The sequence below is a fragment of the Malaclemys terrapin genome, chromosome 17, assembly GCF_027887155.1.
Source record: "Malaclemys terrapin pileata isolate rMalTer1 chromosome 17, rMalTer1.hap1, whole genome shotgun sequence".
Lineage (NCBI taxonomy): Eukaryota > Metazoa > Chordata > Testudines > Emydidae > Malaclemys > Malaclemys terrapin.
In genome coordinates, this window is record NC_071521.1 from 25,985,926 (window position 1) to 26,127,373 (window position 141,448).

Sequence of the window (141,448 nt, forward strand, 5' to 3'; positions counted from 1 at the left end):
TGGAATCTCCGTCCTTAGAGGTTGTTAAGGCCCGGCTTGACAAAGCCCTGGCTGGGATGATTTAGTTGGGGTTGGTCCTGCTTTGAGCAGGGGGTTGGACTAGATACCTCCTGAGGTCTCTTCCAACCCTAATCTTCTATGATTCTGGCTCTGCCTTCTGATTCTGCTCCAACCACTGGGTAGCACTGCCTACATCCCTGTGTGTGACAGGTGGTTCTGTGCTTGAGGCAGTATCCAGCACTCCTCGTAAAAAGGAGAAGGATGATGGTGTATTCCAAGAGGTGTGGTTCTCATCCCTGGCTTTCCAGTAGTTGGTCACGAGCTGCTTAATCCTCTCTCTGCACTGGTCATCAGGCTGGTGAATCCCCAATGCTGCCAGCTTCTTCACTATTTCCTGGTACACATGGTCATTTCTTGTTAAAATTACACTTTTTGCTCATCTCAAACCAGAGAGTCACCAAAATCTGGCTGTGCCTATGACCCGGAAGCAGTGTGCTTGGCAAAGGACTTGTTCTGGTGGTGGCCATTGCAAATGCAGGAGCAGGTTCAATGCGTTTGCAGCTCAGCAATCAGAATAAAATTAAAGGGTTAAACACCGAGCTACTGTACTAGACCAAGAGGGGCCACTTCTGTGTCTTGGAAGTCATTTACCACTCTTGGGATAGAGAGGCTAAACAACACAACAGTGTCAGCAAACTCTCAAGGCCTGAGTGTTGCGGAGTGTGGGGGAGTCAGGGCCCTGCACCCCTTTTCCTGAGATTCACTGCGACTTTCAACCAGCCAGTAAAACAGAAGGTTTATTTAAGGACAGGAACACAGTCTTAAGCAGAGCGTGTAGGTCCGACCAGACCCCCTTAATTAGGTCCCTCTGGGAGGATCCCCTGCTGGCCGGGGGGGTCACGGCGCCCTTGGTATTTGCTGGGCTCCTCCCCACCCTTCCCCTAGGCATAGGAAGGAGGGGTCTCGGGAAGCCCTCAGCAGCCGGCTGACCACTCCCAGCTGGGACAGACGCTGGTGCCTGCGCTGCATTTGCCAGGCTGCTTCCCTGAGACACAGGGATCAGTTCATTCGCGCGATCTTCCGCCTCCAGCCGGGCAATGAGCTGTTCTTTGGTGAGCCTCCCAATGCGCAGCCCCCTCTGCTTGCACAGCTCCACCAGGTCGCTCTTAAGCCGCTTGGCATACATCTTCCTGCTGGCCACTCACCGGCCTGTGTGCTCACAGCTCCCCACAGTTCCCAGGGAGACCCCTAGTGTGCCAGCCCTTCTCGAGGTCACCACCTCTCTGCCAGGGTCGAGCTGCAGACTTCTCCGCCCCTGGGACCACTCGCTGCGATCCCCCCGGGGGACCCTGTTACCGCAAAAGTCCTTCTCGCTGGTCACACACTCCCAGGGGTAATAACCGTCTCTCTCTCACTCTTCAGCACGCCTGGTCCCCGTCAATCCCCCTTCGTTTTACTGCTCCCCAGTCACTTACTGCAGGAAGCGCCGTCCACGGGGTGCAGTAGATCCCGCCGCTGCCACCAGTTGTTGCGGAGTGTGGGGGAGTCAGGGCCCTGCACCCCTCTTCCTGAGATTCACTGCGACTCTCAACCAGCCAGTAAAGCAGAAGGTTTATTTAAGGACAGGAACACAGTCTCAAGCAGAGCGTGTAGGTCCGACCAGACCCCCTCAATTAGGTCCCTCTGGGAGGTTCAGGGAGCTTAGACCCCAGCTTGGGGTTCCCTGCGTTGCACCACCCAGCCCCCACCGAAAACTAAACTCCAAACTCCTCCCGCTGCTCCTCTCCTTTGTTCAGTCTCCCGGGCAGAAGGTGTTAATTCTCCCCACCCCCGTTCCTGGCTCAGGTTACAGCTCAGGTAGCTCCCTTCAAGGGAAGTCCCACATCCCCACTGCAACCCCCCTGCAACATTCCCAGGTTAAATCTGCCCTGCTCCCTGCTCCGTCACATCATCTGGGGGGGCCTTGGCCCAGGCCCAAGCTGTGTCCACACTGCAAAATGATGGCATTTGGGCCTGAACCCCCAGGGGAACCAGACTTGACCCTTCCACCCCTGTGGAGTTCTGGGCCCAGGCCCAAGTCAGACAGAATTGTGTGTAAACTAACGGGGGGTTGGGCTTGCCCCTGGGTCTGAGCCCAGGCTTACATCACAATGTGTACGTACCCTAAGTCTCTCTGACGGGAGCCCTGCTTTGCACTGGTGCAGTGTCTCTACACTAGAGGTTTGAACTGATGTAACTGCTGGGGCAGAGTCCCCTAGTCTAGCCAGGCTCCAAGGCAGAGAGGGGAAGTGCCTTCCACAAGGTCAAGGCAGAGAGGGGAAGTGCCTTCCACAAGGTCACACAGGAAGGCTAGCAGAGTGGTTCCAGCTCCCCAGGGCTGCTGCAATAAGGGAGAATGGAACCTACAAATCTTCAGAATACAGGGACATGCTGATGTCATACAGAGGGGAGCTATTGTTCCACCCAATGGCTGGAGGACAGCCCCCCTCCCCCCCAGACACAAGGGCAATCCGTCGCAGAAATGGAATATCAGCAAAAACTCACCAAATTTTTGGCCCAATACTACATGAACGGCAACCAGCACTGGAAACCACATGGGAAACCATTGCTTAACAAGCAGCACTCACAGTATCACTGGTAATGTTGGGCAAGCATGTTTAAAGAAGGGGAATTTTCTCGGTGCCCTCCCGTCTGCTGGGGCAGCTCCTGTGTGCCCAGGGGTTCTGCCCTTAGGATTGGTCACACACTCTGGAGGTGCCCATCTGAGGGTTTTCATTCTGCCCACAGAATCATGAGATTCTGATGCTGAGCTCAGGTTTGAAGAGTTAACTCAGGTGTTGGGTTTGAGCTATTCGCTAACAGGACACTTCCATGACATTGTTAGAGCCCCCTTCCCTTTGGTTCACCAGGAGTTCCGGGGAATGGCACTGGGACATTATGCCATTCACATTCAGATCACAGATTTTAGTAAGTCCAGACTGATAGCAACCAAACATATCACAACCTGACAGCTGTTCAGTGGCAGGGCAGCCGCGAGGTTGGTGGTCTCCAGTCACGGCATTCCCTCAATCTGCCATTTCCACCCCAATGGGCACCCTTGTCTGCAATCCCAGTGTGACTGAGCTCCATGATTCATCTCAGGGCTGGGTGGGGAAGATTACTGCTGCCTGAAACCAGCATTGAATGCTCTGTCACTCCCTAGCGCAACATCCCAGGCCAGGCCCTGTGCACAAGGGCTGGCCACAGACCCAGTTCTTTACTGTTTTCTGTGCTGTCTCTGTTGATTCCTGTTATAGTCTGTTTGTGCCGCTCCCCACATGCTCAAAGGCGCACTCTTTGAACACAGCTGGTATGATTCTATTTGATCTGTATTTGAAGCTGGTATCAGCTCCGTACCTTAATACTCACCTTGTCACTTCTGTGTGTCACGGGGGCAGCTCCTCCCAGAGAGGGCTCAGCGCTGCCCAAGGCTGTGGGGAGGGACTGACGCTCAATGTGTGTCTTGTTTGCAGGGGTCGCCTGAATAGAGAACCCAGCACGCTTCTGTTCCCGCAGATCAGCGCGCTGAAGGGCAGCAGTAAGTACAGTGCTTCAGTGGCCTAGGCTAGGGGGAATCCTGCCTTCGACGGTGCTGCGGACCAGAGATGAGCTCAAACTACTTAGCTCAGCCGAGCTTGGGGTGCTCAGATCCGGCATTTTGCCCCATAGCCATATCTAGTAGGGATGAGAATCTCAGCAGGAATGACAATACTCTCTTCAGCACAAGCTTTCCGGGGAATTTTCACAGTGAAATGCTTTATCCTAGGGCCAGCAACTACTCCTTTTTATTTATTAACAAATGGCTGCTGCTGGAAAGCGGGGCCCTCCCTTCCCTCAGCCAGGCCGGCAAAAGCCCCCGTCCTGTCGTCACCCGATGCTCCCCTGCTGCCAACCTTGTATCCCCTGCCCTCCTCCTGTTGGGATACCAAGGAGGCAGGTGTGCACTGTGCCGGGTGGCTATGGTATGTCGGTGGCTACAATAGTCAGGCCGCAGGAGGCAATGGAGGCCGGCTCCCTCCCTTCCGAGTATCGTCATCCCTGCTGAGATTCTGGCCCCTACTCAATATGGCTATGGGGCAAAATGCCAGATTTGAGCACCCCAAGTTCATCTCCAGTTCCTACTGGTCTCCAAGAACAGGCATGCCAAGGGGGCTTTCACTGGGGTTTGGGGAGCAGCACTTGGCAGCACACAGTTGCAGGAGAGGGAGAAAGGTTAGCAGTAGCACAAATAGCCAGGCTCCCCATTTGCACGCCCATCTGCCCGAGACCACGTCCCAGGAGGAAGCATTGCTAGATTCCTAAAGCTCCAGTCAGATTAGCCAGCCCATGTGTGGGGAGGAAACTTCTCCCAACATTCCAGACCTGCCCAATGCAACCACAGTCGCAACCTAAAACGCTCTGCCGCTGGCTCTAACATGAAGGCCTGTGGTCCCCGCCACAGAAGAGTCCCTGGTGTTTGAGCACAGGGAGGAGAGACCCCCATGGTTTGGGTCTAGGATCCAGAAGCCCAAACGTACACTGAGGTCACAAGGGAGGTATCTGCATTCTGCAGCACCAGCCATGCCAGGAGCCCGCCCCACTGTGCCAGGGCAGGGGGGGTGCCCAGAGCACAAGGTCTGTGAGGCAAGGCCAACCTACGCCTGTCACTCACCCTCCTACTGCACATCTACTGGAACAGCTGCTCCTGCTGTCCTCCACGATCCACCCAGCTCTGTCTTCACCCAGCTCTCCTCACAGGGGACCCCCCTCTCTTCTCACCAAACCATACCCCCGCTTTCCACGACAGGCCTCTCCTCGTCTCTCACCCTTCCACTCACTCCCCAAAAAGCTATCTGCTCCCACTCTCCTCCCCACCCCACTGGGACAGGCTCTAGTTCTGGGTATTTCTCAACCAGTTGGATCAGACTTCTCCAAGCCCGTGCTGAGAGTGGCCTCCTCCTCCTCCACCCACAGAAGCACCAGGCTCTTGCTAGCACTGTGCCCCAGTGCCTTGTGCTGCTGCTGAGTCCAGCTGAGAGGCAGTTGGCAGAGGGGCTCGGGGCTCCTGTGTAGCCACGAGTGGCTCTATAGTGTTTAGAAGGCGTAGCATTGCTGTGCTAGAGCCACCTCCCACATGCCAGGGCACTGGCTTGGGCTGAACCAACCCAGGGATCTGATTGCTAAAACCGGGGACGGTACTGAACAGATGAGGGCTGCTGGCAGCTGTGCTTCCCCTGAAAGTCCAGCCAGCTCTGGAACAGCCCTGGAGCATGTAACTTACAGACGGGGCGTGGACCACGCAGCTGGCCCTTTACCCCAATGAGCTTGGCTCCTTCACCACGTTGTGCTGTTTTCCTAGGTTACAGAGAGGCAACGGGTAGCCGGCCACCGCTGGTCATCAATGTGGATAGCCCTGGACCAGCTGCCTACTCGCCCCCCACCATGAGCTGCAGGGAGAGCAGTGCTCCAGCCTACACTTTTGGGAGGAAGACACCCCCTAGAGGTACTCAGTGGGATGACCTGCTTTCAGTCACTGACGAGATGTCTCCCCTAGCTCCCTGGGGCATGAGTTGTGTCTTTGTTCTGTATCTGGACAGCACCTAGCACCATGGTGTCCTGGCCCAGGACTGGGCCTGCTATATCCTACCCAAATCCAAACAATACTGGTATGTTTAACTTTTTGCCCTGGGACAGGGAGTAGTGAACTGCACCGCTGTGGCTTGGTGGATTTGTTATTTCAGTCAGCTCTTCCCAAGTCCTATCAAGAGCTTGTATAGGTGGAGCAAAGGGCTCCTGGATGAAGGGAACAGCTCCCCAAACGTACCCTTTGCTGGTTGTTTTCTCCAGAGGGTGGAGGCCGCAGATCCTGGCAGAAGTCCTGGTTCCAGAGCAAAAGCCCCTTTACCAGGAAGGCGGATTTTAACACTGAGAGCAATGTAGGTGATGCTCGTTTTTCTCTTTGGTTGAATCTTTACAAATTCCTCTCCCCCAACAGAGCTCAGACTGGAAAAAACAGGAGGTGGTGTTCTCCCAGGCTCTGTCCTCTGCCAGCCCCACCCATCTGAGACAGAATGAGCAGCCATGGCATAGACTGTGTTTCTCACTCCTCTGGGTGCAAAGAGCCTTCATGGTGGGGAAAAAAGATTATTGCATGGCCCCGGACCTTGTGCAGCCATTCACAGCAGCCCAGAGCCAGTGCAAAAGGCTTGCCATTGGGAGCTGGTAGCATTTTACATCCACTCTGCATGAGTTTTACACTGGTGTACATGACTGTCCAAGGCACAGGGCAGGGATGGAAGAGGCTCAGACTCCAGTTGAGCCTGTGGCCAGCAGGATGACACAGGCAGTCACAGTCACATGGGGAGGATACCTCAGGCAGTAGGGGAAGCAGATGGCAAAGATAGACAGTGTAGTCACAGGTTTCAGAGTAGCAGCCGTGTTAGTCTGTATCCGCAAAAAGAACCAGGAGTACTTGTAGCACCTTAGAGGCTAACAAATTTATTAGAGCATCAGCATTTGAGTGTAGTCACAGCATTTAAAGAGCTCTACATCACCCAGTAGAAGTGGAGGAGCCTGGAGCCTCAGCAGCTGAGGCTTTGGAGTCTGCAGGCTGCTCCTCTTCACTAACGATCACCCTGACCATCACTTTAGCCACCCATGACCTCACCCTTTCTGTTAACTGAGGGGTCCCTGAGTGTTCTAGACCCTCTTTCCCCATAGACCCATGGTGCACGAGTCTCCTTGATGCTGCTGCAGTGGGATCTGCCCTGCACAGTAATGTCTGTTGCTTTGCTTAGCTCTGTGCTTTGATAAGAATAACTCTGTTCCGGTAGTGGCCGTCTCCATTCCACTACACTCAGCCCTCGACCCTGGGCCCCCGGCAGGCCAGCAGACCAGGGTACCCGAGCTACAGCATTGGGAGAAAGGGGAAATTCAGCCTGGTCAGCAAAGGTGAGTGCTCTGATCAGGGCCATAACCGGGTGGGCGAAGCAGGGCAGCAGCCCAGGGCACAAAGCCATGGGAGTGGAAAAATGACCAAAAAAACCCCATAGGGGGCCCAAATATGCTCACTCACCCCAGATGCTAAAATGCCTAGTTACGGCTCTGCTATTAAGACCGACTCCTCCGAAGTTCCTGTGCCCAGTAAGGTGGGCTCCTCTTAATTCTCTGACCATCTTCCCCAGCACAACTCTCTGAGCTGCTGGCTTACACTTCACTGCGATGGATGGGTCCCTCTCTTCTGCCTAGCTGATCTCAGTGCAGCTCTCAGCATTAGCAGTACTCTGTTGTTCAAGGCCTCATTTAAGAAGCGTGCTTCCCAACACCAAGTGTCTGTAGTCTCTTGGTCTATCCAAGGCCATGATCAAGTGTCTTGATGTTTTTGGTCTTTTGGCCTTGAGATGAAAACCTTGTCTTTGCTTCTGGGACCTTGAAGTGAAAAAATATATTCTACTGTAACTCTCTAGCTGTCCCCCATGCAGACACTGAGAAGAGCTGGCATTTTACCTCTTAAAAGGACATGGTTAAAGTATTTTTTTTCCCATTCTTTTTCTTCACGGTTACTCAGCCTCATAAAATTTTGCCCACTCAAGGAGGGGTGTGACTTGACAAGGCAGGTAAAATACACATCAAACCAAAAACCTGTTAGCTCAAACACAGCACGTTGTTGCTGTAGAGCTACATGTGAACACAGGAGTTGTACACTGTAGTTGGTTGTTGAAAAGTCACAACACCTGTATATTATGGGAGCTACAGTCCTAGGGCCTGATTCTAAGCTGTTAGCAAGACAATAGGGCAGACCCCCAACACCACTATCTCTTCGAAGTGTCTCCAGATTTTGTTTTAGGCCTGAGTTTGGTGTCATACTTTCCCATTTATTTTTCCAGATGCTCAAATTAATCCAGCACCAAATAAATATGACACAACACCAGCGTATTTCCAGGTGTTGCAGACCTCACCTTCTTATTCTATAAGAAGCCGGCCACAGGGGACTCATCAATGGGACAGTTCAGGTAAAGAAACATCAAAACCCTCTGCAATTAAATCTATTGCTCTCTGGCTGCATATACACTTCACCATGCACGCTGAACAGCAGTTAGCTACAGCATACTCCTTGTTCTTTTAACTCCCCACACACTCCCTGCATTATTGCAATTCATAGAATAGCAGGGTTGGAAGGGACCTCCGGAGGTCATCTAGTCCAACCCCCTGCTCAAAGCAGGACCAATCCCCAGACAGATTTTTACCCCAGTTCCCTAAATGGCCCCCTCAAGGATTGAATTCACAACCCTGGGTTTAGCAGGCCAATGCTCAAACCACTGAGCTATCCCCCCCTCCCCTATTCTTCTTACCATGTTCCCATTTCTCTTCCTCTCTGAGATTTTTCAGGGGAAGGGACGGAGCAGACAGATGCCATTGTTGAAAACATGGGAGTAGGTCCTGTCAAGCTGGACACTAATAATTTCCACACTCATTGGTAACAGTGAAAACTGATCGAGCAGAAGTTACAACCTTTATGAAGATAAAACAGATAGCAGCAGCCAACCTGGGGACCACATATTTTGTCAAAGTTCAGTATGAACTAGAAAACATTCAGTTCTATTCTACATGGGAAAGTACCCACAGCAAAATAAGCAGTTTTGACTTAGTCCAGTGGTTCTCACTATGGGTCATGACTCAATTTTTCTGCACTGTCTTTTTGACAATTCTGTGCTGGTTTAAAAAAAAAAAAAAATCATTCCCCCCACCCACATTACTATAGTAGCTGAAGTGTAGAGCTGGCCTTGGTTGGCATTTGGACCAGAGAATTTTCAGATTTACAAGATTGTCAAGAGTTTAGCTCCTATTTAGGTACCTCAAGAAGTAGCAAGGTTTTTAGGATTGCTCAGCATCCCCTTGAAAATCTGACCTCAGAACACAGGAATTTCTCTCCCGAAAAAGGGAAGCTGAGATAGAAAGATGGAAATAGGGACTGCTTTGTTCTAATCCCAGCTGACACCACCTCAGCAGCCAGGTTGGATAAATTACTTGAGCTCTCTGGCTCAGTTTCCCCTTGTAAACTGGAGAGGTGAGCTGGGGTGGGAGGTAGCACATGTGCTAGGTAACAGCTGCAAAGTATTTTGAACATGAAAGGCTGGACAGTTGACTATTGTTCATATTTAGGAGATGCACAACATTGCACACACACTATTGTAAATACTTCCAGAGACACATCCCTGACCTTCACACCATGAAGAGTAGGCTGTTCTAGCTCAGGAGTTACCCAGCAAAGGCTGCATTGTGTTTTGAGTTACAAGTTGTAGCCTGGTTCAGACAGACTGTATAATTGGCCCGATAGGAGTGGATGTTACACTGAGATGAGGAAGCCAGGACAAAAACCATGTACAGAATGTGGCTCTTACACACAGACTAAATATTTTAGGAGTAAATTCTGTGGTGAAACTGCCATTGTAAGTAGGAATGGCCCAAAGTTACTGGTGCACTGGGCACAAATCACCGAAAACATGCACTGGTGTTCCTGCCTAGGGTGATCAGATAGCCCAATTTTATAGGGACAGTCCTGATTTTTGTATGTTTCTCTTATATAGGTTCCTACAACTCCCCCTCTCCTTGTCCTGATTTTTCATATTTGCTGTCTGGTCACCCTATTCCTGCCATTCATGTATTTGGCTATTGTTATGTGCAGTTACCCAGCCTAGCTCTAAAATTACTATTTTAAGCTCTCTGGAAATCTAGCTCTTCAAGCATTGTTTAAATTAGTACTTTTCCATTGAAGGGGTGGTTCACTTATTCTAGCATGTAGGCTCCTGCACTAGGGTATCTTCATAACTGGAACATTTAAATTAAAACAAGCAGGCTGCAGCATCTGAATTTCATTGGGTCTCTCTACATCTAAACAACCCAGACACATCAAGTGGGGCAGAAGCAGCTATGGAGTTGGTTGTTATGAGCTTGAGGATTTCACCTACAGCTGTAAGATGCATTTCACATGCTAGTAATTAATTCATGGACACAGCACTAAGATCCTGTTTTCATGTTGTTAGGAAAGCCACTGGTGAAATGCTGAGCAGAGACTCTTAGAGGGAGCCTTTTAGTACTAAGAGAAGGGCAGATAGTCCACAAGTTTAAAATGTACCAGCTGCTGGATTCTCTTCCTTTCAGGGAACACGCCAGGACCAGGATTATATGATGTTGAGAAGGGGCACAGAGCTCGTTTGCCCAGCTCCCCAAGTGTCATCATCCAGGGCATCAGAAGACCTAAGAGACATGAAACTGGGCCCTTCACAACTCTCTGAACAGGAGCTGCAAAGACCAAACTTTGCTCAATTTCCATCTGCTTGACAGCAGCCAATGTAGTATGTTCATCAAAGAGGCTCACAAAGTTAACAGCCTAAGATTCATTATGCCGTATACTTTATTACTAAGTCACCTCCCTACACTGTGATTCTGATCAGAAACTACCTGTTAATTCAGAGGCAGAAGAACAAGCCCAGTACACCTAAAAAGCCTGGAGCTGTACTGTAATAATGGGTAGCTTTCGCTGTTAGAAATTGAGGATGCTGCCATTCACCATACACTTACTAGTAATAAACCCTTGAAAACTGAATATTTGAATTGGACTAGGTGCCTATTACACACCAAGACTGAGGGTGCCTGCCTTCACTACCACTCAGGTTGAGGCATTGGGAAGCACTCTTTTTCACCTGTTATTAAAACTGATTTGTCCAAGTATATTTAACATGGCTGGGTGTTCAGGAGAAACTTTCCATTTAAGAGGGTAGCGTTATATGTCAGGATCATACTGTATCCTGTTTCATCACTACCATGCATAAAAGCTTCATAATTTAAATGAGTTAGTGCTTAAGCTAGCCACCTGAACAATCTGCCTGCAGGCTGTACTACATTTTAAACCATGACTGCAGTTCTCCATAGCCTACACATGCAAAGATATCAGTATTATTTATGCTCTTCTAGCTGCTAGGTACACATAGCACTTGAGCATAAGTTAAGATTTGCACAGATTTACTATTCTAAATAAACCACCTGCTGGTGTCATAGCAAATATGACTAAGTAACTTCTGACAAGCAGTACATATATTTATGATGGCAAGTTTTAAGAGGGATAGGAGTTAAGCAAAGCCAGTTCAAGTACAGTGGCACTTTATGTTCTACAACATGAGGTATTGTCTCTAATTCTAATGGAGACTATCTCCACTTTTAACCTTTGTAACATTTCTGTAGCATGTTTTCTCCATTCCAAAATGCAGGGGGTGTCTCAAGTACAACCAGTTAGCGTAGCTAGTAAATATTAGTTCACTGTGTGACCAGAAAAAATCCTGTAATCTTGATGTGGCATGTGGCAGAATACAGACTGTCTGGAACCAACCATGTGTTTGGATTCCAGCATTTTGCACCTTCAGATGACAACCTAAATCCTGTATTTAAACTACCAGACCATTCTCAGACAACTGCAGGTTTTATTGAGGTTTCATAATTGTTACAAAAAAATCTTAATTAACTTTCATGTTGTGAGTTCTTGGCTTCTGTCTCAGTTCTGTTGAAAAAAAGAAAAAAAAAATAAGCCTCCCATTAGTAAAGAGATATTTGTTCATAGTCAATGCTAGTCAATTTCAACTGAAGTTTGAGACTCACAGCTGGGCACTCTATTGTGCCACTGTTGATGTCGTCAATGACATCATGAGGATGTCTGCCATCGATATTGCAGCCAACAGACTGAGCAGTTCCTAGAATCTCCTTAATGGTTCCTGTAACAGAGAGACTACATCTTAGCCCCACCCCACAACACAGTGGTGTGACATAGACCAAGCCTGACTTGCTTTCAGAGTTCAGCTTTTTCCATTAGAAGAATATGGGGGGGGAGTGGGAGAGGGAGGGAGGGAAGTGCCCCTGCTAGGTATGTTGGTAGCAGCAATCAGTGACTTATGACAGCATGTTACTTCCTGTGCACATCTCCCACCTGGTGGAAGTCTTAAATTCCGAAGTGTTTGATGAATGCGTGCAAGGAGGCTTGGCATGTGTTATATGGGATGCTCCTGGGGTCCAGTGACCCCTAAAAAATGGAGGTGCAGACCCCTGTGGAAATCTTAGGCATAGTCTGGGGATCGCCAGGGATTGATGGAATCACAGGTTGAAAGCTACTGCCCTATGCCATTTTTCTACCTATACAAGCCATAACCTCCATTCTCAGAGGTCTGCAAGGTGCATTAGCAGGATTCACAGCTGAGGGGCTAATGAGCAGATCCTGGAATGTGGGTCTCCTGCATGAGTGCAGAGCATTGACATACCCAGGAGATAACCTAGAAAGGTCACTGATGTTTCAGGACAGACAGGAAGGTACATGGAACCTTCCAGAAGGACATTCACAAGTTCCCTTGGGGGGGAGGGATAGCTCAGTGGTTTGAGCATTGGCCTGCTAAACCCAGGGTTGTGAGTTCAATCCCTGAGGGGGCCACTTGGCGATCTGGGGCAAAAAAAAAAAAAAAAAAAAAAAAAAAAAAAAAAATCAGTAATTGGTCCTGCTAGTGAAGGCAGGGCCTGGACTCGATCTTTCAAGGTCCCTTCCAGTTCTAGGAGATGGGATATCTCCATTAATAATCCCCCTTAATAGCTGACTTGGCTGAATGTAAGACAGGCCTGTTACTAAATGGGTCTGACCAACTTCTAAGACTAAGGTATCTTGAGAAACTGAACCAGATATGCAAGCTACTCAAGAGGATTTATATTGTACTTTAGGAAGCTAGGTAATGCCCAGGTACCTGTCAGCAGAGGACCAGTTAGTCCCCTTTGGGAACAGACTGCACTGTGACAGGGTCAGAAGTATGGGGGAAAAAAACATGTTCTGCCTCTGCCAGCTTGACTGTCCAATGCTCTGAAACTACCACTTCACACCAGGAGTATTGTAAGTGAAAACCTACAGCAGAGGCTGAAGTTGCTGGCATGGAGCCCAGAGCTGCACTGTAGGCCAGCTAGTGGGTAGAAGAGCAGGATGAGGGCCTCTGCAGCCCATCTGAGTTCAGAAGGCAGAGCTGGTTCAGGCACTCAGGACCAGCCTATGGCAGCCACCACATTAGTAACCCACTAGCAGCATACTGCTCTTACCAGACAGCTCCCGGGCCAAGGACCTGTGCCTCATCTGGCGTGCGATGTTTACTATCTCATCAAAGCTGACACTGCCACTGTGTTTAACTGTGAACAAAATCAAACCACCCCTGAGTTCTCTGAAAAGTATTAACCAAATCAGTTCAACTTCTCAGCCCTGGGAGTGGAGAGGGTAGGGGGATAATACACCAGCACACTCATTCCTTATGAGGTCTTGGTTTTATCATCGGGTGTTCCCAGACTTTGGCACAGAGTTACCCACAGAGAGAATAACCCTGTTTCCTAAGCTGGCGTTTTCTATCAGCTCACCACTGGATTGTACCAGCCACTTCATACTAGACAGGTACAGTGGCAGGTGGCTGTTTTACTCAAGTTTTAGACAAGTCAATCTCCAGCTAGTCCAGGGGTTCTCAAACTGGGCATTGTGACACCTCAAGGGGTCACGAGCTGTAGGCTCCAAACCCTGCTTTGCTTCCAGCGTTTATAATAGCATTAAATATAAAAATGTGTTTTTAATTTGTTAAGGGGGGGTGTCACACCCAAGAGGTTTGCTGTGTGAAAGGGGTCACCAATACAAAAGTTTGAGAACCATTGAGCGGGTCATACAAGTACATCATCCACAGGCAGATCATTTCAATTCCTTGCATCCTAGGGAGTAATTTTCCCTTCAGATAGATTTGGATTGTACTTCTGTGCTTTGCAGGTTGGAATCTCGAAGTGTTTCACAACATTAATGAAGACCCACAATCCCCTACAAGGTTGGCAAATATTCCCATTTTGCAGAGGAGTAAACTGGAGGCAGGCAAGTTAAGTGACAGCCAGCCAGATCTGGGCTGGCTGGATGCACCACTTAGCACTAGTAACCAATGGAAGTTAGCAAAACGGAAATCTTAGGGGGCAGGGATAGCTCAGTGGTTTGAGCATTGGGCCTGCTAAACCCAGGCTTGTGAGCTTAATCCTTGAGGGGGCCACATGGAGATCTGGGTCAAAATCAGTACTTGGTCCTGCTAGTGAAGGCAAGGGGCTGGACTCAATGACCTTTCAGGGTCCCTTCCAGTTCTATGAAATAGGTATCTCTATATATTATATTATTATTATAAATTAATCTTACTGTTCTTCTGTTTCTTCCTGTCACGAGGAGGCTCCTTGAGGGCTTTGATGATTAGAGCAGAGGCAGAAGGGACAACCTCAATCTAAATGGGGGAGAGGCACATGTTTTCTTTAGGAGATACTGAGGTCAGAAAGCAAAGGCAGAATCCTTGACAGAAGAACTAGTCAGTCTCAGGACAGAGCTAACTAAACACATCCTCTGACTCACACAGAATTGTAATTAACCTAAATACATTGTATTTACTAGAAAATAATTACAATCACCCTCCCACCTGTGTGTACTGGACATGCCTGTTACTATTCTTCTCTATGGAAAGACGCGTGACTCAATGTTCCCAGCCTTTCGGCACAGAGCTCTCCACAAACAGAATAGCCCTGCTTCCTAAGCTGGGGATTCCTCTCAGCTCACCACTGGAGTACACCAGTCACTTCAGTACAAGACAGGTATGGTGGTAGGTGGCTACAAGTATACTAAAGAGCCGTTGGAATATTTTGGTTTGGCACAGTGTTCCCCTGGTCTAAAAACTTGCTCTCCACCTCCCACCTCCAGTATTTATCAGTCAAAGGTTACACCTGAAATACTCTCTCAATGGTCTTGGAACCATGACAACACTAATATGATACCAACCCTGGCAGACCGATGAACCCATTTGTTTCTCTCCGCTCTGTTGTCATTAACCTTGATGGTCAGTTTGATGCCTGCTCTTGACTCAGACACACACAGCTATTTCTGAGCACAGTGAAAAACACAGCACCGTCGGTCTAGACAGCCCTGAATTACACACTGAAATGCAGCCGCCTCTGGATGGTGGGCCAGAGGCAGTTCTGGTCTTGGATACTCCCCAGCTCTTCAGAGCCTACAGAGATTAGGAAGGACTTTGTTTTTAAGGTCTTGTCCAGGAGACCCCCACACAGTAAACTGCATGGAACTCATTTTATCTACCTCGAAAGGATGAAGGGCTGAGTCGACCCTGCCGGGATTGACATTTGTGGTTCCAGCTAATCCAGGTGTTTCAAGCCTGGCGCTTCTACCACTAAGCCATCCCTTCTGGCGTTTAGTACCTGAGCTTGCCTGTTCTGGATAGTGAGTTTCACTGTGATCCTCAGCCCCTTCCAGTCACCTGTTGCCTTGGCGATGTCATCACCAACCTTTTTGGGAGACTGAAGACAAGAACAAGCATTTAATTGACTTTTTCTCTTCAGAATGACATTTTCCAACACACTCATTTATTTGAGCTCTTGTATTATGTTGTACACTTCATGCCCTGTACCTGGAGTTATTTTTATTGTTGTATTTGAAAGATTCCCCTCTTGCCAAACAGCCAGCTAAATTCACTGATGTAAGCAAATACAAACCCTCCTGTGTATCTCTGCAATCTCATGGAGAGAGAAATGCCTCAGCAGAGCAAGCCACAAACCCAGAAGTGCCAGCAGGGACTGCTGGACACACATTAGACAGCTTTCGGCAGCTTTTCCTCTGCCCTGACTGGCCATTTGCACCAGGCCCCTCCAACCCTCAGGCCTTGGCTACACTGGCGCTGTACAGCGCTGCAACTTGCTGCGCTCAGGGGTGTGAAAACGCCCCCCCCCCCCGAAGTGCAGCGCTGTAAAGCTCCAGTGTAATCAGCGCCTGCAGCGCTGCGAGCTATTCCCCTCGGAGAGGCGGAGCACGTACAGCGCTGCGAGCTATTCCCCTCGGAGAGGCGGAGCACATACAGCGCTGCGAGCTATTCCCCTCGGAGAGGCGGAGCACATACAGCGCTGCGAGCTATTCCCCTCGGAGAGGCGGAGCACGTACAGCGCTGCGAGCTATTCCCCTCGGAGAGGCGGAGCACGTACAGCGCTGCGAGCTATTCCCCTCGGAGAGGCGGAGCACGTACAGCGCTGCGAGCTATTCCCCTCGGAGAGGCGGAGCACGTACAGCGCTGCGAGCTATTCCCCTCGGAGAGGCGGAGCACGTACAGCGCTGCGAGCTATTCCCCTCGGAGAGGCGGAGTACATACAGCGCTGCGAGCTATTCCCCTCGGAGAGGCGGAGCACATACAGCGCTGCGAGCTATTCCCCTCGGAGAGGCGGAGCACGTACAGCGCTGCGAGCTATTCCCCTCGGAGAGGCGGAGCACGTACAGCGCTGCGAGCTATTCCCCTCGGAGAGGCGGAGCACGTACAGCGCTGCGAGCTATTCCCCTCGGAGAGGCGGAGCACGTACAGCGCTGCGAGCTATTCCCCTCGGAGAGGCGGAGCACGTACAGCGCTGCGAGCTATTCCCCTCGGAGAGGCGGAGCACGTACAGCGCTGCGAGCTATTCCCCTCGGAGAGGCGGAGCACGTACAGCGCTGCGAGCTATTCCCCTCGGAGAGGCGGAGCACGTACAGCGCTGCGAGCTATTCCCCTCGGAGAGGCGGAGCACGTACAGCGCTGCGAGCTATTCCCCTCGGAGAGGCGGAGCACGTACAGCGCTGCGAGCTATTCCCCTCGGAGAGGCGGAGCACGTACAGCGCTGCGAGCTATTCCCCTCGGAGAGGCGGAGCACGTACAGCGCTGCGAGCTATTCCCCTCGGAGAGGCGGAGCACGTACAGCGCTGCGAGCTATTCCCCTCGGAGAGGCGGAGCACGTACAGCGCTGCGAGCTATTCCCCTCGGAGAGGCGGAGCACGTACAGCGCTGCGAGCTATTCCCCTCGGAGAGGCGGAGCACGTACAGCGCTGCGAGCTATTCCCCTCGGAGAGGCGGAGCACGTACAGCGCTGCGAGCTATTCCCCTCGGAGAGGCGGAGCACGTACAGCGCTGCGAGCTATTCCCCTCGGAGAGGCGGAGCACGTACAGCGCTGCGAGCTATTCCCCTCGGAGAGGCGGAGTACGTACAGCGCTGCGAGCTATTCCCCTCGGAGAGACGGAGTACGTACAGCGCTGTGAGAACTCTCGCAGCGCTGGTGGCGTGACTACACTTGCGCTTCACAGCGCTGCCGCGGCAGTGCTGTGAATTCCCAAGTGGAGCCAAGGCCTGAGTCATTCCCCATCACACTTCTCACTCCCTTCAATGGCCTTTTTATTTTGCTAATCTTCCTCCCCTCCCCCCTCAAAAACCCCAGCTCAATATCACAGCCCCCTCACACACAGGGAGGTACACTAACATGTTCACACACTACACCCAAAGAGATACAATAGTCCAGTTATACAAAAACAATGCTAAATTCAATTTCTTGCACATTTGCTCTCAGCCCAATCACAAGTATCAAACTCACATCTATGACAAACCCTACAGCATTTTAGAAGAGCCAACGCTTTTTATGTAGAGCAATTTTCATGCACTGAGAGTAGCTGAACACTTTACAGAGACTGCTAAGGAAGTAAACAGAATTCCTAGCTAAAAGGGAAGTGGGTACACTGGATTCCTGTAGTTAAAGAGGCAATCGACTCAGTCTAGCTCAGGACTCACACATAGTTAGATTTCAGCTCATGGCTATTCTGCAGTGGGGTTTTAGAGGTTCACGTTGGGACAAAAATCTCTAGCTTAGACTAAAGTAATTTAACCCTAATTATACCCTTTTAATAGATTAGCCATCCAGGTATCAGTTACAGCAGCATCTGTTTTAATACCGTGAGCTACATATAGCAACATCTTTCCCAGCACTACTTACCAAACCCAAAGGGCCGATTTTAGGTGCCAGCGCAGAAGTGGCACCGACCTCCCCGCCAGTGCATCTCAGGAACACTACGGTAAAAGCAATACGGAGAGGTCAGGGAGCTCACACAGCCCGCGGTCGCTTGTAAGGCTTTGCTATAGCCACCTGCACCCACTAACGAACCCAAACGCAGCACGGGCAGCCTGAGCTGCCCACGGAGAACAGCAGCCACGTGGCACCAGGGCCGTAGCCCAGGCCCCAGCCAGGCGGCAGCTGCGCAGGGGACACCGGCTGGCCGTGTCTCATCAGGCGGGAGGGGATCGGCTGTAACGCTGCACAGCCCCCGGCTGACCGGGGCGCGCTCAGGACCCAGGCCGGGCACCGGCAAAGCAGAGCGCGCCAGGCCGCCCCACGTCAGACAGCAGCGGAGAACACCTCCGGGAGCGCCGCGCTCTGCTCCCCGCCCGGGCACAGCGGCCCCAGAGCCTGCATCTCCCGCCCCCCCCCCAACGTACCGACTTTGATCTCGTTGGGGTCGAACTTGGGCGGCATGGTGGCGGCGGGCCCGAGCCAGATGGAGCCGGATCGGGGGCGCGAGACACAGGCAACTTCCCGTCACCGCCCGGCCTAGGATAGCGCGCACAAGAGACCGGAACCGCCTCCGATCGCGCAACATATACTAGCCGAGATCTCGCGAGACACATGCAAGCCACACCCTGGCCACCATGTTAGCTGTGGGCAAGAGCCCCCAGGAGGGCGGGGGAGCTCACCCGCCATGTTGTGTGTGGGCAAGGCCCCCAGAGGCGAGCTAGCCGCCATGTTAGGTGTGGGCAAAGGCCCCAGCAAGGAGGTTTTAGTCGCCGTATCAGGTGTGGGCACAGAACTCCGCGGAGGGAGAGGCCCAGCCGCCATGTTATCTGTGGGCAAGGCCCCCAAGGAGGGAAGGCCAAGCGGGGGCCTAGGTCTCTCCCCTTCCCTCACATCAGGCCCTGGTTCCTAGCGAGGAACGGGTGGGTCGCACGATAACAAATCCCCCGTCTAGCTGCAGGTCCCTATGACTTCGCATCGTGGAGTGGCTCGCTGTGTAAGCACAGCCCTCGCCAGGCCCAAGCGAATGGGACGCTCTGGCCTCTCTTGTGGCTCATCTCTATGGCGGGTAGGTTAGGTCATGTGACCCCGCAGCCGAGGGGGCGGGGCACCCGGAAGTCCCTATTATGACAGCGGAACGTGGTGAGTAAGGGAGCGAGATCGGGCATGAGGTAAGTCCGCCTGGGGCGATGCCTGGGGGCGGGGAGAGGCTGTCTGTGGGGCTCCCCGCCGCCTCTGGCTGTAGCCGGCTGGGGCTCCTGGCGTTGCCCCGGGCTCGCTGAGGCTGGGCTGGCTGTACCACCGCGCAGGTTGCCAAGGTCCCGTGGGGCTCCCCCGCCAGAGGTTTCCGTGACAAGCTGGGGGGAGGGCTCCCCCTCCCGGCCCCGCTGTTCGGCCTGAGCTGGGAGGGGAGCGGCTGGTTGCCTTGGCGTTGCCCCCTCTTTCAAACTGCCCGTCAGCCTCCCGTCCTCTCCGTCCTGGCGAAGGCCCCTTCCTGCCTCTGATGGGTTCTGCACCCAGGGGAGATTCTGGCTGCACAGCTGAGTGGCTGGCTCGGGGCTTGTCAGTATCTTCAGAGACAGGCTGGCACAGTCACCCTTTGCACATCGCAGGTGATATAAGGTACATGATAAAAGAAGTGTATCACAAGGCCGTGCAACTTAGCATGCTCACAGGTGTGATGTGCAAATAATACCCAGAAAACTGTTACAAGAACATTATTAAAAAGAAGAACAGGAGTACTTGTGGCACCTTAGAGACTAACAAATTTATTAGAGCATAAGCTTTCGTGGACTACAGCCCACTTCTTCGGATGGGCTGTAGTCCACGAAAGCTTATGCTCTAATAAATTTGTTAGTCTCTAAGGTGCCACAAGTACTCCTGTTCTTCTTTTTGCGGATACAGACTAACACGGCTGTTATTCTGAAAAAAGAACATTATTAAAGGTTTGAAGTTCAGGCATGATTCAAAGTTAGGAAATGCCAGTATTCAGACTGGAAATAAGGTGTAAATGTTTAACAGTGAGGGTAATTAACCACTGGTGCAACTTACTAAGGGTTGTGGTTGATTCTCCATCGCTGACCATTTTTAAATCAAGACTGGCTATTTTTCTAAAAGATCTGCTCTAGGAATTATTTTGGGGCAGGTCTGTGTTGTATAGAAAGTCAGACTAGTTAATCACAATGGTCCCTGCTGGCCTTGGAATGTATGAAAGAGTGCTTGTGAAACCTTAAATCAACCTCCTTGTGTGTATGTATGATACAGTCTGTAATTACATGGTCATATGGTATTTGACATATTGACACCCACATGTGTCATCAGTGTGGTTAGAACCTTTAGATCCACCACATAGACCTCGGCCACTTGAGCTAATGGAGTAACTGATAGCAGGTTGTGCACTGGAGGAGAATAAGAACATAAGAATGGTCATGCTTAGGGTTACCATACATCCGGATTTTCCCGGACATGTCCGGCTTTTTGGGCTCCAAATCCCCTTCCGGGGGGAAATCCCAAAAAGCCAGACATGTCCGGGAAAATCGGGACATGCGGGGCCGGCGGTGCGGGTGCTCGGGGGGCGGGCCGGTAGTCGGCGGTGCTGAGCCTGGGGCTCGGGGGGGCGGGCCGGCGGTCGGCGGTGCCGAACCTGGGGCTCGGGGGGCGGGTCGGCGGTGCCGAGCCGGGGGCTCGGGGGGCGGGCCGGCTGTTGGCGGTGCCGAGCCGGGGGCTCGGGGGCCGGGCCGGCAGTGTGGCCGGCACCCCAGGGCCCGAGCTGACCCAGGCTGGAGATGCTGGGGGGGCCAGACTGGGCCGCGCCTCCTCCCCCCACACCCCCCTTACCTGCTTCAGGCTTCCCGTGAATCAAATGTTCGCGGGAAGCAGGGGAGGGGGTGGAGACTTTGGGGAAGGGGCGGAGTTGGGGCGGGGGCGGGGCCCCGTGGAGTGTCCTCCTTTTGGAGGCACAAAATATGGTAACCCTAGTCATACTGGGTGAGACCAATGGTCCATCTAGCCCACTATCCTGTCTTCCAGCAATGGCCTAGTGCCAAGTGCTTCAGAAGGAATGACCAGATTGGGCAATCGAGTGATCCATCCCTTGTTGTCCACTCCCAACTTCTGGCAGAGGGTAGGAACACTCAGAGCATGGGGTTGCATCCCTGACTGTTCTGGGTAATAGCCATTGATGGACCTATCCTCCATGAACTTATCTAATTATTTTTTGAATCCTGTTGTGGTTTTGGCCTTCACAACATCCCCTGGCAACAAGTTCCACAGGTTGACTGTGTTGTGTGAAAAAGTACTTCCTTTTGTTTGTTTTAAAACTGCTCCCTTTTAATTTCATTGGATGAACCCTGGTTCTTATGTTATGTGAAGGAGTAAATAACACTTTCTTATTCACTTTTCCCACACCAGTCAAGATTTTATAGACCTTTCCACATGTTTGTTGACCCCCTCAAAGAATTCTAATAGATTGGTGAGGCATGATTTCCCTTTATAAAAGCCATAGTAACTGTTCTCCAACAAATTGTATTCATCTATGTGTCTGATCATTCTGTTCTTTACTATAGTTTCAACCAGTTTGCCTGGTACTGAAGCTAGGCTTACCGGCCTATAATTGCCGGGATTGCCTCTGGAGCCTTTTTTTAAAAATTGGCGTCACGTTAGCTATCTTCCAGTCATCTGGTACAGAAGCTGATTTAAATGATAGGTTACCACAGTTAGTGGTCTTCATGTGATCTGAGTGTTCCACCCATCCAACTGGCTCCCAGCCTTTCCACCCTCTGTTTTCTTCATTGGCTCTCAGTTCCATTTTCCTCTCCATCCCCACCCACCTCCATCTCAGTCCCAGTCTCCTTGTGCATCCAATTCCAGCCTATCCTCCCCACACCAGCTCCACGCCTTCTTGCCCAGCCAGCCTCCCTGCCAAACTAGTCCTAGCCTCCCCTTCCTTCCTGACTCTCAGTCTAGCTCCTTGCCCAGCCAGTTCTAGTCTCTCCTTAACTTCCTATCACAATCTGTTCCCCACCCAGTCCCAGTCTCACCAGACTCCTTGCCCCAGTCGACTCCTTTCCCACCCCCATGGTCCAGCTTTTGTCCCTTCTGTATTTGGATCCTCCACACAGCCTGGGTGCCAGCGAGGTGGTGGTGTCTCTGAGAACACTCTGAGGACACTGAGAGCTCCGTGCTCTCAGTTCCAGTGACCTGTTCCGCCCCAGTCTGGAGCAGTAAAGTCCAGTTTTTCCACTGTAGCCCTGGATTGGCGCATGCTCAGTCACTTTGTGGGGATGGCCCAAGCGCAATCTGGTCACAGGTAGAAGTTGTGAGAGGATGGCACATGTTTAACCTATGTGAATTGTGATTTTTTTCAAAAGGCTTATAACTCAGCCATGTTTGGGTGGATTTTCACACGGAAGACAAAAAGCCTTTGGGTCAGCAATGTGCCATCTCCTTGCTGAATGTCACCAGCTCCAAAGCATGAGGGCACTAGAGCATGTCAAAAGATCGCCAGATTTTTTTTTAAACATTGCAAAAGGACTTATTTTTCCCTAGCATTGTTCTTGGAAATGGCTGAACCATTTTGGCTGAAATTTTTGAAAATAATTCAGTCTGTGACAGACACCTGGCATGGAGAACTTTACCTTAAATGTTTGAAATCTGGCAAAGTTATAAACAATTGAAAATAGAGTGTTATAATGGGATGTGTCAGGCAACATTAATAGGCAGTACTACCAGCCCACCAATAATATAGTGATGAGATAGCTTTCATGTACACAGCACCTATGGAAAAATGATAGTCATGTAATACGTTCTGTTTATCATGCACCCCGGTCATGTGCTGTGTGCCAGCTAACCCACATCTGTTGGATGACTTCCTGAATTTCTGAGCAGTTTCCAAGCAGCTGCCATTTAAAGGACCCAATTTGCCAGACAACCGGTTGAAATTTCTCCTTCTAAACTGCCCTTCACAGCAATCTTCAGTCTTGGACTAGTGAAAGGCCCTGAACATTGTATCAGTTTAGAAACCTAAAATCTTGCAAACACTTTTACAGTGTTTGACATATATAAAATATATGTGGGGATACAGTAGGCATTAAGAAACCCTGCCTTCCCTGACTCACTTGTGCCTTCACTGCTTGTGAGTTATGCAGCTACCCCAACATCAGCCAATAAAACCTTTGTAATGGACCAGTAACGTTGTGTATTGTGTGTGTAAATTTCTACGTAGAGTATCATTTTATAAAGCATTAGGAGCCATTCAAACAGCCAGATCTGGATTGGCTGAATATTCCTAATTCTCTCATTCTGCATCTGGTGCTAGCTGCTCTTAGTTTAGTTCTGACTGCTGGACTTTTCCATTTTAAGGTTATTCTGAGGGAATGAAAGCTGCCATATTTTTCATGAACTAATGTCATTATTTTGTTGTTTATATTATAAATCTTAATAATGTCTGGTGCTGTGGTGCTCCCTCTGATGGGACTGTATCTGCCATGTGCATGTATAGCAGATAGTAATACATCAGTAATACATAGTTCCAGTCACAGCTCATCTGAGAAAGAACCATTCAGTTACTCTTTGCAACCCTGTATCCCAAAGCTCTTTGAGGTTTTTGGTACATTATCTCCAAATGGTAGTAACCCCCAGTACATGTTAGTTCATGCAGGCCTCATTTCTGAAGATAGGAATGGTCTTGGTGTACTACAACACTATCACCTTATTGCTATTGTTGCTACATGACTTGCGGTATTGTTTGCATAGTTGCTGGTTAATTCAGGATTGGCCAAATGTGTCCCACAGAGTCCATAATTCGGTGTAACAAGGCCACCTTAGTGTTTAATATGGCAAGACTGTCTGCAAAAACTACAGGTCGCAGCATCAATACTCAAGCTTGAGCTGAGAGGCTTGTCCTCCGGGCACTGCAGTTTGGAATTTATCGTCTCTGCAGCCCATGCCACTGCATATGACTAACTCGGTGGCAATCAACTCTGATTTTATGGGCAAAGTTTAGGTGCACTTGCGTTAACATAGGTCAGAATGAAAGTGATTATCTCTTGAAAAGTCTGCCAACTGAAAATGGGCTTTAAACTACTAGATGTTTTAAGCAAAAGTATTAGGTGATTAAATTGGAGAAGTATCCTACTTGGATTCTGTATTTCTGTCTAAAAAGCAAGTGCCTGAAAAGTATTATATTAGCACAAGGCAAAGGTGGGGTTTAAAAGCATAAAATAATCTACTGTAATGGCAGATACTGCCTGGATGCAAAATAAGCATCAAATTGGGCACTCTAATCCTTCTGCCAACATGGAGTCCCATTGATTTATGGGGATCATCTGGCAGAGTCAGAGCCTAAACAAAGACAAATGCAGAGATGATGATTTTCTCTTCTTTTTACTTAGAGTGAAATTCCTTAACACAGGCTCCCTGTCAACACCTGTTACATACACTCCCTGACTCTTCTGCCTTTGTTTACACTGATCGTTTTCTGCCACTGAGACAGATCTGGAGTGAAAAGCTAAAGATGCTGCTGTTCTTCCGTAAAAGGAAACCCAGTGATGAGGCCCGGAAGCGCCTTGAATACCAAATGTGCCTGGTAAGCTTTGGGGTGGTGCTTTTCCCTTTTCTGTATCACTCTTTTGGATAAGGGTGCTAAGTTGAACTCCCAACCACTGGTAACTACAGATTCTATGCCACTTTCACTACTAGGTGCTACTGCAGTGCAAATAATAATAATGAATGAAAGTCCAGGTGTTTACCTGCACTGTGATTTGGCCAGGACAGCTGGGGTAGATCCTCAACTGGTATAAGTTGTCATAGCTACATTGAAGTGAATGAAACTACAATGCTTTATACCAGCTGAGGGTCTGTCCCCTGGTTTATATTCTGCTTCCTTAAAACAATCCCCAGGTAGTTTTTTCACCACTTCTAAAAGTAGTTGTAGAGTGGTGCTGGCATAGGATGACTGCTATGTTGTACCCCAGAGGCTGCCACATTTCGGTAGCGGGAGATTGATTCCTATTTAAGCAGATAGCAAAGTGCTTCAGGATGAAAGGCCTTATGCACTGTATGAGGTGTAGCTGGTGTAACTGAGAAGAGATGAGTGGTTTTAGCCTTTTTTCCCTATTCATAATTTTAATCATTTAGAGACACTAACTAGCCAAAGGATCAAATGTTGCTTTGGATGTCTGCATCCAATGTGTGTATTTTAAACTAGTATGATGTATAAGCTCTGCCTCTCTAAGCACTTCCTGCTATCTTGCTCTGCACTAAAACCTTCGTTTAAAGCTGAATTTGGCCCCTGTATTTTCTGACACGTATCTGCATGACATCAGTTTCACTACCCGGGTTAATAACAGTAGTTACATCTAATTGTCTGGTGAAAACAGGAATGATTAAATATGTATTAATAACGCTACTCCCTGAAGTCATTACTTTGGAAATGATTAGACCCCCAAAATGTAATTTACCTTAGAAGCTGCAGAGGACTAGAAGAACTCTTCTTCCAACTGGTCATTGTATCTTTTAATAGCTCAGATGAGGATGCTGAGTGTTATGAAGAATTGCTCTTGTGACTTGCAGCTGCTTCTAATTCTTCCTAGTAACCCCAGCAGCCTGACCAGTGAAAGTGATGGTTTTCTTTGTGTCTGAACATTACCGTGATTCATTTGTTCAGAGTCCAATCAACTAATTGGACTGGCTTGGCAGTTGTTGTTAGCCTCTGTCGGGTTCCCAATCACAACTCCCTTTCACTTTTATGTTCATGTAAGCTGCCTTCATTTCAGTAGACTGTGTGAAATGAATTTGTGGGGAGGGGGTCTTTGGCTAGTTCCTAGTGGGACAGGTGTACATGTCACAAAATACTCAAAAATGGTCACTTATTGACAGTCTCAGCAGAGAGGCCAAGGACAGTGAACCTACCCTTTTACCCCAGATATGGTTGCACCATGTCAGGATTGGCATATTGGTGGGGCAGTAAAGGGGCAGCTTGCCTTGGGCATTGCTGGGACTTTACCTGTTCTGGAAATAAATGGGAACTTTGGTCTCCAGGGCTATCAATCTGTTTCTCCACCATCCCTAAAATTCATTCAAACTTTCACCTTCACCGATAAAGCTTAGATGGTGTTTGGAATTGACTTTTTGCTCCTTGAAACTTGTCTGAGGGGCCCCAATTCAGCAAGGTGCATAAGCACGATAGAGCTTTTGAGTCAGTAGGACTATTCACGAGTTTAAAGTTAGTCATGTACTTAAATATCCTCCTGGATCAGGGCCTAGGTGCTTATGCACTTGAAGACCCTGATCCATCCCCCCTTGAAGTGAGTGGTGAAACTCCTACTGCTTGTAGTGGTGCAGGGTCAGGCCCGAAGTGTGTCTCTGCTCTGGAAAAGTGTCAGTAAAACTAGCACTGTGGGGCCTGGTGTTTGTTGTCCCAGGATTATTGCCATAGTGGCTGTGCTTAGTCTCCAAGTGAAAGGATTTTTTTTCTAACTGCCATCCCGGTAGACTCAGTCTTGGCTCCTAGTCAAGCTTTACTCTTTCCATCCTATGAGCCTCACTAATAATAACAAGTTTGAGAGGCCAAGTTATGCTCACTGGTGCAACCTCATTATTGCCTTCAGTGATAGCAACAGGTTTACACAAGTGCTACTAACTGGAACATAACCGCTTTACACAAGAAGGAATGAATCCCAGCTCCCCTTTCAGCAGCTGAGTTAGCCCTGTAGCAGGAATAGAAAGCAGCAGCAATTACTTTTGTTCCTATAGATAGCAGAATCTGATTCTCAATGCACAAAGGGAGTAAGTCTGATGACTAAGAGGTGTCATTTTTACAGTAGTCCCTCTATGTAGTAGAGCCTCCCTCTCATTCATGGCATGATCTATTTCTCTCCAGTCCTAGAGAACCAGGAATTATGTCACTACACACTTTCATATGCTCTCTGTTAAAATCTTCTCGCACAAGTGACATCTCTGCTCTTGATACAAAATTCACTTTGCTGCTGCATGAGCAGGGCTGCGGGTATAACTATGGAATATACTTTGCATCTAATACTTGCCCTTGATTGTGGTGGCCATAACAAAGAGCTGTGATTAAATTTCTATGTTAGCAGGGTAGTTTAGCCAACAAGAGGCCACTTGTCTCTCTAAGCATTCTAAAGCTGCAGCACATATCTCTATCTCTTTCTCGCTCTGTAGGCAAAAGAAGCTGGTGCTGATGACATTCTTGATATATCTAAATGTGAACTCTCCGAGGTATGTGATTTGCAGAGTGAGGGGACCTGTCCAGCTCTCTCATTTCCTCCCAGTACTGAACTTCCGTCGTTATACTCTGATGAGTCTAGAGCAGTGGTCACCAACCGGTCGGTTGTGATCGACTGGTCGATCCTGGAGGATCTCCCAGTTGATTGTGATCTCCAGCTGCACAGCAGGGCTGCCTGCCTGTCCCGGACCCATGCCGCTTCCAGAAGCAGCCAGGGGGGTCGGGGGGCAGAGGTCTCCCTCCACCACACTGCTCTTGCCTGTAAGCATCGCACTCACAGTTCCCATTGGCTGGGAATGGGGAACTGTGGCCAATGGGAGCTGTGGGGGCAGTGCTTGCAGAGAGGGGCAGCGCCCAAAGCCACGTGCCGCCCGCCCCCTCCCCCTAGGGGCCGCAGGGGCGAATTGGCGCTTTCCAGGAGTGGCATGGGGCCGAGGTGGGCAGGGAGCCTGCCTTAGTGGCAGCCACACTGCATCGCCGACTGGGAGCTGCTGGAAGTAAGTGCTGCCCAGCGGGAGACCGCACCCCAACCTTCAGCCCCGAGCCCCCTCCTGCACCCCAAGCCCCAGTCCTGAGCCCCCTCCCGGAGCCAGCACCCCCATATCCCCTCCTGCAACCCGAACCCCCTCATGCACCCCAAGCCCCAGCCTTGAGCCCCCTCCCAGAGCCAGCTGCTTTAAGAAGAGAGAAAAATCCTAACTGCAAAGCAAGGCCCCTCTCCTAGCTTTGTCTTCTTCTAGGCTTCCCACAAACTTGGAACAACCCAGATGTTGAAAAGCGAGGACAGTAATAGTGAGTGAGGAATTGCCACGCCCTTTAGCGAGACACATCTTCACATTCTGGCCCCCTGATAGTCTGTGAGATGCAAACCCACTGATGTTTCACCTTCATGTGAACAAGACAGGTCAAAGCATCAGTGGTTCCAAATGTGCCATGGTGCTTGGTACTGGCTAAAAGTGTGCGCTGATCTCAGTTTTCTGACTGCCCCCTGTGTACAGTTGCCAATATATGTAAAGGCATCTATCCTCTCCCCTTTCCCATTTGGCCAGGGTGTGTGCTGGGGGTTACAAAGACATGCTGGGATCCCCATTTGTATAGTGACTCATTTAGAATGTGCCTGGGCTCCTGAGGGATCTGCACACTGCCTGTTAAGCTGCCCAAGTCCTGGACAGCTGCCCAGACCTAGCAGCACATTCTCTGTTAGCCTGAAGTCCCTGTTGCTGCCCAGAGCCACTGGTTGATGTTCACAGCAGTGCAGTGAAGTGCTGGGGACCAGCTATTGACTAATGACAGAGACCAGTAATCTTAGAATCAGTGGGGTTTTTAATGAAAGCGGATTGTTCAATCCTGTGGATGGATACTTTAGAAGTGCTTAGAAAAGTAATGGCACATTGCAATGTATCATTGTGATATACTGAGCTATTTTTGTGCTTGATTTCAGATTCCTTATGGCGCTTTTGCAACATGTAAAGTTTTGCAAAAAAAGGTAAGAGAAGTCTAAATACTAAGTGTTATTACAGTATGTGATGTGCCTGTGTAGCGTATATGGGCATTTAGATGATTCTTCAGAGGAAGGTGAAATCTCTGTCCTTAATGCACTTGGCCAGTTGTGCAATGATATATATAGAGGGTTTTGTGATGTTTTCTTGGGGCACCCAGGATTCTGTTATCTTGTTACTCCCCTGCCTCAGCGAGAGAGAGAGACTTGCTGGTGCTAAATGTGGTGTCAGTTCCCTATCACTGTAGTCAAACAATCTACTCAGAAGCTCTGCTAGCCTTGCTTTACCGTGCCAGTTAACTTTAGGTGCACTCCAATCCCTCTTGAAGGCATTCCCTGCAGTATCCAGCCCCTGTCACTGGACTCTCACAGAAATTACCAAGTTCGCTATCTCCAAAGGGACACTGCACACACCAGCCAGTTTGATTCAACTAAGGATTCACACTTTGCTTAATATTACAGCACTGAGATGTACTTATGATAAAATCAAGAGAAATTTATTAACAAAGAGAAAGATTTAAGTGATGCTGCATAAAGGTAATGGAAACAGAATTCGTTAAAAATAAAAACAAAAATATCACGCACTTCTAAGAGACTAAACATAACTTTAGCAGGCTACAGTCCTTTGGCTAAAGCAGTTTTCTCACCCTCAAAATCTGTCTGCAGAGCTTGCTGGTTTTCAGTCAAAACCAGGATCCATAATGGTCACGAATCACTCCACTCTGCCAGGGGCATGAATAACAAAATGTCTTTTTGCTTCTCCTTATATTTCCCCAAAACTCATTGTTTTGACCCCAGAGACAAGACAACCCCCCAGTGGTTTTAGTCTCCAGTGCTTTCCCAGGCTGATTTCATACTCTCCGCTTCCCCGGTCAGCCTGGCTTTTCCTGTTGACTTGCATGCAAATGCAGCTCCCATCATGTTGGCTTTTGCATTGCTTGATTTACCTGCCTGCCAAGGTCTCTGATGTAAACCAACATTCCTGTCTGCGACAAACTTGTTCATCAGCCCTGCCTGGTCATGTCGTTTGAACACATTTGTAGCACACTGTAACGATGCTGGTTCTGGTGGGACCCAACTGAGAGTGCCAATTCAGGACAAATTGCTTAAACAGGGCAGTTACAGCCCAAGGCTGGGGTTTTTCCACCTCTAAGGAAAACCAAACCAGCCAGACTAAGGGTACGTCTATACCAGCCGCTAGTTCGGCGGCTGGCAATCGAACTTCTGGGTTCGACTTATCGCGTCTTGTCTGGACGCGATAAGTCGAACCCGGAAGTGCTCGCCGTCGACTGCGGTACTCCAGCTCAGCGAGAGGAGTACCGCGGAGTCGACGGGGGAGCCTGCCTGCCGCGTGTGGACCGAGGTAAGTTCGAACTAAGGTACTTCGAACTTCAGCTATGTTATTTACGTAGCTGAAGTTGCGTACCTTAGTTCGATTTGGGGGTTTAGTGTAGACCAAGCCTAAGAGGACTTTGGTCTCACCCCACTGGCTAACCACAAGTCACACAAGCAATTTCCTTAGACACTCCAGTTTCCCAGTATCACCACCAGTGCCACTCGTTATGGGGACAAATGGTTATGAAAACCAATACACCAATAAAAGAAAAAAGGTTCTCTCGATCCCAAAGGACCAAGCCCCAGACCCAGGGCAATATACAAATTAGATCTTACCCACAAATCAAGCTGTTGCCAATCCTTTAGAATCTAAAATCTAAAGGTTTATTCATAAAAGGAAAAAGATAGAGATGAGAGCTAGAATTGGTTAAATGGAATTAATTACATACAGTAATGGCAAAGTTCTTGGTTCAGGCTTGTAGCAGTGATGAAATAAACTGCAGGTTCAAAATCAAGTCTCTGGAATACATCCCCAGCTGGGATGGGTCATCAGTCCTTTGTTCAGAGCTTCTGTTTGTAGCAAAGTCCCTCCAGAGGTAAGAAGCAGGATTGAAGACAAGATGGAGGAGATGCATCAGCCTTTTATAGTCTTTTCCAGGTGTAAGAACATCTCTTTGTCCTTACTGTGGAAAATTACAGCAAAATGGAGTCTGGAGTCACATGGGCCAGTCCCTGCATACTTTGCTGAGTTGCAAGGCATATTTGCCTTCTCTCAATGGGTCAGTTGCATAGCTGATGGTCCTTAATGGGCCATCAAGCAGGCTAGGCAGAGCTAACACCAACTTGTCTGGGAAGTTTCCGAGAAGCATAGCATAAGTTTGAAATACAAACAGTATAGAGCCAATATTCACAACTTCAACTACAAAATTGATACACACATATAGACAGCATAATCATAACCAGCAAACCATATCCTTGTCTTAGACACCTCATTTGACCCCCTTTATACAAGATTTGGTGCCACTACAGGACTTTGGTTGCAACAATGATCTATATGGTCCCAGATTATATTAATAATGTCACACACATACGTACAACTTCTTAGTTACCACCCATATATACATCTCACAACGCCTACGATAACCAGTATACCATAAAGCCAGAGGCCCCCAAAGTGTGGGACGTGCTCCCCATGGGGGCATGGAGGAACATCCGGGGGGTGCTGTGGGGCCCAGGCCAGCTGCCATGGGGGCAGGGAGGGAATGCCACCCAGCCCCTCTCCGCCCCCAGCTCTGCTCTGCTCCTGCCCCCAGGCGTTCCCGGCCCCACGCTTGGCCCTGGCCCCAGCCTAGGTGTGGCTCCACTCCTGACCCCGCACCAGTCCCCAACCTCAGCACCCTCACCACAGCTGGGCTGCGGCCCCACTCCCAGCCCCAGACTCACCCCTGGCTGCAGCCCCAGCCTTGGCCCCTTTACCCCTGTCCACATCCCTCCCCCTGACCTGCGGCTCCATTCCTGACCGCTTTGGGGTCCCCCGTTTGGGGACTGCTGCTATAAGCTTTCATGTAATACCTCACATGACCTTCTTTACAGACAAATACTACGATAGCAGTATGTTAGGTGTAGTGAGTTTGTCAAGCCTGATAGGAGTTGCTATCAGAGAGTAGTGAACCACTAATGGGCCTCTGTTTCACAGGAGAATGTGTAGGAATTCTTGCTGAACCCCTACAGGAGTTAACTTAGAATGAATCAAATCTCCTGCTGTCTTAGCTGGCATGACCTCAAGTATTATTGATCAGAAAATTATCCAGACCCTGTTTAAATCCAGCTGTGATATCTGACTCTGGTCTCCTGTGGCAGCCAGTTCCACTCATGCAAATAATTATTTTATTTAATATTTAATCTAATCAGGTCTGAACCCCTTACAGAAATAAAATAATTGAATACAGAATGAAATCCACGGGGATGTGGTTGTTCAGGCTGTAATATCTCCTGTGATGTTATTCCAATGTTATTTTTCTTTTCAGGTGCTGATTGTTCATACAAATAATCTAACATCTCTGGTTCCAAAGTCCTGCAGTCTCCTGAATCTCATAACTGTGAAGGTAACCTGTGACCCTGTAACAGTGTCTCTGTTCTGCAGAGTAAACCAAATAAACCCCCTACCCATCAAACTGATTCTCGCCTCTAGGGACTGGCAGCAAGGTGCAAAGGCTTCTTCACTGAGCTCATCTCTTCAGTTTCATCCCCGGGAGGCAGTGGCAGGAAGTTTTTACCATCTGGTGGTTGTTGAGCTATTGTCGCTGGCACTACCGTGAATCCATTTGTTTGCAGAGGCTGGGTTTTTCTTAGCCATAGAAATGCAAGGCTGGACGGGATCGGGAGAGTTCATCAAGTCCAGCCCCCTGCACTGAGGCGGGACCAAGTAAACCTAGCCCATCCCTCACAGCTTTTGGTCCAACCTGTTCTTAAAAGCCTCCAGTGACAGGGATTCCCCACAAGCTGGTTGACCTGTTCCAGTGCTGAACTATCTGTAGAGTTAGAAAGCTTTTCTTAATATCTAACCTAAGTCTCCCTTGGTCCAACCTGAGTCCAGGTTACTTCTTGTCCTTCCTTTGCTGGACATGGAGAACAATGGATCACTGATGGGGGTAAGGTGCCCAACTCCTATTGGAAGTCAATAGGAAATGGATGCCTGATGTTCTTAGGACCCTTTGAAAGTTGCAGCCTGGCAGACTGACTTTCACTGCTGGGTAACTGCTCTCCTTTCGTGCTTATAATGTGACACCTCACCACAAGCTTGGTTGAGATGGAATCTTCTCCTCCTGTCCTAGGTTTTAGATCTCCATGACAACCAGCTGACATCGCTTCCTGATGATATTGGCCAGCTGACATATCTCCAGGTAAAGGGTTTGTGGGTTGTGTCCTGGGTGCCTGCTTTAGGATCTCTTCAGCATGGTTGATTTGTATTGCTATTAAATAGCTAACTAGTATTTTAAATGATAGTTGTCAGTGGCTTGGATCCTTATCACTTTCCCCAAGAGCCAGGCTAATCGCAGTGAAAATGGCAGTATGGGGCATAGCAGACGCTTCACATTTCTTGGTGCCAGTTTACACCACTCTGCTATAATTGGCCTTCAGGCTAGGGCAACGGCTAGCAAACCAGGTCACCAACCATGTGCCAGAAGCAGAAGTTTCCAGTCCTATTGCCTTTCTGAAATACTCAGGTTCTGCAGCTCCTATTCATAGAGAATCATAGAAGATCAGGGTTGGAAGGGACCTCAGGAGATCATCTAGTCCAACCCCCTGCTCAAAGCAGGGCCAATCCCCAGACAGATTTTTGCACCAGATCCCTAAATGGCCCCTTCAAGGATTGAACTCACAACCCTGGGTTTAGCAGGCCAATGCTCAAACCACTGAGTTATCCCTCCCCGCCAATGAATGTGTTGGGAGAGACAGTCCCGGAGTGCCTATTGTAACTCTGATGACCAGTTGCCACTGAAGAAAGAGACTAGTCCTCCCCTCCTGCTCTGCGCTCTTGCTGCAGAGGGCATTGCTCTAGGAAGTTACCGGACATTCCACTATGAGAACCCACTGGAGCATAGGGATCTTGTCTCCTGAGAAATGAGGAAGAGCATTACAAGACTTAAAGTATGTGTGTATTGTACATAATATGGAGGGGGCACATGTCCTGTGCAGCCTGTGAGAGACCTGCCCTCAGCAGTGACTTTGGGAGCCCTGTTCCATAGACCATGAGAAGCTGTGCATTGTGGAGGAGGGAGATGGTCTCCGTGGGTAGGGCAGGATTGGACCGTTATGTGAACAAACTAACTGAGACCTCAGCCGCATGCTCTGATTGGGTTGTATGCTCTGCCCTTCTGTTGGGAAGTTGGTGCTCTAGCAATGGAGGCTGGGAAATATGTTCCAGATGGGGAAGAAATAAATCAGCATCTGCCAGTCTGAGGGGGGATGGGACTTTTTTCCATGCTTTGACTGGGGGGCTAGATAAGAGCCACCCCCTAGTAAACACTGAGATTCCACAGTAGTCCCAGGCAGGGAATAATGGTTGCAGTGTCTCCTGAAAAATAGACTAAGCAATGGCTAATTAATCTTTAGATGCTAACGATGATAGACTGGCCCTCTTGGAAGTTACTAGCTGATCTTTAGGTCCCTCTGCCTGGTATGTGGACTTAGTTCCATTATTGCGAGATGCCATATAAAATATGAATAAACCAACAAAATTCATTCTGATTACACCAGCTTTGGTAGAGGGTTCAGCTGGGTTTCATGCCCCTAGACCAGGGGTAGTCAATAGGCAGACCATGGGCCAAATCCAGACACTTTTGAGTGGACTGTAAAAGTCAAATTGGCTGAAGCCAAGCAGGGCAGGATCCATGGGGAGGGGTGGGTGGCTGGGCCAGGCTGCTGGGCACATTGTGTCTCCAGGCGGCTGCTTGGTGCAGCTGCAGCCTCACCAGCTCCATCCTCCACCAGCTGGCAGCAGCACAGGGATGGAGCGAGTGGGCCATATGGGTGAATGAGCAGGCACTGGCATCTGGGCTCAGTGAGTGGGGCAGTGGGAGCCTCTCTGGGCAGGGACCTGGTGGGCAATCTGGGGACTTGTGGGGAGCTGGGTCACCCAGCCCACCAGGTCAGCGCAGCTGCCATGCATCTCTCAGCCAGATCACCTGCCCCACCACGGGGCCTCAGAGCCAGGCCCCAGCTCCCCACCCTGGAGAAGGGGAGAGGCAGGGAAGCGCTGACTGATGGGCTGGCACTGGGTCCCAGGCCTGCACCAGCCACCCTGACACCATGGCATGGAGCAACACTGCCCCCCACCTTGAGAGTGAGGCCCCAGGTGCCCCTTCCAGCACTCCCCAAATACTTCCTCCAGCACCCCGCAAAAGCCCCCTCCCAGTACACAGACCCTCCAGAACCCCCCAGGAACTCCTTCCAGCACCCCTCAAATGCCATCTCCCAGTATACACCCCCCCTCCAACACTCCCAAATGCCCCCTCCCAATACACGCAGCCCTCTTGTACCCCCACAAATACTCCCTTCAGCACCCCCCAAATCCTCTCCCAGTACACAGACCCCACCACGTAACTCCTCCAGCACCCCCAAATTCTCCCTCCCAGTGCACCCACCCCTCCTGCACCCCTAAATATCCCCTCTTAGTACACACCCCTCCAGCACCCCCAGTTACCCCCTCCCAGTACACACACTCCTCCCTCATTGCCCCAAATATTCCCTCCAGCACCCCCCAACTGTACCCCCAGCTTCCCCTCCCCTTCTGTCAATGTCTTCTTTTTGGGAACTTGAAATATGGTAACCCTAAGCTGGGTGTGGTCAGTTGGGGGCAGTAAGGGGAGAGGAGCTGGTGGGGAGTGTGACGGGTTGGATCACAGAAACCCCCTGGGAGCTTCCACCTGATGTGCCAAGACTACCTCTGCTCCTGTTTTCCCTGCTAGCTCAGGACTCCAGCAGCCTGTCTTGCTGAGCCAGACATTATAGAGACATTCCCGTCTGCTCCAACACAGACCCAGGGTCTGAATTACTTGCCCCAAAGCTGCAGGTTTACCTGAAAGCAGCTAACAGAAGTGTTCCTGTCTTTAACACTCAGATGCCCAACTCCCAATGGGGTCTAAACCCAAATAAATCCGTTTTACCCCGTATAAAGCTTATGCAGGGTAAACTCATAAATTGTTTACCCTCTATAACACTGATAGAGGATATGCACAGTTGTTTGCTCCCCCAGGTATTAATACATACTATGAGTTAATTAATAAGTAAAAAGTGATTTTATTAAATACAGAAAGTAGGATTTAAGTGGTTCCAGGTAGTAACAGACAGAACAAAGGAAGTCACCAAGCAAAATAAAATAAAATGCGCAAATCTATGTCTAATCAAACTGAATACAGATAATCTCACCCTCAGAGATGCTTCAGTAAGTTTTTTCCTCAGACTGGACACCTTCCAGGCCCAGGCACAATTCTTTCCCCTGGTACAGCTCTTGTTCCAGCTCAGGCGGTAGCTAGGGGATTCTTCATGATGGCTCTCTCTCTTTCTTCTCTTCCACCCCTTTATATATCTTTTGCATAAGGCGGGAATCCTTTGTCTCTCTCTGGGTTTCCACCTCCCCTCACTGGAAAAGCACCAGGTTAAAGATGGATTCCAGTTCATGTGACATGATCACATGTCACGGTAAGACCCCAAGCCTTCATTCCTCCCAGCCTGACTCACTGAAAGGCTTGCTAGCAAACAGAGCCTCAGTCAATTGTCCTGGTTGATTGGAGCCACTAAGATTCCAAACCACGATTAATGGCCCATACTTTGCATAATTACAATAGGCCCTCATGAGTTATATTTCATATTTCTAGTCCCAGATACAAGAGTGGTACATTTATACAAATAGGACGATCACACTCAGTAGATTATAAGCTTTGTAATGATACCTTACAAGAGACCTTTTTCATGAAGCATATTCCAGTTAATATTCACTCATTACTATATTTTTATAAAACCATATAGACTGCACAACGTCACGGGGTAATCGGCGGGGTTATATGCCTACAATAATTTTATTTGACAAACCAAAGTTAATACTCCTTGTAAACTCAAAACAAATTCACACTTAAAACAATTGTCTGAAAATGTTTTAATGCTAATATTTGCATCTGACATTTTATCGATGTATTTTCTCAAAGTCTCAGATCTAATTTATTACATCTTTCCTGGAGGTTATTTTTAGGTTATACAGTGCACTAGCAATATAGGCCCAGGGTGTATTACACAGCATTGTATGTGTTGAACAGGGGCACTTGTGGTGTGAAAAATGTTTCTCTGAAGTCTGGACCTTGACTGTACCCTGGCCAAGAAATGTAGACCTTGACACAAAAAAATTGACTACCCCTGTCCTTGACCCTAATACTCTTCAGGGAATTCTGCTCTATTATGCGTATGCAGAAGTCATGTGTCCTGCTGATTTTTTTTTTTTCAGCAGAAAATACATTTCTGTCCCAGAAGTACTGCAGTTCTGTCTTTGCCCAGCAGAGGCCACTGTGGAACCAAAACAGCTAGCACAGAATTCCCCCAAGAGTAACTCCGAGGAGTCTGGGACAGCCATGGACTGTTATGGGTTACTGGGTCCTCAGCCTATGTGGCAGTATATAGCACTCATCTGATCATATCTGGATTATTTTTCTGTGCAAACAAAGGGAAAAGGTGGGCATTTAGCCATGGCAGAAGGTCAGTCTGTTTTCCACCTGCTGCACCTGGACTCAGTTCTGTGTTCTACTTTCACCAATGAATGGGGATCACCATTGTTCTGAGTAAATGGACATGCTCTGGGTCTTGCTCCTAAAGGACAGCTCTGCAGGGTCTCTTACTAGCAAAGCCAGACCCTTAGGCCATGTCTACACTACAGCCTGTGCGTCGGCAAAATGTATGTTGCTCCACGGTGTGAATATTCCACACACCTCCGAGCGACATAAGTTACACCAACATAAGTGTTTGTATGCACAGCACTATGTCAGTGAGAGAACTTCTCTTACCAATATAGCTTATGATGCTCGCGGAGCTCTCTCCCGTCGGCATAGAATGTCTTCACCAGATGCGCTGCAGCGGTGCAGCTATATCGGTACAGTTGCACCACTACAATGCTGTCCATGTAGACATGGCCTTAGGGACTGCAAATTGACAAATCCTCTTAAAGTGACTCAGTGGGAGCTTCCAAGAACAGCTCTTCCCAGCTAGGCCAAAACTGTGCTCTTGTCTTCTGGTCAGCTGCAGACTCCCAAGTCTCCCTGAGTGATTGGCCAATGGCTCTTTCCAAGAGCTTTGTTACCCGAACAGTTGTTCTTAAACCCATTGGGCTCGTGGGCACTCAGACACAGCATAAGCAAGCAGAGGTTCTGAGGCTTACAGAATGAATCGCTTGAATATCTTCTCTCTCTTAATATCCTAGGTCCTAAACATTGAAAGGAATCTCTTAAAATCTCTTCCATGGTCTATAGGGGACCTCGCCCAACTCCAGACCCTCAATGTGAAAGGTATGGCAAACTTTTCTAAGGCTGGCCACCAGAAGAGCATCAATAACAACTTCCCAACTCTTAATTTGCATGTAATTTACATGTTTTAAAACCATATTGAACTCTCACACCCATGGTTCTTGCTTGTCCTTGTATCTTCCTCGTTAGATGATCAGAAAATGTTGCTTGTTCAAGCTCTCCAGCAATTCAAAATAATGGTCCTGTGCCTGCTCAGACCAGTAGTTATAGGGAGAGAGCAATGGACAACTGCATTTTAGAGCTCCCCAGTCTATATTTCGCCCTATGGCTGCACTTTGGGCACCTGATTTAGATTATACATCCCTTGAATCTCCCAAGCATAGAGGGGAGGAGAGCAGGGCAGCCTGCATCCGTGGAGGGAAATACAGTCAGAGAACCAAAGTAATCTCTTTCTGCCTGGTGACTTTGTCTCTGCAGATGCCAGTGGTGCTAGGCCGGAAGAAGAGGACTAGAGGGCAGGGGAGTGGGAATGCTGTGTATGCTGGGTGGGATACTAGTGATCTCTCAGGGAGGGGAGGTGTAGATCACATGCCAACTTAACCGGTCATTTCCTCTATTTTGTGGGCTTGTTACTGATGTACAAAGCCCACTGACACCTCAACCCTTTGTTAACAAAGTTTTTGTGTGGAAATTTCCTTTGCGTAAATTCAGGCACAAAACTCTTCTCTACTTAGGGTATGTCTACACTCCGGGATTAATCCGAATTTATATAATTTGAATTTGGGAAACAGATTGTATAAAGTCGAATGTATGCGGCCACACTAAGCACATTAATTCGGCGGTGTGCATCCATGTTCCGGGGCTAGCGTCGATTTCTGGAGCGTTGCACTGTGGGTAGCTATCCCATAGTTATCCCATAGTTCCCGCAGTCTCCCCCGCCCATTGGAATTCTGGGTTGAGATCCCAGTGCCTGATGGGACAAAAAACATTGTCGCAGGTGGTTCTGGGTACAGCCTCACCCCTCCCTCCCTCCCTGCATGAAAGCAACGGACGGGAGACAACCATTTCGCGCCTTTTTTCCTGGGTGAACACTGCAGACTCCATATCACGGCAAGCATGGAGCCCACTCAGCTCAAGACAGCAGTCATGAACATTGTAAACACCTCGCGCGTTCTTGTGGAGTTTATGCTGAGCCAGGACCAGAAAAACGAGGCGAAGAGGCAGCGGCGGCGGCAGCGCAGCGACAAGCGTGATGAGGACATGGACACGGACACAGAATTCTGTCAAACCGCGGGCCCCGGTGCTTTGGAGATCATGTTGTTAATGGGGCAGGTTCTATCCATGGAACGCCGATTCTGGGCAAGGGAAACAAGCACAGACTGGTGGGACCGCATAGTGTTGCAGGTGTGGGATGATTCCCAGTGGCTGCGGAACTTTCGCATGCGTAAGGGCACTTTCATGGAACTTTGTGACTTGCTGTCCCCTGCCCTGAAACGCCAGAATACCAAGATGAGAGCAGCCCTCACAGTTGAGAAGTGAGTGGCGATAGCCCTGTGGAAGCTTGCAACGCCAGACAGCTACCGGTCAGTCGGGAATCAATTTGGAGTGGGCAAATCTACTGTGGGGGCTGCTGTGATGCAAGTAGCCAAAGCAATCACTCAGGTGCTGCTACGAAAGGTAGTGACTCTGGGAAATGTGCAGGTCATAATGGATGGCTTTGCTGCAATGGGATTCCCTAACTGTGGTGGAGTGATAGATGGAACCCATATCCATATCTTGGCACCGGAGCACCAGGGTACCCAGTACATAAACCGCAAGGGGTACTTTTCAATGGTGCTGCAAGCACTTGTGGATCACAAGGGACGTTTCACCAACATCAACGTGGGCTGGGCGGGAAGGGTTCATGACGCTCGCGTCTTCAGGAACACTACTCTGTTTAAAGGGCTGCAGCAAGGGGCTTACTTTCCGGACCAGAAAATAACCTTTGGGGATGTTGAAATGCCAATAGTTATTCTTGGGGACCCAGCCTACCCCTTAATGCCATGGCTCATGAAGCCATATCCAGGCAGCCTGGACAGGAGTCAGGAGCTGTTCAACTACAGGCTGAGTAAGTGCAGAATGGTGGTAGAATGTACATTTGGCCGTTTAAAAGGTCGCTGGCGATCGTTACTGACTCGCTCAGACCTCAGCCAAACCAATCTCCCCATTGTTATTTCTGCTTGCTGTGTGCTCCACAATCTCTGTGAAAGTAAGGGGGAGACCTTTATGGCGGGGTGGGAGGCTGAGGCAAATCGCCTGGCTGCTGATTACGCGCAGCCAGACACCAGGGCGATTAGAAGAGCACACCAGGAAGCGCTGTGCATCAGAGAAGCTTTGAAAACCAGTTTCATGACTGGCCAGGCTACAGTGTGACATATCTGTTTGTTTTTCCTTCATGAAAACCCGCCCCTTTATTGACTCATTCTCTGTAAGGAACCCACCCTCTCCCTTCCCCCAGCTTGCTTTCAAACCAAATAAAGTCACTATCGTTTAAAAATCATTTATTCTTTATTAATAGATTATAAAAAGAGGGAGGGAACCCGGGTGGGGTTTGGGAGGAGGATCGGTGGGAAGGAAAAGGCCACTAAAAAAAGGTTAAAAAAATGACAGCCTTTTGCTTGGGCTGTCCACTGGTGTGGAATGGGAAGGTGTACAGAGCCTCCTCCCCGCGTTCTTACACGTCTGGGTGAGGAGGCTATGGAACATGGTGAGGGGGAAGGGAGGTTATACAGGGGCTGTAGCGGCACTCTGTTGTCCTGCTGCCGTTCCTGAAGCTCCACCAGACGCCGGAGCATGTCTGTTTGCTCACGCAGCAGCCCCAGCGTTGCATCCTGCCTCCTCTGATCTTCCTGCCGCCACCTCTCATCTCGAGCGTCTCTCCTGTCCTCACGTTGGTCCCTCCTGTCCTCACGTTCACTGGCTTCTTTCCTATACTTTGAAACCGTGTCCTTCCACTCATTCAGATGAGCTCTGTCACTGCGGGTGGATTCCATGAATTCTGCGAACGCCTCGTCTCGCGTCTTCTTTTTCCGACGCCTTATCTGTGATAGCCTTCGGGACGGAGGAGGGAGGCTTGAAGAATTTGCAGCTGCTGGAGGGAGGGAAAAAAGGAGAGAATTTTTTTAAAAGATACTTTTTGCAGAACAATGCTTATACTCTTTCACGGTGATCAACACTATTCACATTACACAGCACATGTGATTTCTGTGCAAGGTTGCATTTTGCCTCTTAATATTGAGTGCCTGTGGCTTTGCTGCTAGAGATCACAGACGCAGGTCCGGGCAACAGAATTCGGCTTGCATGCGGCCATGGTAAGCCATTGTCTTTCGGCTTCTGCGCCCTCCTTTCCCACATACCAAGCAAAGCCCGTTGGTTTTCCTGTTAACATTCAGCAGCAGAAAACAAACTAACCACCCCCCCGCATCCAATTCTCTGGATGATTGCTTTATCCCTCCCCCCACCACGTGGCTGGTATCAGGGAAGATCCCTGCTAGCCAAACGCGAAAAGCTCTGGGCCAATTCCCCCCCCCCCCCCTGCGCTTGGCTAACTGCAGGGAAGGATTTCTTTTCAGCCACAAGCAAACAGCCCAGTAGGAACTGCCACCTCTGTCCCCTTAATTAAATTCCCGTATTTCAACCAGGCTACCATGAGCGATATCACTCTCCTGAGGATTACACAGCAAGATAAAGAACGGATGTTGCTTGAATGCCAGCAAACACCGGGGCCATACGCTGCCAGGCTTTGTCATGCAGTGATACCAGATTACTTGCTGCAAGCATGGTGCGGTCAAGTGTCCTACCATGGAGGATGGAATAAGGCTGCACTGCCCAGAAACTTTGTGGCAAGGCTTTTGGAGTACCTCCAGGAGAGCTTCATGGAGATGTCCCTGGAGGATTTCCGCTCCATCCCCAGACACGTTAACAGACTTTTCCAGTAGCTGTACTGGCTGCAAATGCATCCCAAATTCTCAGGGCAAAGTAATCATTGAAAACCCTTGCTTTTAAAACAAGTTTTATATTTTAAAAGGTAAACTCACCTGAGGTCCCTTCCATGGGGTCGTGGTCTTGGATACTGGGTTGGGAGGGTACTTCAGTCAGGGTGAGAAAAAGATCCTGGCTGTTGGGGAGAACGGAGTGCTGGGTGCTCTCTGCAAGCTCGTCCTCCTCCTCCTCCTCTTCCCCGTCCGCAGAATCCTCAGATGTAGCTGATGAGATTATCCCCGCCTCGGAATCCACGGTCACAGGTGGGGTAGTGGTGGCGGCTCCCCCTAGAACTGCATGCAGCTCGTCGTAGAAGCGGCATGTCCGCGGCTCTGACCCGGAGCGACCATTTGCCTCCTTTGTTTTTTGATAGGCTTGTCTGAGCTCCTTGACTTTCACGCGGCACTGATCTGAGTCCCTATTGTGGTCTTTCTCCATCATGCCCTTGGAGATTTTTTCAAAAGTTTTTGCATTTCGTCTTTTTGAACAAAGTTCTGCTAGCACTGAATCCTCTCCCCATATAGCGATCAGATCCAGTACCTCCCGCACGGTCCATGCTGGTGCTCTTTTTCGATTATCGGCCTGCATGGTTTCCTGTGCTGAAGAGCTATCTGTGGTCACCTGTGCTCTCCACACTGGGCAAACAGGAAATGAAATTCAGATGTTCGCGGGGCTTTTCCTGTCTACCTGGCCAGTGCATCCGAGTTCAGATTGCTGTCCAGAGCGGTCACAATGGTGCACTGTGGGATAGCTCCCGGAGGCCAATACCATCGAATTGTGGCCACACTAACCCTAATTCGAAATGATAAAATTGATTTTGGCGCTACTCCGCTCGTCGGGGTGCAGTACAGAAATCGATTTAAAGAGCCCTTTATTTCTAATTAAATGGCTTCGTTGTGTGGACGGGTGCAGGGTTAATTCGATTTAACGCTGCTAAATCCGAATTAAAGTAGTAGTGTAGACCAGGCCTTAGTGCTATGTTTTGGGAGCGCATGTAGCGACTCTTAATACAGATGATGGACATGACAGGAGAAGTCAGGCAAACAGAAGATGACTCTTAAATATTTGAGTGCTGGGGTTGTTTCTCAAACACGCTGATGCACCTCTTGCTCCGTGATCTCCTATGAAATCCCCCTGCTCTGAACCAGGCGCTAGGTTGGTTCAGTTTTCTGCTAGGCTGGTAGAAAGGGTAGGATTGACAGATCTGCTGTAGGCTATTGAAATACCCCCATTTTAGTTTAGTTGTGACAATGCTTTTGGTGTGGTGTTGTGGGGGATGGGAAGAGCTAGACTCTGTGCTGTGAGACTAATTTCTGGCAACAAGAGAAGTGAGGGGCTATAAATACAGAAATCTCTCAGAAAACCTGTCTCTGACACTATGTATAGCAGCAAGGTAATGAGAGAGGTGGGCAGCAGCAGAGGGGTAGGTCAGGTGTTGTAACAAGCAGAAGTAGCTGCCTGGAAATAACTTGCGCTAGCCAAGCTTTAAGGTAGGCCCACCAGAACTCAGCAGCCAAATAATCCTCCTGGATTCGCCAGGCCTGTATCTCTGCTTTGGCCACAGTGGGCCAATGTCCCTAAAGAGCAGCACAGGCTTAGGAGAACCCACGAGAACACTCTGATAAAGGGAACATTGTGAAGCAGGGATTGGACTGGAGTGTGTGGGAGCTTAAGTAATTGCTGTGTTCAGCTGAAACCCTGGCCTCTTTCCCCTTAGATGCACAGGCCAATAATCAGTATCCTTCCCTCCCATCCCATGTCTTTGCAGTGGAGTTAAGATGTTCCAGCACCGCGTGTAGTTCTCTTAAGGTACATCTACACTGCAAAAAAACCCCACAGCAGCAAGTCTCAGCGCCTGGGTCCACTGACTCAGGCTGATACTGCAGGGCTAAAGCTAGCAGTGTAGATGTTCCCACTCGGGCTGGAGCCTGGACTCTGAGACCCTCACCCTTTGCAGAGATGTACCCACTGACTCAAAGTCTCAGTAAGGGCTTGTCTACACTACTGTGTGGGGTCGATCTAAGATATGCAACTTCAGCTATGTGAATAGCGTAGCTGAAGTCGACGTACTTAGATCTACTTACCGTGGTGTCTTCACTGCGGTAAGTTGACAGCTGACGCTCTCCTATCGACTCCGCTTGTGCTTCTCGTTCTGGTGGAGTACCGGAGTCGACGGGCGAGCGCTCAGCGGTCGATTTATCACATCTAGACGCAATAAATCGACCCCTGCTGGATCAATCGCTGCCCACAGATCCTAATGTGACTAAGGAAGGAGGTTCTGTGCGTGCTGAACTGCCCAGCACATTGTAGTGCTTAGGAATAGCTGATTTGGTAAGCCTCAGGCTGGGGCTGTCAGGATAGGCCCTGATGACCTTGCTGGCTGTGGCCAGCTAAGGCATCTAACAAAGCATTAACCATACCAGAGTGTGTGTACAGTTTGTGTAGTTTAATAAACAGTCTGGAACCAAGAGGTCCCACAAGCTCAAAGACTAGGTCTCACTCTGAACTAGGTAGCTGGCAGAGCTGTTTTCACTCAAATGACCAAGAACAGCAGTTTAGCTGTTTGGAAAGGCTAACTTTTCTATGTGTACTGTCCCTTTAAATGTTAATACCTCTGTCAGGGGCTGGGGGCATTTGTGCCTGCTCCTGGCTTCCTCCCCATCTGTTCCCCATGTGCCCTCGCTGTCACATTAGGCTCCTCGCCCCCATCATGGCTGTTGGCAAGTCTTGTCATTTGTGGCTGTCCACAGTCTCTATGCCCCAGCCTCTCCCCTGCTCTTATCCATACGGTGACATTCTCACTGCCCTGCCCCCCGCACCCATCCTCTCCAATCTGGACACTGCTGCCAAAATCCCTCTCTCCTAGCTGCTCAGCCCTGGGCACTTCTCCTCTTGGAATCCCTCAATTGTCTTCCACTCCCTTCCAGTGCCCTGTTCTACTCCTCCCCTGCCAGGCCCTGACCAGCTCCACCCCTTCCTCCAGCTCCCCTCCTGCCTCCTGAATTCCCTTTGTGCGTTTTTCTCCCACTTTCACTTTTGTTCCTTTCATGTTGCCCCTTAAGCCTGGAGTCCCTTCCCTCTGCTTAGGGGTCAAACCCTGCCTCTCCGCAAAGCCCCTCACACTCAATCCACTGAGTCCTTAACCTGGTACATTTTTGTTCTGGATTGTAGCTAGTCAACCTCTTAGGCCAGGGACCACCTTCCCTATATCTTTTGTAAGGGGCTGGCTGGTCACATGGTGTTGGCTTCCAGCTGGCTGTGTCCCACTGTGACCTTCCCAGGGAAGCAACTGCTGTAGTGACCTCAGGGATGTTATGTGGCATTGCTGGCGAGCGATCTTGACTATGAGGGAGGCATCTACATTGGTCTCTGTGTTAAAATGTGCTGAGCTTGCACCAAGTTTTGAGATCCCCTCATGTATGGTACATAATGTAGGGACAAAGTGATTTTTATTCACAGACTAGTGTAATCTCAAGTCAGTGTATTGAAAATACCAAACTAGCTGGCAGCTGAGGGGCTTGCAATTCAAAGGAGTGAATTCTCTGGAGGGTTGATTTTGGGGGTGGACTAATCAGCGTCCCTTTTCTCCCTAGGTAATAAGCTGAAGGAACTGCCTTCTACCCTGGGTGACCTGCGCAGCTTGCGCACCCTTGATGTCAGTGAGAACCTGCTGCAGGAATTGCCCCAGGCGCTGGCTCACATCCGCACGCTGGAGGTATGCAACCCCTACATACAAATGGCAGCGTTAGGCCATAATCCAGGCAACTGCAAGGGTCCCCGAGGCAGTGAGAGGACCCCGGATATGGTGACTCAGTTACTTGTCCCTGGTGACAAACACAGTTGCAGCGGAGCTGGAACACACCCTACTGTGCGGATGATTCCATTTTTTCTCTACAGAATGGCATCCTCTATGCACAGTGCATGTGAGATCACGCTGGCTGCAGGTGATGCCTGCTAGTGCAGAAGCATTTTGCCATTCAGTTATGGTGAGGTGCAATGAAAGTCTGGCAGATCAATCTCTAGGGTGAAACTGTCCTTTTCTGCTGCTTTGACCCCCTGGCTTTGAGCCAGTGGGACTCTGTCTGGGTTGTTAGATTGTGAATGAAAGCTGGAGCTCTGTGTGCTCTTTGTTTTGGAGACTCTGACGCTGGATGCTTCGTCCATGACCTACCCGCCATATGATGTTTGCAGTGCTGGCACAGAGTCTGTCCAGCAGTTCCTGTGCAAAGGTAAGCAAGGGGAGCAGCCTGTAGATGGGGGTAAAAGGTCAAGGGTCTGCTGCACAGCGTACCTGCAGCTAAATACCAATCGGGTCTTGCCCCGAGTTCCAGGAATGTGTCTGTGAAGGTGTGATGTTCCAAAGGCAGTTGGTACTTCATGAGCTGTACCTGGTACCTCAGGGAGCTCTTGATTGGTGTTTTTGCTCATGTGACAGATACATTAGACAGCATGGAAGCCGTAGCTGGCAGACAGCCAGAGTATGAGCTACGGGCTGGGTATTGACTTCTTACTGGCTTTTTGAAATTGATGACTGTTAGAGAGCTTATTCCTTCACTCTCACACTTCGCCTGTCCTTCTCGCATGAACAGAGAGCAACAATACCCAAAGTCCAAAGGTGCAAACAATTCGATGTTTATTAGGGTGAACTTCCAGCAAGCTTAAATCCAAGTTCCTTTTTCCTTATTTTCGAATTCCAACTTACTTCCTGTTTGCCCCTAATTGATATAGTAATATTTTTAGCTATACCTTAACCAATCATTCCACTAAAATTTACCTAACCAATCCTAACATATTAAAACATGATTAGCTAACCAATTATATCCCACTATCTTAATTAGTTTACACCCAGCAAAATTAATTATACAGCAGACAGAAACAATTACAGAACCAGACAGAGACCATGCAAATAAACATACAAAACAATACAGAAGGGAGGATTTCACAACTACATCTATACAGACATAAGCGTTTTCCAGCTGTGTCTATTGATAAGTGAGTTCTTACCAGACAGAAAACTATCAACCTAAGTTTCCTTTTATATCTTCTAGGCTCTTTCCTTTCTCTGGAGATGATAGGAATATCAGAACAGGATTGTATTCCTAACAGCCCAATAGCACCTTATTTCCATGTGACTAGTTTGGAATGTGAGGATGTGACCATACATTTCCCAGTTTATGGCTGCTTCTGCTGCTTAGCCGAAGGTCTTAGCCTAAGAACCAGGCCTCAGACTGTTACAGTGAGAGAAGGCTCTTACACGTACAGAAAGTGATTTTGATTCTTTCTTTTATACCTCTATAACTAGCTAAATGATAAGAATACACCTAAATTCTTAAAGTATAGGCCTTTACAGACAGGCCTGAATATCTATATCCTAACACTCCACCCCCTTTTTTTTTTTCCTTTTTTCTTTTGGGATCCTCCTGCCCAGGTATCCCTGGAAAAGCATAGGACATATGGCGACACATTTCCTGATAGGGCCAGGCATCAAGGTGGAAGGTGTCGATGCTCCTTTTGTCCCACTGCCCCTTGTGTAGTACAGTGCCCTGCACCTTCTCTCGTACAGGCATACTACATCTATTCCAATTAGTGTTCCAGACTTCCCATTATATTGGGCCCGAGAAGGTTGGGTCCGGGTTGTCTAGTACACTGAGGGGGAGGGCTTACTACATTATGTATAGGTTATAATTAGTGGCTGTTCACTAGGAGGTTGTGCCCCCTTTAATTGTTTCCATATACAACGTAACACAAATACAGTTAACAATACACCAGCTGCTATGATAATCCACAGCAACACCGAGAGTCCTGACCACTGCAGTATGGTCCAACATCCTGGCCACCACCAAAAACATTGTTTCTCCTCCTTTGATAGGGTTAAAATTTTGTCAGCGCCATCCTGTAGTGTGTATTGTAAGTGTGTCCAACTGTTGGCGCTTGCAGCAAGTTGCTCTTGTAATCTTCGTGTACCTTTGTCCATATTGTGTGCCCATTGAATATTCACACTGAAATTTGGTATTGTCCAAACCAGTTCAACTACTTGGTACGGCATGGGGTAGTGGGTGCTGGTTTGATTGTTTACAACGATTAAGTCCACTGATGCATTGGTGCACCATAGTCCAGGTGGCAGTGTATAGAAGTTCATAATTTGGTCATATACTGGAAGGATTTTGCCTCCTAGTGTTACATTGCAGGATTGCATACAGTGCCAACAGAATACCCCATACCCCATATACATTACCCCTAAATGCCCCCCTTTTGCAATAGGCCATTGATCCTGCTCTCCATAGTCATAGGAGAGGGGCACATCCATATTCCTCCTCTGGATATACAACTGCTTAATGTGATGACAGTCCAGTTTACCCCATTCCACCCCCCCACACACACCTATTTCCTAATGGCTCCCAACGTGCTCCCCCTTCCCTAGTTACTCCCATAGGGTTTAAAGGGACCACCTTATTTGCATTTCTTTTCCCATGGTATCATAGTAACAATTACACAAGAACTCTCCCCACAGGTGGAGGATGTTATTTTCCAGGTAGATGGGTATGTTTTTGCAATAGTGGATAAATATTTAATACCGAAGGCCATTGTTTTGACCAAGCATCTCTCATAATATCCATTAACATTACTAACTGAGCATTTTGAATACCTACACACACTTCTCCCCGTGTTAATCTTCTGAAACCATCCCCCACCCATGTCACCAGATCCCCTGCCCAATGAGTTAACTGCAGGTTTACCTCTACTGCTGTTCTCCACCCTGTGGCAACTGCCGATTGTTGCTGTGCCATTAATTCATTAATTTGTTGTTGAAATTTTACATTTTGGCTTACTAATTGTTTGGTTACCCACTCGTCCCCCAGATTCCATGTACCCAGCATAGTGTTCCCCGCTGCCCACAGTCCCCGTGTAATAGAGTGAAAGGACACGTTAAAAAGTGCTCCCACACATTTGCTCGTTGGGGAATATTCTCGGCTCCAGTCTGTGGCCACTTTAAATTTGGATTCTTCCAACTTGGCATCCATATTACCTATAGGGTTACATTCTGTAAAATGGTTAACTCATTATACACCCAGCGTCCCAAAGGGGATTTTACGCCCAATGTAATATGTACATAACAATCACACCTTTGGGGATTATTTTCCATGGAAATACCATTGTGGTTACATATGGTAACATCGCACCCTAAATGTGGGGCCCTATTTTCCCCAGAGGGTTCATTTGCTTCAGGAGACCAGAGGGTTATATTCTTTGGACCCTCTGTAACAAACCACATAGCTGGGTAACTGTGTTTCCCACTATCATTAATCATGGCAGCACCCAGGGAGTACCATGCAATATTTCCTGATAAATTTGATATTCTCCACTGGGTTGGGATTCCCCCATCTAATCCATAAACCATGTACCGACACTGCTAAATTCCTGTTGGAGTATTAGTGGCACATCTTTCTATGGGGGAGATTCTTATAGTCTTCATTAGCTTTATTACCACAGGTTGCATGTGTAACCGTTCATGTGTTTCCTCCTTTTGACACTTCACATTGTGGGATCTGAATAGAATTTGTAAATGTGGCAATTGTGGTTAGCACTAGTTAGTAATTGTTCCATCCAGGGCCAGCAAATTTTCATCCTTTTCGAATTAACCTGTAATACACACATAAAATTTACACGTCCCCTTTCCCAATCCCCTGTTTATGCCTTTTTATTTGCGTGCAGTGAGCCCACTCCCATCCTCCATTCTCTGTACCCAATAATAGCAGACTGGGCCCTAATTGGTCAAGGACAAGATAGGGGCCCTTTCATTTAGGAGATGGGAATGGATGGTGTTGACTTGGAATCTTGTATATCACTAGATCTCCCACCATGGGTAAATCATGCTCCCTGGGCAGGTCATACCATGCTTTGACTTTTGCTGCTCCTTGCTTGTCTTGGCAGGCCACTGTCTGCTGTACCTGTTTTACATGGTCGATTAGAGTTAAAATCCATTCTTGTGTTAAACCGTGTGTAGTGACTTCCCCAGGTACTGGGGTAAGTAGATTTTTCCACTGTTCCATGGGCCTTCCCATGAGAGCCTCATATGGAGAAAATCCTGTGCCCTTTGATTCTCGGGCCCTTATTTTCATTAAGACAAAGGGCAGTAACTGTGACCAGTTTTTTCCTTCCATTTTCACTCCCTTTCTTAGCTCACTTTTAATGGTGCGATTTATGCGTTCCACCTGCCCCGCAGCCTGTGGGTGATAAGCAATATGGAACAATTGTGTGATTCCAGTGAGGGCTGATAGCTTCCCTAACAGATATGACTGGAAAGCAGCTCCTTGATCTAAGTCAATCACTTTTGGGACCCCCCAGCGAGTGAATAGTCATTTACCAGTATTTCAGCAGTTACCCGAGCAGTTTGATACTTTGTGGGGAAAGCTTCCACCCACCTGCTGAAAGCATCCACTACCACCAACATGAACCGTTTTTTCCTGTGATCTGGTGGTAGGGGTCCTGTGTAATCAATTTGTATCCTTTCCCAAGGTCCCCTGGGGGCTTGTCTCATTAATTTTTCCCTTAGCACGTTGTGAGGTGGGTTGTGCCTGGTAATCCAGCTACCCAAACTATGGGTTCCTTTAACACTTCTGCTTTAATGTTTTCTGCCTGTAGAGCCAGCAACCATTTGGCAATACGCTGCCCACTCACTTGTTCCTGTAAGATAGTATGCATGTTTAACAGCCACAGGGGGTCATGATGAGATCAGACTATTACTTTCTGCATTCCCGTGAGGTATTTGAATTTTCCTACCCCCCAGTAGGTGCACAACAGCACCTTTTCACACCATCCATACTTCAGTTCCACAGCACTCAAAAGTCGAGAGGCAAAGGCCACAGGTCGGTCCTTTGCTCCATACTCCTGTGTTAATGCACAACCAATGGTGGTGTCAGATACCAAAGGGTACAGATAAAAGAGTTTCTCCCCATCCGGGGAGGCCAGCACTGGAGCACTGGCCAGGTTTTCCTTTGGTACTCTCATTGCCTCAGTACACTCTTCTGACCACTCCCAAGTTGAGGCTTGGGTTAGGTCAAATAGAGGCTGGGCTATTTCTGCATAATTGGCCACAAAATCCCTGCAAAATTCAGTTAGACCCAGAAAACTTTGCAAGCTTTTAACATCCGTAGGCAGTGGCAGGGTCTGGATCAGTTGCACCCGTCCCTTATCGATTTCCCTTCCCATCTGGGACACTTCCACTTCTAAGTAGGTCACTCTTGTCTGTCCCATCTGAGCCTTTTTCCCATTGACCTTCCAAACCCTGCTCTTGCCAAAGCTTGCAGGACCTGCTCGGTTAGTTCCCTGTCTTCCTCTTCTGTCGGTGACATTAGCAACAGGTCGTCTACATATTGTATGCACCTTGCTGAATCCACCCCCTTCAGAGCCTGTCTCATGTATCTGTGGAAAAATTGCAGGGGAGTCTCGATATCCCTGGGGTAGGACTGTCCAGCAGAATTGTCTGCCCTCCCATGTGAATGCAGTTTTATACTGACACGAGGTAGCTAGTGGCAGAGACCAAAACCTATTCGCTATGTCCAACACCGTGAAAATTCGGAATTGGTCCAATGCGGGCTAGCATTTCAGGGTACGCTGCCACTACTGAGGCTGGTGAATTGGCCAGAGCATTTAGTGCCCTGTAATCCACAGTGAGGCGCCAGGTGCTGTTTCTCACTGGCCACACAGCAACATTACAAGGGGATGCAACTGCTCTAATCAGTCCCCTCTGTTCCAATTCCCCAATAGTTGCCCCCACCTCTGCCAATGCCTCCCGAGGAATAGAATATTGTTTCTGTGGGGGAGGGTCCCCTCCCTCTAGCAGTACCTCCATGCTGCCCTGTTTCCCCAGGGATTCGCTTCATCTTATTCATCCCCACGGTATGAGAGTACACCCCAAACAACTGTTTTGCCACCTGTTCAGGGATTAGAAATGGGTGTGCCACTCCTGCCACATCGATTCCTAAGGTGCCCCGTCCCAAAAGACTACGCCATATGATCACCTGGTCCTCACGAGTTAGACCCTACATCTCCCTGCCCACCTCCACTAGCCACAGCACAAACTGATCCCAATCCTCCCGGGGTACCTTTCCCAAACAGCCCAGTACTGCCTCCTGGTCCTTCAGGGACAAGGGGCCTGTTCTACTACTTGTGGGGCATGATCCCCCCCACCCTGCAACTGGGGCCACTATTCCTTCCTCCTGTAGTTCCTCCCGGGTAGCCTCTCTCGCAGGGGCTGTAACTGTGGATAGCCGGCTTACAATGTCCACTGGCAGTGTTGGGTAGAGTGTTTTTTCAGGATAGGGTGGTGGAGGTGTCTCCTTCAGCTCCATTAGTGGGGCGGATGGTCTGGGGTCCCCAAGTCCATTGCTCCCATGTTTACATTGATACAATTCCTCCTCTAAGTCTCCTAATCTCCCCAGCAGTTCATCCCTCTCTCTCCGGATTGCCTCACAAGACTTCTCTGTCCGTGCAGCATCCCGTGCCTTCAAATCCACTACCTCTACTGCTAACATGGATTTTTCTGTTAAAATCTGTTGCTGATCCACAATCCCCTCCAAATCCTTAATGTGTTGGAGGAGATCGGCTTCCCTTTTTACCCAGTATGCCATCCCAGCACACAAACCTTGTAATACCATTCCCTTTTTCCTACATTCCTTTCCCTTGGGGTCTCCCAAAACTGCAACTGGGGCCACTATTCCTTCCTCCTGTAGTTCCTCCCGGGTAGCCTCTCTCGCAGGGGCTGTAACTGTGGATCGCCGGCTTACAACGTCCACTGGCAGTGTTGGGTAGAGTGTTTTTTCAGGATCTCCTTCTCAATCTCATCCCAGGTGGGTCCCTGCACCTGGTATGGGCCCTGATTCTTCCTTATCCATTTGGTCAAAAAATCCGTTACCCCAGCTTGCCAGAACCTGCAACTACCATCATGAGAGTTCACTATACCCCCACCAAGCAGCTGCGCGGACTGTTGGGGAGGGGGACTTACAGGCTGCCACTCACCTATCCGATGCAACGTATCGGAGTCAGTGGCACCAAGATGTTAGAGAGCTTATTCCTTCACTCTCACACTTCCCTGGTCCTTCTCGCATGAACAGAGAGCAACAATACCCGAAGTCCAAAGGTGCAAACAATTCAATGTTTATTGGGGTGAACTTCCAGCAAGCTTAAATCCAAGTTCCTTTTTCCTTATTTTCGAATCCCAACTTACTTCCTGTTTGCTCCTAATTTATATAGTAATATTTTTAGCTATACCTTAACCAATCATTCTACTAAAATTTACCTAACCAATCCTAACATATTATAACATGATTAGCTAACCAATTATATCCCACTATCTTAATTAGTTTACACCCAGCAAAATTAATTATACAGCAGACAGAAACAATTACAGAACCAGACAGAGACCATGCAAATAAACATACAAAACAATACAGAAGGGAGGATTTCACAACTACATCTATACAGATGTAACCCTTCTGCCCATCTAAGTTGGCAGCAACAAGGGCCGGGTTCTGTATCTAGGGGTTCCGTTTCAATAACACAATGCAAAACCGGCTCGAGCCCCCACCCAGTGACCTGGGACAATTACATACCACCCCCTGGGCGCCTCTAAGAGGCAATACTTCCCCTCTCGCAAGCACGGAGTCTGAGTGTAACAGAAAATGTTTAATAACATGAGGTAAACAACATCAGCATTAAATTGGAAAAACACCAGAACTAGAGTTCTTAGACCAAACCATGAGCGAAGACCCACCCCAGCAAATTGGGCCGTGTCCTCTCCCATTGGTTCTTGAAACCAGCGACCCAAGAATCACCAAAGTCCCAAAAGTCCACCAATCCCAAAGTCTCTTGGGTCCAGCAACCCAAGAATCCCAAAAGTCCGACAACCCCCCAAAGTCTCTGTCCATGATCAGTGCAGCCCCAGAGTTCAAAGGGGGGGGGGTGAGCAGGGTGTTAAGGGGCACCTTATGTGATCCGAGGCCAACCGGCTGCTTCTCCGTGGGGTTCCACCGCAGCCTTCACCACGAACTGCTCCATTCCACCTGCAGTCCCACTCCTGCCGTCCCCTGAACTGCTCTGGCAGCCGCTCTGCTCCCCGACCTGTGAGCCACGTCGCTCCGCTCACCAACCTGTGAGCCGCTCCGCTTCAGCTGTCCCTTGGGCCGCTCCCGCAAGGCTCTGCTCTGCTCTGCTTGCTGCTCCTCCAGCCACTCCTCTCCCCCCCCTCCCCTAAGTTAGCTTAGCAATAGCTTCAGGCTCCCCCACTAGTTAACACAGCCTCAGTGATCTCAGCTCTTAAATAGCTTTAGCTCTTTTGTGGTTTCAGCAATTAGTGATTTCAGTTCTTAGTGATTTCAGCTAGTAGTAGGGGAGCCCCAGTGCTGGCACACTATGGGCCCAAAGTGAACTCAGCTCAGCAGTCTGTAACTAGACTCCTAAGGGAATCAAAGTTAGCTCTGACATTCAACAGTGGAGAGAAGAGGAGGTGCAATTGGTGTTTCAGGCCCACAAAAGGGACCCACACCACCAGGTACCAATACCTGTCCCCATCCTCTCTCAATTCACTGGGTTTTGTAACCCGTGCCCCTTGACAAGCAAATGCTACTTAGGTAATGGTGAATGACTCACTCAGTCCTTCTGTCATACAACAGTTCCACTGGCCTTGATTCACAGAATCAGGGTAACAAAGCTTTATTCTTCCTGCCCCAATAACAGAGAAACTGGGGATCCCACACCAGCCAAAGTAACCACTTTGAGTTGCTGTGGTTTCATGCCAGGCGAGTGGGTGTGCCTATGCAAACAAGATCAGCCCCTGGAGTTCTTTTCCACACTCGCCATAATTCACCACCAGATGTCAGGGTAGAGCTCATCCTGACTCTGCTTACACAGACATAAGCGTTTTCCAGCTGTGTCTATTGATAAGTGAGATCTTACCAGACAGAAAACTATCAACCTAAGTTTCCTTTTATATCTTCTAGGCTCTTCCCTTTCTCTGGAGGTGATAGGAATCAGAACACGATTGTATTCCTAACAGCCCAATAGCACCTTATTTCCATGTGACTAGTTTGGAATGTGAGGATGTGACCATACATTTCCCAGTTTATGGCTGCTTCTGCTGCTTAGCCGAAGGTCTTAGCCTAAGAACCAGGCCTCAGACTGTTACAGTGAGAGAAGGCTCTTACACATACAGAAAGTGATTTTGATTCTTTCTTTTATACCTCTATAACTAGCTAAATGATAAGAATACACCTAAATTCTTAAAGTATAGGCCTTTACAGACAGGCCTGAATATCTATATCCTAACAATGACCAATTTCTGAAAGGGGCAAGGTTGGTCTTGTGGTTAAAGCATAGGCGTGGGAATGGGATGGCATATGCTGACCCCACACTGGCGAGGAAAGGGTAATGAGCTGCTGTGGGCTCAGTCAGCCCTGCCCCACTCCACCTGCAATAGGCTCTCACTCTGAAAGAGGCGCCTGACTGGGGCTGCAGACTGCTTGAAAGACAGCTGGCTGCCAGACCCTTCCCGGGGAAAGGTGGGCCCGATGCAGGACTGTTCTGATTTGCTACTGATGACTCGCCTGCAGTTGCAGAAGCAGGTGGCTGCAGGTATTGCCCCGCCTGAAAGGGGCGACAGCTCGATAAAACCCTTTTGTCTTTTTACACCTGCCCAAGGACTCTGTAGTGGTCTGTCCTGAGCCCAGGAGAGATCTAGGTGCATGGAGTCCGGATTGCTATTCCAGGCTGTGTTACTGCCTGTGTGACTGTGGACAAGACACGGTCTCTGCATCTTCTGTTTCTCATCCATAAAATGGGGACAATGTGACTTCTCTTCCTCATGGGAGGATGTCAGGTTTATTTCACAAAGGGCTTGGAGGCCCTGGGAGAAGGACAAGGGACTGGTATTAAAACACAAACATTTAAGCCTGCTAGGGGAGAAGAGGGCGAGGGAGGAAGTGCTGCTTGTGTATGTAAGCTATATAGCCAATATGGGGGGTGCTAAATGGAGTCAGACTTTCAGCTGAACTCCCTGCGATAAGAGCGATCAGGGCAAGAGTCAGAACTGTAAAATTACTGTAATTCCAACTGGGCGCAATCTCCCCCTCGGCTGATCCCCATGCAGCCCAGTCGAAGTGGGTCTGGTGACTCTGAGTAGCCTTGTTTGTCCCTGAGGAGAAGGGGACACTAATGCTCCTCCCACCCCAGTGCTTGAGACCATTCATCACAGCTGCCATCTTCCTAGGTGAGAACAAAGCTGCAGCATTTCCTTCAGAGCCTGCCATTGCCAGCTCCTAGCTGGCTCCAGGGATCAGCGAGCTCCTTCAGGCACTCTACCAGGGTGGGGAGTGAGAGACCGTGATTGGAAGCAGAGTCTCCCTGGGCCAGCCCTGACCCACATGTTGTGTGATTTGCCTAGTGTCTGGTGTCTTCCAGAGTCGGGAATCAAATACTGCCCTCCCTCCCAGTATCTTCTTCCGGTGCTGGAAAGTGATGGAGGAGAAACATCAGTGGATGGTGTCGACAGACGTGTGCATAAATACATGGAGGAAGAGAGTGAGTGGCAGGTGAGGATCTCAGCCACATACAGAGCAGAATACTGGCACTTTGCACTTCTGCAGCACCTTCCATCTGTGGATTTCCATGCCCTTAGCTCACTAAGCCTCAGGATCTCTCACGCCTGGGAGGTATGGAAGCATCATCCTTACATCCTTTGGCTAAACGGAGTCACTCAGGTCATGGAGTGAGTCGGTGGCGGAGCCCTGATGCCCTGGAACACAGCTCCATCACCACAGCCCTGCTGCTCAGGGTGTTCAAAGTGCTCTATGCAACTGGCTTCCAGTGCACATTATACATATTCATGTTAGTATTTTCCTGCACTACCTTCATTTTAGGTCATCATCTTGAAAGCAAGGAGGCAGGATAGCTAGAGGGACGCGCAGAGTGTAATGCGATGTGTGGCCTGGCATTGCAATACTGGGAAATTCTGAGTCTTCTCCAAGGGGCATCAATGGAAGCATTAAGTCTCCATATAGGCGACTTTCCCATTCAAAGGTCAGGCTTTAGAATGGGAAGTCCTGCAGCTCCACCCAAGAAGTGTGGAGTAAGCCTCTGTAGACCTCAGTTTGATACTGATTAGCTACTGATGCCACATGACAAGTGTGCTGGGAGATCTGTTAAGAATCCTTCTCCTGTAAGCCCTACTGTGTTTTATTTGAACCCTTGGGGTACTGTATACAAACCAGCATGCCCCGCTGCTTGCTTCTCATTTGAGGCCAACGTGCCTAATTAGGCCCAGTTTACCACCGTGTAAATCCAGAATCACTGCTCGTGGTCAACAGATTTACATGAGAGCAGAATCTGGCCCATCAGCTTCTGTCTCTAACATCTCAAACCTTTCCATGGTAACTAATTGGCATTGGCTTTAGATGGGCCACAGTACTGCAAACTGAGGACCCAGATTTCTAGACATACACCTCTACCTCAATATAACGCTGTCCTCGGGAGCCAAAAAATCTTATTGTGTTATAGGTGAAACCGTGTTATATCGAACTTGCTTTGATCCACCGGAGTGCGCAGCCCCGCTCCCCTGGAGCGCTGCTTTACCGCGTTATATCAGAATTTGTGTTATATCGGGTCGCGTTATGTCGGGGTAGAGGTGTAGTATGGGGCATGCAGGGTCAGCCCTGTACAGGGCTGTGTGGAGAAGAGCTTTTTCATTGGACCAGCTTTAGCTATTAGGGTAGGGCTAGATATCTTTTCAGTTACAGGTTCCCTCTGGGAGCTTAGCTGGGAAATCTACTGCGTGAAAGTAGGTAGCTGTAAAACCCTCGTATTCGTTTATTTTTTTGTAATAATGAAGAGATTTGTTTGTATTTGTATTTCCCCTATCTGCAATCCCGACATTGCAGCCTTGTCCTAGGGCATGAGAACCCGAAAGTGACAAACTGACTGCTCGGCTGCAAGCTGTACAAATGTAACAATAATGCTAAGCTTCCCTATGGTATATCTGCATCCTTAGATTGCCAGTCTCTTTACAAAGGGGGATGAGCCTCCTTATCCCGGTTTATCAATGGGGAGCTCTGCATATTCACAGCCCTTGCCCACCTCTTCCGTGGAGTTGGGTTCTTCTGGGACTCAGAGTCTGAATTTCCTCCTTTGCACCAAGTGTGGCTCCTTTCACGGACATGGAGTTATTCCTGACTTACACCGGTGTGAGAAGAGAATCTGGCCCCGGGCACTGGTAGAGGGAACTGAGGCACCCCTTACAGGCTTGGCCCTGAATCTTCAGTGGCCCCAGAGCATGCTGCTTTCCACCAGGTTCTGAATCTCAGTGGCACCTGGCTGGGACGGGCACTTCTCCCAAGTGTGGCTGGGCAGGGGCAGCATGCTCTCAGAATAGTGACTGTGGGTCGAACCATTTCCTCTTTGATCAGATTTAACAGATTGTCAGGTCATGTCTGCGCTACAGCAGCAGCTATGCTGCTTCCTCCTAGAGCGACGAAGGGTATTTCTGTCTAGGTAATCCACACCCCCGAGTGGCAGTAGCTAGGTGGACAGAAGCATTCTGCCATTAACCTAGCTGCATCTACCCCAGGGGTTAGGTTGATATAGCTACAGAGTTCACAAGTGTGAAACACTGTAGCTATGTCAACCTAGCAAGTGTAGACAAGGCCATGTCTACCTAGAGAGTCTACAGTGGCGCCGCTGTAAAATCTCCAGGGTAGCCGCTCTATAATTAAGCCACCTCCAACAAGTGGCAGTAGCTGTGTTGGTGGGAGAAGCTCTCCTGCCAACATAGCGCTGTCCATACCGGTACTTACATCAGTATAACCTATGCCACTCAGGGGGAGAGTATTCACACCCCTGAGTGACATAAGTTATACTGATTAAGTGGTAGTGTAGACATAGCCTCAGTCGAGGAAGAGGGAACGGAGTGCCCTAACATTACCTAGAGAATGTGGTTCCCCTGATTTAAATACCTCTCTCTTAACAATTTCATTTATTTTTCAGAACAAATTCTTGGATTATGAGAAGAGGAAGGTAAGGAAGAGTCCCTGTAGAAGCCTTTTCTGGGAGTTCTGAATGTGCTCATTTCTCTTTCTGTCCAGTTGAGCAAACCAGCACTGAATGCCTTGAAACCCGGAGCTCTGCAACCCCCCCGCTCTCTGAGTGAGAGAGGCGTCAGAACACACACTCCACATCTGACTCTGAAGGCAGGAATTGCCTGACACGGACTAGTTGTTTTCCTTTCAGATCAGTTTGTTTTGGCAGCCGTGGCATATATTTGCGTGAGAAGTCCCAGTTCAGGTTAAACATGTGTCCATCTCCATGTGGAAGAAGCAGGGCTGCTTCTAGTGCTTATGCTTTCTGAAGCCCTCCCAACCCTTTCATCACTTCTTTTCGACTCTCTAAGCTTCAGGAGTTTTGGTGCCTAGCTAGATCCACACGTATCCACACTCAGCTGTGCCAGAGCACTCGCATCCTGACCTACAGCCTCCTGCTACTCCAGCCCTGGGCCCCATTCTGCCGAGGTACCTCAGTACTGCCCCACAGCAGCTGCTGTTCCTGACCCTCTCCCTCCTACCATATAGCTCTTCCAGTGCACCTCCAAGCCAGACCTGCAGCTGTAGCGAGAGCCCTTGTTGCTGCTCCACTCCTTTGCACATGCAGCTAAAATGTCAGTGATCTTTTCTGCAGCCAGAGTGCTGATTTGCTGTCAATTGTCACCCCAGGACTGACATTACTGCTCTTCTGGCTTCCACCTCTCATTGAGCCTCTGGCTCTGGGATTCTTTCCCCCGATGCATTTTTCCCAGTGACATCTCACTTTATTTCCTGCCCTCGCTGCTAGGCCGACACCATGAATGTTCTGCACTCACTCTGTGTGTCACCCAGTCCCCCTCCCTCAGCTCAGACTTTCTGACTGGCTCACTCTGTTGCTGACGGCCTTCTCCGCTGGCATTCTGAAGTTCCTGGGGATTTCTCTGGCCTTCCAGAGCCTAACAGTACTAGGGTTACCATACGTCCGGTTTTTCCCGTCCGGGGGGAATTGCCAAAAAGCCGAACATGTCCGGGAAAAATACCGGCCGGGCACTTCCTCTCCCGCGGCTGCTCTGCTCCTCCCCTGACTCAGACTTTGGCTCTGTTTAAGAGCCAAGCTGCCCGAGCCAGCGCTACCGGCTTCGGGAAGCCCCCGTGCCTCCGGACCCCAGCCGCCGGCCGGGCACTTCTCCTTCCCGGGCTCCAGCTGCTCTGCTCCGGCGGCGCAGGGTCCAGAGGCAAGGGGACTGCCCGAAGCCCGTAGCGCTGGCTCGGGCAGCTTGGCTCTTAAACCGAGCCGAAGAGTCAGTGGAGGAGCACAGCAGCTGGAGCCGGGGAGGAGAAGTGCCCGGCCGGCGGCTGGGGTCCAGAGGCAAGGGGGCTGCCGGAGCGCTCGGGCAGCTCGGCTCTTAAACAGAGCCGAAGAGTCAGGGGAGGAGCACAGCAGCTGGAGCCTGGGAGGGGAAGTGCCCGGCCGAGGGCGCAGGGTCTGGAGGCATAGGGGCTGCCTGAAGCCCGAGTGCTACCGGCTTCATGGTTTGCCGGGCAGCCTCCAGACCCTGCGCCCCCGGCCGGGCACTTCCCTTCCCAGGCTCCAGCTGCTCTGATCCTCCCCTGACTTTCGGCTCTGTTTAAGAGCCAAGCTGCCGGCTTCGGGCAGCCCCCTTGCCTCCGGACCCCGAGCCGCTGGCTGGGCACTTCTCCTCCCCGGCTCCAGCTGTTCTGCTCTGGCGGCTGAGGGTCCGGAGGCAAGGGGGCTGCCCGAAGCCGGTAGCACTGGCTCGGGCAGCTCGGCTCTTAAACAGAGCCGAAGAGTCAGGGGAGGATCAGAGCAGCTGGAGCCCGGGAGGGAAAGTGCCCGGCCGGGGGCGCAGGGTCCGGAGGCAAGGGGGCTGCCCGAAGCCCGAGCGCTACCGGCTTCACGGGTTTGCCAGGCAGCCTCCAGACCCTGCACCCCCGGCTGGGCGCTTCCCCTCCCGGGCTCCAGCTGTGCTGGGGAAGCGCCGGCCGGGGGCGCAGGGTCTGGAGGCTGCCCGGCAAACCGTGAAGCCGGTAGTGCTTGGGCAGCCCTTTTCGCGTGGCTGGGAGGGAGGAGGGGGAGTTAGGGCGGGGACTTTGGGGAATGGGCGGGAAATGGGCGGAGTTGGGGTGGAGTGGGGAAGGGGCGGGGCCAGGGCCCCATGGAGTGTCCTCTTTTTTTATTTTTTAAATATGGTAACCCTAAACAGTACCTTGCTGCATCTCTCTCTTCCATACAGCATGTTGTGGGGCTGGGGGAGAGGGTGAACTCGCTGAGTGAAATGACTTTCTGACCATGCTGAAATGTCGATAGCAAGGCAGCTGGAACAGCAGTTTCATCTTGATGCTGTTTGGATTCCTGTGTAGGAATCATTGGATTTTTCTAAAAAGCAACAGAGGGTCCTGTGGCACCTTTAAGACTAACAGAAGTATTGGGAGCATAAGCTTTCGTGGGTAAGAACCTCACTTCTTCAGATGCAAGTAATGGAAATCTCCAGAGGCAGGTATAAATCAGTGTGGAGATAATGAGGTTAGTTCAATCAGGGAGGGTGAGGTGCTCTGCTAGCAGTTGAGGTGTGAACAACCAAGGGAGGAGAAACTGCTTCTGTAGATGGATAGCCATTCACAGTCTTTTTTTAATCCTGATCTGATGGTGTCAAATTTGCAAATGAACTGGAGCTCAGCAGTTTCTCTTTGGAGTTTGGTCCTGAAGTTTTTTTGCTGTAAGATGGCTACCTTAACATCTGCTATTGTGTGGCCAGGGAGGTTGAAGTGTTCTCCTACAGGTTTTTGTATATTGCCATTCCTAATATCTGACTCGTGTCCATTTATCCTCTTACGTAGTGACTGTCCAGTTTGGCCAATGTACATAGCAGAGGGGCATTGCTGGCACATGATGGCATATATAACATTGGTGGACGTGCAAGTGAATGAGCCGATGATGTTGTAGCTGATCTGGTTAGGTCCTGTGATGGTGTTGCTGGTGTAGATATGTGGGCAGAGTTGGCATCGAGGTTTGTTGCATGGATTGGTTCCTGAGTTAGAGTTGTTATGGTGCGGTGCGTGGTTTCTGGTGAGAATATGCTTAAGGTTGGCGGGTTGTCTGTGGGCGAGGACTGGCCTGCCTCCCAAGGTCTGTGAAAGTGAGGGATCATTGTCCAGGATGGGTTGTAGATCACTGATGATGCGTTGGAGAGGTTTAAGCTGAGGACTGTAGGTGATGGCCAGTGGAGTTCTGTTGGTTTCTTTTTTGGGCCTATCTTGTAGCAGGAGGCTTCTGGGTACACGTCTGGCTCTGTTGATTTTGTTTCTTTATTTCCTTGTGTGGGTATCGTAGTTTTGAGAATGCTTGGTGAAGATCTTGTAGGTCTCTGTCTGAGGGGTTGGAGCAGATGTGGTTGTACCTCAGCGCTTGGCTGTAGACGATGGATCGTGTGGTGTGTCTGGGGTGGAAGCTGGAGGCATGAAGGTAGGCGTAGCGGTCGGTGGGTTTTCGGTCTAGGGTGGTGTTAACGTGGCCATCGCTTATTTATACTGTGGTGTCTAGGAAGTGGACCTCCCGTGTAGATTGGTCCAGGCTGAGGTTGATGGTGGGGTGGAAGCTATTGAAATCATGGTGGAATTCTTTCAGGGTCTCCTTCCTATGGGTCCAGATGATGAAGATGTCATCAATGTAGCGTAGGTAGATAAGGGGCGTGAGTGGACAAGAGCTGAGGAAGCGTTGTTCCAGGTCAGCCATAAAAACGTTGGCATATTGTGGGGCCATGCGGGTGCCCATAGCGGTGCCACTGGTCTGGAGGTATATATTGTCACCAAATTTGAAATAATTGTGCGTGAGGATAAAGTCACAGAGCTCAGCAACAAGTTGTGCTGTGTCATCATCAGGGATACTGTTCCTGACAGCTTGTATTCCATCTGTGTGTGGGATGTTTGTGTAGAGAGCCTGTACATCCATGGTGGCTAGGATGGTGTTTTCTGGGAGGTCACCAATGCATTGTAGTTTTCTCAGGAAATCTGTGGTGTCACAGAGATAGCTGGGAGTGCTGGTGGCGTAGGGTCTGAGTAGGGAGTCCACATATCCAGACAGTCCTTCAGTGAGAGTGCCAATGCCCGAGATGATGGGGCGTCCAGGATTTCCAGGTTTGTGGATCTTGGGTAGTAGATAGAATAACCCCGGTGGGGGCTCTAAGGGTATGTTGATTTGTTCCTGTGTTAATGTAGGGAGTGTCCTGAGTAGATGGTGCAGTTTCTTAGTGTATTCCTCAGTGGATTTTTCTAGTTGAGCACTCCAGCTCCCTGGCTGGTTTAGCCTAGACGTACAGTTGGGATCTCATTGCCCTGATACTGTTTTCATCAGCCTGGGTCTTGGTTTGAATAGTGGCATAGTCTGCAGGCTGCCGATCCCTACCCTCACTTTGCTTCTCGCTCCTCTGCCAGGAAGAGAAGATGCTGGAGAAGCTGGATTTCGAGCGTCGCCTGGACATGGGGCAGAGGGAGCATGCTCAGCTTCTTCAGCAGAGCAGCAGTCAGAAGGAGGAGATTCTGCAGACTGTGAAGAAGGTACATCAGCTGGGGCCCAGGCTCTGGCACCCGGCCTGTGGCTGAGGAGTACATTTGATCAGGACTGTCCATCTGTCCTGCTCTGGACAGACTTGACCCTTGCCCACCTGCTCCCTTTCAGAACAGGCATTTCATGTATCGACATGTGGGCCCCACCCATGCAGAGGGGGCCCCCAGAGGCAGCACTGACAGGGCTCCTCTCAGCTCTCTGTCATTTTTATTCCCAGTTTCTCCTCTCCTTTTGATTCTCCAGAGGGTCTTTCAGGGACTGCAGGGACAGTCCTGCACTGGCCTAGAGGTGACCTAGCATGTCTATGCTCTCTCTAGTGTCTCTAGCTTTCATGTGATGCTGTCAGTGTCGGTGTAAGCTCTGGATAGGCTCCCTGTCCACCCTCTTGGAACCTTTCAGCTCCTTGTAATAAAACACCATCCTCAGCGATTCTCACGGGCTGTGGGCACAGCTCAGCAGAGTTGTCACTTCTCCCTTCGGCTAGTTTCCCTTTTCCCCTTGCCACAGGAGCAGGTGAGGCTGGAGAAAGGTTTGACAAAGCATCAGCGCAACCTGGAGGGAGAGCACCTGAAGCTGCTGGAGCAACTGAAGCAAACGGAGCAGGGCATTGCCAGCCGAATTCAGAAGCTTCTGGAGGAGAATCGGAGGTTGGCCTCCTCCCTGGACACCTTGCCATCAGCGCTGCCCTTCTGCACATTTAGTTCTCTGTGTCCCATTTTGCGCTGACCTGCTGCTTGTGACCTGTCCATTTCGCTGAGGTTTTTCCATAGTCACACTCCCCAAGCAGCACAGAAATGACTGAAAGGGGTGCGGGGAGGGATAGCTCAGTGGTTTGAGCATTGGCCTGCTAAACCCAGGGTTGAGAGTTCAGTCCTTGAGGGGGCCACTTAGGGAATCTGGGGAAAAATCAGTACTTGGCCCTGCTAGTGAAGGCAGGGGGCTAGACTCGATGACCTTTCAGGGTCCCTTCCAGTTCTATGAGATAGGTATATCTCCATATAGTATTATAGCAGTGAGGGTGAATCCCTGTGGTGCTGTGGCCGGGCAGGGGTGAGGCTGGAGAACAACCCCAAGGGAAACCCTCCGTGCTGCAAATCCTTGTTTGGAGGCACATTCTATCACAGCCTTCCTGGTACAGACTGTGGGCAAAACTAGCCAATGTGCCTAAGGCCTTGTCCATACATCCAAGGTGTCCTACTTTCTATGGATATAAGCCTCTAGTGTGGACACAGTTACATGGTGTCTCTATGCCTTGTCCCCAGAGCGCTGGCCTTGGGCTTAAGACACCTCACGGGGACCTGAGCTTTGGTTTCACTTCCCAGCCCTGCTAGTCTTTGCTTCTTCTCTGGCTTTAGTGAGGTTTTTGGAGGTCCGACTGAATGACCAAAATGGTCCTGCCGCCCCAAGTCTGAACTCTGAAATTTGTTAGGTGCAAATCAGCCACAGGCAGTTGTCACTGGGACTGGCCACTGGAAGGCGGCGTGATCACATGTGTTTGGCAAACGGGGGACAAACCTAAACTTTCAGCCCAGAATTCCTGTCCTGAATCTGCTCGGCACAGAGCTGCAGATAGATTGGTGCTGACCTGAGCCCAGATACTGAGGGGAGGGAAATGTTGCAGAGGTGCTGTATCCCAGGAACTGTGTGTCCTCTTGCTTTGCACGAGGGGGGAACACCAGCTAGTGTGTGTGGTGTATGGAGTTATATGATGAGGCTGCCAACGGTAAGGAAGGCTGCCAAGCTCCTCCATGCTCCAAGGGGTAAATCCTCTGGCCAGCGCCTAGCCCAAGCCCTTGGAAAATAGGTACAAGGAAGGAATCCTGCTCCACCCCCACTCCTCCCATCATGGGGTTGGCCTCCCAGTGGCTCCCCCATGAGGGCGAGGATGGGAAGATCTACCCAGAGGTAGTGTCGCCCAGCCCCTTGCCTTTTCCACTGATGCCTGTGCCCTGAGGGGGGAGGGGGAGCTCACATAGCTCCTGCCCCCATGTAGCAGGACTGCACCCTGGCTGCAGCTGACAGCTCCACCAGCACAGAGGCAGGGACAGTGGTCAAGCCAGTGGACTGGTGGTAGTGGCTTGTGGCTTGCTCAGGGAGGACTCCACTCCTTGGGGAGAGGGGTGCCCTGCTCTGCAATAAAAACCTTCTGCTTTATTTTTCTAGGCAGAAACAAAGTTCAGAAATTTTGAAATCCCTGGAGAACGAAAGGTAAGTGCCCTGCCTAGGATAGGCTCCTCTGGGCAAGGGCGAGCGGCTGGGATGGAGGGATGGACTCGTTCACCTCTAGGCCATGATTCTGAATCAAGCTCAAGTCAGCAGGGATAGAAAGTTGTTTGCATCTGGCAGCCATTGGGTGGCCTGTGTACAATGAGTTTGTTGGGTCTTGGCCTGGTTTGAATGGCTTTGGGGCCATCCATCACCACCATCCTTGTTGTTTATGCAGTGCCATTGATGTGGGTAGCAAGGCAGAGATACAGAGTCCTTGGCACTCTAGAGGCTGGGGGGGAGTGTATATGGGGGGACCCCAGAGAACAGGAAGCAAAAGGAGGGGCTCACTGTTTAGGGAGAGGAATAGAGGTTTCATAGAAGTTATTTTGTTTCACTTATTTCTTACTCCCTTGGGTTTTCCCAAAGGCAGCCAGCCTGCTGGCAATGCCCTCTGGTTCGGCCCTGCTGGGAGCAACATAGGCACCCTCCCCCGTGGCAGCGTCCTGTCTGTGGCTGGAGATTCCTGAGCCTCTGCAGGTCTCCTCCTGGCATCTCTCGCTCACACGGATGAGTGACCGGATGGAATCACTCAGCCATTCAAGCCCAGGGTGCAGCTTTGAGGAGGGTGGAGAGGGCATGGCTGGCTGGCAAGGATGAAATGTGGCTCTGGCAGAAGCAGTGGTTGAATGGACCTGCTTCTTTCTTAGAATAAGGATGGACCAGCTGATGGCAATAACACAGGAGGAGACAGAGCAGCTACGCAGAAGGGAAGTGGCCTGTAAGTCCAAGGGAAGGGGGTTGTGGTGGTCATCTGGGGGATGCGGGGGGCTGAGATGGCCATATCCTCTGGGGGGTGGAGGGGGGCTGAGAGGACTGTATTCTCTGGGGGGGTGGGGGGAGGCTGAGAGTGCCGTATTCTCAGGGGGATCGGTGGGGGGGGGGCTGTGAGGGCCGTATCCTCTAGGGGAATCGGGAGTAGGGGCTGTGAGGGCCATATTCTCTGGGGGAACGGGAAAGGGAGGGCCATATCCTCCTAGGAGTGGCTCCTCACTACACATGACTCTTACTGCTATAGCTTGCCTGAAATAGTGGTGTGAGCAGGTGTGTAGCTAGCACTGGGTCCCTGGATGCCAGCTCATCCATTACCCTCCTGCACTGCACCACTAATCCCAGGGGAGTCACATCCCTCTGGCCACTACCATGGCTGGAGCAGTGAGAGATCTGGCAAGGGATCAGTCCCCAGCACACACATAGCACGTTGTACATTCAAACCAGCTACAACTGGCAACCAGCCAGGTGAATGAGGCAGGGCTCAGGCCTGCATAAAAGTTACCACGGGTAAATACTGTACCTGGGGGGGTGGGGTTTGGGGGTGCTGCCTGGATCCTGCTGTGCCGTATAGGAGCAGGAAGAAACTGATTTTGAAGTTTGGAAAGCAGCCCAGTGTGTGCGCTCGTTACACAGAGACACACGTCTCACCTGTGCTGCCGGCACTTGCTGCTGGGATTAAAATGTGTGTGTGCAGGAGCAAGCGTGTGCCTTGCTGCGACAGAGACAGCTAAAGCTACCTCCGAGCCAGTCTCCTGCCTCAGCCCCTATTCGTGGGTATTTCAAACCTCAAAGCAGTGACTTAAACCTGCCTTGGTGGGATGGCAAAGTTTTCACCCATCTCTCTAGTTCTCTCTCCTTCAGCAGCTGGGTGGAGGCCCCAGGCTGCAGCGGGGAGATCAGACCTGCAGCCCAGTGAGACCACTAGTTTGTGACTCTGCTCCTGCAAGCAGCTGCTGGGGAGCTGAAACTGGGGTGGTGCCCTGCAGAGGCTGAGCGTTGTCTGTGTAGAGCAGACTCCACAGGGCACTCTCCTGGCTGGCCTCTCATCAAGCCCTGATTAGTGGTTGCCCATTGGGAGGGTGCAGCTTTACATGGAAACAGGAATGGAATAAAAATTGGAGGGGGGACCCCAATTTTAGCATGTTCTTGTAGCTGAGTGGGGAGCAGGAACGATGCTGGACACAGAGTTAACCTGCTTCTAGCACTAATCACTCCTCTTCGTGTCTCCCAGCTGCCATGCAACAAATGCTGGCGGAGAGCTACAAGAACAAGCTCATCCACATGACCTCCGAATCTCGAAGGCAAGACCTCGTCAACCAGGCCTGCTCCAGGTACCTAGAGAGAGCAGTGTGACTGGTAGCAATCTTATAGAACCCCTTTCACTCCAAAGGGCCCCAGCACAATTCTGAGACATACACTCAGGGATCTCTGCAGCCATTTCTGGAGTGGAGCACAACAGCTATTTAACAGCACACAGCAGCACTAAAAATTGAAGAACAAAAGGGTCCACCAAGATAGAGCTCTTACATTTAAACACGAGGAATATGAGTGTTAATAATGCTCTGGATTAGTAAGAACTGAAAGAACGGTATAATGAAACCAGTCATTTCATTTTTGATTAGTCACTTTCACTGCCATGCAGTCGCACAATGCTCTTTGGGGGGCCTCTGCGTGGCCTGGAATCCATGGGGCACTTTGGGGAGAGGAAAAGCATGAGAATGTTGGTTCTTATCCCTTGAAAGCAGCCAGAGCAGTTCTCTCATTGATCGTCAATCAGTTGCACTTACAGCGCAGTTCTGCTCTGACAGTGACAGTACAAATAACCCACTGGGATGTCTTTTTACTTAAGAACTGAGACAATTTCCTCTGCGATCACTGAGGCAATGCACTTCATGGGACTATTTATACAAAGTCCCCTCTTGGAGCAGAGGCCACACTTTACATCCGGGGAATATGATCCCCACACTTTGATGTTTTATAAGCTGTCGGGCATGGACACTGAGTCACTCACAGCAGGTGCACCAGTAAGTTATGCCTCTGCTTTTGTTTCATTTATCAGCCGGGGTTGGTTGGTGGGAAGGAGTTTACACACCTGCCAACTGCAGGTTAGATAAATAGTCTTTGTATAGACTTTGTATAGACTTTTATAAATAGACTTTGTATAAATAGTCCCATGAATGGCACAGTATGAGAGCTCTGGCTGTCCACCCATGCTCAGTAATAAACTCTCCTGTTTTAGGAAGTCCCCATTCTTGGATTTCTCTGAGTTCATTTCCATGGCCAGCTTGACCTCTTATTTGCATTGCAGTCTGAGACCCTGTAGAAATCCCCTGGTTATGTATCTCTTGCAGCCTGGCAGAGATGGATCAGAAGTTCCAACAAATCCTGGCTTGGCAACAGCTGGATCAGAACAAGGCCACAAGTCAGATCCTGGAAGAGGTAGGCTTGTGACCAGGGAAGCTAAGTGCATGCTGTAATGGGGGTGGGGAATAGAGCTGGCATGACAAGCACATTGGCTGCTCTAAAGCCTTGTTAAAAATAGTTAGTTAGGTGCAGAAATCTCTGGCAATCTGGATAATTGGTTGCAGTGGCTAAAGGGAAGCTATGTAATGACTTGTTCTCTATCCAAAGAGCCAGGAGGAAGCTTTGAGGCATCTGTGAGAGGAGGGCAGGTGATGAAGATCATGGGAAGCAAAGACAGTCAGGTGACTGAGGCAGGAGACATGGTTTTGGGGCTGGGTGACCTAGAGCGAGTCACAGGCCAATGTTTTCAAGGCAACCACTAACTCTGGGTGCCCAGGGAAGATGCTATGGGCCTGACTTTCAGAGGTGCTAAGCCCCCTCAGCTCTCCCTGATTGCAGATTGCTGATAGCATTTGGAAAATCAGCCCCCAGCTGTTAACACCTGCTTTGAAAATGTTTGGCCTTAATTTATCCGTGCCTCAGTTTACCAACTGTAAAATGGGGCAATTGTGTTTTCTTTCTTGGGATTGTGAGGAGGCACCCAAATTCTGCAGGGGTGAGCACCAGGGAAGTGTTTGTAAATCAGATCATTTCAGTGTACTGAGGGTTGCTGGTGTGTTTGCGTCCCCATGATTGGGCCTTGTTCCTGGGTTAAGCAGAATGTAATGTTTCATAGAGTGAAATGCAGAAAGCGGCCTTTGAAGCCCTTCAGGTGAAGAAGGATCTCTTGCACCGGCAGATCAGGAACCAGGTGAGTTGGCACTGGCAGAGCAGAAGCAACCAAAGATTCAGCTTGTTCATCTGAATGGTGAGACCATTGCAAGGAAAGTTGCAGTGCTGCATATGTAGAGCAGGGTCTGAGGAAAACCAAGGACCCTTCTGTCTCTGTAGGGCTGTGTAACACAAAATGTCAGGCAGCACTGATTTGATTTAACAACACTTCTCTCCACCATGGAGGAGTGACGGTGAGGTCTAATAGATCCAAGGGAAATGGTGGAATCCCCATTACTTGAGTCATCTGAAACTCAACTAGCCAAAGCACGTGAGAATGGGTTATAGAGAGCAATCCTGCACTGGCTTCTAGGGATGAGCCAGAGGGAGCCAGGCCTCCGCCATGTGACAGGCTGCATAGTGAGCGGGGCTGCTGTCTCCATAAGAATCCATTGCATCTCCATCCAGACCATTAGACTTGCACATTGCGGCATGAGCTCATTATTATTTGTTTCTGTTGCCAACCTGCTGTTTGATCTCCATTTTGTTAAAGATGAAGCATGTTACTGGGGGTGGGTGGTGGAGACAGTTCTGGGGAGCACGGCACCAGGATGCCCCTCTGGTTAAGCGACAGAGAGGACCTGGCCAGTTTCTCAGCGAAGTGCTCCAGGCTTTCCCCTTTCTGACCCTAGGAAAGGAGCTCGGTGTAGAAGATGGGGAGGAGAAGTTGAACGGCTTTGCTTTGCTATAACAAGCTAAACAGGGCCAGTCTTTGTAGCTTGTGGGAAGCCCACAGGCCTCGCCAGTGATCAGATCACACAAATGTGCTTTTTGCTTGAACTTGTACCTTCCTTGCAAGGTACCGTCACTGGAGTTCACCAGCAACAAGAAACCTTGTGGATGATCAGTCTACTTATCCCTGGTCTACAGTCCTAGGGCGTCTTTGGGTTATGTCTGGCCCTCAGGCCTCACTGCTGGGCTCCTCTCTGTTAAACGCTTCGCTCCTGGGCCTTCACTTCCCCTGCATTCCATTGGCATGCTGTGCACCTAATGCAGTGTTAGGATGCCCCTGGAGCAGTCAGCTGCATGCCAAGGGTGTTCTTCCTGGATGGTCGTGGGATGTATGGCAGTAGATAAAATAGGGTGGGATAGCTCAGTGGTTTGAGCATTGGCCTGATAAACCCAGGGTTGTGAGTTCAATCCTGGAGGGGGCCACTTAGGCATCTGGGGCAAAATCAGTACTTGGCCCTGCTAGTGAAGGCAGGGGGCTGGACTTGATGACCTTTCAGGGTCCGTTCTAGCTCTATGAGATAGGTATATTTCCATTTTAAAAAAAAAATGGTTCAAGTACAAGCCTGAGTGACAAGCGATCTGGGCTCTGTTCTTGGCTTTGCTACTTATTTGCTGTGGGATTGTGGACAAGTCACTTTGCCTCTCTGTGCCTCAGTTTCCCCATCAATAGTATCTGTTATTTGTATTGTAGTAGCACCTAGAAGCCAAATGTTGCGTGCCCAGTACAAACACCTAGCAAAGAGGTGACAAACACCTAGCAAAGAGGTGGGCCCTGCCCCACGGAGCTTACAATCTAAGGAGCTGCATTAACACAGAGTTAATGTGTCCCTACTTTCCAGGCTGGCTGAGAGGCTTGAATGAGCCAACTGACTGCAAAGCACTTCAGGGCCATAGGATAGAAGGTGCTTAGAGACAGGCACATAAAGCGCGTTCTGTTGTGTGGGGATGGAACACAGCTAGTTAGCATCAGGCAAGAGACTAAGCATGAGTAGCTGGCAGCGCAGTCATGCAGGCAGTGCAGTGCAAGGCAGCTTGTGGGTTGTTTACTTGGCCCTGGAGAATTGACAGAACAAAGGGAGAGGACAGGCTTCCCAAAGCGCAGTCCAGCCCCCTGTCTCCCCAAGGGCAGCTGTGCAGTTAAGGCCAGCGCTAAAGCAGCTAAATAAAAGTCATTTCAAATGTCAGTAAAAAACTCTTTCATCTTCTGTTTAGATTAAGTTAATAGAAACAGAGTTATTGCAGCTGACACAGCTGGAGTTAAAGAGGCAAGAACTGGACACAGAGACACTGCAGGTATGTAGGGCTCCGGGGCTGCCCCCTCTCCTACCCTGTACCTTTGCTCTGGGGTCTCAGAAGCTCTGCTCACTTCCTGTGCTCTTTGCAGTTTCTAGGTGGTTTCATGCTTAGTCAGAAGGGGATGTTCCCCAAATTCCCCCTCTCCTGCTGCTTTCTGCAAACGTTGCTGCTGCTCCTGGAGATCTTTCAGTTTGAAAACTTGGCAGAAGCAGGCTCATTGGGCAGGGCAGGAGCATCTCCTAGCACACATCTTCCAAGCATCTCATGTTTTCTTGCATTGTTTTTTTTTATTTTAATTTGTTTAAATATCTGCCAAAATGACCCACACCTCTCTTGTCCTCCTTTCTAAGCCATGTCTCCAAGGTCATCACAGCATCCCCTCTGCCAGCCAGCCTCCCATCCCAAGGGCAGTATTCATCCAGCTGTATTGAGCTCAAGTTGGGTTAAAGCAGCTTAGCTTTAGTTTTCTTTCATGTGCCTTTGCAGGAATTGTCTTGCTACGGGCAGGTCTTCACTACAGGGGTAGTCGATTTAAGATACGCAAATTCAACTACGCGAATAGCATAGCTGAATTCGACGTATCGCAGCCGACTTACCCCGCTGTAGGGACGGCGGCAAAATCGACCTCTGCGGCTTCCCGTCGATGGCGCTTACTCCCACCTCTGCTGGTGGAGTAAGAGCGTCGATTCGGGGATCGATTGTCGCGTCCCAACGAGATGCGATAAATCAATCCCCGAGAGGTCGATTTCTACCCGCCGATTCAGGCGGGTAGTGTAGACCTAGCCTATGTGAATTACCCCACAGGGTAATTTGCCAGTTCAGGTCACTGATCCAGTAAGTCTGGTATCTGTAACCAATAGCTGATGTGTCAAAGGAATATAGTTTGCTTAGTACACCCTGCACTGATCAGTTGGCACCCTGAAGCATGAGATTCGATTGCCACTTACTCAGTGTGTGTGACTGTAAATACTATTAGTCATAAAACATCCCAATAACTGACCTCTGGTGGCAGGGAACCCTCCAGGCTCATTATACCTGGGGAAGCAAGCCAGTCAGAATTTCCTCTCTTCTGGGAGGCTGCCAGATAGCTCACTGTAGATTGTTAAGAGCTGGGCACATCCCTACGCACCTGATACACAGCCCAAGGATCATGGCACAGCTAGTTGCAAAGTAGCGGCTACAAGGGGAAAGAGTGAGAAGTCCTGTGGTCAAGCGAATGAGACGGGACTGGGGTATAGGCAAACTCTGGCAGTGCCAGGGATGTCGGTAAAGTGTCAGGAATGGTGTCTTTACCCTAATTGTCAGCTACTCTCAGCACCGACCGCTTAGAAACTACAACTGAGCCACATTCCCCCTGGTAACCCATTAGCCAGCGTGGTTATAAACAAGCCCATAGCACAATCAGCATGGATTCACCAAGGGCAAGTCATGCCTGACTAACCTAATTGCCTTCTATGAGGAGATAACTGGCTCTGTGGATGAGGGGAAAGCAGTGGATGTGTTATTCCTAGACTTTAGCAAAGCTTTTGATACGATCTCCCACAGTATTCTTGCCAGCAAGTTAAAGAAGTATGGGCTGGATGAATGGACTATAAGGTGGATAGAAAGCTGGCTAGATTATCGGGCTCAACGGGTAGCGATCAATGGCTCCATGTCTAGTTGGCAGCCGGTATCAAGCGGAGTGCCCCAAGGGTTGGTCCTGGTGCTGGTTTTGTTCAATATCTTCATTCATGATTTGGAGGATGCCGTGGACTGCACTCTCAGCAAGTTTGCAGATGACAGTAAACTGGGAGGAGTGGTAGATACGCTAGAGGGTAGGGATAGGATACAGAGGGACCTAGATAAATTAGAAGATTGGGCCAAAAGAAACTTGATGAGGTTCAACAAAGACAAGTGCAGAGTCCTGCACTTAGGACGGAAGAATCCCATGCACTGCTACAGATTAGGGACCGAATGGCTAAGCAGCAGTTCTGCAGAAAAGGACCTAGGGATTACAATGGACGAGAAGCTGGATATGAGTCGACAGTGTGCCCTTGTTGCCAAGAAGGCCAATGGCATTTTGTGCTGTATAAGTAGGGGCATTGCCAGCAGATCGAGGGACGTGATCATTCCCCTCTATTCGACATTGGTGAGGCCTCATCTGGAGTACTGTGTCCAGTTTTGGGCCCCACACTACAAGAAGGGCGTGGAAAAATTGGAAAGAGTCCAGCGAAGGGCAACAAAAATTATTAGGGGGCTGGAGCACATGACTTATGAGGAGAGGCTGAGGAAACTGGGATCGTTTAGTCTGCAGAAGAGAAGAATGAGGGGGGATTTGATATCTGCTTTCAACTACCTGAATGGGAATTCCAAAGAGGATGGATCTAGACTGTTCTCAGTGGTACCAGAGGACAGAACAAGGAGTAATGGTCTCAAGTTTCAGTGCGGGAGGTTTAGGTTGGATATTAGGAAAAACTTTTCACTAGGAGGGTGGTGAAGCACTGGAATGGGTTACCTAGGGAGATGGTGGAATCTCCTTCCTTAGAGGTTTTTAATGTCAAAGCCCTGGCTGGGATGATTTAGTTGGGAATTGGTCCTGCTTTGAGCAGGGGGTTGGACTAGGTGACCTCCTGAGGTCCCTTCCAACCCTGATATTCTATGATTCTACAGTAGTTTCATGCATTGTCTTGAACCCTTAATGCAGGATCAATGCCCAAAATGGGGTGCAGCAGGAACTCACCTGAAGCCCAAGCGTTGCACTAGATAAGCATCAAGTGGAGCAGACTGCAGCTGCCACCCTCTTTGGTATCAAAGTGCTGCCTGAAGAGACGCTAGGTCCCATTATACAGTGACTGGCCTGAGCACCCTTCCAGCTGGTGCGAGCTGCAGTCTGTGCAGGCCACAACCAACCAGGGTAGCTGGAGAGCAGCATTGGAGACCTCTGTGGTTGCACTCCAGCCACATGTGCTCCAGGGGGCTAACCTCCTGAATCGGTACTGCGTTTGAATGTTCTCCCCGGCGGGGCCTCCGTGAAGTGGGTACATTGGGCATGCCTGGGGGCTGTGAGGAATCTAAGAGAAGGCCTGAATAACTGGCCAAGGAAAGCTGGCCATGCGGGGAGGGGAGCACCAGGCTGTATTTGTCATGTGAGAGCTAAGCTGCTGCTTCTGAGCCATGCATCAGTGGCTAAAGCTCCAGAGCTATTACTTACCCTGTCCGCTGAGCAAAGGGGAGAGGCTCAAACCGCTTGGAGTGGGACAGCATGGCGGGGACGGGAGTGGATTGCTCACAGAGGTATGTTTCCAGCAGAGCTTTCCAGGGGCTCTCTCCAGGGTAGTGGGACAGCATGGCGGGGACGGGAGCGGATTGCTCACAGAGGTATGTTTCCAGCAGAGCTTTCCAGTGGCTCTCTCCAGGGTAGTTGTCTTATGACCTTCAGGGAAGCTGATCAGTTCTGTGCTCCAAACCAGCCCTTTCTTGCTCACAGAATCCATGTGCCTGGATCTGTGTCTCTGTGGAAATGAAAGAAATCAACAGTTACAAACAAACATGAATACAACAGTTCTGTGTCGAGGGAAATGTCTTCTCCAAATGAGATCAGCACAAGACAGAGGGGTTGTGTGGCTGGTGTCCCATGCCTAGTAGCCTTCCTTTGGGACAGAGAGGAAGTCAGCGGGTATTTCACAGACCTCAGACACTCACCACGTTCATGGAAGCTGCTGCCCACATTTTGTCTGCAGACTCCTGCTGCACCACCCAGGGTTAGGGGGCTCTGTCATTAAATCCTCTGCTGAGACATAACCCCCTCAAGAGTTACGCAAGAGCAGCGACCAGAACCCGCCCCTGTTCCTGTCAGAGGAAATTCCTGCCAGCAATGTGTCTTAGCCCTGTCAAGGCCATGCTTGATGAGAGCGTCTGTCTGCTCCCCAGGCCTCTTCTGGGGGCTTGGCTCCAAATAATGTTGCTGGCACCTTGGTCCCAGCCATCTAAAATTTCCAGATCCAGTGTTCTTTTGGTTTCACCAAACTAACACAGAGCTAAGTGGGATAAACCTCTGCAGCTGCACCCCTGTCGTGACCAACGAGAGGCGCTGTGATTTGTAATGTCCCAGGGGTATTCCAGCTGTTCTGCTGTCATCACTGTCCTTGATGACAATGGTTTACAATGAGGACTGCACCTCTACAGCATCCTCCCCTCCCCCACAGCCCCAAGCTCAGGGCAGCATACAATAGAATGAAGATCAAATCCCAGCCCCGTGACATACAGCTCCATCAAACCAAACAAGCCCCCTGCCATGGGGCCTGATTCGATCTGATATTCATGAGATCTCGAGGAGTCCAACCATCTCCAAGGCCATGGAGATGCTGTTGCCTAGGCCCGTCCCCATCCACCTGGGTACCTGGCAGGTTTGCAGAGCTCAGCCTCTGTGGCCTTGCTGCAGATAAGGAAGGGGAATACAGTTGTTCCTGTTGCTATAGATCGAGGCAGAGTCACCAGCTGGAGTGTGCGGGTGGATTATGGATGAAGGGCTGCCTCAGTGAGTCTGGTCACTCTGCACAGCGTGTGGCAGGACTGGGGTAATGGACAAGTGCAGGGCGGTACGTTGAGAATGGGCGAACTGCCATTACTGGGTCTAATGCGCACGGGAGCAACCCCTGGCCCCCAGCAGAGATCTCCCCAAGAGTGGGATTGGGCGTCTGCTCAGCTTTGCTGAGGTTCAGTTGGACATGGCTCAAAAACTTTGGTTGAGTATTTGAGCAAAATAAATGCTCTGCCCACTGGAGGTTGTGGGGTGTGGCTGAGGGACAAAGCTCTGCAGCTGCACCCCTGCCATAGCCTCCATGTGGTCTGGAGACAGGGCTGCCTCTGCTTCTGCTGCAGGAGGTGATCACAGAGCAACGCCGAGCCCTGAGCTACATGCTACAACAGCTGCTCAAGGAGAAGAAGCAAAGGGAAGAGGAACTGCAACAAATCCTGGTATGTGGTGGGACTTGTTAATGACTCTGCATAGACCAGGAGCAACAGGCAGTGCTATGTGGGGGGTGGCCAGGGGGGAGAAAAGGGGACCAAGACGAGGGATGTGATATTCTGTGCTCATAGGGCCCATTAGTGTCAATGGGAGCCTTGCCAGTGACTTTGGAGAGCTTTGAATCAGGCTCTTAGTGTCTCTGGACCAGTGTGGGCACTGTGTTTGGCAGAGGTCATCATGCATACTCCCTCCCTGCCAGAGCAATGGTATATACCTCTGAGGAAGGCTTCTAACCAGTGATTACCATTGCAGTGGTTGTTTCTAGGGGAGGAGGGAAGTAGGACACCAAGACCCTATGCGATATCCATGGCCTGCCGACGTGCTTCATCTTCTCAAGCCATAGCCACTGGCAGCCCCTTAGCACAGTTTGGTCCCAGCGTGTGGGACAAGGGTGCCTGGAGGGTGGGGGCAGAAGGGAGATGGAGAATCCTGGGGGTGAGCAAGAGGAGGGATGTGGGGATCAAAGCAGAGCCAGCCCCAGGAGGCCGTTAAGGTTCCAGCCCTGGCGCTCCATGGCAATGTGAGCTACCATCGGGGGCTCTGAGCTTGCTCCACACTGACGGTGCTGTTGGCTTCCCCTTTGGCTCTGCAATTCAAACTCCCTAGAGCCCGGGTTCTAATTCACCTTCTTTTTCTTGTAGCTGGAGATGGAGGCAAAAAGTGAAACGAAGCAGGAGAACTACTGGCTGATCCAGTATCAGCGTCTGCTGAACCAGAAACCTCTCTCACTGAAACTCCAGGTCACTGCGGGGTAGTGCTGGGATTGTGGTAGTCCTGGGGGCCATGGTACTAGGTGCTGCCCCAAATCTAAGCCGGTAACAAGCACTTTCCATTGCCCTGCCCACGTGCTCAGCTGGAGCTAGGGCTGGAGAGCGGTTCCATTAGCAGTGTCACCACAACGGCTGAAACGCTACCAGATCTGCTTTCCTCTGATCCCCTTGTGCGGTGCCTTGCTAGACCTCCCTGCCCTGTGGCTGCTCAGCATCTCCACAGAAATCCCAGTGCGCCTGTCAGGAGGAGATGCTCTTCCCTTTGAGCCTGCAGTGAGCCAAAGCCAGCATGGCACTGGGGGCGCTGGGCTGCCAGAGGGATGGGCCTCAGCCTGAATTTTTAGCTCCTGGTGGTGATTACACTGTTAGCTGTTTTAAGAATAGGACTTTTGGTCTTAGCCAAACTTCAGCTCAGGTAGCTGCATTCAGCTTCCCCAAATCCCCCTGCAATTTCGGTTGAATGCAGGAGTCTTTTCACTTCCTGCCCATAACTTTTGCCCTGTGTTGTGCACTGTTACAGAGCTGCTGGAGTGGTGGCTCGGGTGGCTGATTTCAGCAATGGCTGAATTGATCCCGGTTGGCTTGCATATCGACTGGAGTTTGTAAAGCACTTTGGGAGGGCAGGTACCTGCCAGAATGGAACTGTCAAACCCTTGGTTTTACTCTTCCAGAAATGGAACATTTGGGACGTGGCAGGTAAACTAGAAAGGTGCAAATGCTGCTCAGATGCAGCAGTGCTTCCAGGGATCCAGCATCTCTTGGGGAGCAAACATACCTCTGAGGAAGGCTTCTAACCAGTGATTACCTAGAGCAGGGGGTTGGCCTAGAGAGCCGGTTTGGGAGCAGTGCTTGTTCCTCTTATGTGACTTTGGAACAGGGTCTCCCCCCGACCCGGGGGCTGACCTCGCGCGCTTCCTGACCGGGGGCTGACCCTGCGCGCTTCCTGGCCGGGGGATGGCTGGGACTTGCCTTGTCTTTTGCAGGAGGAGGGCTTGGAGAGGCAGCTGATAAACCTGCTAATCGAACTGTCGGCTGAACAGTACGTACCAATCTTTGCCCATCATCGGCTGTCGCTGGAAATGCTCAGCACCATGACCCTCAGCGACCTGGCAAAGGTATGATGGCAAACGCCCCTGTAATGTCACTCCCTGCCTCTGCCCTGCACTCTAGGGGCTGATCCTGCCATGGCCCTGGGCCTGGGCAGCCTAGGGAAGCCCTGTTGGGTTTTGTGCTTACTGTTGTGTGTGCGGGGGGGAGAGAAGAGGAGGCTGGATGGAGTGCCTCATGCAGTCCCATGTGCCAGATCCAGTTGGGTGCTCTTCCAAGGGCCTGTCCCCTGACACAGGGGCCTTACCAAACGGCTGCTGCTGTGCAGAAGCTACCCCCTGCAGCATCTGCTGGGAAGGAATCTGTACAGCTGGCTTGGCACCTTCATCCTCCCTTGAGTGCTCTCCGGGCCTTTTGCTGGCCCATGCCAATAAATGCTGTTCTGCTCCAGGGCCTAGTGGAGACGCAGGAAGGCATCGCCTGCTTCCCAAGGCATTGCGGCATGAAGCCGACGAGCCTTGCCCAGGCTGTGTATCCTGCTTGGGGAAACATGGCCTCCCTCTCGCTCTGCCTCCCCAGGGGCTCTGTTCTCAGCCCTGGCCTCTCAGAGCTAACTGGCCTCTCCTTGTGTTGCAGATTGGAATCACAGAAACTGGCCTGCAGCGCGCGATCCTCAGGCGAGCCCAGGAGATCCTGGCTGTGGCTAAAACAATCCCAGGTACCACCAACTTATTCCTCTGCCTCAGTGTTCTATAAGCGTCCAGCAGCCTCCTAGTCCTCTGGGCTGAAGGTCTGCAGCTCTGTGCAGGCACTGGACAGCCCAAGTGGGGAGTGGGGAATGTGCAGGGCTGAATGGGAGCTGGAGAAGAGGCAGACCAGGGAGGAGCTGCAGAGCCTGTTGTTGCTGCAGCCTCCCACTGTTCAGATGGAAGGGCTCCGTGATATACTGCTTGGCCTGGGGGCTGGTGTTAAGAGAAGGCTAGTGCTGGCACTCATGCTTTCTCCTGCTGACTGCAGAGCTGCTGAAGAGCACTGAGACCAAGGGCCCTGCTGCCCCAGAGCCGAGCGCCCCCCTTGAAGAAATCCTCCCTTCTGCACCCCAGCTGCAGCTGGACGAGAGGAAGTCTGAGTGCGTGGTCTGCATGGAACAGGAGGTGAGATCCTGGAGCTGGTGGAGGGACTGATGGCTAGAATGCTGCAGCTGTGCAGCAGTGTATAGCAGGGAGCTCCCGGAGCTGACCTACTGGGTGGGCTCAGCAGCCTAGCCCAGGGCAGGGCCCTCTCATCTCTCCCTTTGTGGAGGCTGGAAGGCACACGACACCACCTCCTGCCTCAACAGCTGGCTGCTGTAGGGAGCTGCTTCTGATCCTCGGCACTTGCCAAGAGCCCAGTGTGTCCTCTTCACGTCTGCGAGCCCAGCCCTGGGCTGCCAAACAGCTGGCTGAGAAGAGCAGCGAGTGGAGATGCTGACCCTGCTCACCTTGGTGTCCTTCCAAGGGGTGCTCACAAGCGGGATGGGGGAGTAGGATGAGTCACTTGGCAGGTGGGGGAGAGATTTGAGTTTTCACCTGGGTTTATCCCTGAAAATGGGGCAGGGCAAGATACAGGGTCAGGCGGGGGTTGCTGACAGCCCTGATCCCCGCAGACTAGCTCTGTCCAACCCCAGCTCTCCAGAGTGGCAGTGCCTGAGCTCTCTGCTTCGCGAGCCCTGCTTTGCTCAGTGTATTCAGGAACATAGGAGAGTGAAAGCTGGGCCCAACACTGGATCTGCTTCAATAGAAACATGCAGTGCTTAGAGAAAGGGACCAGAGATCAGGACACCTGGATTCTAGTCTCAGCTCTGCCATGGACTCACTGAGTGAGCTTGGGCAATTCACAGCCCCGCTCTGTACCTCAGTTTCCCCTCTATAAAAGAGGAGTGACACTGCTCTTCTACCTGGAGGGTGCTGCAAGGCCTAGCTGGTGATTGTGTGCACCAGGCTTTCTGCTGTGCGGTGGATGGGGCAGGAGCAGTATGAACCCCATCTCCACTCTGCCTCCTTCCTGCAGGCCCAGATGATCTTCCTGAACTGTGGTCATGTGTGCTGCTGCCAAACGTGCTGCGAGACCCTGCGCATCTGCCCCCTCTGCCGCAAAGACATCGTGCAGCGCATCCGCATCTTCCACAGCAGCTAGCCAGGGAGCAGCTGCTGGGCTCTTGGGGCTGGAAGAGCCATCAGCTGGGAAGGCCTGCTGCCCAAGGTTCCTCGGAGATCTGCTCATCCCCATGCCACAGCGTATCAACCGCCCCTCCCAATGTCACGTGTACACTTTGCACTGCTCAGAGCCTGTGACTGTGAGGCTGCTTTGGGGAGGACTGGAATGTGCACTGTCCCCTCATGTCCTGGGGAGGGAGGGGTAACTCCGGGGCTGAATGTTCTCATATGCTCTTGTAGGCATGTTTAGCCACACCCCTCTTCCCCCCACAGTAACCCCTGCAATCGCCCCCTGTGCTATGCAGATGGAAGCAGACACTGCTGAGTGACTCATGGTCTGTCTCAAGTCCCCATGAGTGTTGATGGATTTCTGCCTCCCTTGCCTTGCCTGTCTGTGTGCTCCCAAGATGCCTGGGGGGCTGCAAGCCCGTCCCCTCCCTGTCTAATGTATTTATTTGCCTTCAGCAACATGATCCACTACATTGTTTCCTCCAAGCCAGAGAAGACTGGTTCAGTCAGTAGCTTCCTTTTGTGCTCTGAGTACCTCCCTTTCTGCATGGACCCGGGCACTTGGGAAACCAGAGCTCCTCCAGGGGGTGCTGTTGCTGGGAAAGGACAAGCACTTGGCAGCAAGCATGGGATTCTCTGGGAGCCCTGTCAGGCCCTCACAACCCGACTGCTCTAAGCCCTCACACTCCTGCACCGGAGGGATCTGACCCTTAACCAGCTGACCATGCTGGGAGAACCATGATTAGCACCCCCAACACACACACTTTAACCCAGCTCCCATTGCAGGGGGAGGGCCCGTGTGTCTGCTGGCAAGGAGCTGTCTGTCAGGTTGGATCTGCTAGCTAGACATAGTGGGGGCTGGTTCTGAATTTAAGTGGCTGCTCCAGTCTTGCACCTTGGACTGCAGGCTGATAGCGCAGGTCAGGCATGGAGTGGGAGGGCCCACTCCCGTCACTGGGTTTGGGGAGGGACAAACCAAGTAGCATCCGTCAGCGATGTGACTGGAGAACTTGCAGATGACCCTGCAGGATGGGGCCCACAGCTGCTCTGCACAGGTGGTCCCGCTGGAATTGTGGGGCCATTTGTCCAGCCCTGCCAGGTCCTGGCTGAAAATAAATGTGCATCTCCGAGCTAAGGCTCTGATTTCCTTGGGCCGCTGCTGTCGCCCTGAGCCAGCACGGTGGGGGAGAGCAGGGCACTCGTGCCAAAGCTACGGGCGGGAGCTAGCCATGCATGGGGTGATGTTCTTGATGGAACTGTTGGCAGCTTTGCATTGGGAGCAGGGCATTTGGTTAATTGCTTCTCCATTTTAATTAATAAGTAACGATTTCAGTAAGTCCCTGCTCTCTAGACCTTAACCTACAAGCTGAACCAGCCTGTCTCGTTCCTCCGGGCGCAGCTGGTTTGTGCTGATGGCTGTTTACTCATGTTTTCTTAAGTGTGAGGGCAGTTGAAGGGTGACTCAGTGTTGGGTACTGGCCTTTTACCTCCATGGGCCGAGGTTCAAAGCCTGTCTTGGATCCCCAATGGCAATGGGAGTGCTGGGATCTCACTGGTTATCCTCATCTGTCTGCATCAGCAAAGCCCAGCTCCTCAGAGCTGGTGGTGTTGGCTCACCTGCCCCTCAGAGACCAGCAGGGGGCACTGCAGGGTGGCGGCAGAGCTGGGGTGTGGGAAGGCCATGGCATAGGACTGGGATAGGAGGCTGTAGGACTACAGTGTAGGTGGAGCTAGACCTGCTGATGCCAGGCCTGGCTCTCCAGAGCAGCACTAGGCAGTTCCCTCACTGATCTGCTCAGCGGCTGAGCTCTGGGAGGAAGGCTCTGGAATGTAGGACCCACTGGCTGCTTCTCTGGCCCCGGCCCCATGACTGGCAAAACAGTGGAAGGCTGATGGGCCCAAGGCTGCGAGACGTGCCTTGGGGGAGCTGCATGCTCTCTCTGTGCCATGGTCAGGTGGCATTACGAGCATCCCTGGTCTGGGGGGGGGGGGGGGAGTCACTTCCCATCTGAGGGACCCAGGAGGGCTGGAAGAAGGGCCATGTCAGTGGGGTCCCAGGGCCTGTTTCTCAGCACAGCAGGGGGGCACTACCCACACCAATGACATGGAGGAGCTGCCTAAATGAACTCAGATTGAAATGGGGCAGGGGTCCCACAGAGGTCACTCACCCCATCCCCAGGGCCTTTTATTGCTGGGTCCTGATCCTGTGGGTGGCTGAGTCCCCTTCGCTCCCAGGGCCTTCTGTGGGGAGGTGGAGTGGGGAGAGGCAGGATCGGGCCCTTCCTCCCTGATACAGGGCTCAGTGCTGGAACAGCAGGTTCATGCTGGAGCTTCCTTTGGTATCTTCCCCAGCTGTCCCGCTCTCTCTAGGCTCCAGGACCCTATGTGGGGGTGGTTCCAGGCTGAGGACTCTGAGGAGGTGCATCTTGGGACATGTCTGATTGGGGATCCAAAGTCAGCATTGGGTCTAGGCAAAAAAAACCCAAAGGCCCCTCTGCCTTTGCCTCAGAGAGCAGGCTGGTCCCTGGCTCAGTCTAGGAAAGCGGCTTTGACCGCTCTCCAGAGCCCCTCTCACAGAACAGTTGCTGTGCCCCCAGCGTGGGGCAGGGGGGTCAGAAGGTGGCATGGGCTTATGGCAATGGCAGCAGCATGCACAGCACCTCATCCCCATGTCTCATCCAGCTCAACTTGGCACTGACCCTCGCAAATGAGTCTGGGGTCTGAGTTCCCAATGAGCTGGAGCCTGTGTCCCACAACTCCCCCTGCCCCCAGTGCCATCTCCCCACTGACCCTTGGGGCCGATCTGTAGAACATGGTGCTATGGGCCTTGCGAGTTCAGTAGCCAGAGCTGCCCAGCCTGCACCTGTTTACTAGCTCCCACCTCACCCACCCACTTTGGAAAAAGCAACAGAGGGTCCTGTGGCACTTTTAAGACTAACAGAAGTATTGGGAGCATAAGCTTTCGTGGGTAAGAACCTCACTTCTTCAGATGCAAGTAATGGAAATCTCCAGAGGCAGGTATAAATCAGTATGGAGATAACGAGGTTAGTTCAATCAGGGAGGGTGAGTTGCTCTGCTAGCAGTTGAGGTGTGAACACCAGGGAGGAGAAACTGCTTCTGTAGTTGGATAGCCATTCACAGTCTTTGGAAAAGCTCCCTCCCCTGCCGTGCTTGCCCCCAGCCTGTGAGCCAGGCCTTTCCACAGCACGCTTCCCAGTGGCACTGAGGTGCCTGAAGCCCTTGGGGAAGGCTAAGAGCATAGTATAGCCATCACACGTATGTATTTCACTACTGAGCCTGTATGTGAATAAATGCCTTCAAAGGATGGGTCCTGGCAAAGCCTGGATTGAATTTCCTGCCCCTGGCTCCCATGCCCCAGGGACTGCGAGCGCCTCAGAGGGGCAGGGGGAGGAGAGTGCCCCTGTGGCTCTGGCAGGTTCAAAGCTCAGGCAGGTTGTGAACCGGGGTGTATTTGGGGGCAGGGAGGGAGGCTCCAGCAAAGACAAGCCCTTACGTGCAGCTGTTTGCTGGAAACGTGGCAGTGTCTGTAGGGAAAGGCCCGCGTCCCATTGTTGTGTCTTTGCCCTGGGACTGTCAGGTTAGATCCTCCAGCTGCTGCTCCGGGGGCAAGGCCTGGCATGTGTGAATGCAGCATCACTGGTGTTTCTGTAACACTCTCCAGCCACCTGTGCCAAAGGTAAGGCAGAGGTAATGAATGACCAAGCCAAGAAGCAAGGTCCACAGCCTGCCCATAAACAAGCCTCAAGCCAAAGGTCCTTGGAAAATGCAGAGCTAGGAGAAGGTGTTTCTTGGCCCTCCCCCCATGTGGTAGCTGGGATTGGACTGTGGGAATGAGTCTCGCCTGTCGCTGCTGGGAATTGCTGGCTGCTGGTTGTTCAAACCTATTTGTGTCTTGTTTCTGGCAAAGAAAAGAAAGGAGCATGAAACTGAAAAATAACAAACCAAGGGCCCTGCTAGGAGCTAGCACTCCCTCCACAGCCCGTGGCAGCTGCAACAGCTAAGGCTCTGCATCTTGGGCTATGGCAATGCCATTGTGGGGGGGCCTATGCTGGTAACACAGGTCAAGCCTCATGTCCCCACCTGAAGCCTCCCTTGCACCCTGGGTGTTCTGGTCACACCTTGTAAGTTAGAGAGGAAGGTGGGTCCTGCAGACAATGGACGGATCTTCCCTCTCAGCAGCCTCCCTCCTACCCACCTCACCTTACCTCCCCCACCAGCAGGCTGCCTACTTCTTTGCCAGCTTCCCTCCTTTCCCTGTTGGTTCCATGGTGCCCTGCCATCCCCAGCCCTTTATGGCCAACCTCCTGCTGCCAGCCTTGGACAGATACTGGAGAGAATTTCGCCAAAGACCCTCTCAGAGTACAGCTACTGTTGGAAGAGCTGATGTAAAAATGGTACCTTTTTATTGCGCAGCTCTGTGACCTGCAGGGAGCGTGCTGATCATCTAGTCAGAGCTCCTGCAGAACCTAACCCAGTGGTTTGTGTATCTAGCTCAATTCCTAAGTGCAGCTTTTGGAAAGCCAGCCAGTCTTGATTTTAGACACCAAGTGATGAGGAAGCAGCCTGGGCTCATTACACTTCCTTTACATTTTGCATCTTGTTTTCAGTTTGAATTTTGCTGACTTCAAGTTCTGGCCATTGCAGCTTATTTTGCTTTTGTCAGTCTGCTCAATTAAAGAGCCCCGTAGTATCAGCAAGACCTCGATGTAGGTACCGAGAGACCATGAAGAAATTACCTCTGCCCCTTCTGTTGGATAAACTAAATAGATTGAGCTCCTTCAGTCTCTCACTGAGCTCTCAGGGGGGGTTCCAGACCCCAGGCAATTCTTGTAGCTCTTTGCTGAACCATTTCCAAATCTTAAACCTTTCTTTAACGTGTGGACAGCAGAACTGGATGCAGTATCCAGTGATAGTCTCACTAGGGCCATGTACAGAGGTAATACCACCTCCCTCCTCCTAACTATTCCCTTCCATAGTGTGTTAGCCAACAGTATCGCACTGGGAGTGCATGTTCAGTTGGTCCTTGGCCCTTCATCCTTCCCAGATGTACAGATTTAACTGGCTATGCTACATTGTCCCTGCGTTTCTCTCCTGTTAGCCGTGCAGAGCTGATGCTGCTAAGACTGCGGTGGCTGTACTGCCCTCGGGGGCAATTCAAGGTGTGACTGCAGCACGGGTAGGTGTACCTGTATCAGTAAGGGTTTGGATTTGTCTGTGCCTCATGCCTGAGATGATGGAGCCTGGCTTGGTTCTTGGATCCTAGGGGTTGGGGCTAGGAAAGAGACTTCTTTATTTTCAAACAAAGCAGATTTACTCTGGAGTCAGTTAATACCGATGCTCTTCCCCACGACCCCTCCCTGCAATGCTGTACAGAGTTGCCAGTGCCCCCTATTGTTAAGGTGACCTGATGCTTCCCTTTACAATACCCTGTTTTCAGTGCTTATAACTTTGCCAAACGTTATGCATTTGGACTGATATTTCCCAGGCCCATGTATGCCTCAGGCTGAATTATTTTGGGAAGCTTCAGCCACTTCTCAGAATGAGATCAGGTAAAATACATTCTTGTGCCCATGTCAATCAAAAACTCTGACCCGTTTCATTCTGGAGCAGGAATGTGAAATGTGGCAGGGGGTGGCCTTGGGGAGAGAGAGACACACACACTCTCTCTCTCTCTCTCTCTCTCTCTGAGTGAAGAGCTATCAGGGCTGAGCAGGACTTCTCCTGCAATTGCTGCTCCCAGCTGCTGGGGGGCCAGGCACGAGTACTGAGAGCAAAGATTGTCACTCCTACAGCCTAATTGAAGTGCAGAACGGAGGTTGGAAGGGGAATGATTGGGGGTGCGGAGTATTCAGCCTCCTTGTGCATATACAGTGTTCTCATGATCACATTCGGTGCAGAAGTCGGGCGCTGTGCCATGCATGAGGCAAGGCTGTAGGAAGAGAAAAGAGTCTCGTGGTTATGGCAGCTGAATGCTGCCCTGGAGGACTCAATTCTATCCCTGTCTCTGCCACAGAGTTCGTGTGTGGCGATGGGTATGTCACTTACACCAATCTTTTCACAGTTCATTTTCTGGGTGCCCAGCGCACGCCCCTGGCCCATAGGCGGAGGGAGGGTGACTACAGTTGGGGAAGCTAACACTTAACAGCTACCTGGAGGGTGGGGGTAGGACAGTGAGCTCGTTGGGTCCTGCACTCACTGGGGGCTGTCGGAGAGCAAGCTAGCGCTGGCTCCTATCCCATGGCCACAGGAGGGCTGCAGAGCAAGCCCTCCTAGCTATGTCCTGTCCCATGGAGGGGGCTGGCCTGAGCCTGGCTTCCCCCCACCCCCAGCCTTTTGGCTCTTTCTCACCACAGGTTGGGTCAGGGCTTCCCCTCAAGCTGGACATGCATGTGAGGGGCAGTTGGGGAGCTGGGCTGATAGATTGGGGGGGCTGAGCCCCCACTAGCCATAGCCCCCCGCCACCTGTACCCTGGGGCTGGATCTGCAACTGCTGCAGCTGAGGTCAATTGGCAGTCTGCTTCGCACACAGAACGGGCTATAAAAACACTAACTGGCCGGGAAAAGCAGGATCTGTGTCACAAATTGGGCGACCAAAGCGAGTGTCCACTGTTGACGGTTTTGGCCTTCCGTGGTCTGTGCTGTGTTCATCAACTGGATGAGGAGGATGACGCTACCACCTACTTGCAGGTGGTGTGAAGCTGAATTCATGAATAGCTGTGCTGGACTGAGGTGCTGTGGTGAAAGCAACATAGCAAAGCACCTGAGGAAGCAACTACTCTTGTGTTCAGTGCAGGGTGCTGTGGTAAATAATGCCCAGGACTGCCTGCTGACCACAATGGATAAAAGAAATAAGGAGGTGCCTGTGGAGAACAGAGCCTGTGACGACTGAATCCTGGTGCATACACACAGGGTGGGTCAAGGTAGCCTAGGCAACTGATTTCTGATTCTGAGGGCTTGATTCTGCACCTTCAGGATGCTCTTTGGAGGCAGTTGTTGGATGGAGACTCAGTCCCCTGGGAGAGAGCGGCTGTGCCAACCCAGCACCTCTGGGCACTTGGTTGAAATGCCTGATGGGGGAGAGCTGGAGGTTCAGAGCAGCCATAAACTCTGGGGCAAGCTGAGGCCTGGGAGTGCTATGCTGCCCCACCCCCCACCCCCGCCTGAGCCCTGCATGTGCTGCAGCACGTAGAGGGTCACTGTTGCAACGCTTTGTCCTGCAACCCCAGGATCTCTGGGGAGGAGAAATTGGATTTCAACATCCTCATGTCAATAGTTGCCTGGTGGGGGCGGGGAGGGGACAAAGAGTGGGGCCAGGCCTGAGCCATCTCAGCCAGTCGCTGTATTTGCCTTCTGCAGATAACCAGCTAGGCACTTGGGGGTGAGGAAAGAGGGAGAAGGATTCCACCCCACGCCTGGGCAGTAGAGGGGGTCAAAGCAAAGCCTGGGAGCAGAGCTGAGGTAACTGCTCTGACTCCAGCCATGGTGGAGGAGAGGGGCCCTTCCTGAGCCCACTGTGGCCCAGGAACCCCTCATTGCAGGCCCCCTCCAGCCTGTACTGCAGCATGCAGCACACATGGGGGTTTACCGCTGAACCCAAAGGTGCTATCACCCTCCCGGCGTGGGGGCAGGGCTGGATTCAATATGGGAGCTGACGAGAGGATGGCAGAAGTGGTCCAGGGCTTTCCCCTTTCCCTGAACGTTCCCTGTTCCAAGGCTGTTGTCACACACACGGTAATCAATGACTCCCACGACTGGGGAGCGGCTCCTCCCAATGCAATACTGTGTTTCCTTGCCCTTTGCACCAAGTGCCAGATGGGTGGGCTGGCAGCTTGGGGGAGCGCAGTCGCAGAGCCCCAGCAAGTGGAAGCAGTTTCCTCAGAGTGTCACCTGCTGCTGGCTGGCTTGACTCTGTTCAGCAGCTATGCTGGTGCTGGGATGGCTGCTGGAAAGGTAAGGGCAAAAGCATGTCCCTGGCTGCTGCGTGTGCTCCCACCCACAGCAGTAGGGACCTGGGGCTGTTGGATCAAAGACCCACCGGTTTTGCTGCTGGGCCAGGTCTTCTGAGCTGCCTCACCCCCTTCCCAGCTCTGCTCCTAACGGCCAGTATGTCGAGTAGGGTCTGACAGACAGGGCTTTGCAAGATCCGGCTGAATCTGGGGGAGCGGGACAGGGCAGGGAGCGGAACTGAAACGGCTGCTGGGGATTGCGGGGGAGGGGTGACGTACTAATCTGTAGTGAGCTCAAGGCTGTGGCATTAGGCCAAGTCCCATACTGCACCAAACAGCCCTGCACAGGGGGGAAAGGAAGCAGACTAGTGGGAAATGTGGCAGGGAATCCACCCTGGCAGGTGCCTCCCCGTGTGGTGGTGGCGAGGGATAGTTCAGTGGTTTGAGCATTGGCCTGCTAAACCCAGCATTGTGAGTTCAATTCCTAATGGGGCCATTTACGGATCTGCGGCAAAACATTGAGGTGCCTTCTAACCCTGATATTCTATGACTTCTCTGCCCTGTGTTGATTGACTACCTGTTTGCTCCCTCCCTCACAGCCACATCACCTCAGCATCATTCCCCTTACTCTTTTCTGCCGCCCCAACCACTCACCCTTTTCCCCTCAGGGCTCCTCTCCCTTCCCTTTAGCTTATTCCTTCCAAATCGCACTCCCCCACAAAAAAAAACATGGCACTGCCATGCAATTTGCCACTGTCCCTGCTCAGGTGCTCTCTGCTCTCCCTGCCCCGTCCAGGGTCTGTCTGGGCTGCTTCGAGTGTCAGCGCTTTGGGGCTGGGATGTTTTGTCCTGTACTTGCATGGCGCCTAGCACCCTGGCTGATGGCAGAGACTCACAGGATTGATGGTAAGACATACAATAAATAATAACAATAAGCCACACCAGCCAGGCATCGTCTGTTCCAGGTTAACTGCGGGGAATACCAGCAATGAGGAGGGCTGTGAGAACAAACATGAACACGAACACACACACACGTATGTCTGACAATGGGGGGGGGGTTACCCCATCCAGCTCAGCCTCCCCCTCCATACTTTGCTGGTTGTGTTTGTTTGGCCAGCATTTTCCTCTTAAACTCTGCTCCCGCCCCCAAGGAGTCACAGCTGCCAGGGTGCAGATTGGTGTGGATACACCATGGCCCCACTAAGGAGGGGCAATGAAGCTGAACATATCAGTGACTGCTGTTAACACAGCCTGGCTAAGCCAGTGACCAGCCAGTCCCATTTCCAGCCTTTGGCCCTGTGCAAACAGCGCCCTGAGGTGCGCGACTCCCCAGCCCTGGCCTGTTATTCCGACTTGGACTACGCTTAGAAATGACGTTGGTCAGAACAGTCAGAAATGTTACGCTCTGAGTCCTGAGATTAGACTGAGCTAGCCTGGGGTGGATGAAAGAATTCTTCCACCTTAAACCTAGCTACCATCTTGGAGGAAGTGGATCTACCACTGCACTGGAAAATCCCCTTCCCTCAACATAGGAAGTGTCTACACTTGAGTGGCACAGCTACAGCACAGCAGCCTCAGGCCTCGTCTACACTAGAAAATTAAGTTGGCCTAAATATGTTGCTCAGGGGTGTGAAAAATCCAGACCCCTGAATAGAGTAGTTAAGCCAACCTAACCCATGGTGTAGACAGTGCTAGGGCAATAGAAGAATTCTCCTGTTGCCCTAGCAACCGCCTCTCAGGGAGGTGGATTGCCTATGCTGATGGGAGAACCCCTCTGGTCAGCGAAGGTGACGTCTACACTGAAACGCTCCTGCTGGGCTCAGAAAGCACCTTGGCTTCTCCAGGCAGGTCTCTCCATTGCAAGGCACTGCTGGCTCCCTAGGGCTGTTGCCAGCACGGGTGGGTCACAGCGAGGAGCTGAGGCAGCCATGCCGTTCCTGCTTCCGCTGCCTGTGTTCAGGGGCGGCTCCAGGCACCAGCACACCAAGCGCGTGCCTGGGGTGGCAATCCGCGGGGGGGCGGCCTGCCGGTTGCTGTGGGGGCGGCAATCAGGGAGCCTTCGGCGGCATGCCTGCGGGAGGTCCGCCAGTCCCACGGTTTCAGCGGTGGTTACGCTGAAGACACAGGACCGGCAGACCTCCCGCAGGCATGCCGCCGAATCCACGTTACCAGCCGGACCTCCCACAGGCGCGCCGCCGAAAGCTGCCTGACTGCCATGCTTGGAGTGGCAAAATACATAGAGCCGCCCCTGCCTGTGTTGGCTTTGGCTCGCCTCGGGGACTTTGTGCTCTCTGCAGCGGCAAAGCCACAGGCCAGGGGCTAGCTCAGGGTAGGATCCGAGGACCCAGACAGCCAGCAGGGCAGCCAGGACTCTCTTACTGGCTGATTTCATCCCTGGGGGAAACTTTCCTCAGCACCCAGCTCCTCTGGTGCGGGAGCCAAGGCCAGTCCAGCTCCTGCAGCCCTGGGGATGGGCCCTCAGTAATGGCCTGAGCCAGCGAGCTCAGCTAGAACCCTGCTGCTTCCCCAGGACAAGTTCGAAGGCAGCAGGTCCCACCCCAGCCGAGGCCTCATGGCGCTGGCTCCGGCTGATGTCCTGCTGGACATGTGTGCCAGGGAGTGTGGGATTTGCTACGAGGCCTACAAAGCGGCTTCCAAGTGGCAGGTGCCCAAGCTGCTGCTGTGCCACCACTCACTGTGCTTCTCTTGCCTCAGGAAGCTGGTGAGCCTAGCAGGATGGTGACCCTGGTGCCCGAGCAGGGGCTGCAGGCCCTGCAGAACGACGAGGACATTCTGCGGGAGGCATCGGCCTGTGCAGCCTGTGCAGCCCCGGGGTCCTGGCGGGGGCCAGCTCGGCCCCAGGGAAGGAGGAGAAGGAGAAGGAGGAGGAGGAAGAGGCGGCCCCCAGCACCTTGGAGTACTCCACAAGCGATTCCTCTCTCTCCCTGGACATAGAGTTTAACTACGTGACCCATTCATCCGTCTTCACTATAAGCAGCGTGGTGTCCCCGTACGGCTTGGTGGTACTGGGCAGCCCCACGGCCTTGAGCGGGCTCCACATGCAGGAGGTGCAGAACGCCTTCTTGGTGGGGCTCCCAGGCCGAGCGGCATCTGCAGATGCTCAACCACCCATCTCCTCAGTGGAGAATCTGCGCCTGTGCTTCGCCATGGGCATCCTCATCCTCATCATCTCTGTCTTCTTCCTGCTGGTGTTCCTGAAGTAGGTCAGGATCTGGGGGTGCAGCAGGAGGGGTGGCTGGAACCGGCCCAGGACAGAACTGACCCAGTAGCCCTGGTTGCAGGGACCCAGGCTGCTGATGGAGCAATGGGGAGAGGCCTTTTCAGATGGATCAGCTGAGCTCTGACCTGGGACTCCCGCAGGAGCCCAAATGTGGTGGCCTCCACCCAAAGCCTCACTAAGCCACATGCGTGGTGTCCTCAGCGAACCAGCTGAGCGGCGAACAGCAGAGGCTAACAGCGGGAGTTTGCCTGGGAGCTGTCCGAGAGGAGGTACGCTAAGTGCTGCATTAGGGGGGCTGTGTTGGTGAGTATCTGAGTGTCTGCTGCTGGGACAGTTGGTCAGTTTGACCGTGTGCTTGATTGCTTGCTTGTTTGTTTGAAAAGTGTGAATTGGGAGTGCTTTGTTCCAGCTGGGCCTTGAGTGGGCCTGACTGGTATATAAGGGCAGTCAGCAGCGAACCAGCTGAGCGGCGAACAGCAGAGGCTAACAGCGGGAGTTCGCCTGGGAGCTGTCCGAGAGGAGGTATGCTAAGTGCTGCATTAGGGGGGCTGTGTTGGTGAGTATCTGAGTGTCTGCTGCTGGGACAGTTGGTCAGTTTGACCGTGTGCTTGATTGCTTGCTTGTTTGTTTGAAAAGTGTGAATTGGGAGTGCTTTGTTCCAGGTGGGCCTTGAGTGGGCGACTGGTATATAAGGGCAGTCAGCAGCGAACCAGCTGAGCGGCGCACAGCAGAGGCTAACAGCGGGAGTTTGCCTGGGAGTTCACTTGGGGAGAGCTCACTGAGGCTTTCATCTGCAGGTTTCTCTGAGTAGTTCCTGCAACAGTTGAGGAAGTTCTTAAGAGGACGGTGATGTGGAAGGTGAGCGATCAGCTGTTGTAACCTGCACAGGTTGTGCCATGTTTGTCTTTCTTCCACAGGACAGAAGCGACTTTGTCTGTACAAAGTGCAAGCTGGTCTCCATATTGGAGGAGAAGGTTCGAGGGCTGGAGAAACAAGTATCGACTCTGCGTTGCATAAGGGAAAATGAAGATTTCCTGGACAGACGTCAGGAGATGCTTCTACGGCCACAATATTCTGAAGATTCAGAGCAGGCGCAGCAGGGACAGAAGGATTGTGAGGAGGTTTGGCAGCATGTGACCTCCAGAAGAAGAAAGAGGAGCGTCCATGCACCAGCAATGGAGATACAGGTGAGGAATCGTTTCCATGTTCTCTCTACAGGTGCTAATGCGGAGAGTGGACTAGATGGCCCATCTGAGGGAAGGGAGCAGAAGGAGACTCCACCGATTGGAAGGCAAAAGATGCACTGTCCTAGGGATGGGGGTTCCACGACCACCACTCCCAAGAGGAGGAGGAGGGTGGTGGTGGTCGGGGACTCCCTCCTCAGGGGGACTGAGTCATCTATCTGCCGCCCTGACCGGGAAAACCGAGAGGTCTGCTGCTTGCCAGGAGCTAGGATACACGATGTGACGGAGAGACTGCCGAGACTCATCAAGCCCTCGGATCGCTACCCCTTCCTGCTTCTCCACGTGGGCACCAATGATACTGCCAAGAATGACCTTGAGCGGATCACTGCAGACTACGTGGCTCTGGGAAGAAGGATAAAGGAGTTTAAGGCGCAAGTGGTGTTCTCGTCCATCCTCCCTGTGCAAGGAAAAGGCCGGGGTAGAGACCGTCGAATCGTGGAAGTCAATGAATGGCTACGCAGGTGGTGTCGGAGAGAAGGCTTTGGATTCTTCGACCATGGGATGGTGTTCCAAGAAGAAGGAGTGCTAGGCAGAGACGGGCTCCACCTAACGAAGAGAGGGAAGAGCATCTTCGCCAGCAGGCTGGCTAACCTAGTGAGGAGGGCTTTAAACTAGGTTCACCGGGGGAAGGAGACCAAAGCCCTGAGGTAAGTGGGGAAATGGGATCCTGGGAGGAAGCACAAGCAGGAGAGCGCAACAGGGGAGGACTCCTGTCTCATGCTGAGAAAGAGGGACGATCGTTGAGTTATCTTAAGTGCCTATACACAAATGCAAGAAGCCTGGGAAACAAGCAGGGAGAACTGGAAGTCCTGGCACAGTCAGGGAACTATGATGTGATTGGAATAACAGAGACTTGGTGGGATAACTCACATGACTGGAGTACTGTCATGGATGGATATAAACTGTTCAGGAAGGACAGGCAGGGCAGAAAAGGTGGGGGAGTTGCGTTGTATGTAAGAGAGGAGTATGACTGCTCAGAGCTCCGGTATGATACTGCAGAAAAACCTGAGAGTCTCTGGATAAAGTTGAGAAGTGTGAGCAACAAGGGTGATGTCGTGGTTGGAGTCTGCTATAGACCACCAGACCAGGGGGACGAGGTGGACGAGGCTTTCTTCTGGCAACTAGCAGAAGTTGCTAGATCACAGGCCCTGGTTCTCATGGGAGACTTTAATCACCCTGATATCTGCTGGGAGAGCAATACAGCGGTGCACAGGCAATCCAGGAAATTTTTGGAAAGTGTAGGGGACAATTTCCTGGTGCAAGTGCTGGAGGAACCAACTAGGGGCAAAGCTTTTCTTGACCTGCTGCTCACAAACAGGGAAGAACTAGTAGGGGAAGCAAAAGTGGATGGGAACCTGGGAGGCAGTGACCATGAGATGGTCGAGTTCAGGATCCTGACACAAGGAAGAAAGGAGAGCAGCAGAATACGGACATTGGACTTCAGAAAAGCAGACTTTGACTCCCTCAGGGAACAGATGGGCAGGATCCCCTGGGAGAATAACATGAAGGGCAAAGGGGTCCAGGAGAGCTGGCTGTATTTTAAAGAATCCTTATTGAGGTTGCAGGAACAAACCATCCCGATGTGTAGAAAGAATAGTAAATATGGCAGGCGACCAGCTTGGCTAAACAGTGAAATCCTTGCTGATCTTAAACGCAAAAAAGAGGCTTATAAGGAGTGGAAGATTGGACAAATGACCAGGGAGGAGTATAAAAATATTGCTCAGGCGTGCAGGAGTGAAATCAGGAAGGCCAAATCACACTTGGAGTTGCAGTTAGCAAGAGATGTTAAGAGTAACAAGAAGGGTTTCTTCAGGTATGTTAGCAACAAGAAGAAAATCAAGGAAAGTGTGGGCCCCTTACTGAATGAGGGAGGCAGCCTAGTGACCGAGGATGTGGAAAAAGCTAATGTACTCAATGATTTTTTTGCCTCTGTCTTCACGCACAAGGTCAGCTCCCAGATTGCTGCACTGGGCAGTACAGCATGGGGAGAAGGTGGCCAACCCTCTGTGGAGAAAGAAGTGGTTCGGGACTATTTAGAAAAACTGGACGTGCACAAGTCCATGGGGCCGGATGCGCTGCATCCGAGGGTGCTAAAGGAGTTGGCGGGTGAGATTGCAGAGCCATTAGCCATTATTTTTGAAAACTCATGGCGATCGGGGGAGGTCCCAGATGACTGGAAAAAGGCTAATGTAGTGCCCATCTTTAAAAAAGGGAAGAAGGAGGATCCGGGGAACTACAGGCCAGTCAGCCTCACCTCAGTCCCTGGAAAAATCATGGAGCAGGTCCTCAAGGAATCAATTATGAAACATTTAGAGGAGAGGAAAGTGATCAGGAACAGTCAGCATGGATTCACGAAGGGGAAGTCGTGCCTGACTAACCTAATTGCCTTCTATGATGAGATAACTGGCTCTGTGGATGAGGGGAAAGCAGTGGATGTGTTATTTCTTGACTTTAGCAAAGCTTTTGATACTGTCTCCCATAGTATTCTTGCCACCAAGTTAAAGAAGTATGGGCTGGATGAATGGACTGTAAGGTGGATAGAAAGCTGGCTAGATCGTCGGGCTCAACGGGTAGTGATCAATGGCTCCATGTCTAGTTGGCAGCCGGTTTCAAGTGGAGTGCCCCAAGGGTCGGTCCTGGGGCCGGTTTTGTTTAATATCTTTATTAATGATCTGGAGGATGGTGTGGACTGCACTCTCAGCAAGTTTGCAGATGACACTAAACTAGGAGGCGTGGTAGATACACTAGAGGGTAGGGATCGGATACAGAGGGACCTAGACAAATTAGAGGATTGGGCAGAAAAAAACCTGATGAGGTTCAACAAGGACAAGTGCAGAGTCCTGCACTTAGGACGGAAGAATCCCATGCACTGCTACAGACTAGGGACCGAATGGCTAGGTAGCAGTTCTGCTGAAAAGGACCTAGGGGTCACAGTGGACGAGAAGCTGGATATGAGTCAACAGTGTGCTCTTGTTGCCAAGAAGGCTAACGGCATTTTGGGCTGTATAAGTAGGGGCATTGCCAGCAGATCGAGGAACGTGATCGTTCCCCTTTATTCGACATTGGTGAGGCCTCATCTGGAATACTGTGTCCAGTTTTGGTCCCCACACTACAAGAAGGATGTGGAAAAATTGGAAAGAGTCCAGCGGAGGGCAACAAAAATGATTAGGGGTCTGGAGCACATGACTTATGAGGAGAGGCTGAGAGAACTGGGATTGTTTAGTCTCCAGAAGAGAAGAATGAGGGGGGATTTGATAGCAGCCTTCAACTACCTGAAGGGGGGTTCCAAAGAGGATGGAGCTCGGCTGTTCTCAGTGGTGGCAGATGACAGAACAAGGAGCAATGGTCTCAAGTTACAGTGGGGGAGGTCCAGGTTGGATATCAGGAAAAACTATTTCACTAGGAGGGTGGTGAAACACTGGAATGCGTTACCTAGGGAGGTGGTGGAGTCTCCTTCCTTGGAGGTTTTTAAGGCCCGGCTTGACAAAGCCCTGGCTGGGATGATTTAGCTGGGAATTGGTCCTGCTTTGAGCAGGGGGTTGGACTAGATGACCTCTTGAGGTCCCTTCCAACTCTGATATTCTATGATTCTATGATTCTATGACGCAGGGTGGGCTGAGCGTGGGTGACAGGGGGTATCCCCTACAGCCACCTAGTGGCAGCATGAGAGTTGGGGGTGAACACTGGCCCCCACGCATTGGGTGGTACTTAGCGTCTCTGGGCAGGAGGCAGCGCGCTGCATGACTGAATTGGCTGCAGATTTGTCTATGGCTGAGTGACTCAATGTGGTGTGGGCACTAGAATAGTTGGGGGTGGGGATGGCATGGGGGTTTATCCAGAGCTCTCTGCTGGGTGCGGGCATTGTGAATGTGCAGAACTGTGGACAATTCAGCAAAAGCTGGCCCAGCTGGCCTCCAGAGACAGAGGCATTCAGAATTACAGGCCCATTTTGGATACGGCCTCGTTTAACAGGCAGGGATTGAATAGCTCCCTGCTCCAGCTTGACTGAGTTAATGGCTAGAGCTCACCTCAACAGCAGCAGCTGCGTCTCACCCTCCTTAAGTGCTAAGGCTTCTAGGCCCAGATCCTGAAAGGTACTGGGGCTGCCTCCCAATGTCCATTAAAGTCAGTTGGCGTTAGGAGCCTAAATAGCTTTGAAGGTCTGGGCCTTACTGCCCGAGCATGAGCACACTCGGTTGGGTGCACTTGTGTGGTGAGAACCCCCCTCACCCTCCATTCCCTACACCTGGAATTGCTTCCCCCTGAACAGTGTCAGCATTGCCAGCCTGTTGCCGGCACAGCATGCCTGAGGACAGCAACAGCGGGGTTCATTGCCCAGTGTGCTTCACGCCAATAAACACACCAGGGGTGGAGAAACAAACAAAGTTTATTTGGGATCCCAAAGCGGTGCGAGGAGACTGGCAAGTCTCAAATCAAGCACACTAACAGGAACAGTTTTTCTTCTTTTATACATTTTGCAGTTAAGCCTCACTCCCCACCCCTTTCCCCTCCCTTCCTCCCCTTCTACCCCTCCCTTCCCTGGTAACAGTTACTAAGCAAATAACGATTACATTTAAGCAGTTAAGTCATTCTTGGCAGCTATAAGCCTAGCTTGTTAGTAACTTCTTTAAACTGTTATCTTGTCCTTTTTCCCTTCAGCCAGAAACATGCAGGCCTCATTATTACTGCTTGATACCGGTGTGAGCAGGAGGTTGCACACAGATAACTGGTTGCTTACATATTCCAATTGCACCTGGCTTTTGAGGTTGATTAGAGTTTAAACGTGGAAGAAGTTTGGTTCATATAGGCCTAGTGCAGGAAGGCTTCATTGACACTTAGGGTATGTCTACACTACGGGATTAATCCGAATTTATATAATTCGAATTTGGAAAACAGGTTGTATAAAGTCGAAATGTATGCGGCCACACTAAGCACATTAATTCGGCGGTGTGTGTCCAAGTACCGGGGCTAGCGTCGATTTCTGCAGCGTTGCACTGTGGGTAGCTATCCCATAGCTATCCCATAGTTCCCGCAGTCTCCCGCGGCCATTGGAATTCTGGGTTGAGATCCCAGTGCCTGATGGGACAAAAAACATCGTCGCAGGTGGTTCTGGGTACAGCCTCACCTCCTCCCTCCCTCCCTGCATGAAAGCAACAGACGGCAGACAACCATTTTGCGCCTTTTTTCCTGGTTGGGTGAACACTGCAGACTCCATACCACGGCAAGCATGGAGCCCGCTCAGCTCAAAACAGCAGTCATGAACATTGTAAACACCTCGCGCATTCTCGTGGAGTTTATGCTGAGCCAGGACCAGAAAAACGAGGCGAGGAGGCAGCGGCGGCGGCAGCGCAGCGACAAGCGTGATGAGGACATGGACATGCACATGGACATGGACATGGACACAGATACAGAATTCTGTGAAACCGCGGGCCCCGGTGCTTTGGAGATCATGTTGTTAATTGGGCAGGTTCTATCCATGGAATGCAGATTCTGGGCAAGGGAAACAAGCACAGACTGGTGGGACCGCATAGTGTTGCAGGTGTGGGATGATTCCCAGTGGCTGCGGAACTTTCGCATGCGTAAGGGCACTTTCATGGAACTTTGTGACTTGCTGTCCCCTGCCCTGAAACGCCAGAATACCAAGATGAGAGCAGCCCTCACAGTTGAGAAGCGCGTGGCGATAGCCCTGTGGAAGCTTGCAACGCCAGACAGCTACCGGTCAGTTGGGAATCAATTTGGAGTGGGCAAATCTACTGTGGGGGCTGCTGTGATGCAAGTAGCCAAAGCAATCACTCAGGTGCTGCTACGAAAGTTAGTGACTTTGGGAAATGTGCAGGCCATAGTGGATGGTTTTGCTGCAATGAGATTCCCTAACTGTGGTGGGGCGATAGATGGAACCCATATCCCTATCTTGGCACCGGAGCACCAGGGTACCCAGTACATAAACCGCAAGGGGTACTTTTCAATGGTGCTGCAAGCACTTGTGGATCACAAGGGACGTTTCACCAACATCAACGCAGGCTGGGCGGGAAGGGTTCATGACGCTTGCGTCTTCAGGAACACTACTCTGTTTAAAGGGCTGCAGCAAGGGACTTACTTTCCGGACCAGAAAATAACCGTTGGGGATGTTGAAATGCCAATAGTTATTCTTGGGGACCCAGCCTACCCCTTAATGCCATGGCTCATGAAGCCATACCCAGGCAGCCTGGACAGGAGTCAGGAGCTGTTCAACTACAGGCTAAGCAAGTGCAGAATGGTGGTAGAATGTGCATTTGGCCGTTTAAAAGGTCGCTGGCGATCATTATTGACTCGCTCTGACCTCAGCCAAAGAAATCTCCCCATTGTTATTTCTGCTTGCTGCGTGCTCCACAATCTCTGTGAAAGTAAGGGGGAGACCTTTATGGCGGGGTGGGAGGCTGAGGCAAATCGCCTGGCTGCTGATTACGCGCAGCCAGACACCAGGGCGATTAGAAGAACACACCAGGAAGCGCTGTGCATCAGAGAAGCTTTGAAAACCAGTTTCATGACTGGCCAGGCTACCGTGTGAAATATCTGTTTGTTTCTCCTTCATGAAAACCCGCCCCCTTTATTGACTGATTTTCTGTAAGGAACCCACCCTCCCCCTTCCCCCAGCTTTCTTTCAAACCAAATAAAGTCACTATCATTTAAAAATCATTTATTCTTTATTAATAGATTAGAAAAAGAGGGAGGGAACCCGGGTGGGATTTGGGAGGAGGATCGGTGGGAAGGAAAAGGCCACTAAAAAAAGGTTAAAAAAATGACAGCCTTTTGCTTGGGCTGTCTACTGGGGTGGAATGGGAAGGTGTACGGAGCCTCCCCTCCCCGCGTTCTTACACGTCTGGGTGAGGAGGATACGGAACATGGGGAGGGGGGAGGGGGGTACAGGGGCTGTAGCGGCAGTCTGTTTTCCTGCAGCCGTTCCTGAAGCTCCACCAGACGCCGAAGCATGTCTGTTTGCTCACGCAGCAGCCCCAGCGTTGCATCCTGCCTCCTCTGATCTTCCTGCCGCCACCTCTCATCTCGAGCGTCTCTCCTCTCCTCACGTTGGTCCCTCCTGTCCTCACGTTGGTCCCTCCTGTCCTCACGTTCAATGGCTTCTTTCCTATACTTTGCAACCGTTTCCTTCCACTCATTCAGATGAGCTCTGTCACTGCGGCTGGATTCCATAATTTCTGAAAACATCTCGTTTCGCGTTTTCTTTTTACGACGCCTTATCTGTGATAGCCTTCGGGATGGAGGAGGGAGGCTTGAGGAATTTGCAGCTGCTGTAGGGAGGGGAAAAAAGAGAGAATTGTTTAAAAAGATACATTTTGCAGAACAATGCTTATACTCTTTCACGGTGACCAACACTATTCACATTACATAGCACATGTGATTTCTGTGCAAGGTTGCATTTTGCCTCTTAATGCTGAGTGCTTGTGGCTTTGCTGCTAGAGATCACAGGTCTGGGCAACAGAATTCGGCTTGCATGCGGCCATGGTAAGCCATTGTCTTACAGCTTCTGCGCCCTCCTTTCCCACATACCAAGCATAGCCTGTAGAGTGCTGCGGTTTTTCTGTTAACATTCAGCAGCAGCAGAAAACAAACTAACCACCCCACCCCCCCCGCCATGAATTCTCTGGGATGATCGCTGTACCCCTCCCCCCACCGCGTGGCTGGTATCAGGGAAAATCCCTGCAGGAACCAAACTAACCACCACCACCCCCGCCGCCCCCTCCTGCCATAAATTCTCTGGGATGATCACGGTACCCCTCCCCCCACCACGTGGCTGGTAACAGGGAAGATCCCTGCTAGCCAAACGCGAAAAGCTCAGGGCCAATTTCCCATCTGCGCTTGGCTAACTGCAGGGAAGGATTTATTTTTCGCCACAGGCAAACAGCCCAGTAGGAACGGCCACCTCTGTCCCCTTAATTAAGTTCCCGTATTTCAACCAGGTTACCATGAGTGATATCACTCTCCTGAGGATTACACAACAAGATAAAGAACGGATGTTGCTTGAATGCCAGCAAACACCGGGACCATACGCTGCCAGGCTTTGTCAGGCAATGATACCAGATTACTTGCTGCAAGCATGGCGTGGTCAAGTGTCCTACCATGGAGGACGGAATAAGGATGCACTACCCAGAAACCTTGTGGCAAGGCTTTTGGAGTACCTCCAGGAGAGCTTCATGGAGATGTCCCTGGAGGATTTCCGCTCCATCCCCAGACACGTTAACAGACTTTTCCAGTAGCTGAACTGACCGCGAATGCATCCCAAGTCCTCAGGGCAAAGTAATCATTAAAAACCGTTTGCTTTTAAAACAAGTTTTATATTTTAAAAGGTAAACTCACCTGAGGTCCCTTCCATGGGGTCAGGGTCTTGGATACTGGCTTGGGAGGGTTGGGAGGGTACTTCAGTCAGGGTGAGAAAAAAATCCTGGCTGTTGGGGAGAACGGAGTGCTGTGTGCTCTCTGCAAGCTCATCCTCCTCCTCCTCCTCTCCCCCATCGGCAGAATCCTCAGGTGTAGCTGATGAGACTATCCCCGACCCAGAATCCACGATCACAGGTGGGGTAGCGGTGGCAGCCCCCCCTAGAATTGCATGCAGCTCGGCGTAGAAGCAGCATGTCCGCGGCTCTGACCCGGAGCGACCGTTTGCCTCCTTTGTTTTTTGATAGGCTTGTCTGAGCTCCTTGACTTTCACGCGGCACTGATCTGAGTCCCTATTGTGGCCTCTCTCCATCATGCCCTTGGAGATTTTTTCAAAAGTTTTGGCATTTCGTCTTTTAGAACGAAGTTCTGCAAGCACTGAATCCTCTCCCCATATAGCGATCAGATCCAGTACCTCCCGTATGGTCCATGCTAGTGCTCTTTTTCGATTATCGGCCTGCATGGTTACCTGTGCTGATGAGCTATCTGTGGTCACCTGTGCTCTCCACGCTGGGCAAACAGGAAATGAAATTCAAATGTTTGCGGGGCTTTTCCTGTCTACCTGGCCAGTGCATCCGAGTTTAGATTGCTGTCCAGAGCGGTCACAATGATGCACTGTGGGATAGCTCCCGGAGGCCAATACCATCGAATTGCGGCCACACTATCCCTAATTTGAAATGTTAAAATCGATTTTGGCGCTACTCCGCTCGTCGGGGTGGAGTACAGAAATCGATTTAAAGGGCCCTTTATATCGAAATAAATAGTGTCGTTGTGTGGACGGTTGCAGGGTAAATTCGAATTAAAGCTGATAAATCCGAATTAAAGTCGTAGTGTAGACCAGGCCTTAGTGGCCTTCCACCCTCCCGAGTTACCTAGGGTTATGCCTAGTGACACCAACAAGCCCCTAGTGGTCAGGGGTCAGGCCCCACACGCAGAAGCCTGAACACTGGTATTTCTTCTTTGAATGATTGCTCATTTGTATTCCACAGTAGGTGTGCGTGCTGCATCGGAGTCGAAAGCTTTTTCCTTAGCAGTACCCATAGGGGAGCAGGCAGTTAGGCTTGGAGGAAAGGACATGCTAGGAAGGGGTTCAGCACATCCTCTTGGAAAGCAGGCGACCTTTCATGTGCTGAGCCTACTTGGCAAAGTGGTCTCAGTTTTTCCGATGGGCGGATGAGCAGGATGTTTCCCCCATGGCTGCCCCAATACAGCTAATTTTGGACTACCTCCTTCACCTTAGGGCCCAGGGCCTGGCACCCTCGTCCATTAAGGTGCACTTGGAGGCCATATCTGCTTTCCATCTGCTGGTGCGGGGGGCCACATGGTATTCTCCCATGCTATGACTGGCCTATTCCTTAAGGGATTCAATCATCTCTTCCTGTGTGTTAGTCCCCCAGTCGGACCTGAACCTGGTATTGGCCCGCTTCACAGGCCCCCTGTTTGAGCCACTAGCTATGTGCTTCTGGTCGCATCTCTCGTGGTGGTGATCACGTCAGCTGTCTACCTGGCCAGTGCATCCGAGTTTAGATTGCTCTCAGGGCCCTGACCTCTGAGCCCCCATACATGGTGGTCCATAAGGATAAGGTCCAGCTCCGCCCACATCCTTTGTTCCTCCCGAAGGTGGACTCTGCCTACCACATGGGTCAGGACATTTTCCTGCCAGTTCTCTGCCCCAAGCCCCATGGGTCCAGTGAGGAGCGACGCCTCCACACGCTGGATTTGAGACAGGCTCTGGCTTTTTACCTGGAGTGCACTAAGGCATTCAGGAAGTCCTTGTAGCTGTTCATCTCCTCGGCCGAGTGCATGAAGGGTCAGCCAATCTCCACTCAGCGGCTCTCCAACTGGATCACCTCGTTCATCCATACCTGTTATGACCTGGCAGGAATCCCTCACTGCCAATTGTGAGGGTGCACTCAACTAGGGCGCAGACCTAGTTGGCTGCCTTTTTAGCCCCTGTCCCCATTCAAGTCATTTGCAGGGCTGCCACATGGCCTTCATAGAATCATAGAATCATAGAATATCAGAGTTGGAAGGGACCTCAAGAGGTCATCTAGTCCAACCCCCTGCTCAAAGCAGGACCAATTCCCAGCTAAATCATCCCAGCCAGGGCTTTGTCAAGCCGGGCCTTAAAAACCTCCAAGGAAGGAGACTCCACCACCTCCCTAGGTAACGCATTCCAGTGTTTCACCACCCTCCTAGTGGACTAGTTTTTCCTGATATCCAACTTGGACCTCCCCCACTGCAACTTGAGACCATTGCTCCTTGTTCTGTCGTCTGCCACCACTGAGAACAGCCAAGCTCCATCCTCTTTGGAACCCCCCTTCAGGTAGTTGAAGGCTGCTATCAAATCCCCCCTCATTCTTCTCTTCTGGAGACTAAACAATCCCAGTTCCCTCAGCCTCTCCTCATAAGTCATGCGCTCCAGACCCCTAATCATTTTTGTTGCCCTCCACTGGACTCTTTCCAATTTTTCCACATCCTTCTTGTAGTGTGGGGCCCAAAACTGGCACAGTATTCCAGATGAGGCCTCACCAATGTCGAATAAAGGGGAACGATCACGTTCCTCGATCTGCTGGCAATGCCTCTACTTATACAGCCCAAAAGGCCGTTAGCCTTCTTGGCAACAAGAGCACACTGTTGACTCATATCCAGCTTCTCGTCCACTGTGACCCCTAGTTCCTTTTCTGCAGAACTGCTACCTAGCCATTCGGTCCCTAGTCTGTAGCAGTGCATGGGATTCTTCCGTCCTAAGTGCAGGACTCTGCACTTGTCCTTGTTGAACCTCATCAGGTTTTTTTCGGCCCAATCCTCTAATTTGTCTAGGTCCCTCTGTATCCGATCCCTACCCTCTAGTGTATCTACCACGCCTCCTAGTTTAATGTCATCTGCAAACTTGCTGAGAGTGCAGTCCACACCATCCTCCAGATCATTAATAAAGATATTAAACAAAACCAGCCCCAGGACCGACCCTTGGGGCACTCCGCTTGAAACCGGCTGCCAACTGGACATGGAGCCATTGATCACTACCCGTTGAGCCCGACGATCTAGCCAGCTTTCTATCCACCTTACAGTCCATTCATCCAGCCCATACTTCTTTAACTTGGCGGGAAGAATACTGTGGGAGACCTTATCAAAAGCTTTGCTAAAGTCAAGGAATAACACATCCACTGCTTTCCCCTCATCCACAGAGCCAGTTATCTCATCATAGAAGGCAATTAGGTTAGTCAGGCACGACTTCCCCTTCGTGAATCCATGCTGACTGTTCCTGATCACTTTCCTCTCCTCTAAATGTTTCATAATTGATTCCTTGAGGACCTGCTCCATGATTTTTCCAGGGACTGAAGTGAGGCTGACTGGCCTGTAGTTCCCCGGATCCTCCTCCTTCCCTTTTTAAAGATGGGCACTACATTAGCCTTTTTCCAGTCATCTGGGACCTCCCCTGATCGCCATGAGTTTTCAAAAATAATGGCTAATGGCTCTGCAATCTCACCCGCCAACTCCTTTAGCACCCTCGGATGCAGCGCATCCGGCCCCATGGACTTGTGCACGTCCAGTTTTTCTAAATAGTCCCGAACCACTTCTTTCTCCACAGAGGGTTGGTCACCTTCTCCCCATGCTGTACTGCCCAGTGCAGCAATCTGGGAGCTGACCTTGTGCGTGAAGACAGAGGCAAAAAAATCATTGAGTACATTAGCTTTTTCCACATCCTCGGTCACTAGGTTGCCTCCCTTATTCAGTAAGGGGCCCACACTTTCCTTGATTTTCTTCTTGTTGCTAACATACCTGAAGAAACCCTTCTTGTTACTCTTAACATCTCTTGCTAACTGCAACTCCAAGTGTGATTTGGCCTTCCTGATTTCACTCCTGCACACCTGAGCAATATTTTTATACTCCTCCCTGGTCATTTGTCCAATCTTCCACTTCTTGTAAGCTTCTTTTTTGCGTTTAAGATCAGCAAGGATTTCACTGTTTAGCCAAGCTGGTCGCCTGCCATATTTACTATTCTTTCTATACATCGGGATGGTTTGTTCCTGCAACCTCAATAAGGATTCTTTAAAATACAGCCAGCTCTCCTGGACCCCTTTGCCCTTCATGTTATTCTCCCAGGGGATCCTGCCCATCTGTTCCCTGAGGGAGTCAAAGTCTGCTTTTCTGAAGTCCAGGGTCCGTATTCTGCTGCTCTCCTTTCTTCCTTGTGTCAGGATCCTGAACTCGACCATCTCATGGTCACTGCCTCCCAGGTTCCCATCCACTTTTGCTTCCCCTACTAGTTCTTCCCTGTTTGTGAGCAGCAGGTCAAGAAAAGCTTTGCCCCTAGTTGGTTCCTCCAGCACTTGCACCAGAAAATTGTCCCCTACACTTTCCAAAAATTTCCTGGATTGCCTGGGCACCGCTGTATTGCTCTCCCAGCAGATATCAGGGTGATTAAAGTCTCCCATGAGAACCAGGGCCTGCGATCTAGCAACTTCTGCTAGTTGCCAGAAGAAAGCCTCGTCCACCTCATCCCCCTGGTCTGGTGGTCTATAGCAGACTCCAACCACGACATCACCCTTGTTGCTCCCACTTCTCAACTTTATCCAGAGACTCTCAGGTTTTTCTGCAGTTTCATACCGGAGCTCTGAGCAGTCATACTCCTCTCTTACATACAACGCAACTCCCCCACCTTTTCTGCCCTGCCTGTCCTTCCTGAACAGTTTATATCCATCCATGACAGTACTCCAGTCATGTGAGTTATCCCACCAAGTCTCTGTTATTCCAATCACATCATAGTTCCCTGACTGTGCCAGGACTTCCAGTTCTCCCTGCTTGTTTCCCAGGCTTCTTGCATTTGTGTATAGGCACTTAAGATAACTCCTCGATCTTCCCTCTTTCTCAGCATGAGCCAGGAGTCCTCCCCTCTTGCGCTCTCCTGCTTGTGCTTCCTCCCAGGATCCCATTTCCCCACTTACCTCAGGGCTTTGGTCTCCTTCCCCCGGTGAACCTAGTTTAAAGCCCTCCTCACTAGGTTAGCCAGCCTGCTGGCGAAGATGCTCTTCCCTCTCTTCGTTAGGTGGAGCCCGTCTCTGCCTAGCACTCCTTCTTCTTGGAACACCATCCTATGGTCGAAGAATCCAAAGCCTTCTCTCCGACACCACCTGCGTAGCCATTCGTTGACTTCCACGATTCGACGGTCTCTACCCTGGCCTTTTCCTTGCACAGGGAGGATGGACGAGAACACCACTTGCACCTCAAACTCCTTTATCCTTCTTCCCAGAGCCACGTAGTCTGCAGTGATCCGCTCAAGGTCATTCTTGGCAGTATCATTGGTGCCCACATGGAGAAGCAGGAAGGGGTAGCGATCCGAGGGCTTGATGAGTCTCGGCATCTGAAGGAGTTATCTTCAGTTCACACATTCACCTCACATTATGCAATTGTCTCCCAGACCAGGGAAGACACAGGGTTTGGCAGGGCAGTGCTCCATCCCAAGTCTCTGTGAACTCCTACCCACCTCCAACAGATATAGCTTGGAATCACCTATTGTGGAATACACTTGAGCAATCACTTGAAGAAGAAAAGACAGTTACCTTGTCGGTAACTTGTGTTCTTCAAGATGTGTTGCTCACGTCTATTCCACGTCCTGCCCTTCTTCCCCTCTGTCAGCATTGTCTGGCAAGAAGGAACTGGGGGGGGGGGGGAGCGTGCCCCCCTAAGCCAGCAAGTTAGAGTGCTATAAAATGTAAGTGTAGACAAGCCCTAAGGGTATATCCTTGATGCAGAATTTTACCTGGAGTTAACTGATGGGGCATTAATTGCACCTAATTAATTATTGTAAAGCTGGTGTGGACTCTCCCCAAATGTTATCCATGGTACAGAGTCCTGCCCATCCTTACAAACATGGGCAATCAATTAACTCCAGGGGAACTCTCTCTTGTAGATAAGCCCTTCATGGCAAGTTGACCAGGAGCCCGAGGTGGTTAGCAAGGGACTCTGGGGCCAGATTTTTAAATGTATTTAAGTGCCTAAAGATTCAGAGATTCCAAAGCCAGTGTGAAACCTGGTGATCATCTGGTCTGACCCCCTGTACAGCACAGGCCAGGAACCTTCCCCAAACCAATACCTCAAGTAGAACTTTTACATAACATAAGAACATAAGAACGGCCGTACTGGGTCAGACCAAAGGTCCATCTAGCTCAGTATCCTGTCTACCAAGAGTGGCCAATGCCAGGTGCCCCAGAGGGAGTGAACCTAACAGGTAATGATCAAGTGATCTCTCTCCTGCCATCCATCTCCACCCTCTGACAAACAGAGGCTAGGGACACCATTCCTTACCCATCCTGACTAATAGCTATTAACGAACTTAACCTCCATGAACTTATCTAGTTCTCTTTTAAACGCTGTTATAGACCTAGCCATCACAACCTCCTCAGGTAAGGAGTTCCACAAGTTGACTGTGCGCTGTGTGAAGAAGAACTTCCTTTTATTTGTTTTAAACCTGCTACCCATTAATTTCATTTGGTGGCCCCTAGTTCTTGTATTATGGGCATAAGTAAATAACATTTCCTTATCTACTTTCTCCACACCACGCCTGATTTTATATACCTCTATCATATCCCCCCTTAGTCTCTTCTTTTCCAAACTGAAAAGTCCTAGCCTCTTTAATCTCTCCTCATATGGGACCTGTTCCAAACCCCTAATCATTTTAGTTGCCCTTCTCTGAACCTTTTCTAGTGCCAGTATATCTTTTTTGAGATGAGGAGACCACATCTGTACGCAGTATTCAAGATGTGGGCGTACCATCTATTTATATAAGGGCAATAATATATTCTCCGTCTTATTCTCTATCCCCTTTTTAATGATTCTTAACATCCCGTTTGCTTTTTTGACTGCCTCTCCACACTGCATGGACGTCTTCAGAGAACTATCCACAATGATTCCAACATCTTTTTCCTGATTTGTTGTAGCTAAATTAGCCCCCATCATATTGTATGTATAGTTGGGGTTATTTTTTCCAATGTGCATTACTTTACATTTATCCACATTAAATTTCATTTGCCATTTTGTTGCCCAATCACTTAGTTTTGTGAGATCTTTTTGAAGTTCTTCACAGTCTGTTTTGGTCCTAACTATCTTGAGCAGTTTAGTATCATCTGCAAACTTTGCCACCTCACTTTTTATCCCATTCTCCAGATCATTTATGAATAAGTTGAATAGGATTGGTCCTAGGACAGACCCTTGGGGAACACCACTAGTTACCCCTCTCCATTCTGAGAATTTACCATTTATTCCCACCCTTTGTTCCCTGTCTTTTAACCAGTTCTCAATCCATGAAAGGACCTTCCCTTTTATCCCAGGACAACTTAATTTATGTAGGAGCTTTTAGTGAGGGACCTTGTCAAAGGCTTTCTGGAAATCTAAGTACATTATGTCCACTGGATCCCCCTTGTCCACATGTTTATTGACCCTTCAAAGAACTCTAATAGATTAGTATGACACGATTTCCCTTTACAGAAATCATGTTGACTTTTGCCCAACAATTTATGTTCTTCTAGGTGTCTGACAATTTTATTCTTTACTATTGTTTCAACTAATTTGCCCGGTACTGACGTTAGACTTACCGGTCTGTAATTGCTGGGATCACCTCTAGAGCCCTTTTTAAATATTGGCGTTACATTAGCTATCTTCTAGTCATTGGGTACAAAAGCCCATTTAAAGAACAGGTTACAAACCCTAGTTAATAGTTCCGCAATTTCACATTTGAGTTCTTTCAGAACTCTTGGGTGAATACCATCTGGTCCCAATGACTTGTTAATGTTAAGTTTATCAATTAATTCCAAAACCTCCTCTAGTGACACCTCAATCTGTGACAGTTCCTCAGATTTGTTGCCTACAAAAGCCAGCTCAGGTTTGGGAATCTCCCTAACATCCTCAGCCGTGAAGACTGAAGCAAAGAATTCATTTAGTTTCTCCGCAATGACTTTATCGTCTTTAAGTGCTCCTTTTGTATCTCGATCATCCAGGGGCCCCATTGGTTCTTTAGCAGGCTTCCTGCTTCTGATGTACTTAAAAAACATTTTGTTATTACCTTTTGAGTTTTTGGCTAGCCGTTCTTCAAACTCCTCTTTGGCTTTTCTTTTTACATTTTTACACTTAATTTGGCAGTGTTTATGCTCCTTTGTATTTACCTCACTAGGATTTGACTTCCACTTTTTAAAAAATGCCTTTTTATCTCTCACTGCTTCTTTTACATGGTTGTTAAGCCATGGTGGCTCTTTTTTAGTTCTTTTACTGTGTTTCTTAATTTGGGGTATACGTTTAAGTTGGGCCTCTATTATGGTGTCTTTAAAAAGCGTCCATGCAGCTTGCAGGGATTTCACTTTAGTCACTGTACCTTTTAACGTCTGTTTAACTAACCCCCTCATTTTTGCATAGTTCCCCTTTTTGAAATTAAATGCCACAGTATTGGGCTGCTGAGGTTTTCTTCCCACCACAGGGATATTAAATGTTATTATATTATGGTCACTATTAGAAAAAGATCCAGTCTTTATTTACAAATTGTCAGCGATGGACCCTTGGTAAATTGTCCCAATGCTTATTTACCCTCAAAAATGTACACCTTATTTCCAGTCTTAATTTGGCTAACTTCAACTTCCAGCCTTCTGATTGTTATACATTGCTCAGCTAGATTGAAGAGCCCATTATTAAATCCCAGTCAGTCAGTATGGCCTACATTTGTTCCTAGATGTTTACATATAGCCATATTAAAATGTGTATTGTTTGTTTAGCCCAGTTAACCAAGCAATCCAGTTCTTGCTGTGTCAATGACCTGTCCCCTTCATTATTTACCACTCCCCCAATTTTTGTGTCATCTGCAAACTTTATCAGTGATGATGTTATGTTGTATTGCAGGTCACCGATAAAGATGTTAAATAGGGTAGGGCCAACAACTGATCCTCGAGGGACACACACACCCCAGAAACACACCCACTTGATGGCAATTCCCCATTTACAATTACATTTTGAGACCTATCAGTTAGCCAGTTTTTAATACATGTAATGGGTACCATGTTGATTTTATATCATACTAGTTTTTTAATAGAAGTGTCATGCAGTAGTAAGGCAAACGTCTTACAGACAGCAAAGTATATTATGTCAGTGTTACCCAAAATTGGCCCAGCCAATAAGATTAAGACTAATGACCCACCAGAGTTTGGCAGAAAGCAGCACGTTTATTATACTGAGAGCAAAGCTCAAAAGAAGGCGGACCATCACACTCGCACTCACGTACTCATTCTCCCAGGACAGGCACAGCACAGGAGATGTCAGGATCCTTCAAGGTAAGTGTCCCACAGCGCAATGATGGATGGTGTGATGAAGGTAAATCTTTCCGAGGCACGATGGAATGCAACGCAGCCAGGTGGTCTGGGCAAAGGGTCTTCACAGGAGGTACAAGTTTGTGAATGCACTGCCGAGCACATGGCCCCTTTCCTTTTTAAGGACCTGCTCCTCATGGCCTGCGACTAGAGATGACTTGGCCGCGTCTGGTTGGTCACACTCCACCTTGGGCAGTGTCCATGCATTGGGTGTGTGAGCGCTGCCTAATTAGAGTCCCAGACACCTTGCTTATTTGGGAGCTCTTCTGATCTTCCAGTTGTTTAAGCAACCCATTCATCCCACAAGCATTCCAGGAGGGATGGGGAGGGGGAAAGCCACTTCACAGGTATTCAAAGAGAGAGAGGAGACAAAAGTGGCGGGGGAGAGGGTGGGGGGAGAGTGTAACAGAGAGTTTTTGAGCATACTGGTTATACATAGCATACAGACCCCTGCTGTTCCTACAACAGTCAGCACTGATACTGTTATCAGCCAGATGCAGAGGTGGGCCAGGGCATCTGCCCATAAAGGAATTTAGGCTCCTAATGCCATTGAAATCAACAGACACTAGGAGCCTAAATACCTGTGTGTATCTGGGCCTTTAGGCACCTTTAATGTCGTACAAAAATCTGTCTATGCCTGAATTGGGCGCTCAAGAAATTTGATCCAGTTACTGTGCCCTCAAGCCCTGGCTCCACTCACACGTTTGTAAAATCCCCTGAGGGATTCCCAAGTTAGCTGGGCTCTGGTTGTGTAACCAGGGCTGCGCCAGCTAGCAGCATGGATGGTGGCACTGCCAGCAGTAGCAGGGTAGTGTAAAGGCCATTTAAAAAACTGCTCTGGAGCAGAGTGGCCTGGTGCCTGTATTTCCCTCTCCCCAAGGGGCAAAACATTTTTTTCTTTTTCTTTTCTATTTAAATTCGGCGTGTTTTTCACAGCATGAATGCCTGTGGGATGAGCCTGGGTCGCGCTGTGGGAAGCTAGGCACTGGGAAATGACAGCATCAAAGGAGCCAAGTGGGAAAACTGAACTATGGAGAGAAGAGGGGATTTTTTTCCTCCAGCTTTTAAACTCTTGGACGGGGCTCTTCTCCGTTACCACTTATTGCCTGTCAGTGACTAACATAAGGTTGAGATAAAGGAACCCTTGGTAAAGATCCAGCACCCTTGCCTCTGCTGAATGGCTGGCTCTCCCAGCAAACCTCCCTGATCCCACCAGGGTTCTCCCACAAAAGCAGGGCAGAGTAAACATGCCTGATTGTTCTAAGGCGAAAGAGATGCAGTTAAACACACAAACAAACAACCTCCCCTTTCAGGCTCTCTTAACACATGATAAAGCAGGAAAAAGGGGGAATAAGTCCAATTAGAAAAAAATCCTCTGTAACAGCAAAGGGGCAGGCGGCAAGTGGAGAGGGGCCTGGACTAGCAGGTAAAGGGAGATGGTGGACTAGTAGGTGATGATGTGAGTAACTTCTTTCTGGAAGGGACAAAACACTTATTGTATCTCAGACAATTAAAATATGTGAACACTTTCCTTGTGTCACTGCCATGTACGGAATTGCCATGGGGCTGCTCCATGCTTGCAAAACGCAAAACATTCTCTCCACCACAGTGCTATGAAAAGTTTAAGGTAAACTGCCTCTAACACCGGGGTGGGTTAGGGTTTTAATCTGTTTTAATTGCCCCTTGAGCTTCCGCTGGGGAGTGACCAATGGGAGCTGCAGGGGTGGCATCTGCGAACAGGACAGCATGCAGCAGACCCACCTGGCTGTGCCGCCACGTAGGAGCCGGAGGGGGAACATGCCGCTGCTTTTGGGAGCCACTTAGGGTAAGAGACCCCCTTCTACACCCATAACTCCTCATTTCTGGCCCCACCCCAGAGCCCGCAGCCCCACCCAGAGCCCTCACCCCCTGGCGTACCCCAACCCCAATTTCGTGAAAATTTATGGCCCACCGTACAATTTCTATGCCTAGATGTAGTCCTCTTGCCAAAAAGTTTGCCCACCCCTATTCTAACATAAGGTACATTGGCTGTAACAGTTCTCACATCCCTAGGAAACTGCACCGAGAACTACGAAAACATATTGAGGAAAAGTCTACAAATTCAAGCAAGAGAGTGAGACCTCATCTTGCAAGGCAGGCAGCAAGAGGGGGGAGGGAGTATAGGGGGAGGTTAATAGTGGTTTAATTTTTAAACTTGGTGATCTGTTCAGGCATTTCCAAAAGATGAGCACTATGTCTGCTCAGCTTTAAAGTTTTGGACAAATGACCCTGATACTTGGCACAGGGCACTTAGCTGTTCATGAGTCACTCCCTGGACATGCCTAGTCCAGAATCAAAGGGCCTTGCTTCTGTTTATCTTAACCCACAGTGGGAACAAGGCCCTGCTTCTGGAAGACGTCCACACTGAGTTATTGAGTCACTGCTGTTCCTGCGTAGCACCATGTATGAACAAGCCCTTAGGGCTGGGGTGCTGAACGATTTCCCAAAGGCTGGTAGATGTCCCCATTTTACAGCCGGGGTAAGAGACTTGCATAGATAGCTCATACTTCTCCCAATTCTCAGCCTACTGCCTAAAACAGACAGCTGGCACTCTCCTTGACTAGTAGCTGTAATCCATGATGTTACCATGTGCTCTGCTCAGGGCCAGCTCCAGGCACCAGCTTACCAAGCAGGTGCTTGGGGCGGACACTTCGGAGAGGGGCAGCACGTCCAGCTATTCGGCGGCAATTCGGCGGATGGTCCCTCACTCCTGCTGGGAGTGAAGGACCTCCCGCCGAATTGCCGCCACAGATCGCGATCGCGGCTTTTTTTCTTTGTTTGTTTTTGTTTTGTTTGGCTGCTTGGGACGGCCAAAACCCTGGAGCCGGCCCTGGCTCTGCTCCATATGCCAGAGCTGCAGCAGGTTTATGTATAATTCTGTGTCGATGGACTGACCTTAGAGCTAAGCTGTGTCTGCTGATTACTAGCAGGAATCCAGACACACCTCTGTAGTTCATGCATTTCCCTGGTCCTGGGAGGACGTTATTGTTCACGTTCCCAGCAAATTGTACACTCTGCATGCTAGGGATCAACAAAACAGGAATGAAGTTGGGCTGCACAGAAAACTAAATGAACCACCAACCAGTCCTAGGAATGAGAGCATGGCAGGCCACCCCAGTCGGAGAAGGAGCTGACACGGGGACTCTGTGCTCAGGGCCTAGAAGGCAGGAAAGCCGCAGGCTCCTCAGTACAAGACATACTCATCCTCCCCACACATAGCGATAGAATCCTGCCCAAGCAGCTGGGCCAGATCCTCAAAGCATTCCAGGTGCCTAACTCCCATTGCCCACAATGACCAAATCCCCCGGCCTCCTGCCTCAGCCTGGCTGCAGGGACAGGACCAATGTGGCTCTTGACCCCACTCCACAGGCCCTCCTGAGCCAGCACAGAGCCCTCTTGCCCACCCGACCTGATGACCCCCATGGTGGAACAAGGGGGGCAGTTCTACCCAAGGCCTGACTGTCCTGCTGCAGCAGCACTGGGCCTTTTCCAGCACAGCAGACTCCCCCCACCCTTGGGAGCCACAGCACTGAGCTGCCACCTTTGACTGCTAGCAAGATCGGTACCACTGCAGGGAGTAGGGGTCTGCGCTTGTGATCCCCCGTGGCAGGCAGGCCCCCATCACCTCCCCATCATGCACAGGATCCCCTACAACCGCTCTGTCCCAGCAGATACAGGCAGGGCCTTCCCTTGAGGCAAGTGGAGAGGGGTGGGGGGGATAAGCCCATGGACAGGGACGCTGCAGCCTGAAGGGGAAGTGGGCAGAGCTGCAGGGCTGGTAATGGCAGTTTTCTGGCTGGGCTGGAGGCTTTGCTGCTCCGGGTTCCCTTTCCCTGTTTGCAGGGGTAGCCCGGGCTCTCGTGGCTCATTAGTGGCTCCTGTTCCGCCCCATGTGGCGCTCACAGAGACCCAGCACGCCAGGGTGGAGGTGAGTGGGAAGCTGCCTTTATTTCCTCTTTCCACAGATTCTTACTGTCTTGCTCTCAATGACCACCATAGGGGCCTCACCAGATTGTCCCAGGCTCGGGGAGCCCCCCCAATGCTTGCCCCCCCCCCAGCCCGGGCCAGCCACTGTCACTTCTGTTCGTCACACAAATATTCATGTTAGGGCTCGTGCTGGATGGCTGTAGGCAAATCCTCTGACACCTACGCTCAGCCCACCCTGCATCCCCAGCACCGAGGACACCACGCACATGGCTCAGTGAGGCTCTGGGTGGAGGCCACCGTGTTTGGGCTCCTGCAGGGGTCCCAGGTCAGAGCTCAGCTGATCCATCTGAAAAGGCCTCTCCCCATTGCTCCATCAGCAGCCTGGGTCCCTGCCGCCATGGCTACTGGGTCAGTTCTGTCCTGGGCCAGTTCCAGCCACCCCTCCTGCTGCACCCCCAGATCCTGACCTACTTCAGGAACACCAGCAGGAAGAAGACAGAGATGATGAGGATGAGGATGCCCGTGGCGAAGCACAGGCGCAGATTCTCCACTGAGGAGATGGTTGGTTGAGCATCTGCAGATGCCGCTCGGCCTGGGAGCCCCACCAAGAAGGCGTTCTGCACCTCCTGCATGTGGAGCCCGCTCCAGGCCCTGGAGCTGCCCGGCACCGCCAAGCCGTACGGGGAGACCACGCTGCTTATAGTGAAGATGGATGAATGGGTCACGTAGTTAAACTCCATGTCCAGGGAGAGAGAGGAATCGCTTGTGGAGTACTCCAAGGTGCTGGGAGCCGCCTCTTCCTCCTCCTCCTTCTCCTTCTCCTCCTTCCCTGGGGCCGAGCTGGCCCCCGCCAGGACGCCGGGGCTGCGCAGGCTGCACTGGGCCGATGCCTCCCGCAGAATGTCCTCGTCGTTCTGCAGGGCCTGCAGCCCCTGCTCGGGCACCAGGGTCACCATCCTGCAGAAGGGGCAGACCACAAAGGAGATGGCCTGGGCCTGGCAGACCAGCTTCCTGAGGCAAGAGAAGCACAGTGAGTGGTGGCACAGCAGCAGCTTGGGCACCCGCCACTTGGAAGCCGCTTTGTAGGCCTCGTAGCAAATCCCACACTCCCTGGCACACACGTCCAGCAGGACATCAGCCGGAGCCAGCGCCATGATGCCTCGGCTGGGGTGGGACCTGATGCCTTCGAACTTGTCCTGGGGAAGCAGCAGGGTCCTAGCTGAGCTCGCTGGCTCAGGCCATTACTGAGGGCCCATCCCCAGGGCTGCAGGAGCTGGACTGGCCTTGGCTCCCGCACCAGAGGAGCTGGGTGCTGAGGAAAGTTTCCCCCAGGGATGAAATCAGCCAGTAAGAGAGTCCTGGCTGCCCTGCTGGCTGTCTGGGTCCTCGGATCCTACCCTGAGCTAGCCCCTGGCCTGTGGCTTTGCTGCTGCAGAAAGCGCAAAGTCCCCGAGGCGAGCCAAAGCCAACACAGGCAGCAGAAGCAGGAACGGTGTGGCTGCCTCAGCTCCTCGCTGTGATCCACCCGTGCTGGTAACAGTCCTGGTGAGCCAGCGGTGCCCTGCAATGGAGAGACCTGCCTGGAGAAGCCAAGGTGCTTTCTGAGCCCAGCAGGCGCAATCTGCTTATGTAGCCTTCAACTTCCTGGCCGGCTGCACTGTAGTCACTGAATAACAGGCCAGCACTCCACCTGGGGAGTCCCACACTGCAGGGCACTGTTTGCACTGAGATAAAGGCTGTGAAGGGGAATGACTGGTCACTTGCTTAGCCAGGCTACACCCTGGCTGAACGTTAATCACTAATTGATGATCTGCTAAGAGCAGGAGCTGGCATGTTTGGTGCCTCCCCTCCTTAGCAGGGGCCACAGTCTGCCAGGACTCCTGGGGATGGGAGCAGCCCATGGCCCAGCAGCAGTGCTCAAGAGGGAAGTGCTGACCGAACAAATGTAATCAAATGCGTGGTGTGGTTAGAGACCCGTGGCTGGAAGGAGACCGTGGCCGGTAACTGTGTCCAGTCCCACTGTTAACAGCAAGGGGTACGAATGCCTGCCTGCATTGGAATTGCTGGGATGTGCCTCTCTCCAAGGACATTTGGTCCAGTTTGGGTCCTGGCCCAAAGGCAGAGCAAGAGGCATTTTACCAGTACAGGTCTTTCCCCAGCTATTGCTTTCCAGCATGCTGAGTCAGCACACAGCAGCCCCGGGCACTGGCCTTAAGAGCTAATTGTGTTAATAGTTAAAGAACAGGGCAGCAACTTAATGCATAGCAATAGCTAATGAGAGTCCTGATCACCAGCAGAGGCTGTTTGCAAAATTGTCTCCTCCAGGACTGTCATCCTCCAGGACTGTCAGGACTTTCCTTTCAGGAGATGCCCAGATGGTGCCAAGCCCTGCCCCTCCTGGGATTTGTCACCCCCCTTTTAGCCTTGGGCTTTTATTTTTATAGTCAATGAGCTAACCTGGTTTTGAACCACCCCTTTAACTATCTCTGCAGGCAGTGCTGAGTGCTGTTGTGAGTCATTAGCTAACTTGATTAAAAACCCCTGCCTTTTCACCCTTGTGTAGACATGACCTTGGAGAGTGGATGTCCTGGTGTCTGTCTCCTCTGAACAGATGACATTTCCTACCTAGACTGAGTTATTCCAAGGCCAGAAGGGACCTTAACTACTTCCTGTTTGTGCTAGAGCAGATCTTTTAGAAAAACATCCTGTATTGATTTAGAAATTGCTACTAATGGAGAATCCTCTGTGACTCTTGGTAAAGTATCCTAATGAGTAATTACCTTCATTAATAAACATTTGTGCATTATTTCCAATCTGACTTTGTCTAGTCTTGCCAGCAAGTTAAAGAAGTATGGACTGGATGAATGGACTATAAGGTGGATAGAAAGCTGGCTAGATCGTCGGGCTCAACAGGTAGCTATCAATGACTCCATGTCTAGCTGTCAGCCGGTTTCAAGCGGAGTGCCCCAAGGGTCAGTCCTGGGGCTGATTTTGTTCAATATCTTTATTATTGATCTGGAGGATGGCATGGATTTGACCCGCAGCAAGTTTGCAGATGACACTAAAATGGGAGGAGTGGTAGATATGCTGGAGGGTAGGGATGGAATACAGAGGGACCTAGACAAATTGGAGGATTGGGCCAAAAGAAATCTGTTGGGGTTCAACAAGGACAAGTGCAGAGTCCTGCACTTAGGACGGAAGAATCCCATGCACTGCTACAGACTAGGGACTGAATGGCTAGGGAGCAGTTCTGCAGAAAAGGAGATAGGGGTTACAATGGACAAGAAGCTAGATATGAGTCGACAGTGTGCCCTTGTTGCCAAGAAGTCCAATGGCATTTTGGGCTGTATAAGTAGGGGCATTGCCAGCAGATCGAGGAATGTGATCATTCCCCGCTATTCGACTTTGGTGAGGCCTCATCCGGAGTATTGTGTCCAGTTTTGGGCCCCACACTACAAGAAGGATGTGGGAAAATTGCTGACATCCAGCAGAGGGCAACAAAAATGATTAGGGGGCTTGAGCGCATGATTTATGAGGAGAGGCTGAGGGAACTGGGATTATTTAGTCTGCAGAAAAGAAGAATGTGGGGGGATTTGATAGCTGCTTTCAACTACCTGAAAGGGGGTTCCAAAGAGGATGGATCTAGACTGTTCTCAGTGGTAGCAGATGACAGAACAAGGAGTAATGGTCTCAAATTTCAGTGGGGGAGGTTTAGTTTGGATATTAGAAAAAACGTTTTCACTGGGAGGGTGGTGAAGCACTGGAATGGGTTATCTAGGGAGCTGCTTGGTTGCATGGATACACAATCAGGCCAACGATGAAAGCATTAAGAAAGGCTACTGGTGAACTGAGAACAAATGCCAAATAGGTGATGAGAGTACAGAAGAAGCATTTTGATAAAGTGCTGAACCCTGTCATTGTGATGCAAGCATTTTAGACATCCTAGAAAACAGGGCAACTTGCAAGGCTAAGTGGATATCAGCTCTGAACTGAAATCAGAAGAAGAAATAGCAGTGAAGCAATTAGAAAATTAGAGCTGCAGGAATATACGACGAATGCTATCAGAGCATTAGAAAAATATCCAAGAAGGTAGGGGAGCAAGAAGAGATACTAGCTGAATGGTACAACTACTGCTTTAGACAACCATGAAGAAAGGTGTTACTGATGATTCCCAAAAATTATAGTGATGTAAGCTTATTGTCAGTACTGGGAAAAATCATGATGAGAGCAATTATTATTAGATTAAGGCCAATTTTAGAGGAAGTAGTAGGCAAGGAACAGCGTGGGTTTAAGACCAGGCCAAAGTTGCATTAATCAGATATTCATGCTCAGATAGTTGATCGTGGGGGGAAGTGAGAATGGGGATTAAAGATGTTTGCAGTTTTCGTTGACTTCACAAGCATTTGATTCAGTTTGGAGGGAAGCATTATGGAAAGTAGCAAAGTCATATGGAGTTTCAGATAAGGTAATTGCAATTATAAAAGCTATGTTCTAAAAGTCATAAGAATTGGTGGAAAATTTAAGCAACTGGCTCAAGTCAAATGGTGTAAGATACTCTTGTCTCTATCTTGGAGAATTGGTGTAGTCAACTTGGTCTTGCAATAAATGCCAAGAAGATGAAGTGGTTGCATGTTGGAAAAGGAACAATTGATAGTGCTGAAATGTATCAGTGGTGAAGTCATAGAGCCAGTAAAATCTTGTATGTACCCAGGAAGCTTGATTAGTGCCAATGGAAGTTAAAAGGCAGTGTGCCTTAACTATGAGTGTTGCACTGAAACTGATGAAATTATGGACTGATAAAAATATTGTTTAGTACCAAAGTGAAAAGTTGTCAAAGCAGTGTACTAACAACATTACTCTATGGTCTGGGAGCAGCTGTGTTAAATGAAACAGACATCAGAACGCTGGAGGAAGCAGAGATCAGCGTTCGTTGAAAGATGATAGGTGTAAAGTAGAAGGAGCTTAAGAAAAATTAAATTAGGAGAGTGGGATGTGAAATCAGGGTACAGGATTTTCTAGAATCAAAAAGATTGCAATGATGGGGACGCTGTCAGTGGTATAGTCCTGAATGGGCTGTACACTACTGGAATGCCCCACTGGTGTGACCTCGCACAAATGTGTGGAGGATGCCATTTGGCTCTACAGAATGTTGTCTTCCATGTGGCATGATCTTGCACGTATGGTAAGTGTGAGATGACGCTATGCAGAGGGTGCCATTTTGAAAGAGAAATAGCATCCTCTGTGCAGCAAAAGTGCCGGAATGCTGATGATAGGATGCCAAAGAAAGCGCACACAACCAAGGTCAAGCCAACCTAAAGCTGACCATCAGCTAGCTGTCAGGACATCATATACAAAGACATGACCAGGCTGGGCTTAATGAAGGAACAAGCCATGGACAGGAATAAATGACAATGCTGAACTGCTCCGTCTTTCTGTAAAGATGCTTAGGGATGAAAAGGAGGTTTTATGACTTAGCAATTCTGATACCAAAAACTAGAACAGTATAAATGCATAGGTGCAGCTGTGTGCATTTTGCCTCTAGCCTTCAAGTGAACAAGTTATGATGAAAATCTGACCATAATCCCAGAAATTCCAGTTGGAAAGAGCCTTGGAATTTATCTTGTAAAAGTCTTGGAGCGTTTTGTTCCTAACTGGCTTTTTACATTGTCCATTCAATCAGTACATCATTATTTATTGCTATGTTGTACTTACTCCTCTGTGTGACTGCATCCCTAGCTCACTTTTCCGTTACAACTATGTGGTTCTAGCAGCTCATACGTGGATGGACTATGCTGACATCTTTGTGACCAAATATATCCCACTGAACATTGTGGTTGGAGCCCATTCTTTTATGTTGTAGTTGTATGGAATATTCTGATTGTCACCTGAGTACTGGTGAGAGATGCCAGACCAACAGCCCTGGAGGCTGGAATCTTTTTATTCAGAGAACAGATCCAACCTGGAAGTTGTAGCACAAACTTTCCTCTGCCAACCATGAAATGGAGGAGGGCCTCATCTTATCATCGGTTGACTAGGAAATGAAGCCATCATTGTATTTAATATATTCCATTGGTTATCAGAAGGTAACAACTTTCAGTCACTATTCACCTGATAGGTGTTGTACGAGCAGCAATTATCTGTATGCGCTGTATAACCTGTGTGCTCAAAAGGTCTGTTACACTTGCCCCCACCCCTCCGGCTTTTGTCTCCTCTTCCTCTTTGAATACCTGTTAAATGGCTTTCCCCCTCTTCTTCCCTCCTGCAATGCTTATGGGATGAATGGGCTGCTTAAACAGCTGGAAGAACAGAAGAGCTCCCGTGTCTGGGACTCTAATTAGGCTGTGCTCACACACCCAATGCATGGACACTGTCCGAGGTGGAATGTGACCAACCAGACGGGGCCAAGCCATCACTAGTCGCAGGCCATGAGGAGCAGTCCCTTAAAAGGGGAAGGGGCCATGTGCTCAGGAGTGCACACACAAGCTTGTACCTGCCGTGAAGGCCCTTTACCCGGACCGCCTGGCCAGTGGTTCACTGCGTTGCATTCCATTGTGCCTCGGAAAGACTTATCTTCAGCACTCCATCCATCGTTGCGCTGTGGGACACTGACCTTGAAGGATCCTGACATCTCCAGTGCTGTGCCTGTCCTAGGAGCGTGAGTATGAGAGTGTGAGTGGGACACTCCCCCCTTCTTTTGAGCTTAGCTCTCAGTATAATAAATGTGCTGCATTCTGCCAAACTCTGGTGGGTCATTAATCCTCCCTTTACCCACCCAATTTCAGGTAACATTAATGGTGAATGCAGGCACCTTAGTGGAGGATTTGAGTAAGGGTTCCCCGGTGTCCCTGGTGCTCTCTTGAGCGGATCTGGCTTGAGCCTGCGTAAAAAAGTGGAAGGCTAGCAACCCACTGCAGGGAGAAAAGGACGCCGCTGCTGAGTATGCCCCTGTGGAGCAAGGGGAAGAAAAAGGCGAAGCAGCCCGAGCGAGAAGACACACCCCCTTGGGGAGCAGCACCGCCGCTCGGGGTGTTGTTAGAATGGCTCCAAAAGAAAGGGGTAGACCCCTGGATGCCAGGGGCGGTTCCACCTGGGAGTACAATTCATGAGTTGGAGAAGGAACGAGATAGATGGAAGGCACATGCTCTGACTGCAAGCGCCCAGGTGTCTTCCCTCTCAGAAGTTGAGGTACAGGTGATGGCAGCAGAGGAGGAGTGGGAGAATGCTGCTCTGATCCAGGCAGTTACCTGCCTGAAGGATCTGGTCTTGGAGGGGTCTGCCAGGGAGAACAGAGTCCAGGGGGCTTATTCAGTCCGTGCCACTGCCGTTGGGGTGAAAGCCCAGGGGGGTGCAAGACCATATGATGATTGGGATGGGATATCTGGTATGATCTTGATCCCCGGATCCAGACCCCAGACACCGTGTTGCGGCAATCCGGAGGGTGGCCCAAAACTATTGGCCTGCGCCCGCAGGGAGCAGGGCAGTCCCAAGTACTGGACTCACTGTGGCAGAGACCTAGTTGACTCCCGCACAAGCAATAAAGTTAGCAAAAAACACTGGTGGCATGATAAAACCCTGGAGGGAAAATGGGACAACTCAAACACGCAGGGTCTGTCACGTTGGGAGCACTGTGCTAATCTGTTTCTAAGTTTCTATCTTTCAGCCTCCGAACTGGAACATCAGGCCATCAGCTGGTACCAATTGAAGAGTTATAGAAATACCATGATTATAGTGTCGCAAGAAAGTTTGTGTTCTGTGTTCCATGTTCTGTGTCTGTCTCTGGTGGGTGTCCTGTGCTAACAAAAGGACCAGAGAAAGAGAGGGAATACTACACTAGACAGGGTAAATGCCTTTTCCTCTCTCTACTTCCCCCATCTCCAGCCAAATTATCATTCACATACACCTCTGTCCAAAAGGCTTTGGTCCCCAATGCATCAGGTTTAATTTTTGTTAGGTTCTTTAATAATTTTGTTGTTGATTTTTGTTATTGATACATTTGTATTGTTAGTTACATTTTCTTGTATTGTTAATCCCACACTTTCCTCTATGCACCCTTGTTCTAGTTCCCCAAGCCCTGAAGGGTAGTTCATGGGCCCCTATAACCTGGAAGACCTTGGGCTGATGTAAATGAGCAAGGCAGAATCAGGCATCTAATTAATAATTGCTTCAGGATTGAAATAATTTAAGTATTTTCAGATTTCCGTTCCCTCCTGTTCCCAGAAGTTTTGTAACAGATTGACCACTTTGTACCTGTTCTACTGCCCTGTACTGAATCGAATACTGATCTTCAGACCTGCTTGTATGTATGCAATTTCCATCTCCTGACTACAGCACCAATTCAGCAAAGCAATTAAGCAATGCTGAAGAGGGATGGAATTAAGCATGGGTTTAAAGTTAATTGTTGCATAACACATACTGGTGTTTTGCTCAGTAAGGGCCTTAAGTGGTGGTACTCATTTGACTTACTAGGTAGAGACCTGTGTTTTTGGAGGCAAAGGTCATGAGTTATTTTCCTGAGGCTCATTTTGCTGGGTTGGCACCTGATGTACATTGTGTTTGCATGTATATGGTCATGACCATTGATTATTATCCAACCTCAAAATCTAAAGAGATAGGATCGAATCACTGTACAACAAATCCTGCTCAAGTATAGTCAGAGAGACAGATGTTTAGCTTCAACTCATCACCTCGAACCACTGATTGAAGGCAAGCGTGGGGAATAACTATTTAATTGACTATGCAATTGCTTTGGAAGATATCCATGTAACAATAGCTTTACTGATACCTGCAAGCATGCTCTATTTGACCCGTTGAATCCAAATCTGTTGGAAATGAAGTACTATAGAAACGGCCTCCTCATCACTTTAATTCCATACAATTTTCTTTCTACTAAATTCCTGGAGCTGCCCCTTCTGAATGCCCCTTAGGTTTTTTTGGCTATAAACATTACTTGGGCTGGTTAGAAAATGGGGGTGGGGGAGGAATTCACAAAGTGTTTAATTTTCATCAACATTTTTGAACCAAAAATGATTGTCTCAATTCTCTGGCTTGTGAGAAGTGGGCTGTAGTCCACGAAAGCTTATGCTCTAATAAATTTGGTAGTCTCTAAGGTGCCACAAGTACTCCTGTTCTTTTTGCGGATACAGACTAACACGGCTGCTACTCTGAAATCTGTTATAATAATTATTAGAAAGTTTAATGTTTTCTCTAGTGACTTGCTAACATATTTTGCCACCAGAATAAATATGGAACAATTCAAATGAATTACCACAGATTTACATTGGTGTAACTGAAATTATGCATCCAATATCCTGTTTTAGATTAGCAAAAATAAAAGAATGCTGTAGATTTTGTAGAAATGTACAAGATACAGAGTTATGAAAACAACATGAAAACAGGTAGTTATGCTGGGAAAAGGGGAAACCTTATTGAAGCTGGTGTACATACTAGTTGGCCTTTATTCAGGATAAATGTACAAACAATCAAGCTCTTTTGTGGAATAGAAGCCACCACAAAGGCCTGGTCCCCACTAAGTCCCCACTTTCGGACTAAGGTACGCAAATTCAGCTATGTTAATAACGTAGCTGAATTCGAAGTACCTTAGTCCGAACTTACCGTGGCTCCAGACACGGCACGGAGGCTCCCCTGTCGATGCCGCGTACTCCTCTCGCCGAGCTGGAGTACCGGTGTCGACGGCGAGCACTTCCGGGAACGATCCCAGAACATCGATTGCTTACCGCCGGACCCTCCGGTAAGTGAAGACGTACCCTAAGGGTGTGTGCAGGAAAAAGAGAAACATCCTGTTCTGATGACGTGAAGTGTCCATCCTAGAAAGGGCTGGAAACTACAGAGAGAGCAGCACCTACAGCAGCAGGACCAGATCTTTTCTTTCTTCTTTTGATTATGTTTCTTTGTCTTTGACCTACACTGACTGAGATCCAAATCCATTTTGGGACTCGTGTGAAGTGAGGGGTTTCCCTTGGAAAAATACTCAGGGCTCAGAGAGGGGGTAGCTCCAGGTTATTACAACAAAGGCAATGCAGATTCTTTGATTAGAGAATGAATTGTCAGTTGCCTCCCTGCCATGCTTTGTGGGGACATTCTATGAATACTTGAGAGTCCCCAAGCCAACTCCCCCCAGTGTGCAAACAAGGCCTAGCAGAGCCCCGTGTGATATTGCTAGATACAGGATTGATTTCTGGGAGCTGTAGTCTTTGAGGTTAGAGAACTAGCAGGAAGGGTAAGCGCATCTGTATGTGCTGAGGCCAGGGCTGCTGCAGCAGCTGCTTCTGGAGCTGTTTGATGTTGGATTTCACTTTTTTGGTCTCGGCCTCCACTGCTCAACAAAGTGGTGACTAGGATGGCTCTCCTGCCCCTGAATCCACCTGCACCCTTTCTTCAAAGCCTAGGAGAGCTTCCAATTGCTTTTAATGCTTGGATAAGAGTATCTGAGTACGATGTCCTTGCAGCTAATGACAGAGAACTCTCTGAAGTAAGAAAATGTGCTTTGTTTATGTAAGTGCCTTGGAGCAGAAGGGCAGCTATATGTTACACTCTTCCCTTCTGAAGAATAACTATGATACAGCACTCTCTGCATTCATTTTTGTGTGTGTCTAAAGTGAATGTGGTAGCTGCATGCTATAAATTCCACCAGCGTGGAAACCAGGGGAATTGACAGATCAGTATATTGCTGCTTTAAGGGAACTGATTGTCACATGGGATTTTTGGCAACATGGCAGATGAAATTCTTTGAGATCGGCTCATGGAGAAAACAGCTGTGCCTCGTATTAGAGAACATCTACTGCTTGAACCAGAATTGAAATGGCAGAAAGCTGTAACCATTGCTAATCACATCGAGTCAGCAATGGTGGAGGTGAATAGAATGAGCTCAGGGAACAGCAGGTGCGATGCAAGCCGTGCAACCACTGCATCTGGACTACAACAAGGCAACTGAAAAATTACAAGGGCAATGTAAATGAGAAGTAACATGCCCAGTGATTTCAAAACACACAAGGAAAAGAATGTCACCACAGTGAATGTAACACCCCACTACAGACTACACAGGGATCGGCAACTTTTGGCACGTGACCTGCCAGGGAAAGCCCCTAGCAGGCTGGGCCAGTTTGTTTACCTGCCGCATCCGCTGCTTTGGCCGATCGCAGCTCCCACTGGCCGCGGTTCACCATCCAAGGCCAATGGGGGCTGCGGGAAGGGTGGCCAGCATATCCCTCGGGCTGCGCCGCTTCCTGCAGCCCCCATTGGCCTGGGACAGTGAACCGCAGCCAGTGGGAGCCGCGATCAGCCGAACCTGTGGACGCAGCAGGTAAACAAACCAGCCCAGCCAGGCCCACCAGGGGCTTACCCTGGCAGGCTGTGTGCCAAAGGTTGCCGATCCCTGGACTATACTGGAAAGCTTGCAGAGGGAGCTCAGTGGCCTGCAGAAAGAGCGGACATTTCCCTAAGGTATGCTAAAGCAACCCATCCTAATCAACAAGTCCGTGCGGTTACCATGCCAGAGGTAACTTACTGCATTGGGTGTGGATGGAAGCAGCTCCACAGACACTGGATAAAATACCGTGTGCTGTTCATGTCTCTGCTGCACCAGGAGTGAAGCCCCAGGTGGTGGAAGGAATGTTGAACACTGGCTCAGCACTTTCTAGACTACCTGAATTGATTTGCTTGCAATACTTTGGACATGTATCAGTTACTGAACTGAGCTTACCCCTAGTGTGCTACTTGATGAACCACATCCCTGTGCTTGGTTGACTACCTGCAACCCTGCCATTTGATACATAATGTGTACCGGCAGAATTCTGTCCTATGCCTGGGGTACTGCTATCCTAAACAGCGAGTGTAGGCAGGCAATGGGCACATTGCTTTTACCCCACCTGGCACCACTACAGCACAAACTCTGGTCTCTGCTCTTAACGAGGATGGTACAGAGGAGCCCCAGTGGCTGTGCATTTGGATTTGCTCACGAAATTAAATTTTGACCTCAAGTGACAGCTGTATGACAGAATTTCCCTCTCTACCATTCTCCGTCAGGGATGCTGTAGCACAAGAGGTTAAAAAATTAGTACAAAATGGTGTTATTGAAGAGATTGCATCATCTGAATGAGTCTCACCAATAGTAGTGATAAAGAGAAAGACTGGAGGTGTTTGTCTTAGCATAGATTTAAGGGAGCCTAATAAAGCCATTGTGATTGACAGCTATCCACTCACACATAGAAGAAGCATTGGTGGATCTTTGTGACACAAAGACATTTTCTACTCTCGATCTACAGAATGCATATCACCAAGTTATACTACAGGAGGACAGAGAGATCTCACAGCATTATTACACTTGAGGATCTATTCCACTTGAAACATGCACCATACGGACTTGTATTGGCACCCAGCATTTTCCAAAGAATAATGTCAGTGATTCTGAAGAATCAGCCTGGAGTCCAGTATTATTTGGATGAAATTATTGTGTTTGGGAAGACTTGCGAGGAACATGAAAAACATTTCCATGCAGTACTAAATAGGGTGACCAGACAGCAAGTGTGAAAAATCAGGACAAGGGGATGGGGGTTAATAGGAGCCTATATAAGAAAAAGACCCAAAAATCGGGATGGTCCCTATAAGATCGGGACATCTGGTCACCCTAGTACTAAACCACATCAAAACTGCAGGGCTGAAACTGAATTTCGCCAAATGCCAATTCTGACAAACAGGGTTGTTATTTCTGGGGCACATAATTTTGGAGACTGGATTGAAACCTGACCTGGACCATATCATGGTGGTTAAAAACCACCACCTCCAAGAGACACACAAACCTTACATGCTTTCTTAGTTTTTATCTCATGGTATGCCAAGTTTATTCTGAACAACACTTCAGTCACCGTTACAAACATACTCCAGGGAATCTCGAGCTTGGCCTGGATGACTGTTGCACAAGTTGTTTTGAAACAGCGAAAGATTTGATTGAAAATAGTCCAGCACTTGCATTGTTTGACCCTGCCTCAGACTACAGACTGGGAGCAACACTTACTCAAATCCAGGATGACGACAACATGGAGGACACTGTTGCATTTGCTTGAAGAACACTTACAGAAGCTGAGAGGAAGTATTCATCTGTTGAAAAGAAAGCACTTGCTTGCTATGGACTATGGAAAAATGGAGAACTTAGCTCTGGGGCCAGACTTTCAAGTCGCATACAGATCATAGCTCTTTGACGACACTGTTAACTTCTAAAGGACTTGGATGAGTGGGAGGCCAGATTGCTAGATGGTCAGCAAGACTACTGTCTTTCATGTATGTCACAGAATAAAGGCTGGGAATTCAAAATGTGATGCTTGTCCTGCCTGCCCTTGCCGACAGATGGTGACAATGTAGTTGCACTTATAGCAGGCACCCCCACATCCGTTACACAAGAATAATTCAAAGCTGCTTACTTAGCATGCCCCATTCAACAAAGATTGCAGGAACAGCTGATAACAAAATGGCTACACAACCCCAAATGCTTGATCCAGCTTTGCCCCTGTCAAGGCTGTATCCCACTTTGAACTTTAGGGTACAAATGTAGGGGCCTGCATGAAAACTTCTAAGCTTAACTACCAGCTTAGCTCTGGTCCGCTGCCACCATTTCCCAATTGGATTCCCTCCCTGGGAAGCCTTGAGAAACCTTTCACCAATTCCCTGGGGAATACAGATCCAAACCCCTTGGATCTTAAAACAAGGAGAAATTAACCATCCCCCCTCCTTCCTCCCACCAACTCCGGGTGAATACAGATCCAACCCCCTTGGATCTAAAACAAGGAGAAATTAACCATTCCCCCTCCTTTCTTTCACCAACTCCTGGTGAATACAGATCCAAACCCCCTTGGATCTAAAAACAAGGAAAAATCAATCAGATTCTTAAAAAGAAGGCTTTTAATTAAAGAAAAAGGTAAAAATCATCTCTGTAAAATCAGTATGGAAATTAACCTTACAGGGTAATCAAACTTAAAGAGCTCAGAGGACTCCCCTCTAGTCTCAGGTTCAAAGTACAGCAAACAAAGATAAACACTCTAGTAAAAGGTACATTTACAAGTTGAGAAAACAAAGGAAAACTAAGACGCCTTGCCTGGCTATTTACTTACAAGTTTGAAATAAGAGAGACTTGTTTAGAAAGATGTGGAGAACCTGGATTGATGTCTGGTCCCTCTCAGTCCCGAGAGCGAACGCCCTCCCAAAACAAAGAGCACAAACAAAAGCCTTCCCCCCCCCCCGCCAAAGATTTGAAAGTATCTTGTCCCCTTATTGGTCCTTTAGGTCAGATGCCAGCCAGGTTACCTGAGCTTCTTAACCCTTTACAGGGAAAAGGATTTTGGAGTCTCTGGCCAGGAGGGATTTTATAGTACTGTACACAGGACAGCTGTTACCCTTCCCTTTATAGTTATGACAGCCCCTTTACTGTAGCGTACTCAAAACAATTCTGTCCAAACGGATGGGTATTATGAGGTACTGACTGGTTGATTGTACCCGACACACTGCAGACAAAATTCATACATCTGGCACATGATACACATCAAGGGACTGACAGAATGAAAGAGTGTCTATGTGACCTGTATTGGGGCCAAGAATGCATGCGCAGGTTGAAGCAGCTGTAAAAACGTGCATTACTAGCCAGTTACATGACAAAATGGTGGTGATCATGTGCCACCATTACAGCCTGTTCTTCTTCCAGATGCCATATGGGAAAAGCTTGCCATTGATATTATATGTCCATTATTATATTTATATGTCATCTCTGCTACACTCATCAAGTTCGTGTCGATTGTCTTTAGCAGGGAAGGGAACCTGAAAAATTTGTGTTGGACAATGGAACACAATTTTCCTCACTGGAATTTGAAACCTTTCTGGCAGAAGGGAACATAAGTGGCTCTGTTGATATGGGGAAAGTCGTGGACGTGATATAGCTTGACTTTAGCAAAGCAGTCTCATGCATTCTTGCCAGCAAGTTAAAGAAGTATGGATTGGATGAATAGACTATAAGGTGGATAGAAAGCTGGCTAGATCGTCGGGCTCATTGGGTAGTGATCAACGGCTTGATGTCTAGTTGGCACCCGGCAACAAGCGGAGTGCCCCAGGGGTCGGTCCAGTTTTGGGCACCCCCACTACAGAAAGGATGTGGACAAATTGGAGAGAGTCCAGCGGAGGGCAACAAAAATGATTAGGGGAATAGGGCGCATGACTTATGAGGAGCGGCTGAGGGAACTGGGGTTATTTAGTCTGCAGAAGAGACGAGTGAAGGAGGATTTGATAGCAGCCTTCAACTACCTGAAGGGGGGTTCCAAAGAGGATGGAGCTCGGCTGTTCTCAGTGGTGGCATGTGACAGAACAAGGAGCAATCATCTCATGTTGCAGTGGGGAGGTCTAGGTTGGTGTGACAATGCGGTTCTGGCGGAACCCCACTGAGAGTGCCAACTCAGGACAAATTGCTCAAACAGGACAGTTACAGCCCAAGGCTGGGGTTCTTTCCACCTCTAAGGCAAACCAAACCAGCCAGACTAGGAGGACTTCGGTCTCACCCCACTGGCTAACCGCAAGTCTCACAAGCAATCTCCTTAGACACTCCAGCTTCCCAGTACTCCCACCAGTGCCACTCGTTATGGGGACAAATGGTTATGAAAACCAATACCCCAGTAAAAGAAAAAAGGTTCTCCTGATCCCAAAGGACCAAGCCCCAGACCCAGGTCAATATACAAATCAGGTATTACCCACAAATCACGCTGCTGCCAATCCTTTAGAATCTAAAATCTAAAGGTTTATTCATAAAAGGAAAAAGATAGAGATGAGAGTTAGGATTGGTTAAATGGAATCAATTACATACAGTAATGGCAAAGTTCTTGGTTCAGGCTTGCAGCGGCGATGGAATAAACTGCAGGTTCAAATCAAGTCTCTGGAATACATCCCCCGCTGGGATGGGTCCTCAGTCCTTTGTTCAAAGCTTCAGCTTGTAGCAAAGTTCCTCCAGAGGTATGAAGCAGGATTGAAGACCAGATGGAGATGAGGCATCAGCCTTATATAGTCTTTTCCAGGTGTAAGAACACCTCTTTGTTCTTACTGTGGAAAATTACAGCAAAATGGAGTCTGGAGTCACATGGGCCAGTCCCTGCATACTTTGCTGAGTTACAAGGCTTATCTGCCTTCTCTCAATGGGTCCATTGTATAGCTGATGGTCCTTAATGGGCCATCAAGCAGGCTAGGCAGAGATAATCTCAGCTTGTCTGGGATGTCACCCGGAAGCATAGAATAAGTTTTCCATACAGACAGTATAGAGCCAATATTCGCCATACAGACAGTATAGAGCCAATATTCATAACTTCAACTACAAAACTGATACACACATATAGACAGCATAATCATAACCAGTAAACCATAACCTTGTCCTAGACACCCCATTTGACCCCCTTTATACAAGATTTGGGTGCCACTACAGGACCTTGGTTGCAACAATGATCTATACGGTCCCAGTTTATGTCAATAACGTCACAGTTGGATATTAGGAAAAACTATTTCACTAGGAGGGTGGTGAAGCACTGGAATGCGTTACCTAGGGAGGTGGTAGAATCTCCATCCATAGAGGTTTGTAAGGCCCAGCTTGACAAAGCCCTGGCTGGGATGATTTAATTGGGGATTGGTCCTGCTTTGAGCAGGGGGTTGGACTAGCTGACCTTCTGAAGACTCTTCCAACTCTAATCTTCTACTATTCTATGACACTTTAACATTACATGTAGAAAATAATCATGTATTACAATCAAATTGATTGAGAAATTGAACAATTCCATAGAAGTTTGAAAGACAGTCTGGAGACAGCTATGCTGGAAAGAAAAGTGTGGACAACCTTCACTACGATTACTTTTAAATCTACAGGGCTACACGCCATGCCACAACACAAAAGTCACCTGCTGAATTATTGCACGGTAGAGAGATGCATACTAAATTAAACATTGCTGGATTACATGGGCCTATATCTGATATATCATTGCTGCCGGATATCAGACAAACAGTTCAATGAAAACCACAAAAATATAAGATGCAGATAAATGCTGTGGGGTCAGGGAACTGAAATTCAAATGTGGCTTGTTTATAGAAGTATGAAAACCTGGAATGTTAGGAAAAGGAGAACCCAGGTTCACTTCCCCACTGAAAATTGTTTCTAAAAAGGACTTATGACACTCCGTACCTCAGAGTAGCACTCTGGAACTCCCATATTCATCACTGTCATAGAATTATGATATGTTTTGTACGAAGTTTGCCTTGAGAGGTATCATGTTAAAAGTCTTGATCTGTTGAACATTAATATCCTGTTGGATTGTATGTGCTATCATGGTATAGGAAGTTATGAAGTTTTGCTATGTATGTGTTACTGAAATATGTTGTGAGGTTGGGAACACCCACAACCAACCTTTCAGGTGCAACAATGGAGGAGGCAGACAGGGGTTAATGGCTCATCAACACCCATCAAGGAAAGGATCTCAGAAACTGTATACAATGGAAACTTCTCAGAGAGAACACGTAGACAATGGAGACTGCTTGACCAATGGAGACTACCTGATCCCCACACCACAGCAAAGGATTTTTCCAACAAGCTGGAAGAAACTATAAAAGAGGGGAAGTGACATCATCACTTGGCCTCACTCCCCCCCACAACTCAACACCTGGAAACATGTTTGGAGGACAAAGACTTTGTATGTGGGAGGGTGGTTTCAGGCTGGAAAAGAGTCCCAGCCTGTGTATTGAGGAACTATACTATCCTGTTTAGTTTATAGAACTCAGATTGTGAATTTACTTTTATTTCTTAGGTAACCAACTTTGATCTCTACATTCGCTACCTATAATCACTTAAAATCTATCTTTCTGTAGTTTATATTTTACCTAAAACAGTGTGGTTTGGTTGAAGTGCTTGGGAAATCTCAGCTCAGTTTACATCGAAGCAGGGGCAGTCTGGGTAATGAACTTATTCTGGTTAGGCTTCTGACCAGGGCAAGATGGTACAGCTCTGCGGTGCAAGGCTGGAGAGCTGGGGGGAATTGGCTGGGGAGCTGGGGGGGAATTGGCTGGAGCCTCCCTATTGTTGGTTCATGAATGACTGGGAGAAGCATTCATGTAACTCAGCTGGGTGTGTCGCTGTCTATGGATGGCTGTGTAAGGGTAGTGCCTGCCAGGGGTATGTGGCTTGACACAGCATCACAGTGTGAGGGGCACCCCATGTTGGAGGGACAGAGGGCTCAGTGGTCCCACAGTCCATGTTGCACCCCAGGGACCCCGTCACAAGGACCTCACGCTTACAAGCTGTCAGATGGTCAGTCTGGAGCACTATTCATCTTGCCCCTGCTTACTAAGACATAGTGCAATGTTTCAGACTATCTAACTAGCCCTTTGCTGCTGACAGTACAGGATAACTGACAGGATATTGGGCCTGACAAATATGCTGTCAGAGTCTGACAGCCAACTGTATTGGCTAGAGACTGTGTTCTGTAATTATTAAAGGAACAGTCTTCTATTATAACTAGAATTCTAATTACAGTTACATAACTACTTCTTAGTTATTGTTTATTTGCTAATTACGTTATTTATGTTTATTATAGTAGCAGGTTATTGGATTAGTATTACTGCCGTCAGATTGAGTTTGTTCTAAGACGAGGGAAATGTGGTGTTGTTAGATCCAGCATTGATTGCTGAGAGCTGTAGTCTTTGTTTAGAAGCCAACAGGAAACAGGAAGTGTAAATATGGGTGTTGCTTCATTGTTGTCGTAATAAACCTTGTTGGATTTCACCCTTTTGGTCTCAGCTTCCACTGCTCAGCAAAGAATGAGATAATATTCAGTTAGGTAATAAATACACCATGATCTCCCCAGGCAGAGTTGCCAAGCAGCTCCTGGTGCCTTTTCACAATGAGGCTGCCAGAATGTGACTTAGGGCTTTCCTACACTAGGGGGGCTACAGTGGCACTCTAGCTATGCCGCTGCAACCCCATAGTGCAGATGCAGACTAAAGCGATGGCAGGGTTTTCCCATTGCTGTAGGTAATCCACCTTCCCAAGCAACAGGAGCTAGCTCAATAGAAGCACTCTATTGTAATTCTTCACACCCCTGAGTGACATAGCTGTGTCAATCTACATTTTAAGTGTAGACCAGGCCTTAGAGCCTCTGGCCTTCTCTGCATGGGAACGTTGTATCAGTTTAAATTAAATTGGTTTTTAATCCAGTTTATTTAGATGAGTGCGAACTTCTATTTGGACGCTCCTACATCCGTTTAAAGCTGGGGTCTCAAACTCAATTTACCTTAGGGCCACTGCCAGTCCTCAAATCCTCCCAGTGGGCCACTAGTGTCACTGAAGATGGTGCTCAGACAAGAAACGTTTATATTGTATTTTTTTATTTTGAGTTTCTTAGAAATAAAACTGTTATGCAACTGTCTCGGAGTATTGGGGAACTCAGGGCCCTGCACCCCCGGCTTCCTGCGATTCACCATGACTCTCAGCCAGCCAGTAAAGCAGAAGGTTTATTTGGATGACAGGAATACAGTCCAGGACAGGTCTTGCAGGCACAGACAACAGGGACCCCCTCAGTTAGGTCCATCTTGGGGTCCCAGAGCATCCCAGCCCCCCTTGGGAGGTCAGAGCCATCTCTGCCTCCCCACCATCTCACCACCCAGCTTCCCAGACTCTGCCTTCAGCGACCCCTCCCACAGCCTTTGTTCAGTTTCCCGGGCCAAGGTGTCACCTGGCCTCCAACCCCTTCCTGGGTTCTCATGTTACACACTCAGGTATTCGCCTTCGGGCAGACTATCCCAGCCACACTCCCCTGTCAGCATTCACAGACCACAGTAAGAACAGTCCCAGTTCGTCACATCTCCCCCCTTCGAGACCGAACTGAGCAGGGTCACTTTAGCCAGTGACCCGGGGAAGTTCGAACCTACCCCCGTTCCCATGGATGCCCCCGCATCCCTCCCATTCCTTGGTGAGAATTACACCAGGCCCCTCCAGTTTCACGCCCCCCCTTAGGTCGGGGGTGCTCGATGGCACTCGCAGTTCGCATGTGGGAAGGTTTATGCGGCCTGTGCCCTTTTCCCACCCCCATACCTCTGGGGTTCCAACTGGGTTGTGGTCTTCTCCCAGCGCTCCAGTCTGGAGGTCTGTGCTTTGGGCTCTCTTGGTTTAGAGCCGCCCTTTTAACCTTGGCCACCCTCCGGAAAGGATCCTTTATGCTGGGCAAGGGTCCTAAAGCTGTTTTCCCCTTGTCCCAGGCCTTCCTCCCCCTCTGACAGGGGTCACAGGATCCGCAGTACTGTCGGACAGTAACAAAGACCCCAGGCCAGTAAAAGCTCCGTAGCAGCCTCTGCTGGGTACGCCAGGTTCCCTGGTGCCCTGAGAGAGGAATGTCATGGGCCCAGCACAGTAGCTGGCGGCGATACTTCTGGGGTACCACCAGCTGCCTCCTGATCCCCCCTGACTCCATTTTCCCTGGGGGATCCCATTCTTGGTACAGGAACCCCTTCTCCCACAGGAACCTTTTCCGGCCACCTCGTCCCATGGTCTGTACCGCATTGAGGTCGGCCAGGTCCCTTATCTTCCGCAAGGAGGGATCTCTCTGTAGAGTTTGCAGGGGGAGGCAGGAGGGCGGGGCGTGTCGTGTGCTCCGTGGCCCCAGGTGCTGTGGGCAGAAACTGCAGCAGCCATGAGCCAAGCAGCAGCAGCAGACAGAATGCAGATGGCTGCATGTGGAAGCTGTGGTATGTATATAGTCCTAGCAGGAGACCCGGAACAAAGGTATGTGTGTATGAAGTGTCGCCTTATAGCGTTACTGGAGGAAAAGATTAAGGGGCTGGAGATGCAGGTAGAGACCCTGGTGGAGTTTAGGCCGGGGTTTGAGCAGCTGATGGAGGATGGGCAAGGCGGGGCTGAAGGGGAAGGCTCTAGGGTGCAGGAGGAGGCAGTAGTAGATGACAGCGAGAGGGGAATGGAAGGAGGAGATCCAGGGAAGTGGAGGCATGTGACTGTGAGAAGTAGGCCAAGGAAAAGGAGGGCCAGTGAGGGGGGAATAGAACTCAGGAATAGGTTTGAGTGTTTGGAGAACGAGGTAGAGGGGCAGCAGGTGATGACTGAAGGTGGGAGGGTGAGGAAGAAGAGAAGAGCGGCTAGTCCGAGAGAGAGGGGGGAGGAGTTGATGGAGACAGCACCAATTATGGGCCACCAGAGGATACAGGAAGGCATAAGGGGGAGCATAAGGGAAGATAGGAGCAGACACAGGTCAGGACTAGAGGGATCGGAGACTAGATTACTAGATCGCACTGTTGCCAGGCGACGGCAGGTGTATGTAATTGGAGACTCTTTACTGAGGAGATTGGACAGGCCTGTGACCAGGGCGGACCCGGAGAACAGAAGGGTGTGCTGTCTACCGGGCGCAAAGATACGCGATGTGGACCTGTGGTTGAAAAGGATCCTGAAAGGAGCAGGTAAGAACCCCTTGATAATCCTTCATGTGGGAACGAATGACACGGCTAGGTTCTCGTTAGAGAGAATCAAGGGAGATTATGCCAGGCTAGGGAAGACTCTCAAGGAGATAGAGGCTCAGGTTATCTTTAGTGGGATTCTGCCTGTTCCGAGGGAAGGGCAGCAAAGGGCTGATAGGATTGCGAGGATAAATAGTTGGCTAAGGGAGTGGTGCTATAAGGAGGGCTTTGGGATGTATGGCCACTGGGAGGCTTTCGGGGACAGACACCTGTTCTCGCGGGATGGGCTTCACCTGAGTAGGGAAGGAAATAGACTTCTGGGAGGGAGGCTGGCTCATCTTATCAAAAGAGCTTTAAACTAGGAAGTTTGGGGAGATGGTTGGGAGATGCACAGTTAATCTCCACGCCAGTTTCCGGTATTGAAAAGCTGAGTGTAATAAGAGGAGACATAGCCGGGGAAATGAGATTGGACATAGGAGGGACAGGGGGGACGAACACAAAGAGGAGCGCAACATACAGTGCTAGTAATGGGAGACAGGCTAAACAACATATATTAGGCTGTTTGTACACCAATGCGAGAAGCCTAGGTAATAAAATGGAGGAATTGGAGCTCTTGGTCCGAGAATTGAAACCGGATATCGTAGGAATAACTGAAACGTGGTGGAATGGCAGTCACGACTGGAACGCAGGTATGGAGGGGTATGCGCTGTTTAGGAAAGACCGGGATAAAGGTAAAGGGGGGGGGGGGTGGCATTGTATGTCAATAGTGAATTAAGCTGTGAAGAAATAATAGTGGATGGAATAGATAATACAGAGTCCGTCTGGGCGATACTCAAGCTGGGTAAAAGTACTACTAGAGCCTCTCCGGGGATAGTGCTTGGGGTGTGCTATAGACCACCGGGATCGACCCAGGATATGGATAAGGAATTGTTTAATGTATTAAGGGAGGTAAATACTAATAGAAACTGTGTAATTATGGGGGACTTTAACTTCCCGGATATCGATTGGGGAACAAACGCTAGTAGCAATAATAGGGCTCAGATGTTCCTAGATGTGCTTGCGGATCAATTCCTTTATCAAGTGGTAGCTGAGCCGACGAGGGGGGAGGCCATTTTAGATTTGATTCTGGTAAGTAGTGAGGACCTTGTTGAGGAAGTGGTAGTGGGGGACAACTTGGGCTCCAGTGATCATGAGCTAATTCGCTTTAAACTAAATGGAAAGAGTACCAGAATTAAGTCAAAGACTAGGGTTTATAATTTTAAAAAGGCCAATTTTAACAAATTAAGGGGACTGGTAAGGGAAGTGGATTGGGCAAACGTATTAAGGGACCTAAAGGCAGAAGAAGCCTGGGATTACTTTAAGTTAAAGATGCAAGAGCTGTCAGAGGCCTGTATCCCCAAAAAGGGAAAAAGATTACTAAGCAAGAGACTTAGACCGAGCTGGATGAGCGACCGGCTGAAAGGGTCGATTAGGAAAAAACAGAAAGCGTACAAAGAGTGGAAGAGGGGAGGGATCAGTAAGGAAACTTACCTTAGCGAAGTTAGAGAATGTAGAGATAGAGTGAGAAAGGCCAAAGGCCAGGAAGAGTTGGACTTAGCGAGGGGAATTAAAAGTAATAGCAAGAGGTTTTACAGCCATATAAATAGGAAGAAAGCAAAGAAAGAAGAAGTGGGACCGCTGAAGACTATAGCCGGAGAGGAGATTAAAGATAATCTAGGCATGGCGCAATATCTCAATGAATATTTTGCATCGGTGTTTAATGAGGCCAATGAAGGTATTAGGGATACTAGCACCGTTACAGAGGGGCATACGGGATGGGGGATTACCGCATCCGAGGTAGAAACAAAACTAGAACGCCTTAATGGGACTAAGTCGGGTGGACCGGACGATCTTCATCCGAGAATATTGAAGGAATTGGCGCGGGAAATAGCAGGCCCATTAGCGACTATATTTAATGAATCTGTAAACTCGGGGGTAGTCCCGTTAGACTGGAGAATAGCCAATGTGGTTCCTATTTTCAAGAAAGGGAAAAAAAGTGACCCGGGTAACTATAGGCCTGTTAGTTTAACATCAGTAGTGTGCAAGGTGCTGGAGAAGATTCTGAAAGAGAAACTAGTTGAGGACCTTGAAGTTAATGGCAAATGCGATAAATTACAGCATGGTTTTACGAAGGGCAGATCGTGCCAAACGAATCTGATCTCCTTCTTTGAGAAAGTAACGGACTTATTAGATAAGGGAAATGCGGTGGACCTAATTTACCTGGATTTCAGTAAAGCGTTTGATACAGTACCCCATGAGGAACTATTGGTTAAAATGAAAAACATGGGGATCGATATGAAAATCCAGAGGTGGATAGGGAATTGGTTAATGGGGAGAATGCAGCGGGTCGTATTAAAGGGTGAATTGTCGGGTTGGAGGGAGGTTACTAGTGGAGTGCCTCAAGGTTCGGTTTTGGGACCCATCTTATTTAATCTATTTATAACTGACCTCGGGACAGATTGCAAGAGTGGGCTGATAAAGTTTGCGGATGATACGAAGGTGGGAGGAGTTGCAAACTCGGAGGAGGATAGGGATACTCTGCAGGGAGACTTAAATGAGCTTGTGAATTGGAGTATTAGAAATAGGATGAAATTTAATAGTAAAAAGTGTAAGGTTATGCACTTGGGGACGAATAATAACAATTTTAGTTACAAGATGGGGACGCATTGGTTAGAAGTAACGGAAGAGGAGAAGGACCTAGGGGTCCTTGTGGACCGCAGGATGACTATGAGTCGGCAATGTGACGTGGCGGTGAAAAAAGCCAATGCGGTCTTGGGATGTATTAGGCGAGGTATATCTAGTAGAGATAGGGAGGTCCTGCTTCCGTTGTATAAGGCGCTGGTGAGACCTCATTTGGAGTACTGTGTGCAGTTCTGGTCTCCAATGTTTAAAAAAGATGAACTCAAACTGGAACGGGTGCAGAGAAGGGCGACTAAGATGATCAGAGGAATGGAAAACCTGTCGTATGAAAAGAGATTAGAGGAGCTTGGGTTGTTTAGTCTGACAAAGCGAAGGCTGAGGGGGGATATGATTGCTATCTTTAAATATATCAGAGGGGTTAATACAAGGGAGGGAGAGGAATTATTCCAGTTTAGTACTAATGTGGACACGAGAACGAATGGATACAAACTGGCCGGGGGGAAGTTTAGGCTAGAAATTAGACGAAGGTTTCTGACCGTCAGAGGGGTGAAATATTGGAACGGCCTTCCGAGGGAAACGGTGGGGGCGACGGACCTGTCTGGTTTTAAGATTAAGTTGGATAAGTTTATGGAGGGAATGGTTTAATGATAAAACATAGTAGCCAAGGAAAACCAAGCAATGGTACATGAACAACATAATGGCCAACAAGGGTCAGGCTAGAGACTCTTGCCTATATGCTCGGGGTATTACTGATCGCCATATTTGGGGTCGGGAAGGAATTTTCCTCCAGGGTAGATTGGCTGAGCCTCTGGAGGTTTTTCGCCTTCCTCCGCAGCATGGGGCAGGGATCACTAGCAGGAGGGTCTCAGCCGATTGAAGTCACTAAAACACAGGACTGGGGACTTCAACGGTAGAGTACAGGGAAGGGTCTTGCGGCCTGCAGCATGCAGGGGGTCAGACCAGATGATCATAATGGTCCCTTCTGACCTTAATGTCTATGAGTCTATGAGTCTATGTAACTCGGCCCGGAACTCAGCAGCTGGGACAGGGATGGCCACCTGCTCTTTCTCTCCCGCTGGGTCTGAAGCTGCAGCCTCCCTGAGCCGTGTCCCTGGGCATTCCCTCCCAACCAGGTTAGGGTCCTGCGCCTCAGGCAAGGCACCCCCCCCAAGGCCAGGGCGTAGTGCCCCTCGCCGGCTCTGACTGCGGGTCACAACCAGTGCCCTCTGGGGGTTGCTTGGCCAGTTCTCCAGGTCCCCCCCCATCAATACCTCAGTGGGCAAATACGGGTGTACCCCCACATCCTTGGGGCCCTCCTTGGCCCCCCACTTCAGGTGTACCCTTGCCACGGGCACTTTGACTGGTGTTCCGCCCACCCCCATCAGGGTCAGGTAGGTGTTGGGCACCACCTGATCTGGGGCCACCACCTTGGGCCGGGCCAGCGTCACCTCTGCGCCCGTATCCCAGTATCCATTGACCTTCCTCCCATCCACCTCCAGGGGAACAAGGTACTCTCTCCGGAGGGACAGCCCCGCGCCTACCGTATAAACCAAAAACCCTGAGTCTGGAGCATCCAGCCCCCTAGAGGAGCTGGCCTGGAGCTCTCCTCCCTCCTTAGCAGGTGGTACTCTGCCAGCCCCCCTTCCCTGGGAATGCTGCCTCTCACCGGGCTGGGTCTCTACCCAGTCAACCCTCTGTGGGTTCGGTCTGCTCAGTCTGTCCCTGAGCTTGGGGCACTGGGCCCGTATGTGGCCTTTTTGGCCACAGTGGTAGCAGCCCATGTCCCATGGGTCCCCTTGAGTGGGTCGGATGGTCCTGACGCCGGATGTTCCCCTTTGATGGGGTTTTTCTGTATTTTCCCACGGGGAGGTCCCATGGTGACTCTCTCTCTGCGTTGTGGTGGGACTGTTCCTTTGGGACTCCTCCCTGTTATCTCCTGACCGGCTCTTTACAAACTCATCGGCCAGCCGGCCTGCATGTCGCGGGTTCTCTGGCTTTCTGTCCACCAACCACAGCCTCAGGTTGGATGGGCACTGCTCATACAG

At 50.0% G+C, this 141,448-nt stretch overlaps 3 protein-coding genes and 2 non-coding genes across 11 annotated transcripts; 1 reads left to right on the forward strand and 4 right to left on the reverse strand.

The window, feature by feature from the left end:
- Positions 1-11,475: 11,475 nt before the first annotated feature.
- RPL12 (ribosomal protein L12) lies at positions 11,476-18,530 on the reverse strand. Its single transcript, XM_054007931.1, has 7 exons — positions 18,388-18,530; positions 17,888-17,961; positions 15,310-15,408; positions 14,249-14,330; positions 13,138-13,224; positions 11,671-11,783; positions 11,476-11,572 (listed from the first exon to the last, which is right to left on the reverse strand). Exons 1-7 carry the CDS (start codon positions 18,422-18,424, stop codon positions 11,567-11,569), a joined length of 498 nt encoding a protein of 165 aa, XP_053863906.1. The 5' UTR covers positions 18,425-18,530; the 3' UTR covers positions 11,476-11,566.
- Positions 13,366-13,493, reverse strand: LOC128825455 (small nucleolar RNA SNORA65). The gene has a single exon (XR_008442673.1). It is a non-coding gene; the product is annotated as a small nucleolar RNA SNORA65 (small nucleolar RNA).
- LOC128825456 (small nucleolar RNA SNORA65) lies at positions 14,575-14,704 on the reverse strand. The gene has a single exon (XR_008442674.1). It is a non-coding gene; the product is annotated as a small nucleolar RNA SNORA65 (small nucleolar RNA).
- Positions 18,531-18,861: 331 nt separating the features above from the next.
- LRSAM1 (leucine rich repeat and sterile alpha motif containing 1) lies at positions 18,862-81,551 on the forward strand. Of its 5 annotated transcripts, none has more exons than XM_054007583.1 (25): positions 18,862-19,131; positions 24,453-24,545; positions 27,143-27,199; positions 28,648-28,692; positions 32,067-32,144; positions 32,874-32,942; positions 38,006-38,090; positions 45,662-45,783; positions 46,207-46,297; positions 56,523-56,653; positions 59,100-59,129; positions 63,584-63,706; positions 64,224-64,363; positions 65,880-65,924; positions 66,632-66,702; positions 67,987-68,086; positions 69,107-69,194; positions 69,895-69,969; positions 71,934-72,014; positions 76,878-76,973; positions 77,667-77,765; positions 78,779-78,910; positions 79,479-79,560; positions 79,860-79,996; positions 80,892-81,551. In XM_054007583.1, the coding sequence occupies exons 2-25, from the start codon at positions 24,474-24,476 to the stop codon at positions 81,015-81,017; spliced, it is 2,175 nt and encodes a 724-aa protein (XP_053863558.1). In that variant the 5' UTR covers positions 18,862-19,131; positions 24,453-24,473; the 3' UTR covers positions 81,018-81,551. The 5 variants fall into 5 exon arrangements, with proteins under 5 accessions (XP_053863558.1, XP_053863557.1, XP_053863560.1 ...); XM_054007582.1 differs by having other exon boundaries at positions 18,862-19,102; positions 24,352-24,545; XM_054007585.1 differs by having other exon boundaries at positions 18,862-19,102.
- Positions 81,552-100,159: 18,608 nt separating this feature from the next.
- Positions 100,160-117,103, reverse strand: LOC128825417 (E3 ubiquitin-protein ligase TRIM23-like). Of its 3 annotated transcripts, XM_054007925.1 has the most exons (3): positions 115,716-117,103; positions 114,213-114,338; positions 100,160-100,784 (listed from the first exon to the last, which is right to left on the reverse strand). In XM_054007925.1, the coding sequence occupies exons 1-3, from the start codon at positions 116,396-116,398 to the stop codon at positions 100,721-100,723; spliced, it is 873 nt and encodes a 290-aa protein (XP_053863900.1). In that variant the 5' UTR covers positions 116,399-117,103; the 3' UTR covers positions 100,160-100,720. The 3 variants fall into 3 exon arrangements, with proteins under 3 accessions (XP_053863900.1, XP_053863901.1, XP_053863899.1); XM_054007926.1 differs by lacking the exon at positions 114,213-114,338 and having other exon boundaries at positions 115,716-117,041; XM_054007924.1 differs by lacking the exons at positions 114,213-114,338; positions 115,716-117,103 and adding an exon at positions 101,851-105,001.
- Positions 117,104-141,448: the final 24,345 nt, after the last annotated feature.

Coding starts and splice junctions, on each gene's coding strand:
- RPL12 (XM_054007931.1), bottom strand. CDS start 18,424: ATGCCGCCCAAGTTCGACCCCAACGAGATCAAAGTCG. Junction 14,331..15,309: donor TCCAGAACAGGCAAGCTCAG/GTACTAAACGCC, acceptor TCCCCCATTTAG/ATTGAGGTTGTCCCTTCTGC. Junction 11,784..13,137: donor CTTGGCCCGGGAGCTGTCTG/GTAAGAGCAGTA, acceptor TCTCTGTTACAG/GAACCATTAAGGAGATTCTA.
- LRSAM1 (XM_054007583.1), top strand. CDS start 24,474: ATGCTGCTGTTCTTCCGTAAAAGGAAACCCAGTGATGAGGCCCGGAAG. Junction 38,091..45,661: donor CCAGACCCTCAATGTGAAAG/GTATGGCAAACT, acceptor TTTTCTCCCTAG/GTAATAAGCTGAAGGAACTG. Junction 65,925..66,631: donor AAATCCCTGGAGAACGAAAG/GTAAGTGCCCTG, acceptor CTTCTTTCTTAG/AATAAGGATGGACCAGCTGA.
- LOC128825417 (XM_054007924.1), bottom strand. CDS start 102,391: ATGCAGGCCGATAATCGAAAAAGAGCACTAGCATGGACCATACGGGAG. Junction 100,785..101,850: donor CCCCATGGAAGGGACCTCAG/GTGAGTTTACCT, acceptor CCCTCCCTACAG/CAGCTGCAAATTCCTCAAGC.